This window comes from Doryrhamphus excisus, linkage group LG16, assembly GCF_037039965.1.
Source record: "Doryrhamphus excisus strain RoL-2023G ecotype Guam linkage group LG16, RoL_Dexc_Guam_v1.1, whole genome shotgun sequence".
NCBI lineage: Eukaryota > Metazoa > Chordata > Actinopteri > Syngnathiformes > Syngnathidae > Doryrhamphus > Doryrhamphus excisus.
The window spans coordinates 9,980,160-10,103,050 of NC_136372.1; the positions used below are offsets into that span (position 1 = coordinate 9,980,160).

Here is a 122,891-nt window from a genome sequence, read left to right on the forward strand (position 1 = left end):
CTCATCCTTCCTGTTTGGAGGTGAGAAACTCAGAAAACAGACACACATGCACAGGACAATATTGATGCAGACAAAATTATCCAGTTCATTTTCACTTGTTAATTTATTTATCATCATCACCGCAGGCCTTGAGTCAAGTTTATTTATATAGCCCTTAATTACAAAAGAGCCTCACAGGGGAGGCAAGCAGGCAACAATCAACGAGGCAAGGAAAAACTCAAAACCCATTTGGGAAGAAAGAAACCTTGAGAAGGGACCGAAGAAGGGGGTAATCCTCCTTCCAGGATGACCAGGCTGCAATGGATGTCGAGTGGGCAACATATGACACAATTAAAAATATACAAAGAAAATTCAAATATAATAGTCCAGTTCATAGATGTAGTGCCATCAGGAGAGTTGGTCAGCCGCGGGTCTTGGGATAATCATCAGCTAAAGCAGGGTCCTCCGTTGTACCTGGACCACTCACATTCATACCTATGGACAATTTGGAGTCACCAATTAACCTAGCATGTTTTTGGACTGTGGGAGGAAACCGGAGTACCCGGAGAAAACCCACGCATGCCCGGGGAGAACATGCAAACTCCACACAGAGATGGCCGAGGGTGGGATTGAACCCTGGTCTCCTAGCTGTGAGGTCTGTGTGCTAACCACTAGATCGCCGTGCCGCCCTACAGTTAAAATACTATTGGAAATTGTAAAATGAATAGTAGGAAATGATAGCTGAGAAACTAATTCAACAAAATCACAGAAAAGCAAAATAAATGGTTAGACTTGTTTTTCCTTGTTTTGTGCACAACTTTCTGTGTACTTTTATTTTGTCATGCCCATCCCCTGTGTTCACCCTCCTGTGGCAGCTTTACATAATGTTAAGATGGCAGCTGCTGAACTATTCAGGTTTATTTGTATTTGTTGCTCTATTTTTGCTTGTTATACCTTCCTTACCATATTTTGAATTTTTGGAGGACAAAGCATATCAGGGATATATAATAAATGCACAAGATGGCTACAAATGAAGGCAGGACATTTTCTCTTCAGATGAGGCTTAAAGGGGACCTGTGATGCTCATTTTTTGGCTCTTTGTATTTAGTTGCGGACTCCTATAGAGCAGCTATACTACACGATAACCAGCACAGAAAGCTTTATACATACGTTATTCCAGAATCTGCCCCTATATTCAGCTATATTTCTTTAGTTTGGGGTTTTTTTTCTGCCCACGAAAACGGACTGTATTCTACCCATGGCCCACCTCCAGACACACCCACTCCTCTGTGGTTGGGCACACTCCCTTGATGCCCTTCTGCCCTAGTGGGGTATGGTCTCCCGCTGGTCTCGGGGGTGTGGCTCTCCTCCGGCCTGCTGGCGCCCTGTTGCCATTTGGGATTGCTCCTCCATGGCCTCTTGCTGGTCTCTTCGGGGAGATGCTTTGGGGGCGGGTCTTGGGGAGTCGGCCCTGGCTCTGCCCGCACCCACGGGGATCTCTGGCGGTGGGGGCTTGACCTGGCTGCGCGAGGCGGGGTTTACTGGGTGCTAGAAGGCAGTCTCTCTCCTTTTGTCATTCTCAGTGACAATTACACATTCACACACACGCATTCACATACACGAGCACACATATGCACACATATACAAATATATACACAGAAGTACACACCTCCATATGGACACTCACAGCACATGCGTGCTTCTCTATACAATCTACCATCTTATCCCTGATGTCTATATGCTATTGGTATGCTATTATTACAGTAATAATGATGTCAAGCAGTGAGATTTTAATTACTGTAATTGTATGGTTGTAATTGTGTTTACTATCACAGTTCATGTCTTCATTGTTACTATTGCTACTGGTAAGTTGGACTGTTTCATTTCACTGATATCATCTCCATTGTGACCCTTAGCCATCATTGACATTTAACTGATGCAGTCCTGTTTGTCACTGTTGTTGTTATGGGAATTGTTGTTGCTGCTGTTTTTGTCTCTCTCTCTCTCTACTGCCCCCCCCCCCCCCCCCCCCCGTTTCTCTTCTTCTTTTCTGTGTTTCTTCTTGCTCCGGTCCGGTCGCTCCAAATGCGCATAACAAAATTTAACAAAAAACAAAACATTTCATGGTCCAGGAAAGCTGGAGCCAACACCTTTCCTGACACAGAGCAAATCTGTTTAGCATGTAAGGGCATTTAGATCAACAATACTATCTGCCCCAATGGCTGGATGGGACAATAAATAAACAAGTAAGTAAATAAGTAAATAAACAAACAAACAAATAAATAAATACATAAATAAATAAAGACTCGGGTAGAGCCTCTAAATGTGGTGGGAAATGGCTATTAGCAACCCCCGCTCCCTGTATGCATACTCTATAATGCTACACAGGCAAGTGCTTTTGCTCCATGATTTACACAAAATATACACAGTTAGGACACTGATAAATTGTTACTTCTTACTCTTCCACACGAAGTAACATTGGAAAGGCATCAGCAATGTAAACAGAGAAGGAGAGCTTGGGGAAGGGCAGAGAACATATCTATCTGGCTTACAGCCACACCCATATAAGGACGTCCACCCTCTGTGACATCACAACAAGGCAGTTTTACCATACCCTCTGAAACCGAGCGTTTTGAGCCATCCCAAACTTCTTTCAGGGCTCACTTCCAAATGCGCAAACTTCATTATCTGAAACTTTGGCATTGTTTAATTCGAGAATACAACATTCTAACTACATTTATAGGTCAGAAAAGGTCCCCTTTAACATACAGCTTTGGGGCCCCCTGTTGGTTTGGGGCCCCGAGGTAGTCGTCTCATCCGCTTTGGCAGTGCTTCTCAAATAGTGGGGCGGGCCCTTTGGCTTTCATTTTAATGCAGACCTACCAACATGTACAAATTTATAACACCCAATGTGCAATTTAACCCTTGAATACTTTTTTAATTCTGTTTTCCTGGTTTCAGTTTCAAGTTCAGTGTGTACAGTACAGATAAATTAACAAATAATAAAAGAAAGATGCGAAAGAATGGGTGAGGAAGAATTTCTGTCCCTTTGGGGGACATCTTTGAGAAGCACTATGATTCAGTTTTGTCACCACCAGGGGGAGCTTCAATATTTCCACTCCATTGGTCAAGGCCCCTCATTATTTAACCATATAAATAATGGTCAAACATTGGCCTATTAACCTTAAAAAGATTTACTTTGCCTTACTTTACTTATGTTGTAGTTCGATTCTGCTTTTATTTTCTTCCCTCACATTGTTTTATTATCTTGACTTTAACCAACGACGCTGGTTTACCTGTATACTTGACCTGTGGCATGATGCCCACGGATTAAATGTTAAGTCATGCAGCGTTGGTGAGGGGAGGAAGAGAGTGTCAATTCACTGTGCTGCACATTTCTTATAGTGACCATAACACCAAAGCATTCATTTGATCTTATTTTCACTGTGAAAAATAATATTGAAAGGCATATTTTGTATTTTAGATGTGTGTGCAAATGCTGGCATGTGCAGGGGGGCTGAAGCCCCTGCCCATTTTGCACCTGATGCCCAAAGTGCCCTTTTGTCATGTTTTTTTGTGTGTGTCTCCATGTGCCCCACATTCAACTTTGAGCACCTGCCTCTCCAAAGGTCTCTGCACGGCCCTTTGCAAATGTTGATATTAGGGGTGCACCAATTACAATTTTCTGGCCAACCTTTAAAAAGCCTAACGTGCCGATTCTGATTTTGGCCAATATAAATTTACAAAAAAATAACTCACAGCATATACCTTCAATGTTCCAATCTTCATTCATACATTCATTTTCTACCACTTTTCCTCACGAGGGTCTTATTTTGTTGAAAATCATTTGACAATACCCTTGAAACAATACATACTTGTTTAAAACTGCACACAAGGTAGTTATCTGACACAAAAAACTATATCCGGTGGAGTAATACAAAGCCTCGCTAGCTGTGAGTCTCAGTGTCATTCACAGACGGAAGAGTGGATACCTAGCTCTCCATTTTGCTATGAAGACTCAACAAGATGCTCGTTTGCTGTCAGCATTTTTACCTGAGGACTGGCGCACACGTCTTGTGCCGGAAGACACAGCCATCCGAAGGAGCAAGGACATTGTAAGTGCCGTTGTTTCTATGCTGCTGATGTTGATGTTGATGGAAGTAGCACAGGCTTCTGGGCTAAATCAATGTGTTTAGGAAAGAGGTTTTGGTAATGTTTTAAAGGGGACCTATTAGGCTTTTTTCCATTTTTCCGACCTATAAATGTTAGATAGTAGTATTCTTGTGTAAACAGTGCCAAAGGTTCAGATAATGAGGTTTGTGCATTTGGAAGTGAGCCCTGAAAGAAGTTTGGGATGGCTCTGAACGCTTGGTTTCAGAGAGTTTTTTAATACTGACTCTCTGTGACGTCACGAGTATCCGGACTTGCTTTTATGGCCGTGCAAGGTGCGTGCAGGCTACGACTACCCTCGTCCCTGCGCTGCTAGTGGAAGATCATATCACTGTGCTTATTTTGTGTAAGTAAGCAGTTGTCTGTGTAGCATTATGGAGTGTGCATACAGGGGCGTCTTACCTGCATGCATGCAAATTACAAGCTCACTGATGTCTAATGTCCCAATATCCTGCAAAAAATATGTAAAGACCACACTGTAGATGCACCAAGATTGTCTGCATTTGCGAAACGTGGTGTCCTCACATCAGGCTTCTGAGCTACACGGCACTAGCGATGCCCCTGACAAAGTGCCCGACAATCTTCGGGCAGGCGAGGTGGAGGCAGCGCCCTCCTGAGCTCCACCGCACCAGCGGTGCCTGCGTTACCACTCTTTGAGTTCATACACGGTAAGTCAGGGGTTTCCAAACAGTAGCTCATGAACTCCTATACTGACAAAATTAGTTAGTGGGTTTCGGCAGTAGTCTGAAAGTACTTCAGAGCGTTGGGCGTGTGACCAATTGCAGTGGAGTGGGCATGCCAGGAGGCGAGCCGTGAGTGGAATAGATTAAAACAGACTTTGGAAATCCAGATGGAATAGATGCAGATTCTGGAAAATCTAGAACGCCTTCTGTGCGGGTTAACGTGTATAGCTCTATAGGAGTCCACATCTCGAGACAATGGGCCCAAAATGAGCATAATAGGTCCCCTTTAAATCATTCAAATACAACAAGATACTTTAAGTATGACGTGATATCATCCATGTACTTGTTAATGCATGATCACAACATGTACAGTATATCCATTGCCATTCCCCCAAAATGAAGGAAACTGGCTGAGGCTGATCGATGGGTGCCTGCTTAGTATATGAGCTATCACAGCCCCACTAGGTGGCATCCGTTACACATTGACACTGTTTGTTGTCGTCTGTTGTCGGGACACGTAACATAATAAAAGATTAACATTTTTTTAAGTTTATAAGCTGTGTTATGTTTTGTGGTTGTAGACTATTTTTCTCAAGTGGAACATTTCAGTGATTTCGTTTTTAAAGAATTGGAATGAGACTGTGGATCCCTCACACAGCAAAATTAAAGCAGCGGAAATGAGCACAATAAAGATAAGCCATTCCAAAGGTTACACACATGGAGGCTTGTTATCTCTGCTTGGGAACACAGAAGGTGGCGTCTGTTACACGTTTGCAGAGCTGGTACACTACCTTATGCAGTATATGTACACTACCTTAAACCGTACATATACACTACATTATACAGTACAAGTACACTACCTTAGACAGTACATAGTAAGGGTGTTTTGACATCTCAGCACAGAAGCCAATCAGACGGCAATACTATGGCAATACTATGGCAATGCTACTACGAATGATACTTAGGGCTGTCGATTGATTAATAACATTTTGTCTATAGTTAACTCATAGTTATTTAAGATTTTTTTTAAGAAAAGTTTTTTCTATAATAAATAACCCAAGTCATCCCAATCGCTCTTTGAATTTTGTCCCACTGTTTGACGGTCCTTGAACACACCTTCTCCACGCTGCTGCTAACTGTATTTGTACCCTTTTTCTTTCACCGCATACCCCAAATGCTGAATCTATGTGACAATGCATAAAGCTATTAGCTGATAACATTATTGAGTGCTAATGTGCATATTTGTTTGAAATGCAAATATTTGATTGAAATGTAACTCCCTATTTTTAAGTACTTGTAATTAATTTATAAACTATAATTTGTACAAAAAATTAACATGAGAAGTGTCCATCCATTTTTGTAGGCCTTTCAAATTTCAAACAAAATAATCGATCTGAAAAAACCTAAATTTAATACTCATACATCATGGAACATACACAAAAATTAGAAAATATACACATATGAATAAGTATTTCACAATAGCGATTTAGTTCTCAATCACGCTCCCGTTACTGTGTTTCGTAGCTGCAGTGTGTTGTCCCTGCCAGTCTGCAGTAGTGATAGAAATGTTGGTTCTTTTCAAAGACGCCTATGGACTTTTTTCAAAAGCTAACGTTGACTGCCAAAGACGTCATTTGCTTTTTTTGTGGGAGCCACAGATCAAAGTCTTATGCATCTTGTGTGTGAATTTCAGACTTGTCTGCAATGTATTTCTTTCCCAGTAGGCGGCAACACTTCTATTTTCCTACAATTGGCAGCGACATCTTGGATATGAAGAAGACAGAAGTTGGTGAATTTGCGCCAACAGAGATGCCCCCCCTCCCCCAATGCCCAGTAGGAACTCTCTTCTCTCAAAATGACTGGCAGTCAATGAGTTATGGCCGCAATTAAAGGTTTTAAATATAAATGTTTAGCATGTATCATTTCATCAGCAGCAGCCCCGTCTCCTCATAACAGCTGATCATAACCACTTCTCGGTAATAATAGTATCTGCTGGCTGTCCTAGACGTTGCTAGAGGATGAATTGGCTAATTTGTATAATATTTTCATATGTTGCATAACCCAGGACCAATGACCAAAAAGACAGTAAAAGCACCTCAGAATGTTTAGAACTACAAATAAATCGGACTCTTGGTCTAATTTCACTTGGCCAGCATTTTATCAACACAAAATAATTGTAATATTTTATCTTAGCCAGCACCTTTCAAAGTCTAGACAGTGTAATAATTACATCCGGACTCATGTCCAGCCTCCACCTTTTACATTTTAGTTAGGACGACATCCTTTTTCCATCACATATTTGACAGGTAAGAGTGTGTCTGCAGGTGTTGGGTGCGCCGTCCATCTCTGCACTTCCTCAGTTGGGCTGTGTAAGAGTTCGCATGAACACTGCCGAGTGAGCGCATTCTCCACGCTTGCAATGAAGTCAACTGATTTCTGAAGTGGGGCCAAGCTGACGGATGAGTTCCAGTAACACAGAAGGGCATTCTCAGAGGGCAGCGAATGCCACCGGAGGGGCCCAGCAGAGCAAAGAAGAGTCAAATGGTGCTGAGGAGGTGCGCTGCCACTTGAAGCTGTACTTGGCGCATCAGAACCCGGAGTTTCTGCTTTGGAATGGGAGGCAACCTGAGGGAGCAGCCGGGATTTCTGGAGAACCTTGGACGGTCAGAAGAACTCATATTCACCAGGGCAGACGGCTTGTGACCAGATAGCTGGCTAGCTACTATGACTCCATGGGTCTCTTCTATTGAGCACAGCCGTCCCGAGGCCCTCTCTGCCACATCAGTGATATTGCGGATGGCTGTGCTCTTCCTCTCTCCATTGATGCCTAGATTGTTGAAGGCCCTGGCCAAATAGCGGGCCACAAAACCTCTGCATCCCACTTCCACTGGGAAGAACTTTGCTCGACATCCTCCCTGCTGACAGTTGGTGACTATTGGTTCAGTATACTTGGAGAGATTCCTTTCCCAGGCTTCTTCCAGATGGTCTTCCCACAGGACCGTCAGCTCCAGCATCACAACCTGCTTGATGGGCTCAGACACAAGGATGATGTCTGGTTGCAACGTGTGACTGTCAATCTCTCACGTAGGTCAGGATGCCTTAAGGTTGGGGTTGCCTGCTCCCCAGTTCTAACAAGCATGACTGTTTTCTTGGCCGGGCGGCGCTGCTTTGCCCATCCAAGTCCTATGCTAATGGATTCAGGATTTTTCAGGACTTGGTCATATTTCCATCAGTATGATCCTCCTAGTGCCACAGTGTAGCAGCTGAGGAAATGTGTTCCTTGCTGCTGACTCTGCTATCCCCATGTATGCAGGTTAGACGAGCTTGGAAGCACATCGTAAACTGCCTGGATAAGGAATTTTATGACTTTCCAAATGATGTGATGAGACAATTAAACATGAGTGCCGTTACTGTGAAAATCTATAATTATGCTAATTATAATGATTTACATTTACGTATACGTATGCTTATTTGGGTCTTCGTTTTGCTGTCCTTGCAATTTGTGTGTGGTATCCATGTAAACTCTGGTAACCCTGCCTTTCAAGTCTGGTCCCTGGCCACACCCCTTAGCACTTACCCCTGACATCCCTTCCCCATTTAAGGAAACCACTTGATTCTCATGAAAGTGCAAAACCAAGGTGTGGGGGTAAGTGTGGAATTGGGAATTTGTCTAATGTCCACAATACAGATTATTTTTTATTTAAAAACATAAATATGTAATCATGATTACAATTATAAATACATCTTCACAGCTGCTGTCATTTTTTAAAAACACATACTGTACATTGAAAAGAAGAAGTTGCGTTTCAGTGAGTGAAATTGGATTCTTGGTTCTTGTTGTCGTTCTCCGAGTCCCTGGAAGGGAGACAAAAAAAACACAGAAACTTGAATACTATTATGGGGAAGTACCAGGTTTCTATTGTTTGAACTGGTGTGGTCTGTAGTGGGTGAGCCAGGTTAATGATTATCTACTGATAAGACATTGGGATGAACACAAAGTAGCATTTAGTGTATCATTCAACTACAAACTAACAACAACTAGTTACTCTTTGCATCTCCTGGACATTTGGAAACCCTATTGTTGTGTGTCCTAAGTAACAATACATTTGACATGTGATGTGACACTGAACCTTTGCTTGCTGCTGGTATAAACACATCCATCCATGTTCTATGCCACTTATTCTCACTATTATTATTTCCATCTTTTTTCTACTTAAAATATATATAATACATATTTACAAATGTATGTTTTAATGCACTACAATGATTTCCTGGTAAAAATATTTGAATAAAAAAGAAGCCCTTACCTGTCGGCCTTCATTATGCAGGTGAGGTCTCCATTGTGGTGTGAGGCATGACGTCATCGCACTCCATCGAAGACTCCAAATTGCGCTCATTGGGCGTCAAGGTTGCCATGGTGACGACGACCACCGGCTCATTGGGCACAGTCGGACCTCCGGCCGCTGTAAGGTTCCTGCGGAAGGAATTCCTGATGCCGGTGGACACCCGACTGGACAGCCGGCGGACCGCACCGGTGATGGCGCCCAGAGCGTCCTTGTCCTTCTTGATCAGCCCCACGTCGTCCTCAAGCTCCGCGGGGAGGACCTCGATGTTTCCGGAGTACCAAAAGACCCACCAGACGAGGCTGAGGAAGATGACAATGGCGCCGGCGTAGATGAGCAGGTCGTAGAAGAAGACGTTCACGAACACGCCAACGAGTAGCACGAGCAGTCCGATGACGTCAAAGGCCACAGCGAGCCAGAAACAACAAACGCAGCGACCCAGACCCCGGTACACCGGCTCCATGTCGGGGTCTCCAGAGCAATGTGGCGCCTGTTGTGTCAGTCAGGCGGCAGCAAGGTGAGCCGGGTGAAAGCCTCCTCCTGACAGGTGGGGGTGGGGCGCCCTGGAGGGGGGCGTCACGAGGACAGGTAGCTTGTTTTTAATCCTCTTTTTTTCAAATTGAATCTCTTAAATAATATACACATTTGGGCAAATTTGAAAAAAGATACAACAGTGTATCAAAATATTAAAACAACGCTGTTTTTGCTTCCATTTTTCATGAACTCATGAACTTTTCCCAGGTACAGAAAAAGTCTATACCTATAAATAGTGTTGACATATCTGTCCATATCTGTGTTTGTGAGCGTTCATAAATGTGGCACACAGCCACACCAAGGAGGTGAATGACACCACACCTGATAGATCTTAAGGCAGGTTGAAAAATAGCTAGAATTGACCTTTCGCACATTTGGATCTTAATGAGGTTTTATATGCTAAAGAAAGAATGTGGAATGAGACATAAAGCACTTTGAAAAAGTCATTTATTAAATAACAATTCAACTGAAATAGGCTGTTTAGCAGCTGATCAAAGTTTATCGCTCAAAAATTGCAAAAAAACTCTCCAAAATCATTTCTCAGTAGCTCCATCGTTCTTGTTTATCACTTCAAAAATTGGTTTGTTGATGCTTGAAGTGAGTGTTTCCAGGAGGCTATTGGGAACATTGCTCCACGTGGTGAAGGTCACTTTTATAAACTTCCTTTGCCATCCATCCCCAAATGTTCTGAAGCTCTAATGTTGTCGTGGTTAGTGTTCTGGACACCTCAGGTTCAAATCTCCACTGGTAAGCATCATCGGCATTCACCAGGAAGGGCATCCGGAATATAAAAGGGCTCAAGCCAAAAATCAGTTTGCGGATCCGTAAAAAGATCCGTAATAAGGAAAAAGCCAAAAGAAAGAAACCAATCGTGATAGACTGTACCGGGCATAAAACATCTCAGGTGGGATCTCCTTGTCCAGTAATGTTGGAAGCCATCTGGACCGTCAAGGTTCCATTTTTTCTCATCAGAGAATAAAACATTTTTCCACGTTTCAATGTCCCATGTTTGATGCTCCCTGGCAATGTCTAAACGGGCAGTTTTGTGGCGTTGAAGGAGATGAGGTCTCTGAATTTGTTCTTTGTTTTTGAACCCTTTTTCCTGTGCTGCAGTTGGCACCAATCAGATGCTCCGGCTCAAAGCAGGTGTAATTGTTTTGGGTCTACCACTTGACTTGACTTTCAATAAATGTAGAATGACTGTCTTATTGCATCCAACCTCAGCAGCAATGGCACGCTGCGAGAGGCCTTGTTTATGCAGCTGAACGATCTGGCCATGTTCATGAAGTGAAAGCTTCTTAGCAGTAGCCATGAGGAGGGCATGGCCGTATGAATGCCTGACAGAAAATTAGATTTTTTAGCAGATTTTGCCTGTGCTTAACTTAACTTTTGATCAGGTGAAAAACAAAATATTTCATTTTTTTTGTTCCAAATGGCCACACAGTCAGGAGATCCGGAAGACCTGGGTTTGATTCTCCGCTTGGGCATCTCTGTGTGGAGTTTGCATGTTCTCCCGGAGGGTTTTCTCCGGATACTCCAGTGTCCTCCGACATTCCAAAAACATGCAGGTTAATTGGCAACTCCAAATTGTCCATAGGTATGAATGTGAGTGTGAATGGTTGTTTGTCTATATGTGCCCTGTGATTGGCTGGTGACCAGTCCAAAGTGTACCCCGCCTCTCGCCTGAAGGCAGCTGGGATAGGCTACAGCATACCCGTGAACCTAGTAAGGATAAGCTCATAAAGATATTGTAGCTCTACTTAAAACCCCATTAAGGTCCAAATGTGCAAAATGCATAATCTAGCAATTTTTCTACCGGTCTGAAGATTTTGGTCAAGTCTGTATCAACATGCTCACAATTGTGCCTTCATAACAGGCCAATCCAAAATGTGCAATTTAACTGTATTTGGGGTTCAGAAAAGCATTTGGTGTGACCACCTTTGGCCTCAAATTCTGCAAACGCTGATCCAAGTGAGTAGTTAGCCATGCAAGAATTGTGAATGCAATTTGATCCTTGCAAGAGGACGTGCACTATCACTATGCAACATGAGTGCATAACCATGGGAAACAGTATCACTGTGAGCATTCAAAATGCCATCAATAAAACTGTTTTGCAGATGGAATGGCCAATGGGGTTATGATATTGTCATTTCAGTTTCCTGCTGTGTCTGTGGATAAAAGATTAATAGTCTAGTTGTTCGTACCAATGCAACTCATATCACTTTTGTTTTCATACGGCATGACGCCCACAATTCGCCTGGCCAACACACAAGGCCTGTTTTTGATGCCCCAACATGGTCGGTCGGTTGGGAGCACATTACTGCCAGGCCAGGTCCCTCCCTAAACCAAGGTTGTGTGCTTTGTGGAGGACAATTGGGGGAAAGTCTCTTACCAAGTAGTTGGCAAACAGGGTTTTGGTGACATGAGGTTTCCTGTCATGCATTCATTCTGTTGCCAGTTGATAAATAAAGTCCAGCTGGAGACCAATCACTGTGTGGTCCTTTCAACTGCCACAATTCTCATTGACCGATTCAAGACCAAATCCGATATGAGTGAAGTGTGTACAGACAGCAGCTGCTCGAGCCATCCATCTTCTATACCACTTGTCCTCAGTAGCAATGCAGGTATGCCAGAGGCTGGGTGCGATTGGTTGGCACCCTGGACTGGCTGCCAACCAATCGCAGCGCTCATACAGACCAAAACCAAAAAGTGACAGACTAATGTTTCATATGCAGACATTTTTCTAATCTCACATTCACCCTTCAACGGCTGTTTACTACAAGACCACATAAACTCAATCTTTTATTAGCACTGCTAATAAGAGTGTTTTACATGGTCATGCTTGTTTTACGCTACGACGATGCATGTTATGAAGTTTTGTCGTCAAGGCGCACTCCCATTCATTCTGTGCAAAAAGAAAGAGTGAACTTGTTTCAGCCATGCAGCAAAAGAATATGTAGAATAATGCTACTACACTGTTTTAGCTTTAACCTCATTTATGTCTCCCAAGCATGAGGCACAGTTCGCAGTGTCAAAGTGAAGGAGATGTCATAGAATGGTCACAAAATGGAGAAATGCCAACCAACATTGGTTTATGTACACCGTTCAACTGTGGTTTCATTATTGAGACGTCACTAAGCCAGTCTCTCCCTCACAACACCCCTTCTAGTGTATTTTGTTCATTGAGGAACAGGTTCGACCTAAACAAAACCTCCATTCTGTTGTAGAACTGAAACTCTTATGTAGACCGAGGACCTTGCGTAGTCATTACTGATAACTCCTTAAACATTCCTGACCTATAATGCTTTTTTCACTTTTCTGACCTATAAATGTAGTTAGAATGTTGTATTTTCCTGCTAAACGATGCCAACGTTTCGGATCATGAGGTTTGCGCATTTGGAAGTGAGTCCTGAAAGAAGTCTGGGATGGCTCAAACTGCTCGGCAGAGGGCGTTGCAAAACTGTTCTTGTGTGATGTAACAGAGGAGCAGGCTTCCTTATTGGGACGATACACAATTGACTTTCCCTAAGCTCTGTTTTTGGGTACATAAATGTGAAATATCCGCCCAACTGTTGAAGCCAGGACCGACACACCCCTGGGTAAGGTGCATTAATGTCGGACATGCTGAAGCTCCTCTGTCCAAGTGTGTCCGACAATGGGTGCTCCTCCTCGAGCAGGTGAGGTTGGAGGAGCTCCAAAACACTTTTCAATTAGCTCTCGAAAGACTTTATTCATTTATTATCAACTCCTATACCCACTAAATTAGAAAGTGTTGTTTGCAGTAGTTATGTAGTTTATGAGTGTGACCAATCACAGCAGAGTGGGCATGCCCACAGGTGGGTCGTGGATGGAATAAATTAAAACAGTTGTCGGGAAGCACAAATCCAAGGGAATAGAGTTGGTTTAGGTGCAGCTTCTGAAAGATCTAGAAAGTTTTTAGTGCTGGTTAGTGTGTAGCTGCTCTATAGTAGTCCACAACTCATATAAGGGTAAAAAAAAAAAAAAAGAGCATAATAGGTCCCCTTGAAAGCCTTAACTATATAAAAGAATGGTTGACAAACAGCCAGGTCATATTGTACATATGTACATAATGTGTGTGTGTATATATATATATATATATATAGATATATATAGATATGCTTATAGCCATATAAGCTCACAAAAATTATAGGAACACTTTTTTTATTGGCCCTGGCATGACTTGAATTAAACCTGTCTGATAATTTTCTGGTTGGTTGAGCAGCTGAGGGCCTTGTTAATCAATTTCAACTGTACTGGTGTTCATGGAATTAACAACAGGTGCACTTCAGTGGCAACAATTAGAAAACCCTCAAAACAGGACTGGATTTACATGTGGAGGTCATTTCAAGTTTCTCCCTCTTGATCTTTTTTGGCTGGTTTTCCACTCGTGCTGATTTTGGCTTGCATAATCATCTCTACTGGTAGTATGAGGCCATTCCTTAACCCTACAGAAGTTGCACAGGTTGTCCAACTTCTCCAGGATGGCACATCCACACGTGCTGCAGCAAGAAGGTTTAATGTGTCTCCCAGCACAATCTCCAGAACATGGAGGAGATTTCAGGAGACTGGTGGTTATCCTCAGAGAGCTGGACAGGGCCGTAGAAGGTCCTCAACCCCACAGCAGGACCAATACCTGCTCCTTTGTGCAAGGCGGAACAGGCTGAGCACTGCTCATGCCCTACAGAATGACCTCCAGAGGACCACTGGTGTGAATGTGTCTACCCAAACAATCAGGAACAGACTTCATGAAGGTGGCCTGAGGGCACGACGTCCTGTAGTGGGCCCTGTGCTCACTGCCCAGCACCATGGAGCTCGACTGGCATTTGCTCAAGAACACCAGAATTGGCAAGTCCGCCGCTGGCGCCCTGTACTTTTCACAGACGAGAGCAGGTTCACCCTGAGCACCTGTGATAGACGTGAAAGAGTCTGGAGAAGACAAGGAGAACGTTATGATGCCTGCAATGGCGTTCAACATGACAGGTTTGGTGGTGTGTCAGTGATGGTCTGGGGAGGCATATCCATGGAGGGACGCACAGACCTCTACTGCCTAGGAAATGGTGCTCTGACGGCCATAAGGTATCGAGATCAAATACTTGAACCCATTGTCAGACCCTACGCTGGTGCAGTAGGTCCTGGTTTCCTTCTAATGCACGACAATGCCCGGCCTCACGTGGCAAGAGTATGCAGGCAGTACCTGGAGGACGAAGGAATTGAAACAATTGAATGGCCTTCACGATCCCCTGACTTAAGCCCAATAGAACATCTCTGGGACATTATGTTTCGGTCCATTTGGTGCCGCCAGGTTGCTCGTCAGACTATACAAGAGCTCAGGGATGCCCTCACACAGATCTGGGAGGAAATGCCACAAGACACCATCCGTCATCTCATTAGGAGCATGCCACAACGTTGTCAAGCATGCATACAAGCTCGTGGGGGCCACACAAGATACTGAAAAGCATTTTGAGTTGCAGAAATTAAGTTTTGGAACAAATGGACTGGCCTGCCACATCTTCATTTCACTCTGATTTTATGGTGTCTACACAATTGAGCCCTCTGTAGGCTGAAAACTTTTATTTCCATTAGAAGACTTGGCATCCTTTTGTTCCTAAGACACTGCTCTGTCATTATTTGTATAGATATCCAACTTCATATTGAGATCTGATGTATCTAATGTTTTTTTTTTAAAGTGTTCCTTTAATTTTTGTGAGCAGTTTATAACCCTTATAAACCCTGTTATGTGGATTAATTTTACGGAAAGATGTGAGGATTACCAGAAAAATATCTCTCCAAAAAGTTTTTTTTCTTTATAAATGATGAGCATTTTTTCCAAACATTTTATTGTTATAGTTGTTTGCTTTATATCATTTAGACACGCTCAAGCAGACAGCCAGAACGCAACGAGAAAGCAAAAACCGAAAAGCAAAGTGAGACATGTACACCAATGATAAACATTTTGGTTTCAATTTGTGGAATTTTTTTTCAAACTATTTCTTTTTGCAATATATTTCTGAAATCATGTCATCATCCAAGCAAAAATGGTGGTCCACATCGGTTCAGGTATTTTTTTGTCATTTGTCAAGATCATTTATAAAGCAAGAAAATAAATGAAAAAAAAAAATAATCAAAGTCATCATGAATAGACCAGACTTGGGAGGTGGGAAAGGTGGAGGGCGGGCAAACCCTGAAATGGCATAGCTGAGCTCTCAATATGAGAAAGCTGACTTGTGTGGACTTCATCTTGGATTTCATCTACTGAAAACAAACTTCGCTTTATTGTATAAGTTTGTTTTTCTCAAGCTGATCTTGGGCAGAGGAAGGTGGCTGTCAGAGGGAGGTGCCTTTGCCGCTGATGACACTGAGCGGGTTATGACTGAGCTCCACCCCTTCCGTCTGACCTGGGATTTTCCTGCAACAGCATCTTCAGTCCCGTTCAGCGACCAGCTTCAGAACCTTACCGATGGCAATGGTTTTGCCTGCGAAGCACCAAAAAAAACATGATCATTGTGTTGATTGGCTTTCAAATATATTTTTCATTTAGCTGTTGAATTATGCAGACTGTTACAAGCGGACAGGAGCAAATAGGAGATTGCAGCCTGTAAATACAGTAGCTCCCCACTTTTCACGGGGGTTACACTCGGTAACATCAGTGAATGGTGAAAAACCATGAGTAATTGTTTTGCCCATAAAATACGAATATTGTTAGGTCTTTTTTCTATAGTTTTCTATTCCGTGGTCATGGAGCCTATTCAATTATTTATTAGTGTACTGACACATTTTGTACTTTCAATCATACATGTCAAATTCGGGCCCACGGGTCAGATTGGAAAATATTGTGTTTGGTGGGTGGAGAGCCATGTATAATAAAAAACAAACAAACAAAAAAAACATTTTTTAAAAATGATTAGTGATTTGTGGTTTTTCACCATTCACAGGTCTTCCTGGATCATAACCCTGACCAAAGGTGGGAAGCTCTCTGTTTACCATTCAGGTAATGTAAAACATGCATCCAGCATAAATAGGGTGCAGCTCTTTTCTGTTAAAGCTATTGACTTTTAGCTGTCCTGTGGGAGTTTCTCGTATGATGCCGTTTCACGGTCACATTGAGGTTGGTCATATTAAACCTTCCAGTTCTGTGCCACCACAGAAAACTTGTGCATGACAAGTATTGCACTCGGCTCTAGCGTCTTTTTACATGGCTGGCATCATTCTTGCTCCATGAATGTGTTCAACCTCAAGAGTACCACTTTGTGATGTGACTTGCTACAAATCTATTCCATGTTCATGGATCCTACACATTTATCTATGAGTAGTGTGTTGCAATGTGATGTTACCTTCATCCCGTAAGGTAAACCGTCCCATCTGTGGAAAGTCTTTAAAGGTCTCGAGGCAAATGGTTCCTGCCGTGCGCAGACGTGCAATGCAGACCTGATCTTGCTTAACAAATCGCGGCCGTGTCTTACTCTTGTCTCCTGTCTTTTTGTCTACCAGACAAATTAAGGCCTGTAGAGGTGAACAGAAGCACAGAACATTGGAATCTGCATGTTCAATACTTCTCAAATGAGCAAGTACTGGAGCAGTAATAGTGAACTATGTCTTAGAAGAGTTTGATTTTAATTCAAGAGTTGCACACATTTTATTACTTTGTTTCCTAGATGACTTACCGTAATCTGCACCTCTTCAATGCACGTGTGAATGTGAAGAACAGCATTATAACCAGGACAGATGATAGATTTATGTTCGATGATGACAATCTGGAAGGTGAAGTAAATGTAATGTCATTTATATGAATCTGCATCTATATGAACCTGAATCTATATGAATATGAATCTGGTTTGCGGTTTCACACAAGATGTGGACTGACCTGGGCATCAAAGGTGCGTCCAGAGTGGCAGAGGTTCTCCGCATTACACAGAATGAACCCAGGAAGGATCTCCTCTTCCTCAATTCCCTTCAACCTCAACTTGAGATTTTCTCCTGGTCCAGCATCGTCCGTCTCCACGTCGTCTGACAAGAGGCTCAACACCTCCACTACATGCTGGAAGAAACAATGACATTCCAATTTATAAACTTGCACCAAAAATTACTTGCGTTCAAGGTTCAATACGACTAATGTTACAAGCTGTCACTGTTTGTAGTTTGTGCATTTTAAACATTTTGTATGTAAGTATGTGCAAGTCCTTCACTGCCCTAGAGGTAATTTTGGAATACAATTAAATGCTGGGGACATTGCAAACCTGTCCAACAATGGCAACAAAATGTTAAGAATGATTTTGCTAATACACATAAGTTTATAAAATTGAATCAACTAATTCTTTATTGCTCACAATTCAGCATTTTCAACCCTGCAAGTGGGTTTTTGAAAAAAAAATATGTGTTTTACAAGTTATATAGTATAAGTTTTTTTTATGTCTTCATGCTTCAAGGCAAATGGAACCATCCCTTGATAAAGACCAAGGGCTGAGATTTCACACTTTTGGCAGTCTTGAACACACCATAGCGGCTGTGAGATGCAAATGTAACATGTATTTACGGTACATCATTTCTACATCGTGACTCCAAATCCATCTGTTCCGCATCATCTTACATTATCATTCACTAGTTTTAAGTACCTATACATTTGTTAACATTTGGGGTGGAGTAGGGTGGGGGGATCTATTAGGTGCAGATCTTGGAATGTACCCTGAAAAGCGGGGATGTGCTGCATTGGAAACATACTTACCCTATTTGGCATCATGACCAGCTGTTGCGCTTTACTGATGGAGCCCGACTCAAGTTTGCCGAGAATCACTGTGCCCATGTCCTGTAAGACACATACATATGAAGAGCTTGCAACCAAAAGGCGCTAAATCCAATTTTCACTAAGTTGCATGTTTTTCATGAGTTTAATAGACCTCTGTCATGTGTATCCAAATCACATATTTTGGTCTTGAAATCATTTTTAAAAATCTGAAAAAAGTGATATGAAATGTATGCTTTCAACCAAAAGGCGCTATTTCCATTTCAGATTTCAACCAAAAGGAGCTAAATCCCTTTCTTTATTCTGATTGGCCCAAGTTTCCCATCTATTGATAATCTGACCAATCAGAGAGAATACAATTGGCACTGCACACACAGAAAGCCAGTATCAGTGCGCATCCTATTTTGTTTGTGTACATTAAGTACACATATGATAGTTACAGTATGTTATGCAATTCAGGAGAACACAAATTGTGTTTTTACAGTATTCTGTAACATGGAAGTTTTTTTTACGCCATAAAAGGCATGTCTCTACCTTGACACCTCCAACTTTCATGAGAAACATTATTTTACTTGTACTAAAAAACATACAATGTAAAGAGTTTGTAATGAGATGATTTTTGTCACTGTCACCTCCATGGTGCAGTCAAATATGAGCACTGCTTTTAATAAAATTTTTATTAATTTAATTAATAATTATTTTGTATTGTATGTTGAGAATGGCTTCTGTGTTGTAATTATTTTATTAGCATAGCACATTAAAGCACCTTACATTCTTTTACAACAATGCCATTGAAGAAGTTAAAGGTGACTTCAAATTTATTTCAGCCAAAAGGCGCTAAATCCGAAAAAAAAATTATTAAAAAAAAATATAAAATACATGGTGTGTGCAGGATTTTTATAGCATGCATTTTTATGACCAATATTGATAGCTCCTTCATTTGCAATATAGACTTGATGACCAAATAGATTGATATGTGCGGAGTTAAAAATCTTAGATTTTCTCGAAATCAGTCAAAATGGATTTAGAGCCTTTTGGTTGCAAGCTCTTCATATACTCATACATTATTGTTAAGAAGTTCAGACAATGAGCTAATGTTGTTTAGTTTCTTTCGGCTTTCTCCTGATTTCAGAGTAGCCACAGTGGATCGTATAATCTGTGCAACTTAAAAGGGTCAATTACAAAAGGTTGCCTTTCTTACTTGCACTTTAGTAAAAAACAAATAAAAAAAAACATTTTTGAAGGATATTTAGTTTACAGTTTTCCCCTCCAGTATATCATTACCAAAGCAACATAGATTCTTTCTAACCACAATGTTTTAGGGTCAACATAAAGCCAGCTGTATACAGTGAATAGTCCTCTGCTTAACGCATGCACTCATGTTGCAACAAGTTAATACCCAAATGTTTGGTGTGTGAGTGCTTCCTTTAAAGCATGTTGATGTGATGTTTTATTGAAGTAAAGTAAAAATAATGCATGTTTAAATTGATTCTTACCTTGTATTTGTCAACAATGGGCAATCTGATAGGGCCATCGCTTGATCTGTTAAAACTTGGCAAATTGTCCAAGTGTGGAATGAATGGTAGACCTCTGCAAAATAAAATAAAATGTTGAGCAAAAAAAATAGTGAAGAATGAAGCATCAACAATGGCCTTTATATTTTCAAATATGAAAGACTTACGTGTACCAGGAGCACATGTCAGTGGGTTCCTTCAGGTTGGCCCCCGTCAAGCCAGAACATGGCATGAAATGAATGTCTTTCTTTGGGTTGAAGCCCACCTTCTTCAAAAATGGCACTAATTTCTCCTTACACTCTTCATATCTGAAAATATGAGATGGTAAGAATCTATATTGGTTATTAATTATATTGGTATATATATATATATATATATGTATGTATAAATATATATAGCTGAAGTGCAATCACCAATTCCATCCATGATCTTATGTTTTTTCATGTTTCCCATTTTTCTGACATTGATAAAGCTGTGGAATGGGTAGCATCACACAGTGTAGCTAACAACAGCTATGTCATAAGTTTTTACAGTATTAATGACAAGTGATTGCACTATTTCTTTTGTACTTCTGTGTAAGTGACAAGCTACATCATCAAGTTCGTATTAGCTAAAATGTTTGATGTACTAATATATACACACACACACACACACACACACACACACACACACACATACAGTGCATCCGGAAAGTATTCACAGCGCTTCACTTTTTCTATATTTTTACAGCCTCATTCCAAACTGTATTAAATTAATCTCTTACCTCAAAATTCTACACAAATTACTCCATTATGACAATGTGAAAAAAGTTTTTTTTGACATGTTTTGAATTTATTAAAAATAGAAAACAAAAAAATCACATTTACATAAGTATTCACAACCTTTGCTTAATACTTTGTTGATCCACCTTTGGCAGCAATTACAGCCTCAAGTCTTTTTAAATATGATCCCACAAGTTTAGCACACCTATCTTTAGGCAGTTTTGCCCATTCTTCTTTGCAATAAGTCTCAAGCTCCATCAGGTTGGATGGGAGACGTCTGTGCACAGCCATTTTGAGATCTCTCCAGAGATGTTCGATCTGGACTCTGGCTGGGCCACTCCAGGACATTCACGGAGTGGTTCCAAAGCCAAACTTTTAAGATCTTGGCTGTGTGCTTCGGGTCGTTGTCCTGCTGAAAAATGAACCTTCGCCCCAGAGCGCTCTGGAGCAGGTTTTCATCCAGATATCTCTATATATTGCTGCATTCATTTTTCCTTCTATCCTGACTAGTCTGCCAGTTCCTGCTGCTGAAAAACATCCCCACAGCATGATGCTGCTGCCACCACCATGCTTCACTGTAGGGATGGTATTGGCCTGGTGATGAGCAGTGCCTGGTTTCCTCCAAACATGGCGCCTGGCATTCACACCAAAGAGTTCAATCTTTGTCTCATCAGACCAGAGAATTTTGTTTCTCATGGTCTGAGAGTCATTCAGGTGCCTTTTGGCAAATTCCAGATGGGCTGCCATGTTCCTTTTACTAAGGAGTGGCTTTCGTCTGGCCACTCTACCATACAGGTCTGATGGTGGATTGCTGCAGAGATGGTTGTCCTTCTGGAAGGCTCTCCTCTCTCCACAGAGGAACGCTGGAGCTCTGACAGAGTGACCATCGGGGCCTTGGTCACCTCCCTGACTAAGGCCCTTCTTCCCCGATCGCTCAGTTTAGAAGGCCGGCCAGCTCTAGGAAGAGTCCTGGTGGTTCCAAACGTCTTCCATTTACGAATAATGGAGGCCACTGTGCTCATTGGGACCTTCAAAGCAGCAGACTTTTTTCTGTATCCTTCCCCAGTTTTGTGCCTCAAGACAATCCTGTCCTCGCAGGTGTACAGACAGTTGTTTTGACTTCATGCTTGGTGTTTGTGCTCTGACATGCACAGTCAACTGTGGGACCTTATATAGACAATTATTATATTTCCAAATCATGTCCAATCAACTGAATTTACTGCAGGTGGACTCCAATTAAGCTGTAGAAAGATCTCAAGGATGATCAGTGGAAAAAAGATGCACCTGAGCTCAATTTTGAGCTTCATGGCAAAGGCTGTGAATACCTATGTAAATGTGATTTCTTAGTTTTCTATTTTTAATAAATTCAAAAAAAGTAAAAAAAAAAAAGAGATTAAATTAATACAATTTGGAATGAGGCTGTAACATGAAAAATGTGGAAAAAGTGAAGCGCTGTGAATACTTTCCGGATGCACTGTACACACACACATATATATATAGTATATATATATATAGTATATATATATATATATATATATATATATATATATATATATAAAAAGAGCCTGTTCATTGCAAGAGTGACATAGAAGATTAGTGCTCTATATATATATATATATATATATATATATATATATATAATATATAAAAAGAGCCTGTTCATTGCAAGAGTGACATAGAAGATTAGTGCTCTTATTGACTGACCCATCTACCTACCTCTCCAGGCTCCAGTTGACTGTGGGGTCATCCATTTTATTCACCAGAACAATCAGGTGCTTGACACCTGCTGTTTTGGCCAACATGGCGTGCTCCCGCGTTTGTCCACCCTTTTCAAAGCCCGTTTCAAATTCACCTTTCCTGGCAGAGATCACCTAGATAACGTGATTAACATGATATTTCTTTTGTTAAAATTATAGGACTTTAAATTGTTGCACTCAAAATGATTCAACAGTTATTATAAGCTGATTTTCTTTTTTAATAAAAACAAACTTTCAAGACCATTCATCATTAGGAGGCTGCATTATTATTTTGTTTTGTTTATTAAAGTGTCATAAACTAAAAACTTTGTAAAGAAAACGATTTACACTCATGGTTGAATCATTTTGGGTCCAACTGTATGTTGCAACAAAGCTAGACATTGGTTATTATGAGGTATCTAACGGCAAGGTAGCAAACCTGAGTTCCAGTATTCAAAAGAAGGTGAACACAAGAGCTGTATGTTGCTAGCATCAATAACAAAAGGGATTTGTTGATTGCTGTTTTCTTAACAAAAACTAATTGGTGGAAAACTTGAGTCATTTTGAGAGTTTGACAAATATTTCATGGCACTTGGAAGATAAATATGGGTCTTTTCCTGTACTCACCAGCACAGCCAGGTCAGCTTGTGATGCACCTCCAATCATGTTGGGCACAAAGCTCTTGTGGCCCGGTGCATCCAAGATTGTAAAGTGCTTTTTGTCTGTCTCAAAGTATGCTCGGCCCACTTCCACAGTCTTGCCTTTGTCCCTCTCCTCTTGATTGGTGTCCAAGGCCCAAGACAAATACCTGGAGACATCCAAACACCATCTCTCATATTTATTCTACTAGATGTCAATATAATGAAGTTGACCCAATACATTTACATGTTCACCACCGTCTATGTTGTATTCTGAAATAAAAGACAGAATCATATACACTCACCAGGTTTCTCTGTTCTTCTCCTTTGCTTCTCTTTCATACTTCTCCAAGGTTCTCTTATCTACCATACCTGTCAGATACCTAAAAGAAAAGAAAGGAATAACAAAACAGTTATACAATATGGAGGATTAATTTATTTTCATTCACTGTAATAGAGTGAACCAAAAAAAAAAATACACCTTGCTACTCACATGATTTGCCCACCAATAGTAGACTTTCCAGCATCTAAAGAGGAAATACAAAGAGAAAGGTATGTTTTCTTTTATATGTTTGGAGTGTCATAAGATCTCGCAAGATCAAAAAGTGACAAGACATCTCATTGAGGAAACAAAAGGAAATTATAATAAATCACAAATGCAAGTGAAATGGACAATTTTGCTGGTCTCCCTATATTGCCATGTGCATGCGTGTCTGCTTTCCTCATCTTTTGCCTCCAAACAGGCAGGAAGAAGGTTGATGGACTATACTGCTGATGGGGATGTCACTTCATGTCCAAAAATCTGAACTATCCCTTTAAGGGTTACAAGTAAGTGATTATAATATCCACTTGTTTTCTTTTGTATTTGTATTCATATAAACCACACATGCACACGTAATACAGACGACTGGAGTGTATGTGAATGCATCTTGTGGCGGCCGAGTGACAACAAGCATATGTTGTTCCGATGATGAACGGACTAGAAATGTGTTTGTGAGCTGGGGATATATATATATATGCCGTTGAAAACACACTCTTGTTGTGTTGAGGTTCAAGGTGTTGAGGTGTTGACTCTGCGGGAATGCTATACTGTGTCATATTCTTTGTCATAACAGAGGTGTGGCTTGCCATGATACGTAGGCACTAATTAGACTAAAACATGTTACACTATTACACTATTATGTATTATAATATGTATTATCATAAATTAGTTTTTAGTCTCAAAGTGAAAATGTTCCAAAAAGTGTAATTTTTAATTAACAATAAATAAACATTTCACAACACCTGCATTTAACTCATTGTAACTCTGTAAAATACAGAGTTTGTCCAGTCATATTTTAATGTACATACAACAATTTTGTATTTATGTGTACTGACCTACATGCCCGATGAACACAACATTGATGTGTTCCTTCTTAGGTGCATCCGACTGCGTAGGTGGAACTTTGGGAATGGGCGTTTCCTCTTCCTCCTCCATCATCTCTGACCCCGTCTCCTCAGTTGTCGCTACGACCACTGGGCCATGGTCGCCACAGCAGCCACCTCCTGGCTCCTCCTCGTTAGCAGCATCTTTCTGGTCCCATGGCTCCTCTGAGGTCATTTCTGTGTCGCCGTTCTCCATGGGAGCTGCAAAGACAAATATTTCGGACTTATTGTTTCATTACGAAATATTAACTGTAGTAAATTTCACTTACAAAGTCATTGATACATATTTATGAGTATGAATCGCTGATATCCATATTCAAGTTTTTTTTTCAGTGCATGCAGTATATTTACACATACAGGCCTACACACACACAAACACTTGGTTTGCACACTTTTTTCTTGCCCTGATTTGAAAAATGTTGAAAGAACATTTTAATTCCAACAAAATGCATATCTATGAAATACTGTTCACATATGTTAGTGAGCACCTTTTCCAAAATAATCCATCCACCTCACAGGTTTAATATATGAAGATGCCAAAAGGCCACAAAATGTGCATATAAATTGTGTTGGGTGGGAGTTTGAAGGGGAGACCACCAATTGCCTCACAAAGTGAAACACAATACAGCTCTTCCACATAAGCGTCGATCAGGTTGTGGCCAGTGGAATGTTGGTCCACTACTCTTCAAACTGTGTGAAGTTGCTGGGACTGAAGACACCGTCATATACGCCAATCCAGAGCATCCCAAACATCCTCAGTGGGTGGCCTATTCAGTGAGTATGCTGGCCATGCAAACACTTCTTCAGCAATTGTGTCCCCTGCCACTTTGTGCTTCCCAGCTTCACTCTATCACTCATGGTTATCCAATAGTATACTAAATACATTTCAGGATTTAATATGTCCAATGATTAGGCAAAATACATGCATAATTAATAAACTGTCATTGATTTTTTTTGTTTAAATTAAGCATTAATTAATCAAGCTAATTAATGCTACTGTTAAGTTCGGTGAAACAAGTGCCAGACTTGATGGCTTTTATTGCACGTTTGAATTATCTCACAACAGGCACAATAATCGCTAATAAAACACGGACTACTGTTGTGACCATAACCCACACCAAGATGAAACTCAACTCTGAACCCTCGATGTCAGCGTTTTATGTCTTAAAGGGTACCCATGCTCATTTTCGACCCTTTGTATTGAAATATGGTCTCCTATAGAGCAGCTACACACAATAACCCGCACAGAAAACATTTTAGATTTTGCAGAATCTGCACCTATTACAGCAGTATTTCCTTTGATTTGTGCTTCCTGCCAAAATAGTCTGTTTTAATTTATTCCACCCACGGTGGCCTCCGGGCTCCCTATCTGCTGTGATTGGTCACACAGTCAAAGTGCTTCCTTACTATGACCCATATAAGGAAGCTCGTCCCTCTGTGACATCACAAAGGGGTAGTTTTACCCCGCCACAAAAGCGGTTACTTCAGGAAGTCTCTCAATGGTAAGTAGCTTCAGCATTTTGGCGTTTTCTACAGCACCGGTAACCGAATGTGGCCACTACAGTGGGTTGCAAAAGTATTCATACCCATGAGAGACACTCAATTTCTCGGCACAGAACAAATGAGGTGTGTTTCCCCTGTACATGAAAGGAAATAATAATGATAATTCATCAAATTTGGCGAACTCCAAATTGTCCATAGGTATCAATGTGAGTGTGAATGGTTGTTTGTCTATATTTGCATTGTGACTGAATGGCGACCAGTCCATCCTTTTGAATGAAAAGTATTCAGGAAACACTGTACTTCTACTACGTACTGTTCGGAATTGAATATTTTCATCTTTCAGATGGTACAACAACATGCTTGTGCTAATCTGACATGAGATGATAGTAAGGCCTTTCACTTGTAACTTGGTCATCTAAGGTCTGTCACAATAAATGTTGCTGGTGAATAATTGCGCTATTAATGATCAACCTTTTTTGAAATTGAAAACAATTAAAATTATCATTCAAAGATCATTGTGTCATGTCACATTTAAGCCACTAGATGCTCCAGTGTAGTGTACCTGTGTGAGGCATACCCTATTAGCTACAAGGAGCATCACCACTTCACACACACAATTCCTACTCCTGGTGTCAAAAGAAACATGCACACACATGCGCAGCAACGCAATAGGTGGCTAACTGATAACACTGATAACGTAATTCATAACATTAATCTACCATTTTTCAACTTTCTGGAATTGCATAGCAAGCCAGCATGTGCACGATGACATACAGGAGCACAAAATTTAACACACAAATTTTGCTTGTTGCTTGGATAACAGACCTGTGGCGCAGGTTCCATTAAAAATGAATGCGCCGTTGCCTGTGTGGTGCCTATAAGGAGAAAGTGCACGTTTGCGAGCATGTATGTTAATAAAACTTAAGATTGTCCATCTCTGTGCAATATCAGGATGTTAAAGTACTTTGCAAAATGCACATCAAATAAATGAGACTTTTCAGAGTTGCTAAAAACACCATAAATAACATTTCCAACATGTTTGATCGAGTAAATTCGCCTACAGCTGATCGTATTCAAGCTTCACCCCTGGTAATTACTGTGTAATAATCATGCTGTCTAATCAGTATCTTATGCCATACTGCAAAGGTGGATGGATTATCTCAGCAAAAAAGCAGACAGATTGGGAACAGCATTTGAGAGAAACAAGTTTTTCAGTAGACAGAAAAAGTTTTAGCTGTTTTGAGCTCATTAAAGATGGGAGCAAAAAGTAGTGTCTATATTTTCGGTTTATATGTCGGGTTCATATAACAGATGTCAAATGTATCAAATGTACATTAAGTTGGTAATGCCGAGGCAAAATTGAAAACTGATCTACATTTGTTTTGAGTAATTTGACTAACCTTACAGTCGTATAGGAGGGCTTTTGTTTACCCTTTCCGTCCAGTGTAAGACTACAAATGTCAAGACAGTGTTGCTTCTTGAAGCTTGCAACACACACACACACACAGGCCATACATACCAGCACTTTCTGCCACCTCCATGTTCGCTATTTTTTCAGCAGCAACTGAAAAAACAACATGCTTTATTATTTCATTGTCTTTGCTAATGCAATATATTGAGGTACAACATGCATATTTTCCTATAATAAAGTTTGAGTCAGAAGTTGAAGTATAAATGTAGGCATGTATGTTAGACAGGTAGAGAATAATACTTTCTCATTAGTAAAAAAAAAGTTCACTTAAATGAAATTCAACAGTCATGCAAATTCCTTTACAACACCACCACATTGACTTGATTGATGTGCCATTAGCACATTTTGTGTTGTCTTTTTGGCCACAAGCAATGATTCATATAGTCATCATTACGTCGCCTCTTGAATTGCAATGTGTAATATCCACGTCACACAACACAGCAATGTCCACACGTAATAGAGACCAAAAATGCTAGCTATGCAAAAAACTTAGTTTTCAATCGGATAACAGTTCATTTTATCCATTGCCCATGTTGCTTTCGCAGTGCACCGTTAGCGGGAATAACGGATTTAAGTTGGGTTAAGAATAACGGGCCGGTTCAAGAATGAAACCACACGAGCTAACACACAAGCTACTTAGCATTCACTGCTAACATGCTAACGCCGGTCGAGGTCCCCACGAGACATTTAACACTACTCTGTAAAAATGACAATGTGATAAAAACAATAATCTAAAATTGAATTAACAGACAAGCTAGACTGTGATAAAATAATCACACGGCACCAGACATTTCTCCATTGAATAAAAGTAAATGGCACCGGAGTTAGCGGACACGAGCGCGTGTTTGCTCCGAGGCCAGCGTGTTAGCGTCAGCACAGTCCATGTTGAACTACTCGCTTCTTGCTAAGCTAGCTAGCCCAAACGTGACAGCCAGCTTACCCACAGAGTCGACATTTTCCGAGTGTGCTTTCACGGCAAACGCAGGGACAAATTCAGCGGCATTCACATTGGGAACAAAGGGCTTTGCGTTCACATTCAACGTTGTGAAAGCGGATTCAAGTTGTCCGTCGATTGTGGCCTCCACATCGTCCTCTTGTTCCCAGGAATCAGGGGCAGTGTCTCTCTGGTCCATCGTGGGTTTGGGATTTTTCACTATAGTGAGATTTGAGCGACGCCGTTGTTGGGCTGCGTAAGTCTTCACGCAAACCCTGAATGTTCAGGTCACACCTTTGACCGATATAAAGCGTCCCAACCCAGGGAGGAATGTTTTCAATCCGACCCAAGGTAGCGGCCGGTTTCTACCAATGTAGACGCCAAAGAGACTATTAGACTCAGCACTCCGCCAGTCTTCTGCTGGAAGCTCGTGCGCACCCCCCACCGGAAATACTGCCCGCAGTGACACCTGGGATATGAAGTATACCACATTTGTCAATGGAGGGCCGAAGCACCGCAGGTTTTCTCTCCAGCAGAAGATTTAATTGATGAGTCCCTTCCCTGAAATTGAAGGTGGTGCTTTAGTTTTAGCTGACAAGTTTAGATTTTTTTGTTTTTTTTTCATATTTAAATTATATTTAATACAATTTAAATAAATACACACAATAAAATGTAAAAAAAAACACTTGGCAATAGCAAGTGTGCACATATTCGATATTTTGTCAAAACATACGGTACTGCTACGATGTCTCTTTCCATTCTGTAATTCCCATCACCTCATTTTTGAGGGCACTCCTCAAAATCAATATTTATTGAAATAGAAATAAATATATGTTGTACAAAAGCAATTTGTAATAGAATGATGATTTAAATAAAGAATGATTTACTCATTTATATCTCTTAACTCTTGCCCCAACTGCATGTACATATACATTGGAGACAAATAACAGGTGGAATAAACAGCTTTTTTCAAAGCTTAGAGGAGACCACCAATATTGGGTTCTCTTTTGATCCCAGCTGCTCTTTTGGGGAATTTCACCCATCATCCACAAAGTAAAACAAAACTCAAAAGCAAAACACAACAGCAGTAGCGGCAGCTCTAATGTGTACAGTGCATCCGGAAAGTATTCACAGCGCTTCACTTTTTCTACATTTTGTCATGTTACAGCCTCATTCCAAACTGTATTAAATTAATCTCTTACCTCAAAATTCTACACAAAATACTCCATTATGACAATGTGAAAAAAGGTTTTTTTGACATGTTTTGAATTTATTAAAAATAGAAAATAAAAAAATCACATTTACATAAGTATTCACAGCCTTTGCTTAATACTTTGTTGATCCACCTTTGGCAGCAATTACAGCCTCAAGTCTTTTTGAATATGATCCCACAAGTTTAGCACACCTATCTTTAGGCAGTTTTGCCCATTCTTCTTTGCAATAAGTCTCAAGCTCCATCAGGTTGGATGGGAGACGTCTGTGCACAGCCATTTTCAGATCTCTCCAGAGATGTTCGATCGGATTCAAGTCTGGACTCTGGCTGGGCCACTCCAGGACATTCACGGAGTGGTTCTGAAGCCAATCTTTTGAGATCTTGGCTGTGTGCTAATGTCTACTGTCTATATGGTCAAGGTACATGACCAGTCTACTGAGGTCAAGAGCGCTCTGGAGCAGGTTTTCATCCAGGATATCTCTATATATTGCTGCATTCATTTTTCCTTCTATCCTGACTAGTCTGCCAGTTCCTGCTGCTGAAAAACATCCCCACAGCATGATGCTGCCACCACCATGCTTCACTGTAGGGATGGTATTGGCCTGGTGATGAGCAGTGCCTGGTTTCCTCCAAACATGGCGCCTGGCATTCACACCAAAGAGTTCAATCTTTGTCTCATCAGACCAGAGAATTTTGTTTCTCATGGTCTGAGAGTCATTCAGGTGCTTTTTGGCAAATTCCAGACGGGCTGCCATGTTCCTTTTACTAAGGAGTGGCTTTCGTCTGGCCACTCTACCATACAGGCCTGATTGGTGGATTGCTGCAGAGATGGTTGTCCTTCTGGAAGGCTCTCCTCTCTCCACAGAGGAACGCTGGAGCTCTGACAGAGTGACCATCAGGGCCTTGGTCACCTCCCTGACTAAGGCCCTTCTTCCCCGATCGCTCAGTTTAGAAGGCCGGCCAGCTCTAGGAAGAGTCCTGGTGGTTCCAAACGTCTTCCATTTACGAATAATGGAGGCCACTGTGCTCATTGGGACCTTCAAAGCAGCAGAAATTTTTCTGTATCCTTCCCCAGATTTGTGCCTCAAGACAATCCTGTCTCGCAGGTCTACAGACAGTTCTTTTGACTTCATGCTTGGTGTTTGTGCTCTGACATGCACAGTCAACTGTGGGACCTTATATAGACAGTTATTATATTTCCAAATCATGTCCAATCAACTGAATTTACTGCAGGTGGACTCCAATTAAGCTGTAGAAAGATCTCAAGGATGATCAGTGGAAAAAAGATGCACTTGAGCTCAATTTTGAGCTTCATGGCAAAGGCTGTGAATACTTATGTAAATGTGATTTCTTAGTTTTCTATTTTTAATAAATTCAAAAAAAGTCAAAAAAAAACTTTTTCACATTGTCATAATGGAGTATTTTGTGTAGAATTTTGAGGTAAGAGATTAAATTAATACAGTTTGGAATGAGGCTGTAACATGACAAAATGTGGAAAAAGTGAAGCGCTGTGAATGCACTGTAGCGTTGCCTTTCAGTAGGCCTGAGTTGTGAGAATGACTAGGCGAGGATAGGGGCTTTCCATGACATGCATTTTCAGCTGTCTTTTTAGTTGATTTCACATATTTAGACACAGAAAAACGTATATATGTTCCCGTTTCACACAAGGACTGTGGGTCCTTAAAACAAAATTCCAAAAGTGCAGCTTTCCTTTAAGAAGAGTGAATCCTAAGGACTGCCAGAGGGGCAGTTGATTTTGTGCGCTATTACAAGATTTGCAAGGAGAAAAGGTCGTCCTTTGCCTGCAAGACAACTTAAGGGGAAAAGTAAGGTCTATTACCGTTTCATTTAATTTTTGTATTTATTCTTATATTTTTAGTATGGTTGTCAAAAATACCACTTTATCGGTGGTAACTAATTTATTTCATTAATTACGTTACATTTTTTTTTATCGTCATTAACGCATGAGCATCATTGCAAGCCACCGCTCTCTGACTACAGACGGTGGCAATGTGTAGCTCACCAGAGTCACACAGACTCTGTCGCCTCTTTATAACTTTTTTCTGATCAGAACACATCAACAGCAGTGCAATTCAAACACTATTTATGTATCTAAACTCTAAAAGAAACATCTCTCTAGTCCAGGGGTGGGCAAACTACGGCCCGAGGGCCACATCCGGCCCGCCAAGTGTTTGAATACGGCCCGCCCAATCTTTCCAAAGTATTTCATTTAAACTCAACATACAACCTGGCATCATGGCCTGAGCCAACCTTTTGATGGTTTTATCAATTTCGTTTTTTGACATGGTCTGTTGTTTACAAAGTGCTCCTGAAAAAAGGGACACAAGCACATAATAATAATAATAATAATAATAATAATAATAATAATAATAATAATAATAATAATAATAATAATAATAATAATAATAATAATAATAATAATTATTATTATTAGATTATTATAATTATTATTAGAACTATTATGATTATTATAATTATTATATTAATGCTAATTATTATATTAATTATATATAATATTATTGTTATATTTGCATATTTTACATAATAATATAATAATTATTATTTTAATTTTATTGTAATTATTATAATATTTTATTATTTTTCAAATATTTAAATATAAATATAAAATAATAAACAATAATAGCAGATTGCATGACAATTTTACAGATACAATAATACCAGGTGGACTGTTACGTGTAAAATATATAGTCTGCCCCCCCCTCCCGTAAATTTTGTCATATCAATGCGGCCCGCGAGTCAAAAAGTTTGCCCACCCCTGGTCTAGTCCGTTCGTCATCGCAACACTTCGTCACTAGACAGATCGCGAGATGCCTTTACGGACACTACCGAACATCACAACACCGTCTTTATTAGGCGTGTATGTGTGGTCTAAATCAGGGGTCACAGACACGGTGCCCTCTTGCCGGGTCGCTGCGAAAGACCACATGAGTCTCCTGCCAGCTTGTTATAGAAATCACCCAACCAGCACCACTTACCTGCGAACTGCATCTAATTTCTTTCCGTTGTTATTCTTGTTTAAATTGTAATTACATGTAAACTGGAAATGACAATATATTCTAAAATACTTTTGTACCAGTGTCCTTTCTCATTTACTGCTTTAAGCGAACATAATTAAACGTTCCCATTGACGACACTCGATGGGCACCTGAAAGCACCAGGGCAGCCGCGCAGGTTTCAGAGCTGGCGTAACGTTTGATATTTAACTGACAGTGTGCGCCTTTAAAAGTGAATAACCTGGTTATTTCAATTTCGTCTTTCAATGCTATACGCTGTTACCGTGATATTGGAGTGGGTTGTTATTCAGCCGACGAGCTGGTTGCTAACTGCTGAGCTAAGTTAGCCATTGCCACCAATGGATATTGTTAGCATGCTATTACAGTGTTTAGTGTACTGCTTATAGCTGAGATGTTATGTTGCTAATTACTGGCTTTATAAGTATTGCACTACGATGAATATAATTAATTATTCACACACACATATAGTTAAAGGCAAATTGGCTATTTGAGAAGTGTGTATCAAATTGGTAGCCCCTCGCATTCATCGGGACCCAAGAAGTAACTCTTTGTTTCAAAAAGGTTGGTGACCCCGGTCTAAAACAGAAATGCAAATAAAAACAATAAGTGGATATTTTTGTCACTCACTTTGTGACCCTTAATGCGCAGTACATTTTAAACATGTGAATTCATCATAAGAGGGCGGCACGGCGGTCTAGTGGTTAGCGCGCAGACCTCACAGCTAGGAGACCAGGGTTCACGGGGGAGAACATGCAAAACTCCGGGTACTCCGGTTTCCTCCCACATTCCAAAAACATGCTAGGTTAATTGGCGACTCCAAATTGTCCATAGGTATGAATGTGAGTGTGAATGGTTGTTTGTCTATATGTGCCCTGTGATTGGCTGGTGACCAGTCCAGGGTGTATCCCGCCTCTCGCCCGAAGACAGATGGGATAGGCTCCAGCACCCCCGCGACCCTCGTGAGGAAAAAGCGGTAGAAAATGAATGAATTCATCATAAATGACGTGATGTTTTTGAATGCATTGCTCATAACAGTTCAAGTCTGATTCAAATAATATGCTATTAAAGGAACCATCCTTCATCCATCCATCTTCTGTGCCCCTTATCCTCACTAGGGTCGCAGGGGTATACTGGCGCTTATCCCAGCTGACTGCAGGCGAGAATTAAAGAATTAAAGCAGTGTAAATACATTTTCAGACGTGTGCCATCTCTTCATTTGATTAACATTTTGGCTCTGTTAATACATACAAGTATGCATAATCAATTTATCTTTCTTTCAATAAAAATACAGTAAAAATGGCCATATTTCAGACATATTGCGAGAGGTGATTAATCATGATTAATTTGAAAACAGTGATTAATCAGGTTTAAAAAAAAATGTAATCATTTGACAGCCCTAATTGTGTCCTTCACATGTTCTGCGTACATTGTGAGTGACTCGGGAGTGACTTTATATATAATTCCAATTTACACTAAAAACTTCCCTTACGTCAGGCCAAGGACCAGACCTCATTCGTAACCTGAGGACTGCTGTACTGTATGACAATACAGTCAAAATATGTCAAAAACATGTCAAAATATTGACATGTTAATTACATTAATTCTTTATTTGTGTGCAAAAAGTCACTATCTTGTGACAAGTTAATGCATCCTAATTATATTTAATTACCTCATTCCCTGCTTATTTTGTTTACTTAAGACAACAAAGTTTTAATTTGTCAATAACCAATGAATGGTAAGGATGATTGGAAGAATGTGATGTGGTCACATTACACAAATTCGAGCTCTGTGCAGCTAAACCTAGCAAAAGGTATGGCAGTTAATTTCTGTGTAAGGTAGTGAACTTAAAAAATCAGCGGGGGATCAAATACTTCCTTCTCTGGAACCAATGTTGTTTGCCACATATGCTTATAAATGTGTGCATATTACCAGTCATTAGTTTTATGATTTATTGAGAGTTTTTGCATAGAATAATAAAGAGTAGGAGGTACGGACGGATTTATGCTGTGGATAGGTTTCTTACAGTGTGCAATTATATCTGAAATCATTCTGCATTATAATCACAGCAGTACACCATGGAAGGAAGAACAGTTCTACTAAGAATCCACTAACACCCCCTTCTGGGTAGCACTTTCTTCATGAAATGGTTTTTACCCTGAAATCACCTATTGAGTAGGAAAAACAGATCTCTGAGTTGAAAGAACCCATCATTTTAACACTTCATCAAAGCTTTTGGAATGCATATTGAATTGGCATTTGTATTTTTATCATGAATGAATAAATGGATAATTTGACAAAGTATTTCTGTCAAGTCTCCTCTAGTGCAATTAATGACAATGATTTTTACCCACAAAAAAGACAACTTTCATTCAACAGGAAAACCAAGGCCACCATTCTGACTACACTCCCAACAACACATTTATCCTCTGTGTGCAGTTTTTAGGCAAGCCACAAACCTCGAAAGTATTATTTATCCATGTCATTTAAACAAATTTAAAAGTACATGAGTGAGCCGTTTCTCGAAAAAACTGCATCTGCTGGTGGAAGATAAATGATTATAAACGAGCATCCCAGTATCAGTCTTTCCGATCCACTTCACTTATTAGACATAAAGCCAACAATTCCAAGTGTATTCTCCTGAATAACAAAAACAATTACTGGAAATGCATGATGTATTTTTTTTACACCAGTTAGGCTGCAGCCATTGTAGGGACGGATGAAGACGGTGTCCTATCCTCCACTTTGCTGGGCCTCTTGGCATTCAGGCTTCCTCTCTTCCAACAGTGCCTCAGCCTCCGTCTGGTCATGCTTCTGCACACAAGAATCATGAATCCCTTCTTCTGGAATGCCTTGACATGCAACATGAGAGTCCTCCTCTGGTGCATGTATAGAGGCAGTTGTCTCTTCAGCTTGTTCAATAGAGCTGCTTTCACTATAGGAATCAGAGCCTGCCCCTGAGCGCCGAAACAACCTCTGACCTTTGGTGGACAGGAAAGAGATTATGAATGTAATAGATCTTTTTAGGACATAGTTTGTATTGCTCTAAAGTGGTAAAAAAAACAACACTACCTTGCAATCTCTTTGATGACAAGGTGGGAGAGTCCTTCATGAGAGGTCTGCCTGCCTGTGCCTTGGTGGAGTACGTCACCTCTGTGGAGTCCAAAGAACCTAGCAATACAAACCCAGTAATAGACATTTAGACACTTTTAGACACTTTTTGAATTACACTGATGCATATTCACGATTCAACATTCACAACCCTGCAAATTTGCTGATTTTTGACACATTGGACCACACTAGATGTCTAGGAGATTCGTAACGGTGGGGAATTGGGGACTCCACTATATCCACCGACCTGCTTGACAAAGGAGTCCCCCAGGGATCAATTCTTGGGCCCAACCTCTTAGCTCTGTACCTTGTCCGACTCAGTGTGATATTCAGAAACCATGGAATGTCATCATTTTGATGTAGACGACTGCCAAATATACCTGCTACTCGCAAAAAATGACCACACCTCCAACACCCCTTCTCGTGGGGTTTAGTGATGTCATGTGTTAAAGACATTTCTCGAAACACTGCAGCCGCTAGCAGAAAACAAACACTGAGAAATGAACATCACAGTGTTACAGTAACTGTCGTTCTGATTTGTTCCTGACATATTGGTCATTACATTTTTTTCCTCCAAAAATAAGCTGTTCTTTCAGCACAGAAAAAACATCTCATTCACCGCAAGTCTGCAATAATTTATATGTACCACTGATAAAGACCACGATGTTCACATTTACGTCTTCACAGGTACTGAGATTTTGCACTTTGTTGGGTGGTACTTGAGCGCACTTTTTTTGTGAGATGCAAAAACTAAATGAATATATTACATTCCGACATCAAAGTCCAACAGACAAGCAATGCAGCCGATTATGTAGACGCGGCTCGGGTAAAGGCCTTCCCCGACACCTATTGGGACAACTACCCAATCACAACTATTAAAACGCTCACTTTCTCCTACAATATGATTGCAATAAACAACTCATAGGAACAGCGACTTCCACTACAATTTTTAGAGAAAGGGTTGGCGAATTCAGACATAGAAGGGCAAATCATCTCAAAATAGGCCTGCAAAATCCTTCAGCGCAATAAACACAAGGTAATAGTCATTGGCACCATCAAGTTATAAGCCTGAGTTATGAGCAACCTCACTTTTGTTTTGGCCGAAAGGTTCCCAAGAACATTTACATATATACTATCAAAAATGCTGCAGATGGGAGCGAACTATCAGAGATTCATCAGTACAAAACTACTAGTGTGTTGATTAAATTTGTTTGTTTCTTCCTGCTTTTCCTGATTATGGAGCCGCCACAGCTGATCTTTTTTGATCAGCATTAATGAAAAAAAAACATACGCTCGTCTATCACCACAATGTGGTTAAACTTTTGTGGTTTGTCAAAAATATATGAGCCAATAAATCATGCTCTTTCATGGTTGAATTTTTCATGGTTAACATTTTTGTCCAACATGTTTGGTCGAGCACACATGCATCAGACCTGATCAGTGGGACAACAGGCTTCAATTGCATGTTTGAATTATGTCACAGCCACAATAATAATAAGTGGGGATGTCCGATAATATCAGCCACCAATAAATCAGCCTGATGTCAGCCTGATATTGGGTGATATCAGTATCGGGATCTTCCTTTTAATGAGAGCATGTAGCACAAACATTGCATTTGCAGAGATTGTAATGAAATGCAGTTAGCACTGTGCGGCTTAAACGTTCTGTGGAAAGAAATAACACTATACTTAGAAAGCAAAGGGCATTGGGGATTACAATGAGCTTAGCATCTTATTTGAAATTGCAGGGATAATATTCCACCTACAATTCTTACTCACGGTCTCTTAAAGAAAGTGCAAAAACTTTACATAGCAATGTAAGTAGATAACAACAGACAAGACACTACCAACAAATAATGCAGAAACACACTACAGTACAGACCAGTGGTCGGCCGTGGCAGGGACTCCTCCCACAGCGGTAGACGTACCCCTCCAGCGTATCCAACATTAATGTCCCTTGCCTGGCCGGGCGGCTTTCCCTGCTGTATACACTCTGATTCTGACATAGGAAGCCAGTACATCCACCTTGCAATGAAAGTAAATGGGCTGCACGAGCCTCCTACGATGACCCCGGTGAGTGAAACATAGCACAGCCTTACATGAAGCTCACCCTCTGAATACCCAACTTCTTCTACGTGCTGGCCATGGCCAACACTTGTGGTCATGTGGTAACACACAGGTATGTCGGGATGTAACTTCCGCTTTAAGTTAATGCCTCTCGTTTACCCCTGGCTTACACTGGATTCGTCACGACTGCGGTCCTGATGCAATCAGTCTTGCGGTTGCACTGCAGAGAGTCCGCTCTGGCTGTGTCGCACGTACCTGGCGGCAGTGTGATCCCCCACACACACGCTAACATACTTGGGAAACAGTTAGGCACCAAAAACAATGTATTTGATCTTGATAAGAACGTTAATCCTACACAGGAGTAATTCAAAAGTAATCATTCATTAACGGAAAATAAATTAAATCTTTCAAAAAATAACAAATCAAGGCACATATTATTTAAAATATTAAAATTATTTAAAATATTTGTGTAATTTACTCTTTACGCTGTACATTATGATGTTTGTATTCAGTGCCATTCTATTTATTCTCTTTATTATTATTTATTATTATTTATCTTTTTAGTCTCTGGTGTAATACGGGAGCCAGGCAACGACATTTCGTTGGCAATTTCACTGCTGTGTTTTTGTGCCATGGCAATAAAGGAAGTCTATCTATCTGCCTATCTATCTATCTATGAAACACAAATATATTCTTATATAAAATATGCAATACACTAATTATCTACTCAGAGATGGGTAAGCAGCCAACAAAAATACTGTACTCATTTAAGTGTACCATATTTTCTGCACTATGAAGGCACACTTAAAAGCATTTAATTTTCTAAAAAAAAATAAATGATGCGCCTTTTAATCTATGTGCACTGAGCTGCAAAATCTGTAAAAATGTTGCTGTGCTACTTGAGTAAGCACTCAACTTGATTGACTGTTGGACCAATTCCTGCTGACACAAGGACTTAATACATACGCTGGCAGTGATAAACCAATCAGAGAACATGACGTAATACGTACAGCACATACGCTGGCAACATACTATGCTTAACGTCCAGCTCGCCTCCAGGGCTGCAAATGAATTCGGAGCTTGCCATCATTCCAACACACACACACACACAGTTATGTAGGGTATTGCTAAACTATTGTAGGGAGGGGTCATATTTGAGCTCTGTAAAATGCATATGACAAACTGCACCATTTGCTTGAGTTTAGATGGAAGCCATCATTTCACTTCATAACGTGCTTGAATACAACCATGCGAATCCTGAGTTGCACAAGCTAGGCAGCCCAGGAGGGACTGCTTCTTCTGCATTACCAAGCTGGACCACAGCCTGCGACACTGTGAATGCACACCATTTTCATTTAATATTTATAATATAAGCATCAGTAATCATTGACTGTCGAAAAGAAGGCTGTGTTGCACATCTGCACTCGAACTGTGGCATTCAGCTTAACTATGGCCTTTGTGCCTTCATTCATATTTGCATCTGCTTGCTTGCTGGCAGTCCGTGTAACCCCGCCTACATGGAGAGGCTCATTAGTTGAGAGGATGCTCACTCCCTTCTCATCAAGCCTGTGTACCACAGAACGATGGAGCGAACGTGTATGCACTTATCTCAATTTATCAGGGACTCATAATTACCGAACTCTATTTTTTTCATATTTAGAAAGTCATTAACACGTTTTCTGTGTTTTATCTACAAAAAATATATGATTTAAAAATAAGGAATCTTCACTTATCACAGTGGGGACTGGATAAAATTACATGAGCAAAACAGGGATTACAAAGGCACATATAGACATACCTGCTGCCAGGTTGAAAGTCCTGCCTTTAAGGGACGTTTGGACAGGAGAAAACCAGTTTAATACGGAGCCAACCAAAGGTAGCTGTCTCAGCATACCCTAGAAAAAAAGGCAATGAAATTCAATTATAATAAAAAACTAAACAAATAATAAACAATGAAGAATAACAACACAACACGTGTCATCATCATAAAGTTTGTCATTTAAAAAACAAACAAATAGGTTTTAAAACCTTCTAGTAGAACCCGATGAAAGTGGAACATGTGTCCATCCATCCATTTTTTATGCCAGCTGTCTTTGGGGTAGACCCTGGACTGGTGTAGGTTCTCAGTGCTATGTTTCTCTCTCTTCTTGGACAAAAAAGCCAGTTCTATGTCATGTTTGTCATGTTTTCACTCTTTGTGGATAATAGTTATTACTGTGGTTCACTGTTACTGTGGTTGGCTGAAGTCCAAAGCTTTAGAAATGGCTTTAAAACATTTTCCAAACTGATTTATTTCAATCTCAGTTATGTGTTAACAGGGGCGATCACTTTTTCACACAGGGCATGCAGGTTTGGATTTTTCCCCCCTTAATAATAAAAAGTTTCATTTAAAAACTGCATTTTGAGTTCGGTTGTGTTCATATTGTGGTTGTGTTAATATTTCAATTTGAAACATTTATGTTATACTGTATACTGAATACTGTATTCATCAGTCACTTTGCATTTACCTTTTATGGTGAAGTGGAGGTGTGGCAAGGGGGCGGGACATGAAGCGGAGTTGCATAGGCACACTTCTACTCCAGGTGGAATATATAAACTGCAAATTGCATGAAAGTGTGCGTGCGCAAATTTTTTAAGTCTCAATATTTTCATCTGTACGTACATTTTGTGTTTTGGCATACGGACACATTTAGTCGAGTTCCATGTGCACTTTTATAGATGAGACCTCAGGTATAAAATGCCCGCCAATGCAACTCACAAAGACTTGCAGGGTAAATAAGGTTTAACAACATGACGAAAGAGGGCCACATGGTGGACGAGTGGTTTGCATGTAGTTCACACAGTCAGGAGATCGTGAAGACCTGGGTTGGAATCGCCTCTTGTGCATCTTAGTGTGGAGTTTGTGTTTTGGCGTACGGACACATTTAGTCGAGTTCCATGTGCACTTTTATAGATAAGACCTCAGGTATAAAATGCCTGCCAATGCAACTCACAAAGACTTGCAGGGTAAATAAGGTTTAACAACATGACGAAAGAGGGCCGCATGAGTGGTTTGCATGTAGATCTCACAGTCAGGAGATTGTGAAGACCTGGGTTGGAATCGCCTCTTGGGCATCTTTGTGTGGAGTTTGCATGTTGCATGGGTTTTCTCTGAGTACTATGGTTTCCTCCAACATTCCAAAAATATGCTAGGTTAATTGGCGACTCCAGGTTAGGTATGAATGCGAGTGTGAATGGTTGCTTGTCTATATGTGCCCTGTGATTGTCCAGGGTGTACCCCGCCTCTCACCCAAAGTCAGCTGGGTTTTGCGTCATCTAAAGTTAGCATATGATATGCTGTCAAAATTAATAATGATTTGTGTCCATCATACCTTGTTTTCTTTGTTATATATGTTACACATTTAGTCTATCTTCTCAGTAACCTGAGCTGATGGGAGAAAAACATTGGTGTATTTAGAATCAGTAACCAAAATATACCTTCTAAAAGCTGGGACATCTAAGACACCAAATTCTATATTGCGACTTTTCAGTTAGTTTAAAAAAGTGATTTTAACACATACCTCTTCCATGAGTTTCTCCTCATTGGCTTTAAGCAGCTCCTGCTCTGCTTCCTGAATGCCTTTCCTCACCACCTCTGTCATGTTCTCCAACAGCTAAATTGGAAATGAAATGTGAAAATCACTAACAGTAAATTTTAATATTTTGCTGTACCATTGTTTGCATACTATCCAACACAGAATGAGCATGGATAAAAAATTAAATAATGGAACACAGATTACCCGTCCATTCTCTTCAATGTCCTGGCCCAGGGTCGCAATTGTATCCACCAGCTGTGAAACATCAACGTCTTCAGCTACCATACCGACAAAGATACACCCCCATTTCCCTTCTCTTTCCAACTCGGAGTCTTAGGGAAAAATGAAAGGAAGGATTGTAAAAAACAAAAAATATATAATTAAAATTTAAGCTTTTTAAGCTTTTTTTCATTTCACCGTTCTTAAACATGAAGGCATACAAACCAGAGGAGAACACGACATCAGTGTCCAAATCTTGTAGTTTCTTCAACAGTTCGGAGTTAATTTTTTTTATTTCCTTCATTTTCCTGGTATCATCGATTCCCACAGTCTGTGGTTCATACCTGAATGTACAGAGATAAGTCAGTGTCAGGTGACTGTCAACGACATTATGACCTAGTTAAAACAGAATGAAACAGATGGTGTAGTCAAGAAAACAAAACATTCAAATACAAAAGGTTAAATTAATATTTCTTTGCATCGTAGGGTTAGGATTAGGGTTAGGGCACTTTCATTTGCTTATAATCCATTACTGTTCTGTTTTGTTGATCCCATTCTAGCTTCTGAATTACCATGTACTTCAAATTGTAAATGACATGCAAAGTAAACATGCATTTCATCAGTTTTATCAGTCTGGACATCCCTACAGCAACAGCATTAACACCTACCGGACAACTCCTAGGCCAGGCCAGCTAAGTTCGTCAATGTATCGGAGGTAGGGTGAATGCCGGTTGGTCTCCTCTTTAAAGTCTTGTCTAAAGCATATTGTGGAGGTCATCATGGGCACCAGCTCCGACAGCTTCTCTACCAGATCATCAACATCTTTGTGTTGAGTCCCTAAAGCTTTTCCAGAACATAAATTACAAAATTACATCAACAGCACATTCATTTTATATTCACAAATAAAATAAAAACATGTGAATGAATAAAACTCAATTTTAATAACAATGCAGGGATTACATCTGGGAATATCAATGCCTGGTGAAATATACATTATATTATCAGGGTTTGGTTCGATACTTTGACACATTTTTATTGAAATTGCATTTTTCTCACCTTAAATGTACAGTTCTTCTATACACACCTAGCACCATATAAGACCAAAAATAAGCACAATATAATAAGAACAATATAAAAATAAATGTATCTGATGGAAATCCATGTGGTGCATTTTTAGCAGCTGAGTAAATATTACAACTAAATATTACAAAGACATTTTGTTAGTGATATCATTAATTCATTAATTTCATTCACAGCTGGTTAGCGCGCAGGCCACACAGCTCGGAGCCCGAGTTCGATTCCACCCTCGGGCATCTCTGTGTGGAGTTGTTGTTCTCCCTGTGCGTGTGTGGGTTTTCTCCGGGGACTCCGGTTTCCTCCCACACTCCAAAAACATGCTAGGTTAATTGGCGACTCCAAATCGTCCATAGGTATGAATGTGAGTGTAAATGGTTGTCTATTGTACCCCTCCTCTCACCCGAAGACAGCTGGGATATGCTCCAGCACGTCTGCAACCCTCATGAGGATGAGCGGTGGAAAATGAATGAACTTCACAATTCACAATTCATGCTACATTTTGTATAGGTTACATTGCCACTTGAGCGGATATGGAAAAAGTAACAAAAGCATCATACAATAGGAAAAACTAACAGACAAAAGGTTAACTCTGTCTTTCAGCAACAGCTGTAGTATAAACTTCTTTGATAGGACCATTATATAAAAATAGGACCTTTGAATGGGTCACACTGACCGTGTTTGTAGCTGTGCACAATTGAACAATATAATTTAAAAACAAAAGCTTGACTCACTGCTCAGTGGCTGGTTACTAACACAAACAGCAATGGAATCTGTGCAGTACTTTCAATCATTGTAGTGCGAGCAAACAGTTAAAGCAGCCACGGTGATGAGCAGCAGCTGGCTGCAGCAAGGGAGGAAAGTCACCATGACCTGGCCGCACCAAGGTGGCAACCGGAAATTTGTTGCTGGTTTACATACTGTTTGATACACACACAAAATACAAAGATATATTTGACCAGAATTCTGCCAATTTGCAGGGCCCTAACTGCTGCATCACAGGGATGCTGCACGGATCCACCGTATACCAATCTGGTGTTGTGCATTGGAGTTTGTCTATTACCAGCAGCCGTCAGGAGGGGACTGAAACGAACACAGGTGCCCTCATCCTCAAGTTCCACAACATCAACTCCACTGGTAGGAACCATCTGGGCGAGCTGCTCACCAAGCTACAGCCAGGAAACACACCAAGTATGACATTGATACAGGTGAAACATGCCTGAAGAAGAGCCGTTTAAAGGGGTCATATTATGCTTACCTATAAATGTTGTTAGAATGTAGTTTTATTGTGTTAAACAATGTCACATTTTCAGATAATGAGGTTTGCGCATTTGGAAGTGAGCCTTGAAAGAAGATTGGGATGGGTCTGAACGCTTTCAGAGACTTCACAGTAAGCATTGTGCTCATATGGGTGTGCCCTGGTACAAACTGTTAGCTGTACAAGCTGTTAGCTGTACAAGCTGTTAGCTGTACCAACTGAGTGGGTGTGCCCAGAGAAATCCAAGGAAATACAGCTGGATAAGTGGAGATTCTGGAAGCTCTGGAAAGCTTTCTGTGTGAGTTAGCGAGTGTAGTTGTTGTATAGAAGTCCACAAGTCCGAAAATGCTTCAAGTATTAAGTACGAAAAGGGTTTAAAGTTATTGTAGTTGAATTACTGTAAGGAAACTGCCAGACTAATAAATGTACAATATTCACTTGATGGTCATTTCAGCCAGTCATTTTGCAGAAATGTATTAATGAAAATAATTTACCCATCTATTCAAGGCATCAAATAATTCTTTCTCCCCAGCACAGTAAGCCTCCATTGAGCCACCACTGGATGCTGAAAAATAAGACAAGAGGAAATCCAAATTAAATACAGTATCATAGTACTACAGTCAAACCATTTCTGATGCCCTACATTTCACACAACAAACTTTGCAAATGAGCTTTTGTACGCCACTGTTTTCACAACATTAAACCATGCACATAAAGTAGTCAAGTTTGCCAGCGCCATCATCATTTCGTGGAAGTGAGCTCCCAGACAAAGCATCCCGCACATTGGTGACTCTGTCATTCGGTGGTCGTGCTTGAATTGAATGTTACCATTAAATAAGCAAACATGGTGGCTGCACGCCGGTCAAGTGGTTAGCGCGCAGACCTCACAGCTAGGAGACCCGAGTTAAATTCCACCCTCGGCCATCTCTGTGTGGAGTTTGCATGTTCTCCCCGTGCATGCGTGGGTTTTCTCCGGGTACTCCGGTTTCCTCCCACATTCCAAAAACATGCTAGGTTAATTGGCGACTCCAAATTGTCCATAGGTATGAATGTGAGTGTGAATGGTTGTTTGTCTATATGTGCCCTGTGATTGGCTGGTCACCAGTCCAGGGTATAACCCGCCTCTCGCCCGAAGACAGCTGGGATAGGCTCCAGCAGCCCCGCAACCCTCTTGAGGATAAGCGGTAGAAAATGAATGAATGAAGCTAACATGGTGAGAAAGCTGCAAGTGCTTTGATGAAGTAGGTGAGAAACAACTGAAAAAAAAAACAAAAAAACACATGACAGCGTATGTATGATAAAGCTGCATCGTGGATATGTTTTCATTAGCCATTTCTTTCAGTGAAACTACAATTATGGTCTGCAAAATGCATCTTTTGTTCATATTTTAGGGTGTATGGAACAGATTCATTAGATTTACATAATTCCTTGTGGGAAAAATTGCTTATTTTCTGTGCAAGGTGGTGACTGACATGAATTACTTGCAAGAGGAGGGTATCACATTAATTTTATGTAGTAAATGTAGTTGCGAATGAGTATCTCGTGGCAATATGAAATGTGTCTCTTATTATGAATTTGTGGAGAGCGACAGTCATTCTATGACTCGGCTATTATGCCCCTGCCCTGACCCACCTGCTCCAGTCGTGCAAAAAAGGGAAATGTGCCCAAACACTACCCAAACATGCTGGATTTTAGGTGTTCACGTTTGAGGACAAAATAAGGTCCCCACTGAGATTTTGGATTTAATTAAGCAAATACAGAAGGTTTGAGCCTCCCATGGATAATTATGGGGCATAGTGTTTCAAACACTAACTGATGCACTAACTGCTTTTCATTAGTTGAACAACCATTTCAAAAGTCAAGTTTTCACATGTGTGAAAAGAATTAAAATTAACATTTTGGGTATCGTGAGAACTGCCCAATGCATAAAAGGTCAAATAACTTTGCACAGTGGACTGAATCTCCTGTTATCAATACAAGGTTTGGCAAAATATGAATGCAACTCTGGCGGAAGACATTGCAGCCATTGCTTGGGTAAACAATACCACAGCAAATGCATCCCATAAAGTTAAAGGCAGTCCCACCAAATGCTGGGAGTGTGTAACCTTTTTTGGCAAGGCAGTGAGATAACTTGCAATGAGTTTCTTACAGTGCTGCCCACTCATGAAGTGCCTTTTTAAGGTCATGCCACAGCATCTCAAAAGGATAAGATTTTGATGAGGCAACTCCAAAGTCTTCATTTTGTTTTTCAGAGATGGACTTGCTGGTGTCTTTTGGATCATTGTCCTGCTGCATGTGACGGTCACAAACAGACAGCCGGACATTGTCCTTCAGGAGTTTTTGGTAGACAGCAGAATTCATGGCTCCATTTATCACAGCAGGTCTTCCAGGTCCAGAAACAGCAAACAGCTCCTGACCATCACACCACCACCACCATATTTCACCTTTTCTGAAATGTGGTGTTACTTTTATGCTAGATGTAATGGGACACACACCTTCCAAAAAGTTCAACTTTTGTCTCACAGGGGACCACAGGGGGTATTGGGAGTATTTTCCCAAAGTTCCTGGGAATCTTCAAGATGCTTTCCGCCAAAATCAAGATGAGCCTGAATGTCATTTTTGTTCAGCAGTGGTTTTGGTCTTGGAACTTTGCCATGTAGGCCGTGTTTGCCTAGTGTCTTTCTCATGGAGTCATAAATACTGACCTTTACCGAAGCATGTAAGGCCTGCAGTTCTTTGAATGTTGTTGTGGGGTCTTTTGTGAGTTTTTGAATGAGTTGTCGCTGCGCTCTTGGCGTAATTTTAGTTGGCCAGCCACTTCTGGGAAGGTTCACTACTGTTCAATGTTTCAGACATTGGTGAATAATAGCTCTGACTGTTTGCCAGACTCCCAAAGCTTCTGTTTCTGAAGCTTTGGGATGACCTTTTCCAGACTGATAGATCTCTATTGATCTTAGTTATGTTTTAATGTGGTTGGGGGAAGACACTTTTTCACACAGATCCATGTCAGTTTGGATTTTGTTTCTCTCTTATTAATAAAAAGGTTCATTCAAAAACTGCTTTTTGTGTTCAGTTGTGTTGTCATTGACAAATATTTAAATTTGTTTGATGATCTGAAACATTTAAGTGTGACAATCATGCAAAAAAATAAATCAGGAAGGGGGCAAACACTTTTTCACACCCCCGGAGTATGATAATGAACAGACAAACAGACAAACCCTTACCTGCACTAATTTCCAAAAATTTGAGCAGCACCACGGAAGAGCAGAGTTCATCCTCCACCTGTTAAGATACATACAGGTAGTTTGATGGTCATTATGATCCAATTTCAATGCTGATAACAGTTAAAAGTGAGGTGATGGAATTGAGAACAGTACACCATATAAGAGAGTTTGTTTATTTTAACTTAAATGTAAGACATGTCCATCCATCCATCCATTTTCTATGCCGCTTATCCTTACAGTCTTGACCTTTGCGTACTTCAAGAGGCAACTATGTTAACAAATTTTCCTGAGGCTGCTGAAAAAAACCCCCAGACTTCTTAAGCTAGTAAAGATAGTTTCATAGCTTCCATGCCAAAACAACTCGTGTGTGGAAAGAAGTTATTTTTGTTGTTATATTTGGATTAAAGTTGAAGGGAACTACATAACTTTCCAAAATTTTTCCAACTTTCCAACACATTGTTGCGATTCCTGTCCAATTACTTGTGTGAGACTGGCTTTTCAGTGCTGAGCGCAGCCTAAACAATGGACGGTAAAAACGGGCACCAGGCTTGCACCGATGATATACATATCAGTATTGATTTTGTGTATTTTGCCATGTGTTTCAGTGTGATATTGTGCTTTTCTTTGTGTTACACATTGGCAAATGACAACATTTGATTATTATCAGATTTGTCCCTCCTTCCACATCCCAAAGATGGTTTAGGACCAGTGCTCTACAGGATTGACTATTGACATAAGTGGTTTAATTGTACTGACATGCAACAGATTTTCAAATGAGGAAGTAATGTATTGCAACAGCATATGGCACATTCTTTAGTTATTCACAATCAAAGTAATCCGATTAGTGACTGAATTAAAAAGTAACTCAGTTACTTTACAGATTACTTTATTTTGAAAGTTACAAAGTTACATTACTTTTTTTTTTTTTTTACATTACTTTTTCAGTTACTTAACAGTGGCTGCCTACAAAGTCCTTTCACCACAGAACAACAACCGGTCTTGCATGCCCAGAATTCATTCATTCATTCATTTTCTTATTCTCACGATTGTCTTGTCAAAATGTCTTGCAGAGATGCCCCAGAGATGGTGATGATCAAACATTAAAACAGACAGTTTTGGATATCCAAGGAAAGACAGCTGGAATAGGTGCAGATTCTGGAAGATCTAGGAAGGTTTCTGTGTGGGTTATCGTGTGTAGCTGCTCTATAGGAGTCCACAACTCAATAGAAAGGGCCGAAAATTTGCTTAATAGGTCCCCTTTAATGTTTCTGAAACTGTGATAAGAGAGATGTCAAACCATGAAGTGGTATAACTTCTCCATGGTGATCTTACATTATCACTCCTTAGTGATATAATACTCTGGGTTGCAATGGTACAGGTTACCCACGGTACAGTCTGTACCTCAGTATCGTATACTTTTTGTTCATAAGAACAACTTTTTTTCTGCCAAAATTCACTCTTGTCTCTCTATTATTTATTATTATTATTAAAAATGTATGTTTAAAATAAAATGAAGATACAATTGCAATCTGCTGACAGATAATTATCCAATAAAAAATGCAAATATTGCTATATCGTTCAGGCAAATTGGTGTGGACATTCAAGATACGAAAACCAATCCAATGTAGGTCAGCATATTGTACTATAAGCTACACAAGCTTTGCGTTAGGTTCCACAAAACATTCACATCAGTGAATAGCCGTGATGACTGAACACCACATGATATTTAGATATCAATGCAAAATTTATTTAATGTTTCATTTACAACCAGCCCAGGGTGTATCCCGCCTCTTGCCCAAAGTCAGCTGGGATAGGCTCCAGCATATCCACATATACAGATGGATGGTTTCATTTACATATATTGTAATTATGTTATTACAATGATAAGGAACCTACCAATGTTTTAATGGAGGTCACAGAGTTGAGCAATTGCAGCATTTGGTGGCTCTGGAGGTGAAAAACACATAGGGCATTTTCTCAACAAAGCAAAGAAAAACAAAAAAACATTACAAACGCTATCTCATAAGTGTCTACATCTGCTCGCATCCCCTGCTGATTTTGTTTGTTTAAAACTATACAAAGATATTTATGTTCAGTCCAGAATGTTTATTGTAGGTTTTCACTTGTAATGTGACTTGGTGGAGAAAACCTTGCTCACAGTATGATGGTATTGTAGAGTTTAGTTATCAATTCCAGACAAACAAACAAACAAACCAAAAAACCTCAAAAAACCCCAGAAAAAAATCTCCTAAAGACTGCTATCCTTATCAACACTATGATTTTGTCACATGCTATCATTCTGCTCACCAGATCAGTGGCGTGTCTTATCTTCTGGACAATTCCAGAGTAACCAAGATACTGCAGAGAGAGCCAGAGGGGCAATGCTCGCATCTTCTCCACAGGCTGACTGGAGGTCAAACCTGCAGCCAGAGACTAAGACACAGAGCAATGAAGAGTGAGTCGTTTATACATAGACACATACTAGAGCAGGGGTGGGAAAACTACGGCCCGGGGGCCACATCCGGCCCGCCAAGTGTTTGAATACGGCCCGCCCAATCTTTCCAAAGTATTTCATTTAAACTCAACATACAACCTGGCATCATGGCCTGAGCCAACCTTTTGATGGTTTTATCAATTTTGTTTTTTTTGACATGGTCTGTTGTTTACAAAGTGTTCCTGAAAAAAGGGACACAAGCACATAATAATAATAATAATTATTATTATTAGATTATTAGATTATTATAATTATTATTAGAACTACTATGATTATTATAATTATTATATTAATGCTAATTATTATATTAATTATATATAATATTATTGTTATATTTGCATATTTCACATAATAATAATAATATAATAACTATTATTTTAATTTTATTGTAATTATTATAATATTTTATTATTTTAAAAATATTTAAATATAAATATAAAATAATAAATAATAATAGCAGATTGCATGACAATTTTACAGATACAATAATACCAGGTGGACGTGTAAAATATATAGTCTGCCCCCCCCCCTATAAATTTTGTCATATCAATGCGAGTCAAAAAGTTTGCCCACCCCTGTACTAGAGCAACACATATCTCATTTTCTCTTATCTTTGGTAGGGTTGGGTAGCAAAAGTCTGGACCATAATAGCACTGGTGCTGGAGTAATTAGCAGTAACTAGACCGCAAAATGTAGTAGGTATAGGTGGCTCATTTCATGGAACTGACATGTAGGAAAAATGAGGTCTACAGTAGGTACCGCTGAGTCAACTGTCATGATGGCTTAATGCATTACATGATATGTGCATTACATATATGGGCTGCATGATGGTTGAGTGGTTAGCATGTTGGCCACACAGTCATGCTTGGGCATCTCTGTGTGGAGCTTAAAAATAGTTCAACCTCGTGGTTTGTGGGAAGGCCACAGAAAACTACCACTTCCACTGCGAGGAACATAATGAGAGAATGGAAGACCATTAAGCCTCCTAGAAGACCACTTCCAAATGACATCAACTTGCAGCAGATGATCTCACTGTGCATTGTTCAAAAATTAAGAGGCAACAACTTCTACAAACTGTTATTTTGGCCACAATTTTGCATCTGCCTAAATTTGATTTAATGCATATAGCACATCTTCCGTTAATCTATAAACCTCATTTCACTTCTGAAATATTACTCTGTCGATCAGTTATTCGTTACAAACACCCAATGATTTATAAATGAATGATGGAAATTTCCAGGGGTGCCCAAACTTTTGCATGATTGTATGTATTGAAAACAATACTGTAAATCTTATATATATATGTTTGCATATTCTCTGTATCTGTATTGCTGCTGGCTTTGCTGTGCTGATTATGACAATTGTGATTTTTTTCATATTGGTGAATGTATTAATTACCGATTATTTTATTACTATTGTTGAAGTATTTAAATTACTATTGTGCTCAACTTGCACGTTATAAAATTCAGTCCAAATAAAAAAGTAAATAATTTTTCTGGTTTCCTTTTTGGAAGTACTGTTTTAGGTTCAGGTGCTGTTTTGTCATTGTTTTAAAAGTACAAATTTGGCATTGATATCGGACAATATGTAACGACACCCAAACCTAGTCTACAGATAGGTTTGCTAAAGCAGTGTACAGTCGTCATAGCAGCCTACCAGTGCTGGGTCTTCATGACGATAGAGTGTGACGGCAGTTACAGCAGGTAGTCCAAGCCACAAACCTGGTGTCAGTGTCAAACTGTCACTTTTGGTTGCTACCTAATGGAGAAAGATAAAGATGAAAACTAAATAACACTGTCTGCCCCATGTATTTTTTTCCACATTAAATTTCAAGGACATCACAGTGATGCATGAGTTTAGCATGTCTGGCTCACAGCCAGGTGGTCATTGTTGAAATCTGCATGTACTCCCTGTACTAGCTTTGTTTAGATTATTTGGACACTCCAAATTGCCTGTAGGTGTGAATGGTAGCATGAATGGTTGTCTGTATGTACATGTGTCCTGTGAGAATGGACTCGTGACAGGAAGCATTCCTGTGGCACAAAAATATCTTGTCCATTGTCTTCAGTAAACTGTTTTCAGACATTAAAACTTACAGATTTGCAAACAATGCGAATTATTATTAGGACTGTCACGTTAACAAATGTTGCTGCATTTGATAATTTCAGCTGTAAAAAAAATGAAGTCGACAAAGTCTCATTGTCTCTTACAGTTATTGGTTTATTTTATTTAACCTGAAATTGTTTTAACACAGCCTGAATAACAGGTTCCCTTAATGTTGTTGGCAACTAGGGATAGGGCCGATTCAATCCAGTATCATTAACGCATAACCGGTTCTGAGACATGCTAAATAACTGTAGCCAAAAGAGTTAACAGCGAATGTAGCTGTCCTCCTCACTTGCATGGCGCCGCGCACACACACAAATCAAGTGTTCCGCAAGCAAACAGAGCTCTGGTATCAGAAGTGTATAATCGGAATCGGCAGATGTCAAAATTTAGGTATCAAATCGTATAGGAAGTGACGATATGTTTATCGTTGCATCCCTTTGTTCAACTACATTTATTATTCATACAAACCATTTTGTTGGTGCTTGTCCATGTTTAATGAGTGAACATTTGTGGTCACATCTACACATGAGAGTAAATACATGGGATAACATTTCGTGAAAAGCAACATTTCAGGTTTACCATTATAGCAGAGTTGACATGACCCAGGACCAGGGTAGCCAGGTTGACCCTAAAGAAGAAGTCAAATGAACATGACACAAGGTATCATTACACAATAATAATAATAAGACTATAAAATTACTGTAGGTACTTAAAAGCTGCATTGACTCTGGTTTGCTGCATATCAGATTTGTAGGTTTTTCAACTGCACTCACCACTTTAAGGAACGTACTTCAGTGAATTTAATAACATACTGTATGAGATTAAATGACTCACCCCTCCACATGGAGCCACATTTTGTATTGATCACACAGGTCCCTGAGTCGACCCAATTTATCAGTATGACCCGTCCCTGCGGTACCTGGAGAAATGTGCGGCAAAAAGTGCAAATGTTATATTAAATTCAAGCAATTGAAAACATCTAAACATTCGATCTTATACAAAACTGTGCTGATAATAATGTTGGAATTTAATAAAGGTAAGTATTATTAAGTATGAATTAATTTAACTTAGTACTTGGAGGAGAACCCCTTGTTAGTAAGCACAAGTGTCAGACGTTTCTTGTAGTTGGTTACCACAGTTCTCAATAATCACAACTCAGTTGTGATTACTTGTCTTTGAAGATACCCCAAATCCTGAAAGTTTGAAGGCTGTCGTTTGGCAACTCAAAGTTTCAGCACCCTCCACCTACTTTCTATGGGATTAAGGTCTGAAAACTGCTCATGACACCAAAACATGTTAATTTTTTTTGCAGTGAAAAATTATATATATCCCTTGTCAGATGTGAAACAATCCTGTTGAGAGACTGGAGGAAGTGATGTCACAAAACTCAAAGCCCGGGTTTCATATAAATTCTGGCCATTTGAGTTGATGACCCCTGGTCTACATCAGCAACTACTACAATGACTTTCTACAAGTCTTCCATCGAGTGTCCTGGTGTTCATGCCCCAGTTAGCGTGTTTTTTGGTTGTCATAAGGTTTGGCAAACTGTATTTTGTCATTAGTTGTTGCTTGAATTTAATATTGTTTCTCACCTTCTTTAATCAAATGTTGGCATATGATCTTTCTTCAGCTCAATTTTGGGTTGATTACACAGCCGTGATCAAAAGAATGGCAGAGACACCATTGAATTCAAAAAACAACTGATGGTGGTGTGCATGTTTATCACAGTGATATGGAGTATTTGGTATGAACAACCTCTTCAATGAAGGTCAAAAAGTTATTTTATACCCTCCATTCCTCACTTATTCCAGCAATTCTTGTTTTTTCTTCTTTGGCATACCGGTACCAACAATTTTCACCATGTGTATATATTCAGTATACATATGCCACAATTAGAGTTAAACACCCTGTATGAATAGTGGTTTTGTTTTACCTGCATTGGCGATCAACAACAAAGGGAGCTTCCCACTTTCTGTGTCCTCTTTAATTAGTTTGTCCAAAAGAGCAACATCCTATGCATCAAAAATAACATATTTATATACCGTAATTTGCGTTAGTTCCAATCACTACTTTCATTTGTGTTTTCCTACCATTTGATGTTGGGATCCAAAAAGCGTGTTGCATGGGACTGTGCACAAACTGGAGAGAGGCAAGCCGAGCTAATGATACAAAGGCTGACATTAAAATATGCTACAATAAATACATACCACTAGGTTCCCAATCTTTTCTACAGTAAAATATACCAAACAACAGACTCAAAACAAAACTTGATGAACTTCAATTATGCTTTTTGTCAACCTACCTGGTTGCAAACATGTTGTCCCAGGCCAGGCCTGCAGGATGCACTCTGGTATATGACAGGCTGTTTTGAGCTGAAGACAGCGTAGCCTTCAGAGGCATACTCTTCATAGCGAGCATTGATAACGAGTCGAGAAACCTTGACCAAGCCTTCCCTGTCATCTTCGTGGAAGTAAGCTGAACCGTTCTCATATCTAAATGACAGAATAGACAGATGTGTATGAAACATCTACTACACTGAAGTCAAGAAGAACAAATAAGACCACACAGCCAATAATATCTGCAGTAAATATTAGACATGAGTGGGCCTTTCATGAGTTTTAGGGTTACCTGAACAGTCGACAGAGCCATAGTGTGGTATCCGACAAGATCCGAGTAGTCAGCTTTCGAAGTCGCTCTCGGTCAAGCATGGAGATGTAAGCTGCCAGACTGTGCCCCAATAGTGCCATGTGACCTTGTTCACCCACATTGTGCATCCTCCTGGACACACCAAACAGCAATTTTACAGTTGTTTCATTTGAAGTTGGACCAAACTTTAGTTTGGAAGCTGTTCATCTAATACATCTTTCCTTTGTTCTTCTTTTAAGTGGACTGCAGCAGACAGTGGCAGTTGTTGAGGAATGATTTGTGACTGACAAATCACTTGCTAATTTGATTCTCCAGGCTGGAATTTGAGGGAGGAGTGAAGAAGCAGTTCCCCATGCAGGGCCGCTCCTCCCTAAATGCAGAACACACGCTGTGTAGGGCCTCATCTTCCGGGGTAGGGGGCATTTTGTGGACGCATTTGCACAATAGCGAATATGCACAATGGATGTGCTACCGTGAGACAGATCTCATTTTGAATCTCTAATCTATACTGTTTCTTTACACGAGTTGCCTTTTTATAATATCCATCCACAGACACAGCAAGTGCTAATGATACTGGGTATTTACAAGTCAGTTAACTACTTACTGTAGGCTGGGTTTGTCTTCTCCCTCCTCTTTTTCATGGATGAGGCTGTGAACAAGTTCCAGTACCGAGGCGATATCCTGACCACTGCACATTCGGAGATAATACAATATCTCACAAAAATGAGCACATCCCTCAAATTTCAGCAATTAATTTGATCTTCTCAAGAGATAATACAGTACTAGAAAAATTACATTAGGAAAGAGTAGTCAGTGAGTACCACCAAATGTCCTTATATCATGAGATCTCTCAAAATAACCCAACACATTAACATCTAAACTGCTGGCAACACCTTAGAAAATCAACTTTTCAAACATAATGACCCCAAACTTGTGGGGCAACCTCAAATGGGTGGGGCGCAAGGTTTCGAACATCCAGAAAGTCCATTATGTGATGGATGAGTGGAAGAGGCAACCTGTGATGCTTTGGTGAACTCCATGTTCAAGTGGGTTAAATCAGCTGGAAAATAATGGTAGCCACACACAAAAAAATTTACATTTCAGAAATAATTTGGACATTTTTGTTTAGACATTTTTTGTTTAGACATTAATGGCTGTATGGACTTATTTTGAAGGCAGAGTAAATTTATATTGCTAAACAAGCTGTACACTGACTACTCTGTGACTCTCCTGAAGGGGGCACCACAGAGGTTGCTGTCACTTTATGACTAGAGAGATTTGCAGCTCTAGCCAAATAAAAATATAATGGAAAGACATTGAATGAACATGGGATACAAATAGGAATATTTTCTTTGGGCCTGTTGTGTTAACAACATCTGATGTCAATTGTAAAGTATATTCGGGTTTCATTTATACTGTATTGTCCCTTGAGAAGATAAACAGTAATAAAACATGTTCAACCATATTCAAACGCCCATACACTGTCTTTTTTCATTCCATATCTTTCTAATGCTCACGTGAAAAGCGATTGGGGATTTTTCCCCCCAACAATTACAAAAGCTTTATTTAAACATGCAACTAAACAAATAAAATGTACCAGTTTTGACATGAATGATTACACTGTATGCAAAAAGTTGTCAGTAAGTGTGCAGAGTGAGATGTTTGACAAAAACAGTATCAATACCTAATGTCAGCACATTTACTGTATACTGTATCATGACAGCAACACTGTAGAGTGTAATATTGTGCATGTAATATTTTTCCACATCCAGTTTACAGTGCCAGTGTATGTGTTTCTTACTCTCCCTGTAGGGGGGCAGGTATGCTGGTTCTACTCGCTGTCCTTTCTTCCAGCTCTCTTCAAAGAACACCACAAACACAGATGTTCAAATCAGACAAATATTGCTGCGTTTTATATGGAATATGTTTTCTTATCATTTGTAGAAAATGTTGCAAACTGGTTGCATCCAAAAGTGGAGGCACATGGACTCTCTATTAGGCATGGGCTGGTATGAGATTCTGATGGTATAACTTTGGGCAAAAATATCACAGTTTATGATTGTATGACTGTATTATAATTAAAGTTCTAAAATATGTTAATTTCAAATATCTTATATTTTATTTAAAATCTCTTGACATTTCAATTACAATGTTAAATCCTCTTGACAATAATATAATTTAGTGGCAGTTAGGACAGTTATCAAGCAAAATTTGTTATCGCCAATTCCAGCACTTTACAGGGCAAGAGCATTATAATTTCTTCATTCATTTTCTACTGCTCATCCTCTCGAGGGTCGCAGGTATGCTGGCACCTATCCCAGCTGTCTTCAGGCGAGAGGCGGGATACACCCTGGACTGGTCGCCAACCAATCACGGCACATGTAGACAAACAGCCATTCACACTCACATTCATACCTATGGAAAATTTTGCCAATTAACCTAGCATATTTTTGGAATGTGGGAGGAAACCAGAGTACCCGGAGAAAACCCACGCATGCACGGGGGGAACATGCAAACTCCACACAAAGATGCCCTAGGAGGGAATCGCTCTAACCGCTCATTTGTGGGACAACAAGCATTTGAAAACCCCACTGCATGCTTTTGTGACTCCACTAAATAAAAAAGTTGTACAGTCATATTTTCTCATTGTACTTTTGTTAAAATTAATGTTAAAATCTTGTTTCGTCCCGGGTACCCGGGGACGTCCACATTGTGTGCTTGCGTGTGTGCGTAATGAGTGGATGGGGTGTGCGCATGTGTTGGAGCTATTTTTATGTATTTATTGTTTTAAACAAGTATTAATTATTAGTTTTATTATGGTTATATGTATATACATACATATATATAAATACATATATACAGTAAAGTCTCGTTATATCGATATTGTCGATAGATATCTGAATACAACACAATTAAATACATGTATTTGTACGCTTGTGTCTTCATTGGAATAGGTGTGTATGCTATGTCAGTTGGTTCTTCTGTTGCAGGCATGTGTTTGGCCAGCTATGTGGGGCAGGTTGAGCATGACCAGTGAACCAGGAAGTGCGGGAATCGGTGTGTGTGCTGCGCTCTGGTGGTGGAAGTGTGAAAAATAAAGTTGACTGGAAGCAGCCGTTCGCCGTGTTCTTTTTTGGTATTGAAATCCTTAAGCAAAGATTGATTTAAGCTGCTTTTGTATCGATATAAGCAGACCAAATTGGCTGGCGGGAGATGAAAAGGGCATCGTAGTAACCGGATTATCATAATAACCGGGTATCATACTAACGGAACTAATTATATCATAAAAGACTAGAAATTTGCCGGGAAATGAAAATAGTATCGTAATAAGCAGTACTTCGATATAACCGATATCAATATAACGAGACTTTACTGTATATACACATATATACACACACACACACATATTTATACCTACATACATATATGTGCATATACACACACACACACATATATATATATAGTATATATACATATATACATATACGTACATACATGTGTGTGTGTGTGTATATATGTATAGCTATATAGATATACGGGGGGTGGGCTCTGCGGGGGTCTGGCCTGGTCCTCCATGCCGCATCAGTCCCGGCCGGGGTGATCCTGTGTCGGTGGTCGGGCCTGGGGTTACCTGGGGCGGGCCGGATTCCGCTTCCTGTGTGGGGCGTCTATGGGGCGGCGCCTCCGGCCGTGGGCGGGCTCCCCCGCCAACCAGCCACAAGGGCTGTGCCCGCAAGTGTGTGGCCCTCGATGCCCTTCTGCCCTAGTGGGGTATGGTCTCCCGCCGGGCTCGGTGAGAGCTTGACCTGGCTGTGCGGGGCGGGGTTTACTGGGTGGTAGAAGGCAGTCCCTCTCCTTTTGTCCTTCTCAGTGACAATTACACATTTACACACACGCATTCACACATATGAGCACACATATATGAATATGCATACCAACAGAAGTACACACCTCCATATGCGCACTCACAGCACATGGGTGCTTCTCTACACAATCTACCGTCTTATCCTTGATGTCTTTATGCTATTGGTACACTATTATTACAGTAAAAATGATGTCAAGCAGTGAGATTTTAATTACTGCATACAGTGCATCCGGAAAGTATTCACAGCGCTTCGCTTTTTTTGTCATGTTACAGCCTCATTCCAAACTGTATTAAATTAATCTCTTACCTCAAAATTCTACACAAAATACTCCATTATGACAATGGGAAAAAAGGTTTTTTTGAAATGTTTTGAATTTATTAAAAATAGAAAACAAAAAAAACACATTTACATAAGTATTCACAGCCTTTGCTTAATACTTTGTTGATCCACCTTTGGCAGCAATTACAGCCTCAAGTCTTTTTGAATATGATCCCACAAGTTTAGCGCACCTACAGTGAAGAAAATAAGTATTTGAACACCCTGCTATTTTGCTATTTCTCCCACTTAGAAATCATGGAGGGGTCTGAAATTTTCATCGTAGGTGCATGTCCACTGTGAGAGAGATAAACTAAAAAGAAAAATCCAGAAATCACAATGCATGATTTTTTAACAATTTATTTGTGTGATACAGCTGCAAATAAGTATTTGAACACCTGTGTATCATCTAGAATTCTGACCCTGAAAGACCTGTTAGTCTGCCCATTAGAAGTCCACCTGCACTCCATGTATCATCCTGAATCAGATGCACCTGTTTGAGGTCGTTAGCTGCATAAAGACACCTGTCCACCCCATACAATCAGTAAGACTTTAACTTGTAACATGGCGAAGACCAAAGAGCTGTCCAAAGACACCAGAGACAAAATTGTACACCTCCACAAGGCTGGAAAGGGCTACGGAGCAATTACCAAGCAGCTTGGTGAAAAAAGGTCCACTGTTGGAGCTATCATTAGAAAATGGAAGAAGCTAAACATGACGGTCAATCTCAATCGGAGTGGAGCCCCATGCAAGATATCACCTCGTGGGGTCTCAATGATTCTAAGAAAGGTGAGGAATCAGCCCAGAACTACACGACAGGACTTGGTCAATGACCTGAAAAGAGCTGGGACCACCGTTTCCAAGGTTACTGTAGGTAATACACTAAGACGTCATGATGTGAAATCATGCATGGCACGAAAGGTTCCCCTGCTTAAACCAGCACATGTCAAGGCCCGTCTTAAGTTTGCATATGACCATTTGGATGATACAGAGGAGTCATGGGAGAAAGTTTTATGGTCAGATGAGACCAAAATAGAACTTTTTGGTCATAATTCCAATAAGCGTGTTTGGAGGAAGAAGAATGAAGAGTACAATCCGAAGAACACCATCCCTACTGTGAAGCATGGGGGTGGTAGCATCATGCTTTGGGGGTGTTTTTCTGCACATGGGACAGGACGAGTGCACTGCATTAAAGAGAGGATGACTGGGGCCGTGTATTGTGAGATTTTGGGGAACAACCTCCTTCCCTCTGTCAGAGCATTGAAGATGGGTCGTGGCTGGGTCTTCCAACACGACAACGACCCGAAGCACACAGCCAGGAAAACCAAGGAGTGGCTCCGTAAGAAGCATATCAAGGTTCTAGCATGGCCCAGCCAGTCTCCAGACCTGAACCCAATCGAAAATCTTTGGAGGGAGCTCAAACTCCGTGTTTCTCAGCGACAGCCCAGAAACCTGACTGATCTAGAGAAGATCTGTGTGGAGGAGTGGGCCAAGATCCCTCCTGCAGTGTGTGCAAACCTGGTGAAAAACTACAGGAAACGTTTGACCTCTGTAATAGCAAACAAAGGCTACTGTACCAAATATTAACATTCATTTTCTCAGGTGTTCAAATACTTATTAGCAGCTGTATCACACAAATAAATTGTTAAAAAATCATGCATTGTGATTTCTGGATTTTTCTTTTTAGTTTATCTCTCTCACAGTGGACATGCACCTACGATGAAAATTTCAGACCCCTCCATGATTTCTAAGTGGGAGAAATAGCAAAATAGCAGGGTGTTCAAATACTTATTTTCTTCACTGTATCTTTAGGCAGTTTTGCCCATTCTTCTTTGCAATAAGTCTCAAGCTCCATCGGGTTGGATGGGAGACGTCTGTGCACAGCCATTTTCAGATCTCTCCAGAGATGTTCGATCGGATTCAAGTCTGGACTCTGGCTGGGCCACTCCAGGACATTCACGGAGTGGTTCTGAAGCCAATCTTTTGAGATCTTGGCTGTGTGCTTCGGGTCGTTGACCTCAGGCTGGGGCGAAGGTTCATTTTTAAGCAGGACAAGAGCGCTCTGGAGCAGGTTTTCATCCAGGATATCTCTATATATTGCTGCATTCATTTTCCTTCTATCCTGACTAGTCTGCCAGTTCCTGCTGCTGAAAAACATCCCCACAGCATGATGCTGCCACCACCATGCTTCACTGTAGGGATGGTATTGGCCTGGTGATGAGCAGTGCCTGGTTTCCTCCAAACATGGCGCCTGGCATTCACACCAAAAAGTTCAATCTTTGTCTCATCAGACCAGAGAATTTTGTTTCTAATGGTCTGAGAGTCATTCAGGTGTTTTTTGGCAAATTCCAGACGGGCTGCTATGTTCCTTTTACTAAGGAGTGGCTTTCGTCTGGCCACTCTACCATACAGGCCTGATTGGTGGATTGCTGCAGAGATGGTTGTCCTTCTGGAAGGCTCTCCTCTCTCCACAGAGGAATGCTGGAGCTCTGACAGAGTGACCATCGTGGCCTTGGTCACCTCCCTGACTAAGGCCCTTCTTCCCCGATCGCTCAGTTTAGAAGGCCGGCCAGCTCTAGGAAGAGTCCTGGTGGTTCCAAACGTCTTCCATTTACGAATAATGGAGGCCACTGTGCTCATTGTGTCACGTCCGGTTGCCCTTGTTTGTGCCTCTGTCTCCCTCCTGTCCTTTTGTTACCCCAGATCTGTTGCACCTGGCTGGAGGCGGAGCCGTTGAGCGCACCTGAAGCTGTTTATCCCCGTCGGGTATTTAAGCTCTCCTCTATCTGCTGACCTTCGCTGGATTATTCTCTTTCGCCACCCGATGCTACCAAACCCAGTGGTTCTAGTTTATGCGTTCAGCGGCTCGAGCCTCCACCAGCCCTGCTCTGTATCTTGTTTTTTCCATGGTGTACCCTTTTCCACACCATCGCCTTTTGTTATCTCTTTTGGACTCAATAAACCATTTTGACCGTACTCACCTGCCTCCTGCCTCCGCGTCTGGGATCCTGGCCCAAACGGACCGTGACAGAATAATCCAGCCAACAGAATGGACCCCGTCGACGCGGACCCCGTCACTTTTAACCCAGTGCGAGCTACATTTCGAGCTCCAAGCTGCCGCTTACCCGACGGAGCGCGCCCGAGTGGCCTTCGCCACATCCCACCTCACGGGCAGGGCGGGGGCCTGGGCCACGGCCGAATGGAGCCGACGCTCAGCCGTCTGCTCCTCCTTCTCCACTTTTGCGAAGGCATTGGAGCAAGTCTTTCAACGAGACCCTCCCGGCCGCGAGGCTGCCCGCACCCTCCTGAGGCTTCGCCAGGGCAGACGTCGCGTATCCGACTACGCCATCGAGTTCCGCGCGCTCGCGGCAAAAAGTGACTGGAACCCTTCGGCCCTTCTGGACGTTTTTTCCGATGGGCTCGCTGAGCGGATAAGGGACCATATGATCCCCCTGGAGACGCCGGGTGAGCTGGGCGACCTGATCGCCCTGGCGGTGCGCATCGAGAAGCGCCTGGACTTCCGGGAGCAAGACAGGCTGCTCCGACGTGCTGACCCCCCCTTCGCCCGGGGCTCCTTCGATGTTCTCCCCGCCAACAGCAGGCAACCCATTCCCTCGGGAACGCCCCCTATGCTGGCGTTGGAGGAACCCATGCAGCTTGGTGGTCATCGCCTCACGTCGGCCGAGAGGAAGCGTCGGGTGCAGCTCCACCTCTGCCTCTACTGTGGCCATGCGGACCACACGATCTCCCGCTGTCCCGTCCGCCCGGACAGCCAACGCTCCCAAGCGTCGGCCAAGCTTCTTCCTGGTTCGCCGGTGGCGCCTCCGACCACGCCCACTTCCGCGATCACGCCAGCGACCAATCGACTACAGTTGCCAGGTACACTCGCCTGGTCTGATATCTGTGTTGATATCACGGCATTTATCGACTCTGGCTCGGACGACTGTTTCCTCGACGAGGCGTTTGTTGCTAATTCTTCTATTCCTGTGTTACCATTATTCTCTGCCAAGGTTGTTCGTTCTCTGGATGGGCGTCACCTGGCTAACGTCACTCACCAGTCCCGCCCCCTTTCGCTCCGCCTGGCAGGCAATCACATTGAGAACTTGATTTTTTTTATAATTCCCTCGCACTCCGCCCCGGTAGTATTGGGTCTTAATTGGTTGAGCAGGCACACTCCCCACATAGACTGGTCTAAACCAGCTATCGCTAGCTGGAGCATTTTTTGCCACACGCACTGTTTCAGGGGGGCGTGTCCCCGTCCCTCAGACACTCGCGCCCCCGCACCTGAGAGGATCGACCTTACTTCGGTCCCTCCTGTCTATCATGACCTTCGAGACGTTTTCAGCAAGCACAGAGCCATGTCACTCCCACCACACCGTCCATACGACTGTTGCATTAATCTCCACCCCGGAGCCGCACTCCCTTCCTCGCGGTTGTATAATGTGTCTAAGCCTGAGAGGGAGGCTCTCGAAGATTACATATCTTCCTCGCTCGCCGCTGGTCTCATTCGCCCTTCTTCCTCCCCGTTAGCTGCTGGTTTCTTTTTTGTCGGGAAGAAGGATAAGTCACTCCGCCCTTGTGCTGATTACCGCGCTCTCAATAACATCACTATCAAGAACAAATACCCACTCCCACTATTGGATTCCGCATTTAATTCCCTCAGTTCTGCTAAGTTCTTCACTAAGCTGGATCTCCGCAATGCGTACCACCTCGTCCGCATCCGGAAGGGGGATGCCTTTTGGTCTCACCAATGCACCCGCCGTTTTTCAGTGTCTTATTAATGACGTACTACGCGATATGCTTGGCCGCTTCGTTTTTGTTTATCTCGATGATATTTTGATTTTTTCGGACTCTCTTGAGGAACACACCCAGCAGGTGCGGCTGGTATTACAGAGGCTCCTTGCCAACAGACTTTTTGTCAAGGCGGAGAAATGTACTTTCCACGCTCCCTCTGTTTCTTTTTTGGGGTTCATTGTGGAGAAGGGGCAACTCCGAGCCGACCCTGCCAAGATCCAGGCTGTGGTCCAGTGGCCCCCTCCTACATCAAGGAAGGACCTTCAAAGGTTTCTGGGCTTCGCTAATTTTTACCGCCGCTTTATTCAGGACTTCAGTCTATTCTATTCAGTCGGGTTGCAGAACCTTTGAACCGTCTCACATCCCCTAAGAGTCCGTTTGTATGGACCCCAGATGCCAATGCCGCTTTTGAAGACCTTAAATTGCATTTCACCTCGGCTCCTGTCCTGGCTCACCCTGACCCTTTGTCTCAATTTTTTGTCGAGGTTGATGCGTCCGACACCGGCGTGGGGGCTGTCCTCTCCCAGCGCTCCACCACCGACCACAAGTTGCACCCCTGCGCCTTCTTCTCACGTCGCCTGACCCCGGCAGAGAGAAATTACGACATCGGCAATAGGGAATTATTGGCCGTTGTCTTGGCGCTGCAGGAATGGAGGCACTGGCTGGAGGGTTCCGAGGTCCCTTTTGTTGTTCTCACGGACCATAAAAACCTGGCCTATCTCCGTTCGGCTCACAGGCTCAACCCCCGGCAGGCACGATGGGCGCTTTTCCTAACCCGTTTTGACTTTTCCCTGACCTTCCGCCCTGGCTCCAGAAACGGCAAGCCTGACGCCCTCTCCAGGATGTACTCCCAACCCTCGGACGCTCCTCCTAAGGAGACCATCCTTCCCCAGTCCCGTATCCTGGGGGGGCTTCAGTGGGAGGTAGAGAAGCAGGTAATGGATGCCATGGTGGACTCTTCCCCCCCGAGTGACTGCCCGGCTGGGCGTCTGTTCGTGGTCCCGGGCCTTCGCTCTCAGGTCCTTCGCTGGGCGCACGAGTCCAAGCTCGCCTGCCATCCTGGAATTGCACGCACCATCTTCCTCCTGTCTCAGCGCTTCTGGTGGCCTTCCCTGCGTGCTGACGTCAGGGAGTTTGTGGCCGCCTGCACGACCTGTGCAAGAAATAAACCGTCCCATCAGGCTCCAGCCGGTCTTCTGCGTCCTCTGCCCATCCCCACCCGGCCGTGGTCCCATGTTGCTTTGGACTTCGTAACTGGTCTTCCCCCTTCCAACGGCAACACAGTCATCCTCACCATCGTCGACAGGTTCTCGAAGATGGCCCATTTTGTTGCCCTCCCCAAACTCCCCTCGGCGCTCGAGACAGCTCAACTCCTGGTCCACCATGTCTTCAGGCTCCACGGCATCCCCCTCGATGTGGTCTCTGACCGGGGCCCCCAGTTCTCTTCGGCCGTTTGGAAGGCTTTTTGCAGGGCCATGGGGGCTACCGCCAGCTTGTCATCAGGCTACCACCCGCAGACGAACGGCCAGTCTGAGCGCGCTAACCAGGACTTGGAGGCTGCCATTCGCTGCGTCTGCCACCGCCTCTTGGTCCATCAACCTGCCGTGGATAGAGTATGCCCGCAATTCCCTCGTCTGCTCTGCCACAGGCCTTTCGCCTTTCCACGGAGCGTATGGGTACCAGCCCCCAGCTTTTCCTTCTCTGGAGGCAGAGTCTGCAGTCCCTTCCGTCTCTGCCCACCTACGCCGTGCTCGCCTGGCTTGGCGAAACACCCGGAAGGCCCTGACACGCACAGCTGAGCGCAACCAGCGTCTGGCCAATCGCCACCGCTTGCCTGCCCCTGAATACAGGCCTGGCCAGAGGGTATGGCTGTCGACTCGGGACTTGCCCCTCCACACCAACTCCAGGAAACTACAGCCCAGATTCATCGGCCCGTACCCTGTGGAACGGGTCATCTGCCCCTCCTCTGTCCTGCTGCGCCTCCCTGATGCCCTGGGAATACACCCCACCTTCCACGTTTCCCTCATTAAACCTGTCAGCGTCAGCGACCTCAACCCTCCAGAGGTGCCTCCACCTCCTCCCAGGCTAATAGACGGCCACCCGGCTTTCTCGGTCAAGGCCATTTTGGATGTGAGAAGAAGGGGCAGGGGTTTCCAGTACTTGGTTGACTGGGAGGGGTACAGCCCTGAGGACCGCTCATGGGTTTCTCGCGCCCTCATTTTGGATCCTAATCTGCTCTCTGACTTTTACAGCCGCTTCCCGGAGAAGCCAGGTAGGCCGCCAGGTGGCGCCCATCCTTAAGGGGGGGATACTGTCACGTCCGGTTGCCCTTGTTTGTGCCTCTGTCTCCCTCCTGTCCTTTTGTTACCCCAGATCTGTTGCACCTGGCTGGAGGCGGAGCCGTTGAGCGCACCTGAAGCTGTTTATCCCCGTCGGGTATTTAAGCTCTCCTCTATCTGCTGACCTTCGCTGGATTATTCTCTTTCCCAAACGGACCGTGACACATTGGGACCTTCAAAGCAGCAGAATTTTTTCTGTATCCTTCCCCAGATTTGTGCCTCAAGACAATCCTGTCTCGCAGGTCTACAGACAGTTCTTTTGACTTCATGCTTGGTGTTTGTGCTCTGACATGCACAGTCAACTGTGGGACCTTATATAGACAGTTATTATATTTCCAAATCATGTCCAATCAACTGAATTTACTGCAGGTGGACTCCAATTAAGCTGTAGAAAGATCTCAAGGATGATCAGTGGAAAAAAGATTCACCTGAGCTCAATTTTGAGCTTCATGGCAAAGGCTGTGAATACTTATGTAGATGTGATTTCTTAGTTTTCTATTTTTAATAAATTAAAAAAAAGTCAAAAAAAAAAAAACTTTTTCACATTGTCATAATGAGTATTTTGTGTAGAATTTTGAGGTAAGAGATTAAATTAATACAATTTGGAATGAGGCTGTAACATGACAAAATGTGGAAAAAGTGAAGCGCTGTGAATACTTCCCGGATGCACTGTATTTATCGCTGTAATTCTGTTTACTATCACGGTTCATGTCTTCATTGTTACTGGTAAGTTTGACTGTTTCAATTCAGTGATATCATTTCCATTGTGCCCCTTAGCCATCATTGACATTTAACTGATGCAGTCCTGTATGTCATTGTTGTTGTTATGTGAATTGTTGTTGCTGCTGTTTTTGTCTCTCTCTCTCTCTACTGCCCCACTCCCCCACGACCACAGTTTGTCTTCTTCTTCTTGTCTGTGTTTCTTCTTGCTCCGGTCCGGCCGCTCCAAATTCGCATAACAAAAACATCAAATAAGGGCAAATAAAATTTCATAGTACAGGGAAGTTGTAGCTTACAACTTTCCTCACACAAAGCTAATCTGTTTAGCATGTAAGGGCATTTAGATCAACAATACCATCTGCCCCAAAGGCTGGACGGGACACACCAAAAAAATAAAATAAAATAAATAAATCTTGTGTCGTCTTGTTCTCGTGGACGCGTCCACGTCCACCCCATGAGTCAGGTGTCTCGTGACACCGCAATACAAATACATTATTTGTAATGAATAATCATTTTTGTGATAGTTAAGTGAAATTGGATCATTTCCCCATTTCCAATGTGCCGCAGCACCGTGGTTGGGAATCACTGGCATACAGTACAGGTGAATTAGAACCTTCCTTATTAAAGCTGTCAAGTAACAATGTGAAGGAAACAAGCAATTTGCTTCTGTAGTTGGAACACACTCAACTCACCTCTGTCCATCTCCCAAGATCCTCATGGCTTCAGTCAGATTCTTGTCCACTTGAACCAATGTGGCGTCCATCATCAAAGGTTTGTGTGTGTGTGGGCTGGGAAAACATCAAATACATTATCAGGCAGTACCACAGGACTACATTCTATTTGTGGCATGGAGGGTTGCACAGGCAAGGAAATAACAAAATGATATAATTGTCCAATTTGCTAGGATGCATTTGAGTAAAGAACAAGAAAAGGAAAACAAATATATTTAGAACTACAAACAAGATGGCTCCACCTGTGGGTTCTTTCAGATGGGGGGGGGGGTGAACGCTGCAGTAAACGCTGTTTGTTCAGAAGAGCAATATGTGTGAAATCAAAAGGCACCAAAAAAACACCTGCGGCTGTGCAGGCAAATACAGATGTTTACGAGAACTTCCTGTATACAAGGGTGAACGCGTGAACATCTGCTCTCATGTTTCCGCAGTCAGAGTGGAGTCTCACCGCAGTGCCTACCGGAGTCAGTGTGAGTGGCACTTTGCAGGAAGATGAATTGAATCAGGACCGCAGCTGGAAGAGGTGGCCGGAGACTGGGAAGTCTGGTAGGAAGCATTTATTATAAACTATTTAACTATCTGATCTGCCTATGTCACAGCCAGCAATCGGTGAAGGGAGAAGATGTAACGAGAACAAATTGGTGTCCCATTTCTTAGTGGCTTCTTCGCCTTGGCCCTCGGTTTCAGAGGTAAGGGAAGGCGGAGGAAGGGGTAGCATTGGGATTTCGCAATTCAAAGCCCTACTCTGCTTTGTATCAAAGTCTTATCTGTAGTTTCAGTAACCTCTTCATTATTTTGATCGTTAAAAACTGTAATTTAAATATTGTTTGTTTCTTTCGTCTTTTTCCTGATTACTTAGTCGTAGCATTGCAAATTCTGTTGTCGGCTACAGCTTTGGTGTTAGAGGTCAACACATAAATGGAGTGATAATTTTTTCATTTAAATGTCCCCTCTGTGTCTCAAAATTTATGTTGAGAAAAGCAGTTCCATGCATGACGTTGACTTAAGTGGATACTTTTTTAGTAATAGGAATGTATTAATAGGCGTTGTAGAGTGTTACAGCGATTAAACTGTACTGTACACAGACCTGAAGGGTTAAATTCAATACTGCTTTCACATGGGTGTGACTCTTACGCATTCACTGTTTACTTTGAACTGCATTGTTACATATTTATTTTAGGATGGCCAACAGTTACTATGCTTGAACGTAATACAAAGGGGGGTCATTAGATGAATAAATACAATTCCGCCAACTTTATCAGTAATTTGAATAACACTCTCTATGTGTACACGATTAAAAACAATACTTTCAGGAAGGTCAATACAACCTATGAGCATAATGATATTTACCTTTACTTTTTGACAGGTGCACTATTGTTATGTCAGCAGCTGCCATCGCTTGTGTTGTTGCAGCGTGAATAACCACGTAAATGAATTTTAAAATGTGAAAATTAACCTTTGGTTCTCTTTACTATGTCGCATGCTAGCATGTTCGCTATCTGACAGGTGAACGACACAGGCGGCTAGCTGGCAACACAAGAAGCTCTTCTTACCCTTGACTTACTCCAATGACAGCCTCCCGCAGACGACGTGGAGCCTAAGGCAAATACATTCCAACAAATCTCATCATATCATCATAGAGCTTGGATGAAAGAAGGTCGAAGTATTGACTCAAATAAGTTGTTTCCTGTCCTGTTCTGTGGGGACAGTTTACTTCCTGGTAGTGATGTGCGAGTTACGAACGAGCTGTTGAAATCGCAAGACTTTTTGCACTGTCACTGCACTGTTGCACTGGTACTCGTCTCAGTTAACTCGTTCACTCACTCACCACACTACTACCAGATAATGAAACCTATAAAGATGCAACTAACTGTGCAACGGTTTATCAAACTGCATTTGAATAAATGTATTAGTACACACAAAGGACTCGAGTTTCACTCACAGTTTGTACGCCACAAACACAAATTTCACGACTCGCGGATATCGAGCAGAAAAGGCTAGGCTGACATAACATGTGGCATATGTGCGATTCTCATTAATTAATTCATTAATTAATTAATTTTCTACCGCTTACCCTACGAGGGTCGCGGGCGTGCTTCTGCTTCCCTATACCCAATTCACTGAGTGTTTCATAAAAGCTCGAGTCAGTAAAAGAAATCGAGTTTCCCATCACTACTTCCTGGTATAGATGGACGTGCTTTCCACGCTGGCAATGCTGACGTCACGCCTGAAAAAGACAGTCAGGTGGAGTGAAGACGTCGCATCTTCTTAATGGGGTAATTATGGCATTGATGATTCATTTTGGAATTAATAACGAAAATAAATCGAGGTTACTGTGTTATGTAATGCAAACTGTGTGTGTGTGTGTGTGTGTGTGTGCGCGCGCGCGCGCGCATGTCAAGTCCGGCATGGCGGCCAAGTTATATTGATACAAAATACGATAACGTCCAACTTCCGTTTTCACTGGGAAAGGAAAAGAAATATATGAATAAGTAGATGAAATAAGAATAAGTAAAAAATGATCAATTAATAGAAAATGAGACAAATTAAAGAAAAGAGAAATAAATGAATAAATAAGCAAATATTAGGAAAAACTCATAGAAGCTTATGTAGCGATGAAGGCAAAAGTAAAGAAAAATCATTCATTTATTCATTCATTAATTTTCTACCGCTTTTTCTTCACGAGGGTCGCGCGGGGGGTGCTGGAGCCTATCCCAGCTGTCTTCAGGCGAGAGGGTACACCCTGGACTGGTCGCCAGCCAATCACAGGGCACATACGCTAAAACATATAAATGATAAATATGAATGAAAACATAAAAATGATACATGAATAATAAAATGACAATTAATAGAAAAGAATAATACATAGAAAGCGAAATGAGTTACAATAAACAGAGAGATGAAATGAATGAATAAACACAGGTGTAAAAAAAAAACATACATACACTTGTACACACCTGTTTTGAGCTATCAAGCAGCCACATTTTTGCCACAATGTTTTCATTCATTTATAAATGCAGTGGCAGTATATACTGCCAGAAATTGCCCAAAACTCTCCAAAAGCATTTCTCAGTAGGACTCAGTTATGAGTAGCTCTACCGTTTTTGCTAATCACTTCAAAAATTGGTTGGATGGCCATTTTCATAAACTTCCCTTGCCATCCATCCCCAAATGTTCTCTTTAGGATTTAAATCAGAGGAACATGCGGGGTGGTCCAAAAGAGTGATGTTATTCCCTGTAGAAGTCCTTGGTCAAGCCAGTATTGTGAACTGCAGCGTTGCCCTGTTGAAAACCCCAGCTGTTACCACACAGACGCGGGCCCTCGGTCATGAGGGATGCCCGCTGCAACATCTGCACACAACCAATCACCGTTTGACGACTCTGTAACACCTGAAGCTCCAGTGTTCCACTTAATGAAAAAGCACCCCAGATCATGATGGACGCCCCAGATTATACAGTCATATTATGCAGAATGAAGAATCCCTGCTCCTTGTAAGGTTTTTTCATCCTCAACAATGTGTAATCAAATATTAATGTTAATTTGTGTGGGTGTATGAATGGTGTGATCCTCTATGCATTTTCTGAACAAATATTTTTATGGTGATGTTTCTTTAGGCAGTTATTTGTATAATCCAAATTATTGCAACAAATATGAAATATTTTTCAAAGCAGTAAAGCTCATTTTTCAAGTACAGTTAATTAACATTTATATTTTAATTTTTATGGAACAGCCTTCATTTTTTTTTATTTAAGAAGTATGTCAGACTGTGAGGAAACGTTCATAAAAACCGCATGATTATGTATTATTTAAGCTTTTTTATTAACCTTTGACATGTGTTGCTTTGATTGTTAGTCACTAAACAAAGCTGACCTGTCCTCACTCTTGTCTCAATTTATTCCAGGAACTTGATACTATGAAGATGTCCTGTGTCACAAACTACAAGGGTCTCCTGTTACATCTGCCATCCACCTGTGAAAGAGACTGGTTCTTCAGCTTCATCAAACCACAGAGTTGCTGCGAAGAGAGCGTGTCATCAGCCAGTCTCAGGTTCATGACAGAGTACTTTAAGTTCATAAATGTCAGGATTAAATAACTGGTGTTATTTTACCTTTTAAAATTGTAGCTGTACCTACCCTGTAAAAATAAGATACCCATAATCATACAGACATTAATGTAACAAAAGGAAAATAAGTCAGCTTCTACTTTTGTAAATATGTTAAAACAACCTATACAAATTAAGTTGGATTTAAACATTGTAATGGTAACACCAATACTTAATAGATATGTTCACTCAACATATTTTTCTCTGAGTGTAGCTGTGAGGCCTGCGTGCTAACCACTTTCTTGCTTTTACTTTTCTTGCTACTTAAAACTTAAAACCTCATTAAGGGGTACCTATGTATGTATATATATCTATACCTAGATATATAGACATACAGTAGATAGGTCCAGAAACATCCACATTTCATATTTGGGGTTTGAGCTGAAAACTATTATGCACTTGTTGTTTATATGATTAAACGTTTGTGACAAGACTGAACAATCCACAGTGTTTGAACCAAGGTTACTGTGATACTCCACCCATAGAGCAGGATTGTAGTACCTGATCATCTTGTTGATCCTGTTGGCGTTATCTGCTCTCAAACCACAGCATCCATGGAGCCCGGAAATACCACAAACATTTGCCATTTTAACAGTACAGTAGTACAGTGCAGTGAAAGAAGGCATACCAAAGCAGTACCAAAACATTATTGTTCTGGAAAATCTATGTAAATAACATATAGCTTACTAGACAGTTATACAGTACTGCTATATTCATTTTGCATGTAAAATAGAAAAGAAAAGCTTGCATACTACAGCAATTATTCATTCAAGTGTAAAATGTCATACAACCAGATTTGTTTGCCTTTATGTCATGGTGCTGGAGCCAGCTGTCTTTGGGCAAGAGGCGGGGTACACCCTGGACTGGTCACCAGCCAATCACAGGGCACATAGAGACAAACAACCATTCACACTAACATTCATACCTTTGGACAATTTGAAGTCGCCAATTAACCTAGCATGTTTTTGGAATGTGGGAGGAAACCGGAGTCCCCGGAGATGCCCAAGCGGAGATGTCCTGACTGTGTGGCCTACATGGTAACCACTCGTCCACCGTGTGGCTCTACATTTTTAATATGCACGATAAAACACATTAACCAGGGAAAGGAAATAATTCAAGAAACTATAATTTTTGAAAAGCTTTATTTTTATACCATGCGTTTTTCATATTCAGGTTGACAGTGACTGCCGTACACCACATGAGGAAATTAAATAACTGATATAGATACTCATGATTATAACAAACTGCATTTCTTTTTTGCCCTTATGAATGACAGTAAACCACCTGTCAGATTTTATAATGTCTGTGCAGCAGAGTTTTCTTTAAAGTTAAAAACATTCTCACATAGGGGAAGGTCTCAAAGAGGCTTCAAGAGAGTTTTTAATTTGTTGTCTTAAAGCCAAACGTTCCCAACCACTGGTGTAGGTCTTTCTACAGTTCAAAACCAGCTATGTTGAGTATCACTTTCCTGTATTTTGGTTTTAATTAGTCATTAGCTTTGTATTGTTTGAAGCTGGAATAAAGTCACCAAAATGTTATGGAAAAGAACCACTTGGAAGTTGACCAGTGTTCCCGAACAATTCTATAGTATTTGTAGCCTCAATAATTTCACTTTGTCTTTCTTTTGAGTTCAAATATTTAGAAGAATGAAATAAATGTCCACCCACAGCTGACTACATAACATGCATCCATGCTTTAAACATATGATGCGACATGTTGGAGATTGGCATCCATTGTTTCAAGTAGGTAGAAATATTAATAGTAATGTAGAATATACAGTCGCAGCCATACATAAAAGGGAACATTCTTTGTCTATGGATATATCAACTCTTTACATGCAACTGTTGCAGAGCTTCTCCAACTACTGTATAATACAGCACAACTATCACTTCATTAAAACCATGTTGACACTGAAGCTGTCACCAGAGACAGGACTAGAAACAACCATAAGTCTCGAACCACTTGCATTGTCAAAATGATTCCAATGGTTTCTGAAACCTCTACCCTTTCTGGTGATGCATCATGGTAATCCAAGGGACTGTGTCACAGCATCCCTGTGAAGTCAACGCTTTTATACACAGCAAAGGGGGGTTTCTTTACAAATGGACAAGGACCTATATAATGATCAGGGACGGAAAAGCAAGCTTCATACGACAAAGTTGAGGAAAATTATAGCGTATCCGACATTTGGTTTTGTAGCGTTTCATTCTGTGTCCCATTTTTTGTTTGATTTCACACATGTTGAGGAGGTTGATACACAGTAAATAGTAAAGACTCCTCAAACAAAAAAGCGTCCCAAAGTTCACATACTCTATGAGGTTCGATGTTTGACACTTAGTTTTATTGTTGAAATTGTGATCTATTCATGTACTTTTTGGGTACCATATTGAGTAAAAACCTGTAAAACAATTTTTTAGTTGGTCATTATACTTATAGTTGCCATCATACTAAGAGATCAGTAGGGTAAAACTAGCTTATGTATATATATATATATATATATATATATATATATATATATGCTCAACAGTTAAAGGGACTGTAAGCAACTCTCTTTCACATTTTGTGAAACCAAAAAATACAACAACAACACCAATTCTGGTTGTGTAGATGTTACAAGTAGTGGCAAAAAACCCACATTGTACAGTATGTTATACATTTTTCAAAATTGTGAATTAACCTGCATAAAAACTGTTGTACATTTTTGTTCGGCCCAGCTGTCACCCACAGCTGCTGGCATACATGTACATGTCCTTTGCATGTTCACACTCACACACACAAAAGCAGTCTCAGAGAAGCAACCAACATTTGCATTGAAGTTGTTACGATATGGTATACATTCAATGACAGCTAACGTTAGTAGCCAAACATTGCTAAATCACTATCATCAGCTGACAACAAACATAATTAATATGTGAGTGTGTGCATGTGTGTTAAGAGGCAGGATATATAGTCATCCCTCGCTTATCATGGCTAGTTGATTTCAGACTTGACTCTGATAAGTCTATTTCAGTGAAGTAGGATTCTTTCCTTATAAATGCTATATTTTTGCAGTAAGCTGTTTACAAACTTAAATATCTTTTGAAATATGTTTAGAGCCCTCTTGACATTAAAGAACACTTCTATAGTCACTTTTACACTTGTATTACCCAGTATAGTAGACATAGTAACAAAAAATAAGACGCATTAGACATATAAGACATAACATAGGCTCACACATTAGCATTGGGAGAGTTCCTTGTGTTTGTCTGGACAGTGTAAAGTTACTTCCTGTCCAGACAATGTACTTCTGTACAGTGTACTTCCTATTGTCTCATCAGAGTAACATTACCGACACCTAGTGACTAGTGTAGAACACTACATATCACTGTCTTCTGAATAGCCACATTTATACATGAAAATGAAAATTTAGGCCAACAGTAGGTAAAATTTGATTCAATGTGCCTTTTTAAAACTAATAGCAAGCCGTAGTTAACCACAAAACAGCAATAATTAATACATTTATTTTGAAAAAAAAAGAGTGAAAGTGTTGAGGGACAACTGTAATGCTTGTAATATGTTGGAATGTTGGCGCCCAGGCAGCTGGAGGACCTCGCTGCATACAGTCTCTCTCAGGAAACAGAAAAACAAAACAAAAAAAATCCATGCACAAATACACACAATAGCATTTTTTGGCTGAAGCTCAAGTGCAAGAAATAAACTTTTCAAATCCCCCTGTATGGAAATAAAGTCAAACGATCTATGTAAACATTCCATTCCAACTAGGTTCTAGTTTCATGCCAGTAAATAAGTTGGAGCAGCTGGTAACATTGAGTAAAAGCATACTATAAACATTTCATTTCATGACAAAACTTCAACCTTTTGCATCATTAATCATAAAAGTCATTCAAATTCAGCTGCAATTCCATTCTATGTCAAGTAATAATTCCAACATTCCTTAGTATGCTGCCCAGTTACCATGCTCTGTTTAATTACGTAGTAATGAGCAGCTTTTTAAGAGGCAAAAAACAGTATACATACTCCCAAACAAAGTAATGTACCACTAGTATGGGGTTGTGTCACATTGCTCCACAAACATTCCTATCCTTCCTATCACTTCTTATGGATCGCTTCTTGTGTCTTGTCTTCTTTTTTGTCCCACAAGTTGTATGAGTCTTTGCTTTCTTTGTCCATCCTTACTCCTGGTCTTAAATTAGTAACCAACCCCAAGGACCTTCTTCATGTGCTCATAAACCACATAGGAGATGCTAACAGCAGGTATGACTTTGAGAAAGTTTGGTGTAATACCGCGATACAGACCAGGTACTCCTTCACGGGATATGATATATTTGAACTGGCCCACCATGGTCATCTGTGGGATCCCCTCAGTACTGGCTGAAAGAGGAAGGATACAAAAAGTCACACAGGTTCACATTTGCCTTATTCTAATCTACAGCACATCTCACCTTGTGCCTGCATGCGTGTTCGAATGAGAGCGAGAGGATATGAAGCCAGCTGGCCACAGGTACTGGAAACGGTACCACAGCCCAGGAGGACCAATACACCTGGATCGGCAGAGTCTACACAGTACCTCTGAAGCCAGGCATTCTTTAAAGTCTAAAATAAGTTAGAAGCGTTTTAGACAACAAGAAAGAAGGGTGGACCGTGAAAAGGAAAGCCACAATCACATTACAATCATTTTACCATTTGTTGTTGGCATTATTACAAATTTAGATAACCAGAGAAAGCAGCAATCGTTCAAAGTAGCTAACACTTTGATATACTGACTTTACAGTGAAAGGGTAGATGTTGCACCTATTCAGCTGTATTGCTTTTGATTTCGTGCTTCTCGCAAAAACTGCCTGTTTTAATGTATTCCACCCACGGCCCGCCTCCAGGCATGCCCACTCTGCTGTGGTTGGTCACACAGTGCTTAGAAGGACTTCCAGTGTTATGAAACAGAATCAGAATCAGAATCAGAAATTGTTTTATTGCCAGGTATGATCTTACACATACTAGTAATTTGTTGTGCTGTGTTGTGTGTTGTGGTGTTGGTGCAGACACATCTATTAAAAATGAAAATACAAAATATAACAGTATAAATATATATACACAATCTGTTTGTTGTTTGTTTTTTCCAGTAACACAGTCTGGTTATTTTTTCTGAAAAAGTCCAAACTGAGCGTTAATGTAACACATAGAGTTGTGTGTGCTGCTAGCTGCTAGCTGTTGATGAACAGTGGATGCATTGATAATAAAAGGTGATGTATATTTTTAAAATGTCCACTTTTAACATACAGCCATATGTGTTGGATCCCGAATCTGATCCGGAAGTACAGACTGGGCAGTCCGAAAGAAGAGAGTTTACTTCAATGGTAAGTAGCTTTATCATTTCAGATTTTTTACAGCATCAGTAACGTCTAATGTGTTTTGCAGTGTTGCACACTCTATAATGCTACACAGACAAGTGATTTTGCTCCATGACTGACAAAAAATAAACACAGTTACGATACTAACTGTTACTTACTGCTTTCTCTTCTGAATATTCCACACAACTAAGTAACCTTGGAAAGGTGTCGGGCTTCAGCTTGTCCAGCTGCATACTGGGCAATGTTCACAAAACAGTCCAGTGCCGTTGACAGATTAAAATGCATTAAATTTGCTAGTAGGGAATCCGGAACTAAAATCACTTATGCCTGATGGTGGCGTCTTTAGGAATAGTAAACAAATGTGGCGCTTGGGGAAGGGCAGAGAGCTTATCTGGCTTACAGCCACTGCCATATAAGGAAGTCCGCTCCTCTGTGACATCGCAAAGGGGCATTTTTACCACGCCTTCTGAAACTGTATACATATACACTCTTATTAAGAGCACTGCTTTTCATAGAAATGACCCCTTTGGGTCTCAAATCACTGGTAGAAATAGTAATGCTAGATATTACGAACAGTAATGTAGGTCAGGTGTATCATGGTATTGTGAAGGAATTTGAGCACTAGTATGGCACAGTGGTTATGTGACCTCTGTGCAATACAGGTGATCATAGTTCAAGACCTTTGCATGAGCAGTTTTTATTATCTTTCTCTTTTTCTCCTCTGAAGGCCCTGGCACCAAACACACTGCTTGCCATGACATTAAACGGAGTTTTTTCACATGAAATACACTCATACTGAATATACACACCTCATACACAGCTAAGTCGATGCCAGCGTAGGGGATAATGCCAAGTGTATTTGGCAGGTAGCCCCTATAGAAAGCCTGCATTCCCTCCGTTTTCAGGATGTGTTTGGCACAGTCAGCCATACCTGAATATTGTCCAGTCGTTCTCAAAGTGAGACGAGTCTTAAGCACCTACCAAACCATAGAAGAAAGAAGAAATGAAGAGATAGAGAACATACTCCCTGATAACAGTGATGAGAGGGGAATTACCTAAAACACCATTTTGGGCCAAGATGGAATGATTGTTTTTTGCATTTTCTACATACAATGTTATTTACATACTGTGCCCACATCACACACATCACACACATCAGGTACTAATCCTCTTGGTCTCATCCAAGCGTGTTTTTTTCATATTCTACTTGACATGTGTTTGGGTATGGAATGTGAGTTGTGGATGTGCCGTGTGGGGAGTAACATTGTTAAAAATCATGTACAATAGTAATGTTGTTATTGTTGACAAATAACATCCTGTAGGAAAGTGATATTTTAGCAAACATTTGGGCGTTTCTTACCGTTTTTGTGTTTTGTTTGATTGCAAACAAGTAGAGGAGGCAGATACAGAGCTGATTCAAGGAGGGAGATATCATCTGAATCCCCATAAGTAGTACAAACTCGTCCAAAAAACAAATACTTCATGAACTCTTTGATATTCAGTGTTTTTACACTTAAGAGTTAAAGATGGGAATTTCATCTCTTTTAAGAGAAACATTTCTTATTACTCAAAAAAACAGACAAGGGTCTCCCAAATGGTTCTTCAGATTTCCTATGTGAATCACCACCTTATCTTGGTGGAGGGGTTTGAGTGCCCGAGTGAGCCTAGGAGCTACGTATGTTGTGTGGGGCTATATGTCCCAGTAAGGGTCACCCGTGGGACCCGGCCGGGCCAGAAGCCACATGATCTCCCCCTGGTAGACCCACCACCTGCACCAGGGCAACCTGGTCTTCGGCAGACAAATCTGGTTCAGAGTTTAGCGTACCCAGCCTTCTTGGAGTCCATTAGGGGGGTGCTGGAGAGCACCCCAGCTGGTGACTCCGTTCTACTGGGAGACTTCAACGCCCTTCTGCGAACCACAGTTTGTCCATAACTAACACCATGTTCGAACATAGGGATGTCCATAAGTGCACTTGGCACCAGGACACCCTAGGCCGCACGTCTATGATCGACTTTGTCGTTGTGTCTGCGTCTGACCTGCGTAAATTTGTACATGTTGGTAGGCCTGCATTGAAATTAAAGCCTCTGCCCTCACCCCCCCACCCCAGGGGCCCCGCCCCACAGCAGCAATGGCTGCGAGATACCTCGCTTAGCATTAGTAGCTCAACAATTCACGTTGAAAGAGAGAAAGATTTGATAACAGAAAATTAATCCACATTTTTGTCAAGATTTTGGTGTTTAAGGACGGTGGTTTTTCACTTTTGATAAGCTGATGATCACCCTACTTTGGTTCTTATAATTTTTCAAATGGTCTTAGTTGAAAACTATAAGAAAGCATCACTTCCTCCACGACCACACAAACAACTCCATGAAAAGTTGAATTTGCTGACCTCCATGGGGTAGATGATGGTTTGGGCTGTAGCTCCTGCCAAAGACCCAGCTATGAACCTTTCTTGTACTCTTAAACTGCCACCTTCTTTACTGCCTCTGATCACCCACTTGATCTACAGTGTAAAAATAGGAAGGAACAAAATAAGGGCAGGGCACAGGCATGATAAAACAGACAAAGTTAATTACAATGAACTTTTATTTGGTCCACACTGGACCAACGAGGGCCAATTCACACTTTTTGTTCAAATCCGAACTTTTTTGTGGTTGTTCACATTACCAAAAGAAATGTGACACTGTTGTGTTTTTACGTAAATAAACATTGCCCCAGTTTGTGCTCCCCTTGGCACGTTTGCAGCAGTTACATTTTCTACAATGGGATTGAACATTATCTTAATCAAATTATTTCTCGTTGGAAGTTAAGAAAAATGAGGGCAAGAATTTTGGCTACGGCAACTTATGGATAAATTGCCATGATGTCAGTTGGGTGGATGTGGAGCCAGAAGTGGTGAGACATTAATGATAGCTGCTTCACGAACATCTTTTGAAAATATTAGAATGAAAGGAAGAACTTTTGCCTCCATCTGTGAGTATCTTTATCCAAATCTCATAGTAAATAAGCAAATAAGTGTATATGAGACTCGACCGTTCAGATTTCACTAGATTGGATAATAGGGGTGGTCTGATCGATCAGCCACTGATTGGTAAGTGAAAAAGCCTTGACAGTAAATGTTACAAAAATGAGTAGCTTTTGGCCATTTTCATTTTGTAAAAGTACCTCTCACAAGAAAAAACCTTGGTGAAATTAGTATACCCCCAGCCTGGATTGGTGTTTAAATAAACTCCCTTTGGTTTTGTATAAAAAGAAGACAAGGACACCTTTTTCTGAGCACAACCAGGCAAGGCAAAGGACAGCAAAGGCTCTGCACAACACTGGATTAATTGATAAATGGGCATCAACATCATAAAAGTAGTGTTCAGCATTCATAGGACTGAGCAACAACTGTTTGGTTTCATGAAATTGCTTATGAGCTTGGTAACGAGACAATAATCAGTGAAATGGTATGGATGCAATTGAGGGGTGAAATCTAGATTCATCTCGATTAATTTGTGGGTATCGGTAAAATCCGAGGCATGCGCTGTTTTATTAATGTTAAACTTCACCCCATATGCTGCTCCCCAGGTGCAATGAATGCACCATTATTTTTTATATTTTGTATTGAATATGGACGGAAGCCGTGAGGCACATACAACTACTAGTAAAACAGCATGGATGTTGGCATGCAAGCAGCAGCGAGGACGTTTCTATATTAAACCCACCCGCAACGTTTGGAAACACTACGGATTCGCAAAGAACGTCAGAATGAGAAAGGCAGCACCAACATGCAGACCCCCTTAAACAGGGTACACCACAACACGGACAAGTCTACCGCCGCCTCCCCGTCTAGTTCCTCATTGGACACCGGGGAAAAACCAAGCAAATCAGGTCTTCCGCTGGAACAAGTGCCCCCTCTGAACGAGTGTTCAGCACAGCAGGTGACATTCTAACAGCAGAGCGCATTTGGCTTCTTCCTGAATTTGGAAACAATTTAAAAAGGGTATAATTTGTTTTACGCTTTCTGCTCCTCACTACTGTATTAGCCTACCTCCTAGTGCATTCATATTAGCAGTGTGTTTTGCAGACAGGAATATAAACAAACATTGATTGTTGAAAGTGTCACTTTAACTTTGCTGTTGCTGCGTACTGTATTTTTTTTGCAGCAGTAATTATTGTTTAATTGTTTTACTCCACCACTGAACCACTGCTATTGTAATTGCATAGCCGATGTGAAAGTGTGTGAAAAGTTGTTTTTGAAAAGTTGTTGCTGTTTTAAGATGGCAAAGAATTGGTGCATAGTAAAAAAGACAAACAGCACTTGAATTTACTATCAAGTGCCTATAAGGAATAAAGCCAAATCCTTTTTGAAGGACCATACTGAGTTCCATTTTTTTCCCTTTGCTTATTTGCATCATGTTGAATTGCATCATATCGCAAAAAATTGCACCATATCATATCAGATTGCATTGATTTGAACTAAATGATTATCGCATTGTATCGCATCGCGAATAGGGTGAATTGTATCGCATCGTATCGCCACAAAATTCCATGTATTGTGAAAGTGTCGTATCGCTGGCAGTGCATCGAGATGTGTATTGAATCGTCCTCAGTAGCCATGTTTACATGGACCCAAATATTCCAATGCCATTCGGGTTATTTGCTCATCTAACCTTTGTATACACCTCATTCTGAAAGAAAAGTGCTAAGCCGAATGAATATATAATCGGATTCACAGGGGTGGAATATTCCTTTCCCCAATCCGATTGAGGTATCTTGTACCCGCTCAATCGGAAAGTTGTCAGGGTGTGTTCTTCTTTTTCTTCTTCTGTTGTTTATTGACGCAAGCAGCTTTCGTGTGCATTACCGTCATCTGTGGAACAGAATCTAAACCCTTCTATATGCCATTCACAAGTCCAGTTTTATTAAAAAAGAAAATATATATCTACGTATATAAAACACGTGCCGAGCTTAATTGTAAAATATTAGCAAGATTGACCTTTTCTTTTCCTGTTCCCGGGTGCGTTCTTTCAGCGAATGCTGAGATATGATGTAACACGCAGCACGAGACGTTCTTCAATTTAAAAAAATGGAGGCGAGCAATCGGCACTGGACTGCTGCGGAAAGTTTGTTTTTGATTCAAACTAAATTTCAAGACTGGACGAACGAAAAACTGTCAATACAGAGTTATTCCAACAAGTCGATATCATGTGATGTTGGTGTTTACGCTTTACTGCGCATGCCCCATTGACTATTCTGGTTGATTATAGTGGTGCATGTAGACACGCGATTGGAATATTCCTTTCCATGTATACCATTGCTTTCGGAAAGGTCATTCGGAAAGATTCCATTTGGAAAGAGAAAAACTCCTCATGTAAACATGGCTATTGCTGAGATTCACACCCCTAATTCATACCTACCTCGTCGCCAATTAACCTAGCATGTTTTTGGAATGTGGGAGGAAACTGGAGTCCCCTGGAGCATGGTAACCACTCGTCCACCATGCAGCCTTATTCAATAATTGTTAATTCTATTTTAAAACCTCACCTTCCAAAGGTAAACACTTGTGGCCACAACTGGTGCCACAACATACAGTATACTGACCTGTTCGTAGGCCATGAACTTAATTGCAGATTCTGGAGCAATCTTGAGAACATTGGTGCCATTTCCCCTCCACAGTGAGAAGACACCGCCTTCTCGGATCATCCCTCTCAGTCCAGACCACAGATTTGTCCCATGAGATTCAGAACCATGTACCTTGGCACACAAACACAAACCAGGTCAACTGTCTTATTATACCACATGCTAAATTTGAGCACAGACACCCTCGGGAATGTGACCACTGCACTGATCCTCTTGTATATGCTCCATTTACTCTCACTTACGAACAAGCCCCAGAGATACTAACTCCTTCAATCCATAATGGCTATAAAGGTGGGGAACTGGTTCATGATAATGATAATACTTGTTGTAGTGAAACAAATGTGCAAATGTGCAAAAAACACATTAAAAAGTACAGTAAAATATGTAAAGGTAGAGTTAAAATAATAATAAAACATTGTCCAAATACAGTTTTGACCTGCATACAATGGCCATGGTGGACAAACATGTACAAAAGTAATGTATCCTGGTAGCATACACCTTTTACATTTTAGACATACTTTACAAAAATTACTATATTTATTTTCAAGTTTTGAAAACTCAAATTTCAAGTGGAATGTAAATGACTGACCTGTAGGAAAACTTTCAGTCGATCCAAAGGAGCAGTTCCTGTCCGAGACACCGCACCAGCCATTGCTCCAGCAACCAACTGCCTCCATACCAGACCGGATCGTCGTTCCTTTTCTGAGAACTCATCTGGCACCGTCAAATGTTCCCCAATGTCAAACATCTTCCAACAGTATTAGAGATCAATACATTTAATAATGAATTTTGAATACAATACACTATTCATTCATATATAATACACAGTGGATCCTCGAATATTTGCGACTCAGCATTCATGACCCCGCAAGTTTGCAGATTTTACAGCGAAGGTGGTGGTCGAGGCACAAATGCAGGTGTGAGTTAATTAAGTCCATTGAGCACATTTTTCACTTGGTAATGGTAATGGCTTTATTTCATTTGAACATGCATCAGATTACAATTGAAAAAAAAAATCTTAGTGGCAAAGCTCAGGGGGTAAAAAAATACTGCCCTGAACTCCTCTCAGCTCTGGATGTTGTGGGACTCTCTTAGTTGACACATCTCTTTAACACATCTCTTTAATGTTGGTCCCATTTTCCATAAGGTTGGCTGGAGGGTGTGTTCCAACTACAGGGGGATCACACTCCTCAGCCTCCCTGTGAGGATATGAAAAGGGTCCAACCGTTAGTGGAACCTCAGCTACAGGAGGTACAACTTGATTTCTGTCCTGGTTGTGCACACTGGACAGGCTCTGCATCCTTGCAAGGGTACTAGTGGGTGCATCAGAGTTTGCCCAACCATTCCACATGTGCTTTGTGTACTGTGGGGGGTGCTCAGGGAGTATGGGTTTCATGGCACGCTACCAAGTACAAGTCCGTCCTTGTCCAGCTGGAGCAGGAGTTGGGTTCGCATTACCAGCAGTACGTTGAGTCAGTTCCCGGTGAACGATGGCCTCTGCCAAGTTCGGCTCACAAAGTGACAAAATCTGGCCTATTCCCATATAGCTATAGCTCTTAAAAATTTGATGCGTGAATGCTGGTGTGATCTTGAAGTTGCCGCTCTAGTCATAATGCTGCCCGAATTATTCTCATGTCCACCAGAGTTCTCAATAAATGGTGAAGCCAACTCTGAAAGAGTTACACCAGTGCTTCTCAATTATTTTCTGTCATGGCCCCCCTGGCAAATTTTTTTCGCACCCCCCCGATTGGAAATACTAGAGAAACTGATAATATTTATTTATTTACTGTATCTGTACTGTACAGACTGAACCAGGAAAATGCAACAACATGGAGCGCATACAAGCATATTCATGAGTCAAATTGCATGTTGAGTACATGTTGGTAGCCCCGCCCCTTTTTTAAGTCGTTGAAGGGGCTGGCCCCTCATTACATCTCAGACCTCATTGAAATGTACATTCCAGCACGGTCATTGAGATCCGAAAGCCACCTCAAGCTGGTGGTGCCAAAGACGAGACTTGAGACGAGGGAGACCTGACCTCTTCTGTTGTTGGCCCCAGTTGGAAGCAGTGCTATATAAATAAAGTGATTGGACTGTTTCAGATTTTAGCCTAGCTGTGTTGAGCCATTGGTTTGTCATCTGTTAATCTACTGTACATTTCTCACCTATTCTTTTGGGGTATTGCCCGCGCATTTGTTTCTCTTTGCATTTTTTACAAGCCACAATTAATATCAGAATAAAGCATCATACTACACATCCATGGCTGACCCTTTGCTTTTTCTTTTACTTTCTGGGCATGGGTAGTTGGAGCTTCATTTTCAAGTTGTGGTGTATTAGGGAGTTTGAGTTTTCTTCTAAAGTTTGCTTGGCTAGATACAGAGTACGTTTTCTTTTCTTTTTGGTGATGTCTAACAATTCAGAGAAGGAAATAGTTTTTGGTTATCATATCATATCAAGTATCTAGGCTTATTGTTTATTTTGTTATTATTATTATTATTACTATTAACACAAATACATGAATTTAATGACTCACATGGGAGTGTTTCCAGTAGTGGACAATCTCCTCCATGTTGTGGAAAGGATTGAACAGGAAGTGATCTCGCCATTCCTTCCAGTCAATGGTCATGGTGCCATCCCTGTCCATACTGGGAAATGTAAAAAAACAAACAAACAAACAAAAAAAACCTTATGGTTGGTTGGTCAATACAAAAAGGTAAGAGAGTTTTATGCAGGCTGCCACAAACAGTAAACATATCTACTACTTTGACAATTTGTAGATACTTAAAGATCTGCAATCACATTTGTTTTTTCTATCAATCAGTCAATCGTGGCTTTATGGCATTTTGGGTTAGCAAGCAGCACAGTACAACCCTGATCAAAATCTTAAAACCAGTTGAAAATATAGAATATATTTTGCACATTTGGACCTTATTGAGGTTTTAAGTAGAACTACAATATGCAAAAGCAAGAAGGGTGAGTGAGACCAAACATTTGGAACTTTTAATTGAAAAAGAACGACCTTAATATGTTGTTTTTCACCTGATCAAAAGTTTAAGTTTACCTGATTTAAAAGCCAAAATATGCTCAAAATTCTGTCAGGCATTCACGCGGTCATGCTCTCCTGATGGCTAAAGCTAAAAAGCTTTCTGTTCATGAACGTGGTCGGATCGTTTAACTGCATAAACAAGGCCTCTCGCAGCGTTCCATTGCTGCTGAGGTTGGATGCAGTAAGACAGTCATTCTACATTTTTTGAAAGTTCCTGAGCCTTACCGAACAAAAAAATTCAGTGCGCTAAGCCGGAGGATCCAATTGGCTGTGTGTCAAGACACAGGGCGGCCCTTGACCCAAATGAAGGCCCTTACTGGTGCAGACTGCAGATAAATAACCATCAGATGTCATCTGCGGGAAAAGGAATTCAAATATCTCGTCTCCTTCAACGCCACAAAACTGCCCATTTAGACTTTGCCAGGGAGCATCAAACATGGGACATTGAAAGGTGGAAAAAAAGTTTGATTCTCTGATGAGAAAAAATGGAACCTCGACGTCCAGATTTTACTGGACAAGGAGATCCTTGTCCAGACAATTTTACTGGACAAGGAGATCCTTGTTCAGAGGACGATAAGCGGTAGAAAATGAATGACGAAAGGGGAGCGAGACAAAAAACATTTGGAGCTTACGTATATATAAAAAAAAAATATTTCTCTTTCCTTGAGATTATTTTTACCCGGCACAGTGGAGGGGGGGGGGTCCATCATGATCTGGGGTGTTTTTTCATTCAGTGGAACACTGGAGCTTCAGGTTGTGCAGGGTCCTCAGTGTTGGTTGTGTGCAGATGTTGCAGCCGGCATCCCTCATGACTGAGGGCCCTGGTCTGTGTAGGACAACTGTGTAGGACAACAGGACAACTCTGGACAACAATGCTCGGTTGACCACGGACTTCTTCAGGGAATAACATCACTCTTTTGGACCATCCCACATGTTCCCAATTTAAATCCCATAGAGAACATTTGGGGATGGATGGCAAGGGAAGTTTATGAAAATGGTCATCAGTTCCAGACAGTTGATGTCCTTCATGAAGCAATCTTCACCACGTGGAGCAATGTTCCCAATAGCCTCCTGGAAACACTCGCATCAAGCATCCCCAAACCAATTTTTGAAGTGATTAACAAGAACAATGGAGCTTCTCATTACTGAATCCTACTGAGAAATGTTTTTGTTCCTGTTTGGAGATTTTTTGAGCGATGGTCTTACACTTTTGATCAGCTGATACACAGCCTATTTCAGTTTAATTGTTGTTTTCCATTAATTACTTTTTCACTTACTAAAAGTACAAAAACAAATCAGCAAAACAGCAAGTCAGCGAAGGGTGAACCGCGATGGAACGAGGTAACGCTGTACTCATTTGCAAATTAAGCACATTAACATTTCCATATTATTCTTATATTCTACTGTTATATATTCTACTGTTATATTCTACCTCTGCAGTATTCTGGCAGCCTGTTCCTGGGAGACCTCAACTCCAAGCTGGTGCAGCAAGTCCTGGATCTCCCCCACATCAATTTGGCCTGAAACAAAACACCTGTTTTAAAACTTGTATTTAAAATAAAATGTGTCAAGGAGACCATGAATACATGTTTGTAAAAGCAAGAGTGTCATAGCTCCACACCATCTTTGTTACGATCCAGTTTGTGGAACATGAGCCACAGCCTCTTCTCATGAGCCTGCAGGTACTGGGAGAACTCTTGAAAGTCCAACAAACCATCACAGTTGATGTCACTCTCGAGCACTATCTGTAGATGCAGATAGACATCAGGCGTTAAGGAGGAAATATGATAAGATTAATTCTGCTCATGCTCATGTGTACACAGGGTGTACTGTTATGAAATACAAGAAGTGACAGTGTTCAAATGGTAATTGGTGCAACTGATACACAAAGTGGTGGAGAGAGGAACACACTCTTACCACTCCTACCAGCCCAAAGACTACATGTCTCTATTTAGTCCAATAGTACTGTACTGGCAATCTGCCAACAAAAATTTTTGAAGTCATTTCCAACTTGTGATGATATGTAAAACAAGGTCAGCCATGGATGTGGAGTTTGATGCTTTATTCTGACATTAATTACACCGCTTGAAAAACACAGACAAATGACTGGTTGACTTAATAGACTTAATAATGAGCATTTTATGCAATGAGCATATTCACTTTTCACGCGTTGTGATTGGCCAGTCACAGTAACCGGCAGTGACCGGTGTTGTGCCGAGTTTTGCATGCCTGCCGGATTTTGCATCCACCTCGCGGGAGCGTGCACGCTCTGTTAAAAGCGAAAATATGTGACGCTACGGTGTTTTTTCACCACAGGACTTCACGATAATGAAGATATTATACTTTGTGTCTCCTTTATCAGTTACTATGAGACATCTAAAGCACACAGTATATGAAAACTTCGATTTATTGGCTTGGTATTTGTTAGGTATGTCAAGCATTTGACGCATGCGTATCCAGGAATACGGTGAGTGGAGCGGGTTAGACATTTACAATGTAATTGTGGCGCTTTGTAACACATTTCTTCCGCCATTTAGGTATTTCTGCATGACAAATGACAAATATGACCAAACCAACCAAACCACAAGGAAGAGTTGTTAACAGACAGTGAATGAGGCATGATGCTACAGTCGATCTCACCCGTTTGGGGGCTTGGGGGCTCCACTCATTCATTCATGATGTGGCAACACAATTGTTATTTGGTGAATTTTAAATTCCCCATCAACAAATATGGGTGCATGCATTCTGTGGCAGGGCAGACTTGCCGAGATTTGCATGCACCCCTATTTGGACTGAGATAACTTCTACATGTCTATAGTTCACATGATTTACTTTAAATACATCCATCTATCATGTGGACTTCATCTTTGGACCAAAAAAGTTTCCCATCAGCAAATATGGGGTGCATGCATTTTATGGCAGGGCAGATTTTGTGCCTGCCGAGATTTGCATGGACCCCTATTTGGACTAAGATGAGTTCTACATGTCTATCATTTGAACAAAAAAGTTCCCCAATAGGAAATATGGGGTGCATGCATTCTACAGCGGGTGGATTTTGACCTGCCGAGATTTGCATGCACCCCCCACTTGGACCAGGATAACTGTGACATGTCTCTTGTTCACATTATTTACTTTAAAGACATCCATCTCTCATGTGGATGTCATCATTTGAAAAAAAAGTTTCCATATAGGAAATATGGGGTGCGTGCATTTTACGGCAGGACAGATTTTTGACCTGCCGAGATTTGCATGCACCCCCTATTTGGACTAAGATAACTTCTACATGTCTATAGTTCACATGATTTACTTTGAAGACATCCATCTCTCATGTGGATGTCATCATTTGAACAAAAAAGGTCCCATATTGGAAATATGGGGTGCATGCATTTTATGGCAGGGCAGATTTTTGACCTGCCGAGATTTGCAAGCACCCCCTATTTGGACTAAGATAACTTCTACATGTCTATCGTTCACATGATTTACTGTAAAGACACCCACCTGTCATGTGGACTTCATCTTTTGAACAAAAGAGTTCCCATATTAGAAATATGGGGTGCATGCATTTTACGGCAGGGCGGATTTTTGACCTGCCGAGATGTGCATGCACCCCCTATTTAGACCAGCGTAACTTCTACATGTCTATAGTTCACATGATTTACTTTAAAGACATCCATCTCTCATGTGGACTTCATCATTTGAACAAAAAAAATCCCATATTGAAAATATGGGGTGCATGCATTTTACGGCAGGGTGGATTTTTTACCTGCCGAGATTTGCAAGCACCCCCTATTTGCTGATGGGGACCTTCTTTTTTAAATGATGACATCAACATGACAGATGGATGTCTTTAAAGTAAATCATGTGAACTATAGACATGTAGAAGTTATCTTAGTCCAAGTAGGGGGTGCATGCAAATCTCGGCAGGCACAAAATCCGCCCTGCCGTAAAATGCATGCACCCCATATTTGCTGTTAGGGAACTTTTTTGTTCAAATGATGAAGTCCACATGACAGGTGGGTGACTTTAAAGTAAATCATGTGAACTATAGACATGCAGAAGTTATCTTAGTCCAAATAGGGGGTGCATGCAAATCTCGGCAGGAACAAAATCCGCCCTGCTGTAAAATGCATGCACCCCATATTTGCTGTTAGGGAACTTTTTTGTTCAAATGATGAAGTCCACATGACAGGTGGGTGTCTTTAAAGTAAATCATGTGAACTATAGACATGCAGAAGTTATCTTAGTCCAAATAGGGGGTGCATGCAAATCTCGGCAGGAACAAAATCCACCCTGCCGTAAAATGCATGCACCCCATATTTCCTATATGGAAACTTTTTTGGTCCAAAGATGAAGTCCACATGACAGATGGATGTCTTTAAAGTAAATCACGTGAACTATAGACATGTAGAAGTTATCTCAGTCCAAGTAGGGGGTGCATGCAAATCTCGGGCAGGTCAAAAAAACGCCCTGCCGTAAAATGCATGCACCCCATATTTCCAATATGGGACCTTTTTTGTTCAAATGATGACATCCACATGAGAGATGGATGTCCTCAAAGTAATGTGAACTATAGACATGTAGAAGTTATCTTAGTCCAAATAGGGGGTGCATGCAAATCTCGGCAGGTCAAAAATCTGCCCTGCCGTAAAATGCATGCACCCCATATTTCCTACAGTGCATCCGGAAAGTATTCACAGCGCTTCACTTTTTCCACATTTTGTCATGTTACAGCCTCATTCCAAATTGTATTAATTTAATCTCTTACCTCAAAATTCTACAAAAAATACTCCATTATGACAATGTGAAAAAGTTTTTTTTTACTTTTTTTTAATTTATTAAGAATAGGAATCTAAGAAATCACATTTACATAAGTATTCACAGCCTTTGCCATGAAGCTCAAAATTGAGCTCAGGTGCATCTTTTTTCCACTGATCATCCTTGAGATCTTTCTACAGCTTAATTGGAGTCCACCTGCAGTAAATTCAGTTGATTGGACATGATTTGGAAATATAATAACTGTCTACATAAGGTCCCAAAGTTGACTGTGCATGTCAGAGCACAAACACCAAGCATGAAGTCAAAAGAACTGTCTGTAGACCTGCGAGACAGGATTGTGTTGAGGCACAAATCTGGGGAAGGATACAGAAAAATTTCTGCTGCTTTGAAGGTCCCAATGAGCACAGTGGCCTCCATTATTCGTAAATGGAAGACGTTTGGAACCACCAGGACTCTTCCTAGAGCTGGCCGGCCTTCTAAACTGAGCGATCGGGGAAGAAGGGCCTTAGTCAGGGAGGTGACCAAGGCCCCGATGGTCACTCTGTCAGAGCTCCAGCGTTCCTCTGTGGAGAGAGGAGAGCCTTCCAGAAGGACAACCATGTCTGCAGCAATCCACCAATCAGGCCTGTATGGTAGAGTGGCCAGACGAAAGCCATCAGACCAGAGAATTTTGTTTCTCATGGTCTGAGAGTCATTCAGGTGCTTTTTGGCAAATTCCAGACGGGCTGCCATGTTCCTTTTACTAAGGAGTGGCTTTCGTTTTTTTGCAATAAGTCTCAAGCTCCATCAGGTTGGATGGGAGACGTCTGTGCACAGCCATTTTCAGATCTCTCCAGAGATGTTCGATCGGATTCAAGTCTGGACTCTGGCTGGGCCACTCCAGGACATTCACAGAGTGGTTCTGAAGCCAATCTTTTGAGATCTTGTCTGTGTGCTAATGTCTACTGTCTATATGGTCAAGGTACATGACCAGTCTACTGAGGTCAAGAGCGCTCTGAAGCAGGTTTTCATCCAGGATATCTCTATATATTGCTGCATTCATTTTCCTTCTATCCTGACTAGTCTGCCAGTTCCTGCTGCTGAAAAACATCCCCACAGCATGATGCTGCCACCACCATGCTTCACTGTAGGGATGGTATTGGCCTGGTGATGAGCAGTGCCTGGTTTCCTCCAAACATGGCGCCTGGCATTCACACCAAAGAGTTCAATCTTTGTCTCATCAGACCAGAGAATTTTGTTTCTCATGGTTTGAGAGTCATTCAGGTGCTTTTTGGCAAATTCCAGACGGGCTGCCATGTTCCTTTTACTAAGGAGTGGCTTTCGTCTTTTTTTTGTTTTCTATTTTTAATAAATTCAAAAAAAGTAAAAAAAAAAAAAACTTTTTCACATTGTCATAATGGAGTATTTTGAGGTTTTTGAGGTATTTTGAGGTATTTTGAGGTATTTTGAGGTAAGAGATTAATTTAATTCAGTTTGGAATGAGGCTGTAACATGACAAAATGTAGAAAAAGTGAAGCGCTGTGAATACTTTCCGGATGCACTGTATATGGAAACTTTTTTTTTCAAATGATGACATCCACATGAGAGATGGATGTCTTTAAAGTAAATAATGTGAACTATAGTAGACATGTCGCAGTTATCCTGGTCCAAGTGGGGGGTGCATGCAAATCTCGGCAGGTCAAAATCCACCCGCTGTAGAATGCATGCACCCCATATTTCCTATTGGGGAACTTTTTTGTTCAAGTGATAGACATGTAGAACTCATCTTAGTCCAAATAGGGGTCCATGCAAATCTCGGCAGGCACAAAATCTGCCCTGCCATAAAATGCATGCACCCCATATTTGCTGATGGGAAACTTTTTTGGTCCAAAGATGAAGTCCACATGATAGATGGATGTATTTAAAGTAAATCATGTGAACTATAGACATGTAGAAGTTATCTCAGTCCAAATAGGGGTGAGTGCAAATCTCGGCAAGTCTGCCCTGCCATAGAATGCATGCACCCATATTTGTTGATGGGGAATTTAAAATTCACTAAATAACAATTGTGTTGCCACATAATGAATGAATGAGTGGAGCCCCCAAGTTCAACACTTTTATTTTTCATTTTACAGTCCAAAGTATGTCAAACGGGTGAGATCGACTGTTGCATCATGCCTCATTCACTGTCTGTTAACAACTCTTCCTTGTGGTTTGGTTGGTTTGGTCATATTTGTCATTTGTCATGCAGAAATACCTAAATGGCGGAAGAAATGTGTTACAAAGCGCCACAATTACATTGTAAATGTCTAACCCGCTCCACTCACCGTATTCCTGGATACGCATACGCATACGTTGGCTTGTAATATAACATTCCTGAAGGTTGGCAGTGTGTGTGTATTATGTAAGTAAATAATCAAATGGCAGCTCCAGCTGTCTCACCTCTTCTGCTTCTCCATGGTGTAAACCCCGAGCTGCCAGTCCAATTCGCAGTTCGCTGATGTCAACCCTGCCATCTTTATTCAAATCCAGTTGCTCGAACAGCTCCGCGTATCTCTTCTGGCATTCTGGGTCCAGAGGCGCTACGTTTTGTGCCTTCGTGTTAGCAGTTTGGTGGCAGAACACCTTCTTGTCCTCTTTGCCCATGAAGCTAGGAGAACGCTGGTGTTTTTCCCCTAGCGGTCCACTATTAATTTTATATCATTGTGAAAATGAATGAATATAATTTCGTATCCAACGACGACAGTAAGAAGAGCAGGTGTGTTTCTACGGAGACAGCAGCAGGTTCTTTACACGAATGGAAAGCGGATAGTGTGGATACTACTGCTCGTGCGCAGTGGAAGGAGTGATTCATCGTCGAGACATTCACCTATCATCTGATTTATTACAGGGAGGTCCAAAGTACGTATATAGGTCCAAAGTAGGGCACATCCTAAAAATACAATAAACGAAAACAGCCTACTAAAAAACTGTAAAACGGTTCAATGCAAAACGCATATAATAATGAAAAAACAGTTTAAATGTTAAAACTAATAACACAAACAATAATAGACCATATATGTGGATCATTAAATCAAATAATATAAAATATTAACAAAACAACAACATATACAGGGAATCTGTTTCCCTTTCACTATTTGTTTAAAAAGGCAAACAAAAACACAAAAAATTATAAATTCCCATATAGAAAATGATGTAGATCCAGCTAATCTGTTCCAGACATCTACAACTATTAAAGGGTCCCTTTGCTTTAAGACCAGTCCCAACCCACTGTACTTGCAAGTGCATGGGCAAAATTTGGCGATCCGTATGTGGTGAGTACCACTTTCAGACGGTTTTGGGAGAACCCAGAGAGGCTGTAGCACTTTTAGTGCAGGTGAAACTTTCACTGCGTTCAGGCTTCATCAGGCTACGGTTTTCACCACCAGTACTGGTTACACAGGTGTTCCCGCTACAGCCAATAAGCACACAACGCACTGACTTTTAAATTTTTCCCGTGATCACTTGCTCAGTGGATGGTGCACTTAGCATTTTTTGTACTGCGCACGTGATATGTGTGTCGTCCATCCTTACACGGCACTTCCCCAGTTGAACTGTCCAATGAGCACGCAGAACTCACTTGGACCACACCAAGAAAGCCTGTGCGCCGCACTTACAATGCACGTTGTGTGCACTGATTTCTGCATTATATATAAAAGCCAACATAGTCGATAGTCGAAAGTCCCCATAGTCGATTCACACTCTAGCTCTTGGAGCAACATTTCGCAAAGCCTCCTCCTCTTGATACATGGGCAAACCCATCATCTATTGTGTTGGCATCCCTGTTGCCTCTCCCTCTCCCGTATCAAGACAAGTAATGCCACATCATGTTCATGCTCTACCATTTTAAGCTGGTCTTGCAGCATCAGAACCCAGAGTCTCTGCAGTGGAATGGGCAACATCTTGAGGCAACAGCTGTCTTCTGGAGAACCTCAGAAGGTCGTCCTATATGTACATCCCAATACCCTGACATAGGGTGGAAAAAGTCATGTTCATCACACTTGCGCCCACTTAAAACATGCAAGTGACACTGTACGTAAGCTACAGCTACCCAGGCACGCCCATTCAGCCAGTGACTCCTCACCAGGCTCACTGTGACGACACAGTGATCCAGTGTAAGTGAGTCGGTGAAACCAAGCAAATGCACAACCTCATTATCTGAAACTTTGGCATCACTTAACACAATACACTATCACTATCACTAAACATAATACAACATTATAACAACATTTAGAGGTAAGAAAACAGTAAAATTTGTAATACTGTAGGTCCCCTTTAACAAAAATGCGGAATAATTATCATTTTACATGCACGACACCATGCAAAATATGGATAAATGATGAGTGAAATGGATAAAGCAACATTTAACTTAACAGCATTTAACTTGTTCACAAGTTAAAAGGGTGGAGCAAGTCCACATCAACAGCAACATCTAAACATCTTTGGTTTGTTTGTTTTATTAACATATTTACCCTTTCCACAACATTCCCTTCTTTGATTTCTTCTTTCCTTGCCAGGATTTAACATATTATTGATGCAGTACTTCCAGTACATCCAGGCAAGATCGGCTACATGGCCGCCACCTTTCTAATTTGTGATGAGTTCTTTCTTGAATCCAATATCCATCCATTTTCTATGCTGCTTATCCTAAACAGGGTCGCGGATATGCTGGAGCCTATCCCAGCTGTCTTTGGGCAAGAAGCGGGGTACACCCTGGACTGGTAGCCAGCCAATCACAGGGCACATATAGACAAACAGTCATTCATGCTCACATTCATACATATATGGATAATTTGGGGTCTGCAATTAACCTAGCATGCTTTTGGAATGTGGGAGGAAACCAGGGTTACCCAGAGAACCCAGAGAAAACCCACGCACGGGGAGAACATGCAATCCAATAATCCAGTAATATTTCTCATCTTCTTTATTAAATTACTGGCTCTCTCAAATTTTTTTGGTCCCATGGCAAGTTATTACATGGACAGTGAGTAAACCAGGTGTTAGGTGCTTTGTTTGACGTCTCTTGATTCTGTTTCTGAGTTTGTTTCATACAAAGTTGTACGGTAACTGTCATGCTGCTTGCCTCGGTTTTTATCTGCTGTCACAATAACGGAGACAGCGAATAAAAACCGAGGCAAAATTTGGGGAAAACGTTTGTTGAATAATTGTAGAGTCAACCGAGGTTGGACTTTACCGCATTCAGGAACTGAAATAAATATAATAATTACCTCAGTCACTTTTATTTCAAATATGAAATGTATTAGATATCGTGTGGTACTGTGGGGGAGTATGAATGAACTATTTATAGCCTTGCTAATAATAGTTCTAATACTGGGGATTGGACACTGTGACTCGAAGGGATAGTAAAGTGCATAGTCAGTATACAGAGGATTTTGTAAAGAGATTTATCAGTCAGTACTTAATGCTGTCTTCTCTAAGGACATCTTACGCTTTGTCCATTGCAGAATTTGACTTCATATACAGTGAAGAAAATAAGTATTTGAACACCCTGCTATTTTGCTATTTCTCCCACTTAGAAATCATGGAGGGGTCTGAAATTTTCATCGTAGGTGCATGTCCACTGTGAGAGAGATAAACTAAAAAGAAAAATCCAGAAATCACAATGCATGATTTTTTAACAATTTATTTGTGTGATACAGCTGCAAATAAGTATTTGAACACCTGTGTATCATCTAGAATTCTGACCCTGAAAGACCTGTTAGTCTGCCCATTAGAAGTCCACCTGCACTCCATGTATCATCCTGAATCAGATGCACCTGTTTGAGGTTGTTAGCTGCATAAAGACACCTGTCCACCCCATACAATCAGTAAGACTTTAACTTGTAACATGGCGAAGACCAAAGAGCTGTCCAAAGACACCAGAGACAAAATTGTACACCTCCACAAGGCTGGAAAGGGCTACGGAGCAATTACCAAGCAGCTTGGTGAAAAAAGGTCCACTGTTGGAGCTATCATTAGAAAATGGAAGAAGCTAAACATGACGGTCAATCTCAATCGGAGTGGAGCCCCATGCAAGATATCACCTCGTGGGGTCTCAATGATTCTAAGAAAGGTGAGGAATCAGCCCAGAACTACACGACAGGACTTGGTCAATGACCTGAAAAGAGCTGGGACCACCGTTTCCAAGGTTACTGTAGGTAATACACTAAGACGTCATGATGTGAAATCATGCATGGCACGAAAGGTTCCCCTGCTTAAACCAGCACATGTCAAGGCCCGTCTTAAGTTTGCATATGACCATTTGGATGATACAGAGGAGTCATGGGAGAAAGTTTTATGGTCAGATGAGACCAAAATAGAACTTTTTGGTCATAATTCCAATAAGCGTGTTTGGAGGAAGAAGAATGAAGAGTACAATCCGAAGAACACCATCCCTACTGTGAAGCATGGGGGTGGTAGCATCATGCTTTGGGGGTGTTTTTCTGCACATGGGACAGGACGAGTGCACTGCATTAAAGAGAGGATGACTGGGGCCGTGTATTGTGAGATTTTGGGGAACAACCTCCTTCCCTCTGTCAGAGCATTGAAGATGGGTCGTGGCTGGGTCTTCCAACACGACAACGACCCGAAGCACACAGCCAGGAAAACCAAGGAGTGGCTCCGTAAGAAGCATATCAAGGTTCTAGCATGGCCCAGCCAGTCTCCAGACCTGAACCCAATCGAAAATCTTTGGAGGGAGCTCAAACTCCGTGTTTCTCAGCGACAGCCCAGAAACCTGACTGATCTAGAGAAGATCTGTGTGGAGGAGTGGGCCAAGATCCCTCCTGCAGTGTGTGCAAACCTGGTGAAAAACTACAGGAAACGTTTGACCTCTGTAATAGCAAACAAAGGCTACTGTACCAAATATTAACATTCATTTTCTCAGGTGTTCAAATCCTTATTAGCAGCTGTATCACACAAATAAATTGTTAAAAAATCATGCATTGTGATTTCTGGATTTTTCTTTTTAGTTTATCTCTCTCACAGTGGACATGCACCTACGATGAAAATTTCAGACCCCTCCATGATTTCTAAGTGGGAGAAATAGCAAAATAGCAGGGTGTTCAAATACTTATTTTCTTCACTGTACACTAGCGGCCAGTCGCTTACTTCTACTGATTTTGTGAACGAATGTCAAATCAAGTGCATGTTTTTGGGATATGGGAGGAAGTACCCAGAGAAAACTCACACACGCATGTAGAGAACATGCTAACTCCACACAGAGATATTACAACAGCGATGCAAACCCTTGATCTCCAGAATGTGAGCCTGACATACTCACCACTAGGCCTACAATTGATGAACAGGCCAGAAAAAAATACAAGATTATAAATTAATAACAATGTCATGCAGCCCCCTGACATACACTCAGTCAATCCCATATAATCTTCTGCAATTGTGCTGTTGTGTGCTAAGATCAGTCGTGCTATTTTAGTAATTGCAAAGGTCAAGCTAAAGCCATCAAGCCCACCATTTGCTCCAAATTAGTAGTACCTAGTCTCGTTTGTGAGTGCTCGGTTTGTGCCTTTAAGATGAAAATGATAGACTGCTCTGCTGCTATACAGTGCTATATAACACCCAAGTGCCCTCTTAATACAACGACTATCATCACAATTACACAAATCATTGACAATATACAAAAATGCTTCATGACAACCATTATTACTAAAGCAAGTAACCAGTTAATCCTTTAGTTTATACATTGTCCCTAAACAGCTCCAAACCTCTACTCTACAATATCATCTGGAACAGTCTAGAATCAATATTTATGTAATAACAGGGCAAAACCACAACATTTGAAAGAAAATGCCACTCTTCCTCATCTTCCTCCTCTGATTCACTTCATATCACAGACTTTACATTTATAGAAATCATAACTGACAGCATTTGCATTTGGAAATTAGATACATTTTGAAATAAATGACAATAAGGCAGTTTCTCGTCTTTCTGTTTTTCCACCAAAACGAAAAAGAGTCGTGCTATTTTGCTAACGCACTTTTATTTTGAAGGCATTAAGTCTTGAGCCGATGTTGCCCGAGTGTTCCCGAGCTGACCAGAAGCCGTGCTTATGGGAGAATTTTGTCTTTCGTGAAAGTTAAAATATGGGATATTAAAACTGGAGGGAAAGAAGAGCAAAATATTGTTAAAGCGCGAAAGTTGACGGTATTCTTTCGTCACAGTAAAAAGATTCCTAAATGTTTCCTTACTGGCCTCTTGTGGAATAAATTGGTAAGGGCAGCTATTGTTTTTTTTTAACTTTCATGTTAAAGTTTATTTTATTAACGGTTGATATTTACAGAGGACTCAACACTCGTAAAACATGTATTCATGCATTTTTAAGTCTATTGTTTGCTTTCCTCAATGACTATCTCTGTGGAAACGTAATCCATGTATTATTAAATGTTTTAGAACAGCAATAACGGTAAACTTGTAATTGTTAAAATAAGTAAAAACATACATGTTGAGTTTGACATGGTTGGACATACAGTTTCTTAGTGAAACGGAACCCTCTCGCGATCCGTAGTCAGGATCCTTCTTCTCCTAGACCCACATACCACCCACTGCTGGATTGCTATCTTGAGTACACTCGTATTGTAATCATCCTGATAGCCTCGTAAAAGGCACATATCTTAAGATGCCTTTGCCTGTGCAGGTATTTAACTTTCAGGTAAGTTTATTCCTGCTTTCTTCGATGCAATTGCTAACCGTGGTTAGCAACGAAACCTATCGAATAACGCATTGGCTAGCTAGCTAACTAAGCTAAGCTACAACGATTGAGCCACTTACTGTATTATTAAAACCCAAAAGCACACGAATTGGAACTTATTATCGCAGAACACCCGAGGAACTGTAACACTGCTGGTTTAGTTAAAAAATATATTTTAAAAGTGTCAGCGATCGTTAATGCAATGGAGGAACTACGACTGACCTAATTGTTGTCACAACTCCTCAGTGCTGTCAGCTAGTCACATTATTATCCCGTGAAAATACAACACACTAATATACAAAGGAAAGATACATGTAGTATTTAATTTGAAATATACACCTTTTATAAATCACGCTCAGAACGGTTAGCTTAACCAAGGCCTCAATTGGCTAACATGACGGTGGAACTTGAAACATGTTTAGGATGGACTAACAGTGGAAACCGTGGTACTCTAAATAGCTGACTCTTACTGCTAGTTTAACTGGTTAAATGTCCAGGCGGTGTATTTGATATACCGAAGAACACTTTGTTTACGTGTGTGCATATGTAGCAATGGCAACTTCCTGTTGTTAGAGGCTTGACACCATAGCTTTATCCATCAGCCTGCATAGCGGTTGCTCATGACATCATTTGCAAAAAACAGGGCTCCCAGGGGACTACTGTGTAAAACTGATGTCGTCCACTCACAGCTTGAAACAATTTGAGCAGCTCTGTTGCTCATTTCTAAGTTATTCCAAACATCCACAACATCATAGTGCTGCTTTGTTGCAAAGCAATCGTTAAAGTAAAACATTACACCATTCTGAGACAAGCACATGTTTTTCCATACATTCATAGGTGTGGCCCACCAGAAATAAATTTGGACTGCCACTTACAGGTTTGCCACATAAGAGCTCATTTTCACCTGTACACACATAAACACTGAGTTTTGCTTCAAGGCTAGTTATGCAAATTAGATGATGCAATCTTCACCCCATCACCACAGATGCATTGCAGTTCTGTGGGAAACACAGCTTTTGCTATTTGTATTATTTTAATTACTTTTTAGGCTTCATTTCTGGTTGGTATACAAAGTTGCAAATAATTACCATTTTAGCTTTTTGTATTATATTTGAAAGTAGTTTGTACATGAAGTGTCTCACGTATTGTCGTAAAAATGTCAAACCAATTATTTCTAAAGTGTGTCTTGCACATTTCTCATAGGGGGCAGTGGAACCCATGCAGATTGATGCAGACCCGCAGGAGGACCAGCAGAATGCTCCAGACACTAACTACATAGTGGAGAACCCAACACTGGTATGGACCACAAAATGCTACCTTTTCATTAGGGCTGAGAGTACCTCACGATACGATACGATACATTGTTCACAATAATGATATCTCGATATATAGGGTGAAGCAAAACCATAAAGAAAATTTAATAGTTTGCAATTGCAGCCTTTAGCTGGGAAAGGCTCCAGCCTACGTGTGACTTGGATGAGTACATTTTGCAGCGTATTTAACAATCAACAATGGCACAAAAACAATGACACTATTTAATGCAACATAAGTGTAAATACACTCATTAGACATAACATCCCATGTCTTGCAAGTAGAACAAAGAAAGTCAAGTACAGTGGTAGTGATGAGTGAAGAGACAGACAATTACTTATTATTCATCATGGCACACAAGTGAGTTTCATTTCCAAAATGAAGTTTTAGAATATTAATTTAGTTGTAACATATGATGAATGCAGGATTACATACAGTGCATCCGGAAAGTATTCACAGCGCTTCACTTTTTCTACATTTTGTCATGTTACAGCCTCATTCCAAACTGAATTAAATTAATCTCTTACCTCAAAATTCTACACAAAATACTCCATTATGACAATGTGAAAAAAGTTTTTTTTGACATGTTTTGAATTTATTAAAAATAGAAAACAAAAAAATGAAATTTACATAAGTATTCACAGCCTTTGCCATGAAGCTCAAAATTGAGCTCTTTTTTCCACTGATCATCCTTGAGATCTTTCTACAGCTTAATTGGAGTCCACCTGCAGTAAATTCAGTTGATTGGACATGATTTGGAAATATAACTGTCTATATAAGGTCCCACAGTTGACTGTGCATGTCAGAGCACAAACACCAAGCATGAAGTCAAAAGAACTGTCTGTAGACCTGCGAGACAGGATTGTCTTGAGGCACAAATCTGGGGAAGGATACAGAAAAAATTCTGCTGCTTTGAAGGTCCCAATGAGCACAGTGGCCTCCATTATTCGTAAATGGAAGACGTTTGGAACTACCAGGACTCTTCCTAGAGCTGGCCGGCCTTCTAAACTGAGCGATCGGGGAAGAAGGGCCTTAGTCAGGCAGGTGACCAAGGCCCTGATGGTCACTCTGTCAGAGCTCCAGCGTTCCTCTGTGGAGAGAGGAGAGCCTTCCAGAAGGACAACCATCTCTGCAGCAATCCACCAATCAGGCCTGTATGGTAGAGTGGCCATACGAAAGCCATCAGACCAGAGAATTTTGTTTCTCATGGTCTGAGAGTCATTCAGGTGCTTTTTGGCAAATTCCAGAGAGGGCTGCCATGTTCCTTTTACTAAGGAGTGGCTTTCATCTGGCCACTCTACCATACAGGCCTGATTGGTGGATTGCTGCAGAGATGGTTGTCCTTCTGGAAGGCTCTCCTCTCTCCACAGAGAAACGCTGGAGCTCTGACAGAGTGACCATCGGGGCCTTGGTCACCTCCCTGACTAAGGCCCTTCTTCCCTGATCGCTCAGTTTAGAAGGCCGGCCAGCTCTAGGAAGAGTCCTGGTGGTTCCAAACGTCTTCCATTTACGAATAATGGAGGCCACTGTGCTCATTGGGACCTTCAAAGCAGCAGAAATGTTTCTGTATCCTTCCCCAGATTTGTCCCTCAAGACAATCCTGTCTCGCAGGTCTACAGACAGTTCTTTTGACTTCATGTTTGGTGTTTGTGCTCTGACATGCACAGTCAACTGTGGGACCTTATATAGACAGTTATTATATTTCCAAATCATGTCCAATCAACTGAATTTACTGCAGGTGGACTCCAATTAAGCTGTAGAAAGATCTCAAGGATGATCAGTGGAAAAAAGATGCACCTGAGCTCAATTTTGAGCTTCATGGCAAAGGCTGTGAATACTTATGTAAATGTGATTTTTTTTGTTTTGTATTTTTAATAAATTCAAAACATGTCAAAAAAACCTTTTTTCACATTGTCATAATGGAGTATTTTGTGTAGAATTTTGAGGTAAGAGATTAATTTAATTCAGTTTGGAATAAGCCTGTAACATGACAAAATGTAGAAAAAGTGAAGCGCTGTGAATACTTTCCGGATGCACTGTAGTATTTGTGTGCAATATGTTTGCCCTCACATTGTTATATTATCAGACAGGAGAGGACCTACAAAACAATGGGTTTTCATGGAGAAACTGACGATTATGTTCACTCACATTTGAGGTCTCTTTGCTTCCTCTTTAGGACTTGGAACAATATGCCACCAGTTACAGCGGACTAATGCGTATCGAGAGACTCCAGTTCATTGCAGAGCATTGCCCGCAGCTCAGAGTGGAAGCCCTGAAGATGGCTCTTACCTTTGTCCAGAGGACTTTCAATGTTGACGCTTACGAAGAGGTCCACCGCAAACTGACTGATGCCACACGGTATTAGTATATAGTATTCTTCTCTTTAAATTATTGTCTAGAAATTTGCCCACCGAGGGATGAATAAAGGTAAATCTAATCTAATCTAATCAAGTCACTGGTGGGGCTTGGATTAAGTGGTAGAGTGATGCAGTGTTTTTAGTCGAATGAATGAGGGATTAACTTTCCATTAATCATTATGGCAGCATACACCTCATTGGTTGAACATACAGCAAAGAAAAAATGCAGTACCTTGAAGTTAGAAATAAGGCACAGTAGGTTCCTGCTATTCACCTGGGTCACATTCCGACTGTCCAAAAATGGAAAAGATGTGAGTAATTGAGATGCCCATAAAATGTCTATTTTTACACTCGAATTAAGCCTGGATTGTCCTGCTGAGTTGAGGCGCCAGCGTACGCTACACCATCTTGCCCCCCCAAGCCCTCTACGCACTCTAACACATTCACTCATCAATGTAGTGATATATTAGATATACAATTATGTGTATGTATGCTTAAAATAAGCGCATGCTTGCATGGAGCACAGGAAATATCATTAATGTTTTTTTTAAAAATCGCCTCTGCGTGTAATTAGGTGCAGGCATGCGTGTGTTCCACTGCACCAAATGAAACAAACACCCTTTTTATTCTGTGTTTATAAGGTTTAAAAAGAAGAGATAATGTTGCACATTTCTTATAACACTCACTCAACATTAGGGCTGTCTCGATCAGATCATGATATCGGATATTGCTCAAATATCGCATTTTATCAACCTGGATCCACTATCCAATCTGCCCCAGCACGTCAATCCAGCAGCGACTGGATAGAGCCCACGTGATCACAACAACAATTGCTAACGTAGCGAGGAGCAGGAGTGGTGTCAGCAGTGCGACAGTATTTTTCATTAAAATCTAAAAAGATGTTGCAGCTGAGTACAAAACTTGTCATGCAAAACCCGTGCTTTATTTCATCCGTAATGCTAAATGGTCTTTCATTTGAAACCACCTGAGCCATGCCATGTCATGCCATGACCAATCATGAACAAGAATGAACCTGCATCAAGCTGACCAGTTTGAGTTCCGTTTTCTACGGAAGAGGGAACATTGCAGACTATTATTTAGCAACAAATGACAATATAAAACATTTTATTTCAGGGAAGTACAGGGTGTACCAGAGCCGGCTCCTGAGGGTGCGGCTGTCCCTCCTCCTCTGGACTCAGCATGGGCAGAGTCCACTAGGAAGAAAGCTCTGCTTAAACTGGAGAAACTAGACACTGATCTGAAGAATTACAAGGGGAACTCAATTAAAGAGAGTATCAGGTATGCAGAAAGAGGCTGGTCACTAATGTCACTGCTTTTACAGTAAAATAATTATAAGGTAACATTTTAACCTATGTATGACTGTTACAGATACCACTAATTGTATGTGTTTTTCCTTGCTTGTCCTTCTTAGGAGAGGACACGATGACTTGGGAGACCATTACCTGGACTGTGGTGACCTGAGTAATGCACTCAAGTGCTACTCCCGAGCCAGAGACTACTGCACTAGTGCTAAACATGTCATTAACATGTGTTTGAATGTAATCAAGGTAGTGAAAAATCACACACTTTTCACATAATTTCACACTTTTCCAATTCTTAACTATGGGTCATAGTTAAGAATTATCTTTAAATGTGTAATACCTAAACATTTTTTTAGTATGTATGAGTTTTAGTAAGTATGAGCTATTCTCATTGATAGTACTACTCATTGATTTTGAGTTTTGTGTTTCTTATTGCCACAGGTTAGTGTTTATCTCCAAAACTGGTCCCATGTACTAAGCTATGTCAATAAGGCAGAATCCACGCCAGAAATTGCAGAGGTGAGCTTCATTATGACACTAATTTTTGGACAGTTACACTCCTGGGTATAACAGTGTGTCCCTCATGACTACATTCTATCGTCTAAATTGGTCATGATGCAGTCCATGTTGCATTAGTGCTTTGAAACCATGTCCACATGAATATGGATATTTTCATTCATTCATTCATTTTCTACCGCTTTTTCCTCACGAGGGTTGCGGGGGGTGCTGGAGCCCATCCCAGCTGTCTTCGGGCGAGAGGCGGGGTACACCCTGGACTGGTCGCCAGCCAATCACAGGGCACATATAGACAAACAACCATTCACACTCACATTCATACCTATGGACAATTTGGAGTCACCAATTAACCTAGCATGTTTTTGGAATGTGGGAGGAAACCGGAGTACCCGGAGAAAACCCACGCGTGCACGGGAAGAACATGCAAACTCCACACAGAGATGGGTGGGAATTGAACCCTGGTCTCCTAGCTGTGAGGTCTGCGCGCTAACCACTAGACCGCCGTGCCGCCCTATGGATATTTTAAAACCACATATTTTTCAATGTGTTTTGTTTGTGTTTGGATAGGGGTGTCACAATATAAAACATGATGAGAGTTCTCGTTTGGAGAATATTTGTCTCACAAGAGTAGGGATGTGCATTAAAAGTGAAAGTTAAGTCTCCGCCACGCGTACCTATACCCCTGCACCTCCGCACTCCGCCTCCCCACCTCTGCACTCCTGTGCAGGCGAGTGGAGCTACACTTCTAAAATTGTACATAAGTATTGCCATAAAAGCTGCATAAACCTCTCTGATACAACGGCAGAGCCAAGAAGGCACCGTCACCTGGCAACACCTCATCTTCCTGACAAAAAGGCCTCCGTCACACACATACATAGGTTTTGTTTTTTAAAAACCAAGCTTTAGGGTTTCCTTATACATGATATCATATATATTTAACAACTTGTCAGAAATAACCCTTGAACATTCCAGCAATAAGGGGATGTCTGTTGAGCTGAAGCACCAGATTGATTCCAAATTTTAATGTGTTTTGCAAATCCGATAGAAAGGGACAGACCATTTCAAACCTGTAATGTGTTTGGACAATCATTGTGTTTCACACTAAAATAAGGGGGTGGGTGCAACAAATAACTCTTTTCTCCTCTGGTAGCAAAGAGGAGAGCGAGACAGCCAAAATCAAGCAGTTCTCACCAAGTTAAAGTGTGCTGCAGGTAAGAAAATAATACACATTTTATGTTCTTCAGTATTTGTTGGGAGACAGACTATTTGGTGGTCCACATGCTTACCTTCTAATGTTTTACAGGCCTGGCAGAGCTGGCCTCTCGAAAATATAAACCGGCTGCCAAATGCTTCCTGCAGGCTTCCTTTGACCACTGTGACTGTCCAGAGGTAAGTCATGTCATTGTGGTTGGTTTCTTCAACCTGATAAAACATGCACAGTTGAACCTCGGTTTTCATATGTCCTGTTCTTTGTCAGATTTGATTTTTTACCAAAATTATTGCCAAAAATACGTCTCTTGATTTTGTATGGCCAAACACTACCCAAACATACCCTTGAATTTAGTAACAGGTCTAAAGAGGTGGGACAGGAAGTCCTTAAACGTCTTTTGTGTGTATGTCATTTGGTTTATTTGTTCATCGAATACACACAGAAAGATGACCTTCTGTTTTCTTTCTTCCTCCTAATAAGCAATATATGTCCTGTACCAATGAGACATTCAAGCATGCTGCGTGCTTCTGAGTGTTCTGTTTTTTTTGAAATTGTGGCTTCAAAATTATTTTCAAAGCCAGAACTTTGATTAAGGAAACTAATTCAAGTGCTTTCAGCAACGTATGAAGGTAGCGTCAGTAAGATTAACACAGATAGTGAGCTGTGTCAGTTTATTTAATGACGATTATACCTGCAGATCAAGTTTACAATAACTTTCAAGTCAGCAAGTATACTTTTGAAAGTGAAGCTCTTTCGTCCCCTCTCCTCCTTCCACCAGTCATCACCATCTTTACTAACAAGTCTTTGAATAAAAGTAATAGTTAATTTATCCATTTCATTTGTCATTTATATGTATTTCATGTAGTTTTCTGCATGTAAAACAGCATGCAAAAACAAAGAAATTCTCTTTTGTTCATATTTCTGTGTGTCAGTGTCTGCAATAGATTCATCTGATTATTATTATTTCCAATGGAAATTAGCTTTTGGAATGGATTAATGACAAAACAGGCTTTGTCATGAATCCATTCGGTACTAGTATAGGCTTGAGATGAGAGCCTCCACGTACTTATAGCTTGTTTTTGAGTTCCTTTTTCCATTTCCCTTTTGGATTCAAGGGCTCTGGTGACGACTGTATGTTAATTGTGTGAATGTTTCTGTTCAGCTTTTGTCACCCAGTAATGTAGCAGTTTATGGAGGTTTATGTGCATTGGCCACATTTGACAGACAAGAGCTCCAGCGTAACGTCATCTCCAGCAGGTGAGAGGATACCTACCATACCTTTACATCGGTATAGTAAAATGGTAAATGTGAGTGGAGTTTTTGTGTGTGTCAGATGATATTGTCGGATATCCCTAATATATGTGTGAGTATATAAACTCCTTAAATTGCTAACTCCGATTTCTTCTTTTTGCATTTTTGAAGTTCCACTTAGAACCTTCTTAAGATCCAAAAGTGCAGTAAATTCTTGCAATATTTCAAATGATCTTGAAATTTCAACCAATCGTGTATGATATATACACACACAAGTCATTCAATACATAATTTTTTTTTTTTTTTTACTTTATTTTTCCAATTTTTTTTAAACACAACGTCAACATTAATATAAGCAAACTCAAAACAAAAAGGGGGCACCGGACATGCACAGTTTACATGTTAGGATTTCACATTTCTTGTCATGGTGTAATTTGAGTCATTTCATTGGTTTCTGTCCGTGAACAGTGTCCACTTCACCCATTTTTCTCCACATGTGTCTTCTTCATTCCTCAATCTATGTATTACTAGTTCCATATCGTGTATTGTATTCATCACACAAAGCCAGTCCACCAGTACCGGGGGCCTTGGATTAAGCCATTTTAACATAAATACATTTTTTCATGTTTTTTTGGTCCCCAGCTCTTTTAAGTTATTTCTAGAATTAGAACCTCAAATTCGTGACATCATCTTCAAGTTCTATGAGTCCAAGTATGCTTCTTGTCTCAAGCTGCTGGATGACATGAAGGTAGGAAGCCGAAGTGGACATAAATTAAATTGTATGTCATGTTTTGGATTAATGCTTATAGTTTGTTCCTTCAGGATAACCTTCTTTTGGACATGTACTTGGCCCCACATGTCCGGACGCTGTATAGCCAAATCAGAAACAGAGCTCTCATCCAGGTAACACATATGTGTCCAATGATGTTGAGACATGTTAAACCTCTTTTATATGTATTAAATGAATGGTTGTAATGGACATCAAAGCAAAACTAATTTGAATGTTTAATTATCGGAAGAATTTTCGTGACAGTTGTACTTTGTTCTTTCTTTTAGTATTTCAGCCCCTATGTGTCAGCAGACATGACTAAGATGGCACAGGCTTTTAACACTACAGTGGCGGCCCTGGAAGATGAGCTCACACAGCTCATCCTGGAAGGGCTCATCAATGCACGCATTGACTCCCACAGCAAGGTGAAAGCAGAGATTTTCTAGAGATTTTTTAAAATTGAAATCACTCAAATCTGATATTCTGACATGTTGACAATAGATTTTGTATGCAAGAGATGTGGACCAGAGAAGCACCACATTTGAGAAATCGCTCCAAATGGGTAAAGAGTTCCAGAGACGAGCCAAGGCCATGATCCTCAGAGCTGCAGTGCTCCGAAACCAGATCCATGTTAAGGTACACAAAACCTTGTTTTGGTTATAGCATTTCTTTTCAACTTGGCAGCAACTTGTATTAGTGTAGTATGCAGGCTTGCTTTAGCTGTCCAAATGTTTTCCACCGAGGACAGCTGACAGAGAATTTGTAGAAAGCAGTGGTCTGCTTTCATTCATGTTTTTTTTTCTGGAAACCTGCTCTTTTTGGGAATTGCACTCATGATCCACAATCATTATGCGAGACATTTCTGTGCTAAATATTGGAAAAACTGGCGTGATTGCTCTGGTGCGCATGTGTTAATCACACTAAAAAGTAACAACGTAATTAATGAAATAAATTAGTTACGGATGTTATTTTTGACATCCCCATCTTACATACATGTTATGATCGTGTAGTAACAGTAACTCATTCCTCTTAACATGGAATGCATAATGCTTAGTATTTTGCCATAGTTTGGTCATTTTAAAGTTCAAATTACTGAAACTTCTTTACTGGGTGGATTGATTTCACAGAGCCCATTCAACTAATGCTATTTCTGTCAACAACAACAAAAGCCAATTAAAGTGAATGGAAACAACATTAATCATGCTCGCGGACAGATCGCAGTGGCAGTTTATGGGCGTAATGTCACTCAAAATGAGCCAATGAAATTGTTTTACCTGCCAGTGAACAGTTGATTGAGAACACCAAACCTTTAGTAGGCTGAAAGGATGGACATTCTTCCAGAATCCATTGCCAAACCACTGTCTCATATGCTATGAAACTGTAGCACCCCAGTCTACGAGAGTCATAGCAATTAACCCACAGCAACATGTACATGAGTCTTCATAAGGATTGTATGGATATTGGAGCAAATGAGGAGAGTTGTGGAGTGCTTCTGCTGCAGAGATCTTACTCTAAGGCAGTGGTTCCCAAAGTGGGGAACGTAAATTGCCATAGGGGGTACGTGGATAAAAATGAAAAACAATTAGCACCGAACACTCAAATTTATGAGTGCGCCTGAATGCCTCACAGTGTGATGAGACCACACCAGGAAGGAGACCATGGCAAGTTGTTCCTTGCTCTATGTGCATCATGTCACCAAATAAGCAAGTTTGTGCATTCAGAGTGTTTCATGAAGATTTCATTTACTGTATTTTCTGGACTATAAAGTTGCTCCGGAGTATAAGTCGCACAAGGCCAAAAATGCATAATTATGTAGAAAAAAAACATACATAAGTCGCACTGGAGTATAAGTTGCATTTTTTGCGGGTAATTTATTTTCCAAACTACTTGACCAAAACAGACATTATGTCCTCTTGGAAGGCAAGTTCTAACAATAAAATAATAGCGAACAGGCTGAATAGGTGTAAGATATGCTAACACAATTGTTATTCAGCTACACAAAAAATAAACATGAACAGAAAAGGTGTCCAGTGTTTATGTAACAAACAGTTTTTTCATTTACAAGTCGCTCTGGAGTATAAGTCGCAGGAACAGCCAACCTATGAAAAAAAGTGTGACTTATAGTCGGGAAAATACGGTATATCGATGTTCCAATTAATACCCACACGATGAAAACCTGGCACTGTGAGTGGAGATTCGAAAATGAGGATTTATTGCTGGTTGTATGTATTTTGGTATTTTAGATACTATTAAGAAGGGGGTAATCACTTCATACGAATGAAGCTTGATCAAAACTAAAAAACTGCTGTCAGTGTTGCTAAAGCTTTTTCTAAAATGGTGCAGTCACGTAACTCCTGTAACACAAGTTGCCACTGCATTCAGGGACACTTGTAAATCACAGCAAACACATTCACATACAGTCCAAATGAGGTGATATTTACAGAACCAACCGCTTGTTGCTCATACAATAAGACAATGTTACAAAATGTTCTACTTACAACGGGCATAAATGTTAAACAAACCTTTGGACAGAAACTGCTTTATCATGATTGTTAAACTTTCCCCTTCAATTTTCTATGAAATGAATATGCAGACTTAAAACATAGCCATCCCAAGTGGACAAAAAAAGTGAAGTCACAATAAGTACATTCAAATTAAATCGATTCAATGGGAAGGATGGCAACATCAGAGTGGAATAAAAGATATATGGGATGCTAACTTATCTATTTATCAGTTCTCATGTCAAACTTTACCCTAACGTCACCGTGTAAGATACATATTTTTCACCTGTAATTTCTATCAAATGAATGTCCCCACTGAGGACCGTACAGACTCAAACCAGCAAAACGCAACAGTGGGGAGAACAGTGAAGCATACAAGCGTATTCAAGAGACAAAGCCCCCCACCCACTATTTGAGAAGCAGTGGTTTTAGAGTTATGTGTTGGGCTCCATTACATTTTATATTGATATGAGGCAACCTGTGTGATGCAATTCAAAGCAAAAATAATGATGGGACCTTCGCTGACTCAATTTTAATTGAAGACCCAGACCCCAGCCTAGCGGATAATTGCTTGCACGGATCAGTGGCGTTTCCCCTCGTCGCCTCTAAGGGGCCCCCACACACTGCAACATCAAGCTCCTTTTCCATTTATCCACAATATTATTTTCTCTTCTATAATTGGGGCTCTTTCCTTAAAACAAAGCCTCTCCTTTAGCCACATCAGAGGCCTTTATTGCCTCTTTGTTCTTAAGAATATTGGATGGTAGATATACTGTAGATTTAAACAGTTCTTTTAAGTCAGGGGTGCTCACACTTTTTCAGCATGCGAGCTACTTTTAAAATGACCGAGTCAAAATGATCTACCCACTACAAAAATGCAAAACATCTATTTATTTTCAAATGTATTAAAGATTATTTGTACGTACAATGTATGTTGATGTACCTTACATAACCAAATGAGCCAATATTGCAAAACACACATAATTAACTATGAACATTTTTTGTAATTACCTGAGTTTACTTTGATGACTTGCACTGAATTGAATCAGCCAGGGATGCATAGTCCGGACAGTAGCTGCTGATAGCCAGGTTAGCCAGGCAAACGCACTTCGAAAAAGACATTGTGAAAAAAAAAAGTCCACCTCCCATTCCGTATGGAAGTGATATGTTTTTGCCTTTTTACTTGGTCCAGCTACTTCACTCATTTTAGTGACCATAAACTTTAGCGAGGGCTTAAAATCTGACGCATTTCGCCAACTAGCTTAGCACTTTGCATCGTTGTTTATGCATGAGCAGTGACGTAAAGGTCAAAATTCAGTTGTCATCTGATTGGTTGTCCTGTATGTCAATCAAGTAACGGGGATGGATGATAGGCTGACATCGTAAGTTCTGCTGCACTTAGAGACGTATGATTTGATTGGTCACCCGAAGAGCAACATTCAGTTGTCATCTGAATGGCTGCCCTGTATATCAATCAAGTGACGGCATTGATGCTAGGATGATATTTTTTTAATATCACGCCGCGATCGACCAGCGATCGACCAGTGATCGCGACCGACTTAATGAGCACCCTTGTTTTAAGTAGTTTCAACTGCCCACTTGCAGAGAGTGGACACCTGGGGTGTTAAAAAAAGCACCTGTTAAAAAAACTGTTTAGAATGTATGAATGTTAAACCAAATGAATCACACTGACCACACCTGAAACTGTAGACATCAGAAACAAGAACACCATTCACATATTTAGCTATTTCCTTCTTTTTTTAAGACAGTGATAAGATGGGGCTTTTTCGTACCACCAATAGCACTTTCATGGGAGTCATACCGGGGGGGTATAAAAACAAAAAAGGACCATCAAATGATGTTTATGTTGAAGGTGAGAAAGTGCAACTGAGTGTTCTGCATATGACTGTATTTGTGGACCCCCACACATTCAGCATCCACATATTCATTCATTTTCTACCGCTTTTCCTCATGAGGGTTATGGGTGTGCTGGAGTCAATCCCAGCTGTCTTCGGGTGAGAGGCGATGTATACCTAGTCGCCAGCCAATCACAGGGCTCATATAGACAAACAACCATCACACTCATCACACTCGCATTCATACCTATGGACAATTTGGAGTCGCCGGAGAAAACCTACGCATGCACGGGGAGAACATGCAAACTCCACACAGAGATGGCCAAGGGTGGAATTGGACCTAGCTGTGAGGCCTGCGTGTAAATCACTCGTCCGCCGTGCAGCCCATCCACCGATTCCTAGTCAAAAAATTATCTCTCTGATGAATCACTCGGTGCTGCTCACTCCCTGTGTTTTCCCCGCTCTCAGGTTTGGCACTCTGGTGGGTATTGAATAGACCCCACAACACACCAATTACTGATTGGTCACTTTAAATGGTGGTACCATTTAGTTGAACAATTACTATTGATATAGTTGAGGAACACATAAATATGTCAATGATATTAATTTATTGAACAACTTGGGAATAATTGTAAAAGTTCACTGACTTACTATGAGGAAGTCACTGATTGCACTCAGACAACAGGCGGGGAATGCAAATTGAAGCAATTTTTTTGCCTAAATGAAGCATAAAAATGGCTAAATGAACTAAAATAAGGCCATCAGATGACCCATTCCAATGGTGATATATCGTATGATACATAGTAGTCACATATCTCTTCAAGTTACAACACGACAATATTTCTCATTTAGAGGAGAGCCAGAAGTTAGTCTGTGTGCTAAGGCATCATCGCTGTGATGTTATACTGTTATAATGCACGTAATGAGGAATGGGAGTCGCAAGGCAAGATTGGAATTGCACATCAAGGTATTACTGTATATTTAAGGCATTAGCCATGTTGCACTGAGCTAGATTTGCATGCCCCTCATAGCTTCTGTCTTGGTCCAGCCTGGTCTGAATGAATGGGAGGCGTGGATCTGAGCTCAGTGGAGTAGTCCAGTGTAGATCCTCATCGTGAGAAGTTGACATTAATATTAATTGTTTGTATTATTAATATATGCAGAAAGCCAAAACGCTGCAGGTTGAATGTACATGTTCGACTTCCGTTTAGCCTCCACCTTCAACACTTTAATGGAAGCCATAATTCTTGTCGAATCACCACTGACTTTCTTACATTTGCTTTATTAATGAAATGTATTATTGATGAACCAATGTGCCTAAAGAGTGTTTGTTTTTTCTTCATGGAAACTATTCCATTCACTCTTTCAGCAAGAACGAGTGGCAGCTTGTCAATGTTGTGGTATATGATTTTATCACTGTATGTCTGATGACATATTGAAAGAAAATTAAACAAAGTGTCCTCTTTGTCTCTTAGTCTCCACCCAGAGAAGGCAGTCAGGGTGAACTGACGCCAGCCAACAGTCAAACGAGAATGAGCACCAACATGTGAGTCCGCCTTGACTGGAGGGAAGGATCATCCAACCATTCTCCAACATCGTTCACCTCAGTGCATCTCCGGTTTTTCTTGTTGTTGCAGAAGACAGAATATAGAACACATAATTTGAAGGCTTTAAAGTTCTGGATTGATCTTTTTTTTTACGTCACACAAGCGTCAGATGTCGAAGTATTTTGACTCCGAAAATGTGTGCAGATGAAAACTCAGCACTTATGCTGTTATTGGTTGGAGATGCACTTTGCTCTGCTTGCTCGTTATAGAGGACTCATGAACACAGTGTTTTAAAATAAAACGCTTTCCAAAACATCATGTGTTCACAATTTCCTCTGCCACAATTTTAATTCATAGCACGAATACATTTATCAGTAACACTATTTAGAAAAAAAAAGTAGTACAGTGAACCTAAAATGTTCTGTCATAAATTTGATTTATTGTTCGGCACTTCATTACTGACACTGATTTTGGCAACAGCTCTTCACGCAAACCAATGCCAGGTAACGAAAATTAGGCTTTCACTGTGATACATTTTTCAAATAAACACCGTAAATTGAGACATACTCCAGTACAGTATACAGTGTAAGTATTCTGCAACAGGTTGAATCGAGACAACTGGACTCTTTATCATTGAAGACATTCATTCATTGTCTACCGCTTATCCTCATGAGGGTCATGGTGGTGCTGGAGCTTATCCTAGTTGTCTTCGGTGAGAGGTGGGGTACACCCTGGATTGGTCGCCAGCCAATGACAGGGCCCATATAGACAAACAACCATTCACACTCGCATTCATACCTATGGACAATTTGGAGTTGCCAATTAACCTAGCATGTTTTTGGAATGTGGGAGGAAACCGGAGTACCCGGAGAAAACCCACACATACACGGGGAGAACATGCAAACTCCACACAGAGATGGCCGAGGGTGGAATTGAACACACGTCTCCTAACTGTGAGGCATGCGTGCTAACCACTCTGCTAACCACTTACTGTCAGATTAAAGGAGTGAGGCACGAGAAATAACATATTTTAGCTGATCAAGCTTCTCCAGCGTGGGAAGTATCAGGCCACACGCAGACAGAACACACACCGTCCTCTCAAGAGCACCCACCCCTGACCTCATGTACACCCCAGAAGGTTTGATAGCACAAGGATAAATCAGTAAGTCGGCTTTATGGGGGCATACAAGGGCATCCCAGGGAGAAGGCATGCACAGTACACAGCCATGCTAGACATCATGGTTCCCTGCATTGTCACTCTTAAAGGGAAGCCTCTCTATTTCTGTATCTTTACCCTTGCACATTGACTTAGAGGTCAGATAGTTCTCTGCAGGAAGTTACAAATCATGGTGTGAGGGTTGTCAGTCAGGGGAGATGACGTACCAGGAACTGCAGGACATTTCACCTGAATGAACCATCACTGGAAAACTGCATCTATACATTGTGTCAGTGAAGGACAGTGTAGAAGGCCACTGACCTTTTTTTTTTTTTAAAGATACATCTATCATCGCATGCAGTCCCCCCCCCACACTATCTCTGTACATGTTAATTATTCATTGTATCATTCTCATTTATTGATTTTAAGAATACAAGTTGTGGAATTATGACCAAGGTATGATTTGTGGTTGCCAATAATGGGAAAAAATGTTGGTCCAAAAACACGAGATTTGCGTGAGTTAAAAGGCAGAGGAATAATATGCGCCTTGCGTGGCAAGAATGTGGGGTGTCTTGTGCTGGGCGGGGGGTGCTGCAGCCTCTCCCAGCTGTCTTTGGGTGAGAGGTGGGGTACGCCCTGGACTGGTCACCAACCAATCACAGGGCACATACAGACAAACAACCATTCACACTCACATTCATACCTATGGACAATTTGGAGTTGCCAATTAACCATAGCATGTTTTTGGAATGTGAGAGGAAGCCGGAGTCCACGGAGAAAACCCATGCGTGCACGAGGAGAACATGCAAACTCCACACAGAGCTGGCCGAGGGTGGAATTGAACTCGAGTCTCCTAGCTGTGAGGCCTGCATCCTAAACACTCATCTGCCATGCAGGCCTGAGGAAGAATAACATTCCTTATTAGCGTCAAACTACGAACTGGGCCCCGTTTCACGAAGCAGGTTCAACCAACTCTGAGTCTAACCCTGAACTCTGAGTTGATCTACTCTGAGACAGGAAACTCTGAGTTACGGGTTTCAGAACAGGTGATTTCATTTGGTTCAATCAACACAGAGTTTGTTCACTCTGAGTTAAGCGCGTGCACCACGACTTTAAAAAGCCCTCATCAATGGAGCCCCGTTCCCTCGATTCACCATGGCAACGAGTGATAAGAAAAGATCGTCATATTTCAGTCCTCTGGAACTGGATATATTAATGCGGTCATACGGCGAATTTGAAAGCGTTTTTAAAAAGAAAAGCAACACGGCTGCAGCAGCGACCCAACGCGAGTCGGCGTGGGAGAAGATTACTACTCGAGTCAATGCGTAAGTTTAAATTTATTATATACATTTATGCAATCACAATAATATTAGGCTACAGATGCAAACAAGTAGAATGGTGTTACAGCTACAATTTATGTCACTGAGATGTAATCCCACCGGCGAAAAAAGAACGTGGAAGCAGCTGAAGATGAAATATAAAAACATTCAAACAGGTAAGCCCTCAGCATAACAGTCAGGGTGCCTCTTTTTAATCATGTTTACCACTAAATATCATTCAGCGGCTGTTTCAGTGTGCATTATCTCCAACATAATATTGTTTTCACACACATAAATGTCCTCGCCTGTATACAGTTAAATCAGACATATGAAAAGCAACATCTAACTTCTACTCAGCCAACAGAAAGCGGGCAGATGCCCGCAAAACTGGCAGAGGACCAACCCCACCACGTCTGACCGAGGCAGAGGAGCTGGCCATGAGTCAGACTGTCGGGAGGCCAGTCGCAGAGGGGATCCCTGGAGGAACCTCATCCTCGGACATGATTACACAGGAGCCACCAGCCTTGATAAGATGTAATAGGCCTAGGCCTCAAACTTCTTTTGGGCCTATAGTTCAATGTTAATTTCCCTTTCATGTGTTTTTCTTTTGTCTCAACAGATTCTGAAGGCGTACTTGGTCTAGTGGATCCATGTGCCACTTTAACTGTAAGTAGCCAATAGTCCAGAGATTATGCCATATTTAAAGTATAGCATAGTGAAACACAACACTCTAAACAGGATGATGAAGATGATGGGACCACAATGTCTGCTACCTTCTCTGTGGTGTCTGAGAGGGAGCCTGAGAGGCCTACAGAGGTAAAACCTTGATGTTACTGATTTCCTCTCCATTCACATGTCTTTACATGCTTTTGTGGATTATAGTGACTTTTAGCCTACACTGAAGTATTAACGGATTCTTATCCATTTTAACAAAGCATGGCGGGGCAGCAGGAAGAGGGTCCCTCAACCTCCACAGCACAGATTGACACAGTGAGATATTCAGTAAATTCCAGAGGTTAATTCAGTGGAATTCATGTGCAACTGTATAATGTCATCCTTATGTGTTCCCAGCTACCACTAAAAAAAATCTACAAAGTGCATTTATTAAAAACAGTACAAAAAACAGAAAAAGAAATGGTGCTGCTGGACCGCCAGATAACTAAAACGGATCTGGAAATTGAATTATTAAAACACAAGTTAGAGGTGGGTGCATGGTCATAGGCTTTAAACACGCGCGACAATGAATGAATCACACCGTGTGTAGCGTAAGAGGGTGGAGACAGAAAGAAACTCGAGGTTCATTGAAGAAAACCCGGTCCCGACCAGGTTATGTTCACAGAGTCTGTTGCCATAGTAACTGACACCGAGGTTAGGTTACCTCTCTCTGTGAAACAGGCTGGAGTTACTCCTCTGTCTCTGGTTTGACTTACCTCCCTTTGTGAAACAGAAAACTCAGAGTTTCCCTCATTTCAGGGTTAACATACTCAGAGTTTTCACTAAACCTGCTTCGTGAAACGGGGCCCTGGTCTGGAACCCAAGATGCGTTGGCAGGAATACAACAAAAATGTTTACAAACAAAAGGAGTCCACACAGGGCAAAAGTACAAATAAACAGGGGTTGCTAGGCAAAATAACTGAAGAACACGGCAATAAAAAACACTGCAGCAAAAGGGCATTCAGGCAAAACACAAGTGCAGGAATGAAAAACTTTTGTCAGCGGGCAAAAATGAAGTGACAACAAAAAAAAAAACAATGTGGCAAAAACCGACAGGCAAGTACTCATGACTATAAACTTAAAAGCCAGAAAGCAGAGGAACAATGGAAGCATGCACGTGGCGGGAGACGAGCAGTAGACGAAGACTGTGGAAGCTTGAGGGACAATCTGGCAATTAGCAGAGCTGTGAGCAAGGCTTAAGTAGTGCTGTGGATGATTGCACTCAGGTGTGTGCAGGAGTGGCCCGCCTGCTGCTGGTCAGATGCGCTGCAATGAAAGAGCAGCAGGCGGCAGCAGAGCGACAACACACAGATCATGACAATTAGTTAACCTTTTGCACTTCATTATGTCTGTGCCCAAAAGTAAAGGAAAACCATCACCAAAGTCATTAGGTCAAAGTCGTAAAAATCTTAACAAAAGAAGACATGCCCACCAATAATGGCTGAATCTATCTATGTTTGCACCGCGCTTGAAATGGCCGTTGTGCACACTGCTATTGTAACTCCTTTCCAGGCACTGAAGAGGTAGTCGGCTAGATCTGTGCTTCAGAAAGCAGCGGCTGTAGAGACCCAGCCAATATGGATAAACCTGCTTTGTTGAGAGGCAGAAGAAGAATGGTTTGTCCAAAATTATAGAATGACAAAAGTTCTCCTCTCATTCCGTGTGAAAGTGGTACATTTTTGGCTTCTGACTTTGTCCTTTTCCCCCACTCTGTTTGAAAGATCAGAATAAATAATTTGGAGATGAACTATTCAACTTGGTTGCATGCTATGCTTAGAACGGTACCCATCTTTTGTGTTCCTGCAGTGTAGTGTAAACAAAGAATAATAGGAGTTTAGAGGTGACCAAAGGGGTGTTATTTCATGTCTCCAATAATAGTAAAAACACAAATTAGTAAGCTCTCAATCGGTTTTCTATGCTCTAACTTATAACATTGAATTCCACTGCGCAGAAGGAAAATTACTTATCGTGGTCGGAACCAATTAATTAATGAGTGATGATGACTACATTCATATTTTGAAAACTTTGTTTTCTGCATGAAAAGTACAATTATTCTCCATAAAAACGGAACCGGTTCATGAAATTTACATTATTTCTTATGTATGTAAGAAATATGCATTTGGTTTTCGTAACGGCTTAATGACAACAATCCACGATTCAATGTAGTTTCATTTGATCATAGTGGACAGAAAAACTCCTTTCTGCCCAGAATCCAAACTCACCTTTGCTGGCTTTCAGCCTTACCCGCTTGGAGGAAGCGTTGTTGTTGTTGCAGTTGCTGTGGCAAATGTTGCAGTGGCTGTCTGGTGCAGCTGAAAGTCTTCCTGGCGTGCTCTTCTGGCACTACTTTTACTGGGAGCGAAGGGGAATGTGATTATGTGATCTCCATAGATCCATGTGGCTGCCTTGTCATGGATTGGGGGCCTATACACGGCACTTGTTATGCTCTGACTGTGCCAACTCGCCCCCTCTGTTATTTTGCGTCTGCAGCGGCATGTTCCCAGTCTGGACTGGGAGACAGTTAGCGTAGTTACTACCCAGGATAGGCGCAGCAATAAAAATATACATAACGGCCATGAATCTTCATATTGATCGACCCACCGGCAAAAACTCCTGGTGCCCCCGATAGCCAGTTGGCCACTGCCTCCCACAATCACCTATAAATGTTAAGTGCTAAATAAGTCAAGGGTTTTGGGGATGCGTTTAATGAGCATGTGTTGGACTGTCAATGATTGAAAGATGGCGATGGCGACTCCAAAGAAGAAGGTGAAAATTTACAGGTGGTGAAATAGATCTGTTCTAAAATGAATTGCTGTAATTTCACACAGATATTTAAAAATATAATTCCACCCTCGGCCATCTCTGTGTGGAGTCTGTGTGCATGCATGGGTTTTCTCCAGGGACTCCGGTTTCCTCCCACATTCCAAAAACATGCTAGGCTAATTGGCGACTCTATTGTCCATAGGTATGAATGTGAGTGTGCCCTGTGATTGGCTGGCGACCAGTCCAGGGTTTTCCCCACCTCTCGCCCGAAGACAGCTGGGATAGGCTCCAGCACCCCCTGTGACCCTTGTGAGGATAAGCGGTAGAAAATGAATGAATGAATATTTAAAAATATTTAACGTAATGATGGCATTAACACCACACTAAATTGATGACATACTTGATACATATATGCAACATTTTGTGCATGCACTAGTATTATAAGTCTGCACTGGACTCTTCAGCTTCCTTTATTTTTAAGCCTCACACTTCTCACTCAAACTATATTTCAATCAGTGTCTTTTGTATTTCATACTTATCGTTCATCATCTTTGTACTTCTTGCTCACTCCTCGTCTCTTTCATGTCTCTTGCACTCTCTCTCTGCCCTCATTCCTCTCATGTTTTTTGTCATTCACTTTCTATCTCTTATCATGCACGCAAACACCCCCCCAAGGGGAAGGCTCTAATTTTCTCTCCCACTCACATGCATTATATTAATGACATGCTCTCGCACACACACACACACACGCACACACACACACACGCACACACACACACACACAAACACACACTCACACACACTGTCCACATCACTGACTATATGTGTGTTTCACTTAAGAGATAATATCTGCCTGCAACAGGAGTCATATCTTACAGGCGTGGATGGATTATATCAATACCAAATATCAACAGTATCACCATGGGTAGTAATATTAGATCAATACAAATGTGATGACAAAATTAATATTCTTCATTTCTTTTTAATGTTATTTTCACAAACATCTGTGCATTTTTTTGTTCTGTTGTTCATGTTGTTGTACTGTATTTTCCGCACTTATAATCCGGTGCACCTTATGTGTGTACTGAGTTCCAAAATACATAAAAATTTTGCTGTGCTACTTTGGTAAGTGCTCCGCTTGCTTGAGTGTTGGACCATTTTCCACTGATACAGGGACGTAATACGTACTAGTTCATACATACAGTAATTCACCCCGGAACTATTACAGTTGAGGGTGTTTCCACCTGAACAGTTCAGGCAGTAGGAAGAACCATTTTGTTGTGGTTTTTGGGCCCTCCTTTTGCTGCAGTGAGCGCTTGTTGATTACGTGGTAAAAGCATTATGAAGGAAACACTTAATTGCTTTCTCTTTTAATGCACAGCGTGTGAGATACAGTCTTTCTAGTCACATATGACAGTGAAATGCTCACATTGTACAGCCCTGACAGACACAATAGAGACAGTGACACTGGCTGCAGCCCCTGCAAGTCTGCCTGCGGAGGAGCGGTCGCTCTGTGTGTCCAGCCAATCAAAGAGCTGAAGAGTCAATACATAATGAGGATTTTCCGTCATCACCGTTACAGATAGTGATGAGCTGTACTTGTGATCGTACGCTGCAAAAATTAATTATCCATAATGGGTGCTAATCCACGAGTATCTGGCTCATCCCGCTAAATGCCCCATTCCGAGTATAACTGTCCTGTTTTTGCCATTTTCACAAAGGTAATAAAGGTGTCACAAATGAGAAACTGTGTTATCCACATTTGAGATGTCGGGGATGGAGCAAATTAAACAGACTGTCGGGGTTAGGAAGTCAATTGAAATAGTGCAGAAAGAGGTGCAGAATCTGGAAGGTCTACAAAGCTTTCTGTGTGGGTTATTGTGTATAGCTGCTCTATAGGAGTCCACAACTCAATACATAGTGCAGAAAATGAGCATAATAGGTCTTCTTTAAGAATTGCTGGATTGTTATTGTAGTGTGAACAATGCAGTGTGAAGCAAGTCGAGTACCTCATATGTCACCCCACCTGCTTGACACATATGTGGGCGATATCACAGCGCAATGTAAAGAAAGTGAAAAGAAATGAATAACCAAACTAGTATATCTCTATATACTATAATCTAAATTGGGAAAAAAGTGTCAGTCCAGCTTCTAGGTACACACACAACATTCTAATTATTTTTTTTACACACACATTCATAAACCGTTCAGACACACACAGACACACAATGCAGTCATGGTTCACCTAACTAATGCACTAGTCTTGCTCCCCAGCTCTTGAGACATGAACTGGAGCTGATAAATTTAGCAAAAACACAACTCGCCTCAGGCCGCATCACACTCACACCACTAGTGTGACATCAAGGCCAGCAAAGCCTTCTCTGCTGGCCAAAACGCTATCAGAAGCACTGACCTACATTTACAACTGAAATTATAGTACCATATTTCATTCATAGAATAAGATTCATTTGTTCCCAATAGTCTACTATCTATTTTTTTAGCGTGTCTCTGCTTCCAGAACAATTACTGTATGTATATGTTAATTTTTTTTGTTCAATCAGATTTCAGCTTCTATGTGTGGCCTTTTCACTCTTATCTGCCAAAATCTGCCTATATTGCTCGATCCTGTCCTTGTGGCATCTTATGGTGCCCTTGCTAGCATATATCTTCTATTTTGCCTATTGACTTGAAACGTGAGTTTAGCCTGCTGCTATCATTATAATTATTTTCTAATCATTTATTATTTCTACTTGGCCTTCTTCAGCATTACCCAGTACCTTTGTTCCTCCCTTCAGCCAGTAACTCTTTTCTTACTGTGAGCTACTATTTTGTGTGATCAAAAACAATCTTTGTTTTTACTTGTTTTTGACTGTAAAAGTTAAATCCATAGTTGGAACACACCCTCCGGTCACCCTTCTTGAAAAGGGGGACCACCACCCCGGTCTGGCAATCCAAAGGTACTGTCAGCCAAGACAGTCCCTCAACATCCAGAGCCTTGAGGAATTCTGGGCGGAACTCGTCCACCCCCGGAGCTTTACCACTGAGGAGCGTTTTAATCACCCCAGATACCTCAGCCACGTGATGGCACTGTCCACGTATGTGTCCTCAGACTCTGCTTCCTCTATGGAAGGTATGTCAGTGGGACTGAGAAGGGCCTCAAAGTATTCCTTCCACCGTCCGGCAACATCCCCAGTCGAGGTCAGCAGGCCCCCGTCTCCACTGTAAACAGTGTGGACTGGGCACTGCTTCCCTTTTCTGAGGCGCCGGATGGTTTGCCAGAACCTCTTTGAGGCCGACCGAAAGTCGTGCTCCATGGCCTCACCGAATTCCTCCCACACCCGAGTTTTTGCCTCGACAACCGCCGAAGCCGCAAACCGTTTGGCCTGACGGTACCTATCAGCTGCTTCCGGAGTCCCACAAGC

At 41.1% G+C, this 122,891-nt stretch overlaps 5 protein-coding genes and 1 long non-coding RNA gene across 9 annotated transcripts; 2 read left to right on the forward strand and 4 right to left on the reverse strand.

Moving 5' to 3' along the window:
- Positions 1–8,515: 8,515 nt before the first annotated feature.
- LOC131103306 (transmembrane protein 238) lies at positions 8,516–9,714 on the reverse strand. Its single transcript, XM_058049451.2, has 2 exons — positions 9,140–9,714; positions 8,516–8,687 (listed from the first exon to the last, which is right to left on the reverse strand). The coding sequence occupies exon 1, from the start codon at positions 9,636–9,638 to the stop codon at positions 9,153–9,155; it is 486 nt and encodes a 161-aa protein (XP_057905434.2). The 5' UTR covers positions 9,639–9,714; the 3' UTR covers positions 8,516–8,687; positions 9,140–9,152.
- A 5,822-nt stretch (positions 9,715–15,536) lies between these two features.
- Positions 15,537–28,902, reverse strand: gspt1l (G1 to S phase transition 1, like). 2 transcript variants are annotated; one of them, XM_058049935.2, is made up of 14 exons: positions 28,456–28,902; positions 27,564–27,608; positions 24,494–24,742; positions 23,610–23,643; positions 23,422–23,499; positions 23,106–23,286; positions 22,459–22,613; positions 20,149–20,289; positions 19,964–20,057; positions 18,450–18,530; positions 17,592–17,765; positions 17,392–17,481; positions 17,062–17,230; positions 15,537–16,203 (listed from the first exon to the last, which is right to left on the reverse strand). In XM_058049935.2, exons 1-14 carry the CDS (start codon positions 28,646–28,648, stop codon positions 16,151–16,153), a joined length of 1,737 nt encoding a protein of 578 aa, XP_057905918.2. In that variant the 5' UTR covers positions 28,649–28,902; the 3' UTR covers positions 15,537–16,150. The 2 variants fall into 2 exon arrangements, with proteins under 2 accessions (XP_057905918.2, XP_057905919.2); XM_058049936.2 differs by lacking the exon at positions 27,564–27,608.
- A 5,751-nt stretch (positions 28,903–34,653) lies between these two features.
- pdxdc1 (pyridoxal-dependent decarboxylase domain containing 1) lies at positions 34,654–68,995 on the reverse strand. 2 transcript variants are annotated; one of them, XM_058049655.2, is made up of 23 exons: positions 68,810–68,995; positions 67,218–67,313; positions 56,293–56,349; positions 55,096–55,179; positions 54,474–54,623; positions 54,148–54,337; positions 53,936–54,004; positions 53,779–53,857; positions 52,680–52,764; positions 52,425–52,473; positions 51,393–51,494; positions 49,550–49,675; positions 49,139–49,189; positions 47,243–47,300; positions 44,513–44,583; positions 43,824–43,929; positions 42,355–42,529; positions 41,912–42,030; positions 41,672–41,799; positions 41,453–41,545; positions 39,691–39,787; positions 35,788–35,886; positions 34,654–35,696 (listed from the first exon to the last, which is right to left on the reverse strand). In XM_058049655.2, exons 2-23 carry the CDS (start codon positions 67,289–67,291, stop codon positions 35,449–35,451), a joined length of 2,310 nt encoding a protein of 769 aa, XP_057905638.2. In that variant the 5' UTR covers positions 67,292–67,313; positions 68,810–68,995; the 3' UTR covers positions 34,654–35,448. The 2 variants fall into 2 exon arrangements, with proteins under 2 accessions (XP_057905638.2, XP_057905639.2); XM_058049656.2 differs by having other exon boundaries at positions 68,821–68,993.
- On the forward strand, positions 67,663–71,404 carry LOC144901844 (uncharacterized). The gene is made up of 3 exons (XR_013629938.1): positions 67,663–67,802; positions 69,445–69,532; positions 71,159–71,404. It is a non-coding gene; the product is annotated as an uncharacterized LOC144901844 (long non-coding RNA).
- A 1,078-nt stretch (positions 71,405–72,482) lies between these two features.
- On the reverse strand, positions 72,483–92,990 carry slc25a23b (solute carrier family 25 member 23b). The gene is made up of 10 exons (XM_058049369.2): positions 92,574–92,990; positions 86,998–87,121; positions 86,809–86,896; positions 84,864–84,975; positions 82,920–83,078; positions 82,292–82,444; positions 79,095–79,208; positions 77,514–77,681; positions 75,802–75,952; positions 72,483–75,730 (listed from the first exon to the last, which is right to left on the reverse strand). The coding sequence occupies exons 1-10, from the start codon at positions 92,775–92,777 to the stop codon at positions 75,549–75,551; spliced, it is 1,455 nt and encodes a 484-aa protein (XP_057905352.2). The 5' UTR covers positions 92,778–92,990; the 3' UTR covers positions 72,483–75,548.
- Positions 92,991–98,269: 5,279 nt separating this feature from the next.
- Positions 98,270–113,832, forward strand: gps1 (G protein pathway suppressor 1). Of its 2 annotated transcripts, none has more exons than XM_078797444.1 (14): positions 98,270–98,399; positions 100,081–100,173; positions 102,365–102,546; positions 103,680–103,844; positions 103,978–104,113; positions 104,309–104,386; positions 105,534–105,594; positions 105,687–105,772; positions 106,756–106,850; positions 107,487–107,592; positions 107,667–107,747; positions 107,901–108,038; positions 108,115–108,249; positions 113,446–113,832. In XM_078797444.1, the coding sequence occupies exons 2-14, from the start codon at positions 100,096–100,098 to the stop codon at positions 113,518–113,520; spliced, it is 1,416 nt and encodes a 471-aa protein (XP_078653570.1). In that variant the 5' UTR covers positions 98,270–98,399; positions 100,081–100,095; the 3' UTR covers positions 113,521–113,832. The 2 variants fall into 2 exon arrangements, with proteins under 2 accessions (XP_078653570.1, XP_057905764.1); XM_058049781.2 differs by lacking the exon at positions 98,270–98,399 and adding an exon at positions 98,671–98,838.
- The last annotated feature ends 9,059 nt before the right edge of the window (positions 113,833–122,891 follow it).

Coding starts and splice junctions, on each gene's coding strand:
- LOC131103306 (XM_058049451.2), bottom strand. CDS start 9,638: ATGGAGCCGGTGTACCGGGGTCTGGGTCGCTGCGTTTGTTGTTTCTGG.
- gspt1l (XM_058049935.2), bottom strand. CDS start 28,648: ATGGACCAGAGAGACACTGCCCCTGATTCCTGGGAACAAGAGGACGAT. Junction 22,614..23,105: donor AAGCTGACCTGGCTGTGCTG/GTGAGTACAGGA, acceptor CACGTTATCTAG/GTGATCTCTGCCAGGAAAGG. Junction 17,482..17,591: donor GACGCACCTTTGATGCCCAG/GTCAGTCCACAT, acceptor TTCACCTTCCAG/ATTGTCATCATCGAACATAA.
- pdxdc1 (XM_058049655.2), bottom strand. CDS start 67,291: ATGATGGACGCCACATTGGTTCAAGTGGACAAGAATCTGACTGAAGCC. Junction 53,858..53,935: donor TTGGATCCCAACATCAAATG/GTAGGAAAACAC, acceptor TTTGATGCATAG/GATGTTGCTCTTTTGGACAA. Junction 49,190..49,549: donor TAAGACACGCCACTGATCTG/GTGAGCAGAATG, acceptor TTTCACCTCCAG/AGCCACCAAATGCTGCAATT.
- slc25a23b (XM_058049369.2), bottom strand. CDS start 92,777: ATGGGCAAAGAGGACAAGAAGGTGTTCTGCCACCAAACTGCTAACACG. Junction 82,445..82,919: donor GACTGAAAGTTTTCCTACAG/GTCAGTCATTTA, acceptor TTGTGTGCCAAG/GTACATGGTTCTGAATCTCA. Junction 79,209..82,291: donor AGTTCATGGCCTACGAACAG/GTCAGTATACTG, acceptor TTTACACTGTAG/ATCAAGTGGGTGATCAGAGG.
- gps1 (XM_058049781.2), top strand. CDS start 98,806: ATGCCTTTGCCTGTGCAGGTATTTAACTTTCAG. Junction 107,748..107,900: donor GAAACAGAGCTCTCATCCAG/GTAACACATATG, acceptor TCTTTCTTTTAG/TATTTCAGCCCCTATGTGTC. Junction 108,039..108,114: donor GCATTGACTCCCACAGCAAG/GTGAAAGCAGAG, acceptor TGTTGACAATAG/ATTTTGTATGCAAGAGATGT.